The sequence below is a fragment of the Bos indicus genome, chromosome 18 (genome assembly GCF_029378745.1).
Source record: "Bos indicus isolate NIAB-ARS_2022 breed Sahiwal x Tharparkar chromosome 18, NIAB-ARS_B.indTharparkar_mat_pri_1.0, whole genome shotgun sequence".
Classification (NCBI taxonomy): Eukaryota; Metazoa; Chordata; class Mammalia; order Artiodactyla; family Bovidae; genus Bos; species Bos indicus.
Window position 1 is genome coordinate 56,736,358 of NC_091777.1, and position 107,272 is coordinate 56,843,629.

Here is a 107,272-nt window from a genome sequence, read left to right on the forward strand (position 1 = left end):
TGCCCCGCTCAAAGATGCCGACCTTGCCTTGGGGTTTCCTAGCAACGACCAGTCTTATTTTCCTTCTAAGGCTGTAAATAGCTGTGCCCCTCTCAAAGATGGCCGCATGACGAATCACGAGCAATCTTCCTTAGAGCAAAATTGAGAAAGACACCATCTCCCCCCTTACCTTCGAGGATGGTTTGGTCCGGCAAGAGTTGCCTAGTAACCAACAAATGACTTGGTTGTTTTTGTTATTAGAAGAAGGAAGATGAAGTCCTTTATATTCCAGAATCGTAAAATAATATTTATAATGAATTTATTCATGATAGTGTATAGTGCAGAATGTGAAAATACTCCTACCGAAATCCTTTCCCTGAAATAAAAAGTTGACAGTTTAACACAGGATATTCACGTTTTCACAGATACTACTGTGCTAATGTTGTTTTCAAACTTTGTATTTCTCATGAAATTGTAGAAATATACCTCGTCTTTTTAAAATGTCTTATCCTAACCTATATCATGGATGTAACAATATATTTAGCTCATCCTATACTGACATGTTAGGTTCTTTTCACTATGTGTTTAAAGGGATAAATATTCATTATCAGTTAATCAGATCGTTTTTCTCAGAACAGTTGCCTTCATTTATGCAAATATATTTACAAAACATATAGTTGTATTAAGAAGGCATTTATTTCTTTTAAACATGCTTTGCCAGCATTCTGGATTTGATTTCTAATAGCTGATAAGAAATAAGACGTTTACTCTGCACATTAAATTACATGAAATTTAAAGAGGAATAAGGTGCATAAGATAACAAATGAAGTAGAATATCAATTTTTCCTTGTAGTTCTATGAATTTTTCCTTTAGTCTGCTTATATTTATTTAGACTTCTGATATACTTAGGTTTATTTCTATCACTTTATTTTTTTGGTAAGAAGTAGAACACTCCATAGACAGCATGGGGGCCATCTCAGAGGCAAAAGGGACCTATTTCTATCTTTTTATTTTTATATTTCTTGTTGTCCTGCCTTTTCCATGCTTTTTTTCCTCCTTTTACTGGATTTGTTTCCTCAATCCATTTTGTCCTCTTTCTTCTGGTTTCAAATTTATACATTAATTCTCTTTTATTAATTTTTGAAATTTTGCCATCACATTTAATTCAGCAAAAGGTTAAAGATTTTTAAACCGTCTCTCAAAAACTACAAAGAATGTGACAAGTTAATTCCATTAAACTCCCTCCAGAGTAAGCAACTAGTGTCGCTAGCATTCAACTTGACTTTTTTAATGCCTTCATTGAATATTTTTTCTTATTTTATTCAGGCAATTGTAATTGTATGTTTATGATTCATTTTGCCCTCCCTGTTCCTTCTTGCATTTCAGATCACTTTCTAGGGATAGCTGAAAATTTTCCTGCTTCCTAGATGATTTCCTACTGGAAAACTCTGTACTCACAATATTTCTAATACCAAATGTGCAGGCTTTTCACACCAAGCAGTTCCCCAGTTTTCTGTGGACACAGACTGTCTTATAAGCCAGTTAAATTCTGACACCAACCACCTAGAGTTACACACACACACACACACACACACACACACACACACTCACATCCTTAAGGTCTCGGATCCACAAGACTACAGCCACTTCACACACCAATTAGAAGTAGTGGGTCCCCAGGTTACCCACACTTCGGTCTGAGTGGCCTACATATAACAAGGATCCCCATGACCCCCTCTTCTTATTGCCCTAACTTGGCCTCTGTTCACTGGTGCTGAATAGAAACGTGGAGATAAGAGTTTTGGGTGGAGTAGAGAAGAGTAGCTTTTATTTCTTTGCCAGGCAAAAGGGACCAAGTGGGCTGATGTCCTAAAGACTGTGACCCACTCTGGAGCGGGCAGTGAGGAGTATCACAGTGTTCAGGGAGTAGGGCATGATCAGCTCGTGGACCATTCTTGGATTGGTTGGCATTTAGGTGAAGTTTCAAGCATCATCAATTTTCTGGTTTCAACCAGTCTAGGGTCTACATTTTTGTGGTCAGCAGTTTTCATCTGGAGCGGGTCTGCTTCCTGTAAAAAACAACTTAGGAATGTGTGTCAGGCCTTTATCTATATCTTTCAGGGAACTGGGATTTCAGCATTTCTGCTGTGTGGCAGAATCATAGTCTAAATTGTTACCATTTCCCCAATTCAACAGCTATTCTTTGTTTCTACATCTTCATATTTCCAAACCATTAACTTTTGGGTCAGCATTTTACTTCAAAAGACAAGGACACAGGGCTTGTACACTATTTCATTCTCATGTTCAATAATTTGCTCTTAGGGTTCACAGAACCCACGGAAACATTTTACTCACTACTGTTGGTTTATTATAAAGGATATTACAAAGGATAAAAATGAACAGCCAGGGGAGTGATAGATCGGGACTTTGGAATTAGAGACACAAACAATTACATGGATATGGGACTTCCCTGGTGGTCCAGGGCTAAGATTCCACAGTCCCCATGCAGGGGGCTCCTGGGTTTCATCCCTGGAAATGGCCACCCACTCCAGTATATTGCCTGGAGAATCCCATGGACGGAGGAGCCTGGCGGGCTATAGTCCATGGGGTCGCAAAGAATCGGACACAACTAAAGGGACTGAGCATGCACATGGCACGCACAGGGAACTAGACCCCTTATCCTGTCACTAAGCGTTCACATGCCCCAGCTAAACATTTCATGTGCCACAACTAAGAACCGGCAAAGCCAAATAAATAATAAAAAAAGAACTTGGCAAAAGTGGTGGGATGTCACTTCTGAGATTAGGTTATAAAGTGGCAACTTCCATCCTTCTTTGTATTCTCTCTCTTGCCCTCTCTTGTTCACTCTGATGCAGCCAACACCGTGTTGTGACTTACCCAAAAAGAGGTCCTTGTGAGTCAGGCTGGGACCTGAAACTTGGCAACCTTTACTAGAGTGCTTGCACTTAAGACAGACATCTCCTTGAGCAAGAGAATACAAAGAAACTATGAGACTAAAAATAACTTCATGCATGCAGTTGGGGAAAATTATGTACATATGTGCAAAGTCGCTTCCTGTCCGACTCTTTGCAACCCCATGGACTGTAGCCCACCAGGCTCCTCTGTCCATGGGATTCTCCAGGCAAGAACACTGAAGTGGGTTGCATGCTCTCCTCCAAAGGATCTTCCCCACCAGGGATTGAACCTACATCTCCTGCAGCTCCTGCATTGAAAGCAGTTTGTTTTTTTTTTTTAACTGCTGAGCCCTAATTAATGTTCAATAAGATACAAAAAGGCCACAAACCAGTTGCCACTTCTGAGGCTCCAGGAGCAAAAGCAGGGTACTGTGCCCAATTCCTGCACACAACACCACCAAGGGGTGGGCAGACCACCTAAGCCACCTTTCTAGCCCAACCCCTCCCCACCCTCGCCTCATTTAAAGAACCAGCCTGTTTCCCCTCACAAGCAAGCAGGGGTGCCTGTTTCTTGTTCTTCTTTTCTCTCCCTCATGCTAAGAGTCCGTGGGAGAGTCCCAATAAAGCCTTGCCTGAATTTCTCATTTGGCCTCTTATCAATTTCTATTGATTAAAAAGTCCAAGGACCCTAGTCAGTAACACATGGAACCTCTAGTCAATAGCCTGGGAGGAACTGAACCCTGCCAACAATGACAAGAATGAGCTCGGGAGCAGGTCCTTTCTAGTCTTGCCTTGAGATGATTCCAGCCCTTGCTGACCCTTTGATTATAGCCTGTAAGAAACTCTGAAGCACAGACCCGGCTAAGCCATATCTCAATTCCTGATCTACAGGAACTTGAAAGTAACAATGTTGTTGTTTCATGCCACTAAAGTTTGGGGTAATTTGTTACACAGCCCAAGGTAACTAAAATAGTGTCCTTTATTTCTATTATTTTGCATATTGTGGTACTTTATGAACCTGACAATTCCTGTACCTGAATCCTGGGGGTGGGAGTGGGGCAACATCCCGTTAATTTTTGTTTCTGTGAATTCTAAATTCAATCCTTGTCTCTGCAGCTGTGGTCTTTGTGCTATTGATCGGAGTCCTCTAGGGAGGATTCACCCTCCAGGTCATTGCAGAGTGTCAGGCTGGGCTCCGTGTGTTATTTAGCAACTTCCCACAATTTTACACATGACTGTGTAGATATGTCAATGCTACTTTCTTAGTTCGTCCCACCCTCACCTTCCCCTGCTGTGTCCACAAGTCCCTCTACTAGATTTCATCAGTACCATTTTTCCAGATTCCATATATTTGCATTAATGTACTTGTTTTTCTCTTTCTGATTTACTTCACTCTGTGTAAGAGGCTCGAAGACTATCCCAGAATTAGATCAGCTGCTATGGAAGGCCATTGCTTAGCTGAAGAACTACACCAAGTTTTTCACATCACAGCTGCCTTCAGGTTCTTGGTAATGACAATGAGCACCTCTGGAATTTCTTTTCCAACCCCATCTTTTTTTGTTGTTGTCGATTTCTGTTTCCTCTCTGGGGGAGGTAAGATCCTTGAAAACTACCCATACCTCTTATGAAACCACCAATGTTGCAAAAACAATGTCATATCATCTAATTATCAATGCCAGAAGCTGAAGTCCAAGCTAAAGTATCTCATTGTTTTACCATTCGTAATCCATTGATGGTAACCATGGTAACAGTTTAAACTCAGTTAACAGAACCAATTATGCATTCAGCTTATCTAAAGGAAAGTTTCCTTACGGTTAGGAGGGCATTTTAGGTGCCATTTCAAGCTCCATACCTGTTGATCATTTTGCCTTTCTCCAGTTTACTTTTATCTTCCTTATGATTTTATTAAAATTTAATTACGCTAGCATACAAAAGAAGGGATCTGCTTTAGATTTAAAGGAATTTTAAGATGTCTAAACACAGGTTCAGTCATGGTTGGATCTTGATGCAAATAAATCTGTAAAAAGACATTTTGCAAGAACTGGGAAAATTTGATTATGGATTTAAGTGTTCGACAATACCAAGAAATAAGAATTTTGTTGGAGGTGTTAATGGCATAGTGGTTACCTGCAACTTTTTGGAGATGCCTATCTAGCAGGCAGAGGTAAAATGATACGATGTTGGGATTTGCTTTACAAGCGTTCAGCAAAGAAAATAAAAGAAAGGGATCAATAAAGTACATGTGACAAAATGGTGATACTGTTGAGTGCAAAGCAATGCACCCTTTTACCTTGAAATACATTGACAAACTGCGCAAGCTGTTTTGGTTTCCATCTCCACTAGATCACGTCTGAGCCTGCTCATTTCACCCAAACCTTCCCACCCTCATGGACTTATTTTTCCAACCTTAACATGACAAAGATAAAATGACATATCACTGGACTCTGTGTTAGCACTTATTAACTTGTGCATATGAGCGACTTTAATATTTTTTTGCGTATGGGAAAAACCTGCTTAGTTTTCTCCCCAATTAAAAAAAAAAAGCATTTCTGCTTTCCTAAGTTTTTATTGATCAGTAATACGTATTTGGGTAGTACATTTCTGTCGACACATATGTTACAGTGACTTCCGCAGTTTACCGTATCGTTTTCAGCTTGGTTTATGAAGTCTTCTGCGGACAAACAGTTTAATATTTTCCGTCCTCTGGCTTTGCTGTAATGATAAGAAACTCTTTTTTCCCCAGTCTTCAGGATTATACAGTGTTATGGTTTCATTTGTTATATTTACATTTTTAATCCACCTGGAATGTATTTATGTCCTAGGCCAGTTTCTGGCTCTTCTCCCAGAAAACAACTATCAGGTGTTGCTTAGCAACTTCCACTTGGGTTAGAGTTCGGCTTCTTTTAGTCGGGAAAAAACAGCTGCACTCCCTTCTGAGTTGATTGCCGCCTTAAAGCGTTGCCTAGTAACCCCGTTTCAGACGTTGTGATTGGACCCTTCACACGACCCACCCACCCCCATCCCCCAAGAACCAGAAAGAACTTAACTAGAAACCTAATCTGTCTTTTTAGGAAAACAGGGGCAGCGTATGCGTTGCATAGCAACCAGGTCGCCTGGCCCTTCCATTGAAACCGGTGTTGGAAAGGTCGCCCCCCTCAAAAATGGCCTCTGACGCGCCGCTTTCGGTATATTTCGCCCTCGAAAGTTCTGCCAATAATTCAAGCTTCCACCTCTGGTCCCCGAAGGAGTTCTCTAGGTCCTTTTTGAGTCTTGCACACACTGGGTGCGAAGGAGGATGGAGATAAACCCACCCGCTCTGGGCGCCCCGCACAAACATGGCCGCCAGCGCGCCGCCAGCGCCGAGAGGCGGTCCTGCGCGGGGGCGCGCGCGGCGCAGGCGCACTTCCGCTCAACCCGTGGTGTCTGAGGCGGCGGCGGCGGCAGCGGCAGCGGCGGTGGCGGCGACGGCGGCATCTGCGGCGCGGGGCATGGTCCCCGGGTCGGAGGGCCCGGCCCGCGCCGGGGGCCTCGTGGCTGACGTGGTGTTTGTAATTGAGGGCACGGCCAATCTGGGGCCCTACTTCGAGGGGCTCCGCAAGCACTACCTGCTCCCGGCCATAGAGTGAGTGCCGTTTCCGCGGCCCCAGCCCCGCCCTCCGAGTTTAGTTTTCCAGTCTCTCTCCTCACCCCGACCTTTCACTTCCGACCCTCACAGGTATTTTAATGGCGGCCCTCCTGCCGAGACGGACTTCGGGGGAGACGTGAGTCTTGGAACTCTCGAGTTGGAGGGAAGATGGGAGTCCGGACTGGGTCTGCGGGAGGAAGGGGCGGTACCTGGACCCTGGGCCCGAGATGGGAGGGGCTCGGGTCCGGACTCCGGGGTCGGCGGCGGGAGGGGCTGGGGTTTGGACTCCTGGGTCCGAGGAGGGGGAAGCTCGGGTTCTGGGTCCGAGGGGCTGGGGTCGGGATTTGCGGGTCCGAGCGGGGAGGAGCTGGGATCTGGTCTCTGGTTTCCAGGAAAATGGGGCTCGGGTCCTGGGTCCGAGGGAGGATGGGCTGCGGTCTGGACTTCTGGGTCCGAGAGGGGAGGAGGCTCAGGTCTTGGGTCCGAGGCGGGAAGGGCTCGGGTCCTGGGTCTGAGGTGGGAGTACCGGGGTCCGGACCCCTGGGTCCGAGGGAGGAGGGGCTGGGAGCTCCGACTCCCCTGAGGGAAAAAGAAACTGGGTCCCAGATGAAAAGTTCTTCTGTCCTCCCCTCCCAGTATGGGGGCACCCAGTACAGCCTCGTGGTGTTCAACACGGTGGACTGCGCTCCAGAGTCCTACGTACAATGTCACGCTCCCACCAGCAGCGCCTATGAGTTTGTCACCTGGCTCGATGGCATTAAGTGAGCTCTTTTCTTGGCTTCGGGAAGGGTTGGGGGAACCTGGGAGGGACCGCAGAGGAATGGTGGCCTGGATTTGAGCTGCCGGATCCAGCCCCTCACATTGGTTGCTAAAAAGGGCTGCGATGGGGGTTGTGGTTTTGTCCCTAGGTCACTTAAATGGTCAGTTCTGTATGCTCAGCTGGTGTTGTCTGGCTTGGAAGTAGAAAGAATTTCCTGGTCAAGAAAGCCTGGGGAAGTCCAGCACCCCTGTCCTACTCCTCATGTATTCTTCCCCTTTCTGTCTGTTGCTTCTCTTTTCTACTCTAGTCCTTCTTTTTCATACCAGGGGCATTGAAGCTTGAGTGCAAGAGGGCTGGGGCTAAGCCTCTGTGCTTTGGAGTAAATTTTGATAGTTGACACTGCAGATGCAGACAGCCTGGGGCCACTTTTCAGCTCTACCACAACAGGACTCCCAGACCCACGAGTCCCTGTCCTCTGTGTCTAATAGAACTTATCTCTTAAAGGGGAACGGTAATAGTACTTACAGTCATCCTGTTACTTATCCAGTGTTGGGAAAACAGATTAAAGCTTACTGACTTGGAAATTCTTTGACAGTCCAGCAGTTGGGACTCTGTGCTTCCACTGCACGGGACATGGATCCAATCCTTGGTGGGGAAACTAAGATCCCACATGCTGAGGGGCACAGCCAAAAAAAAAGAAAAAAACTTATTTAGTGCCTTGTTTGCTTAAGTAAGGAATTCAGGGATGGCTTTGATGGATGGTTCTCACTCACTGTCTCGGGATTTCAGTCACGGTGAGCTGGGACCACAGTCATCCGACTGTTTGATCGGGACCAGGGGATCCATTTCCAAGGTGGCTAACCCTGTGGCTGTTGGCTAGAGGCCTCAGTTCCTTGCTAGCTGTTATTCCTAAGACATCTCTTGATGGGGCTGCTTGAGTGTCCTCCCAACATGGCAGCTGGCCTTCCTCAGCCTGAGCAATCCAACAGAAAGAGCAAAAGGAGGCCGCAGAGCTTTTTATAATCAAATCTTAGAAATCACACACCATCATTTGTGTCACATTCTGTTTAGTATCCAGGTCAGTTCTGTTCAGTGTTGGAGGGGGCATGAATACCAGGAGATGGCGCTCATCGCAGATCTAGTTCTGGTGACACTGTAGGGAACTTTGGGAATCAAACGAGTTGATGACTGTTGAAAACAGTGCCTGACATGATTAAGTGCTCCCTCAGCTTTTGCTGTTCTTTTGTGTTTTGGTTTCTTGGTCTGCAGAGGGATAACGGTAGTCCATGGCGGCACTCAGAGGCGGGTCACAGAAGCTAATCTTCATACTGTGTTCAGCTCAGGGTCTGGTCAGAGTCCATTAAACAACACGGATTCGTGGGCTGCCGTTATCTTCATTCGCCCCTGCAGCAAATGTTTGTTGAACACTTGGTTTGTTCCAGGCTTCATGTGCTAGACCAGGCGCTGCATGTTCACTTTCCCCCCTTACGGTTGTTAGAATTCATGGTCAGGGCAGAGCGGGGTTTCTCAACCTCAGCACTGTTGACCCTTTGGGCCAGATGATTATTGTATGTATGTTGTGGAGGGGTGGGGGGCATTCCTGTGTGTTGTAAGGAGTTCGGTAGCATCCCCGGCTCCTACCCCCCAAATGCCAGTGGTCCCCTCCGTCCCCAGTGTGATAAACAATAAAAACAAAGACGTCTCCAGACATTGTCATATGTCCCTTTGGGGACAGAATCCGCCCCAGTCGAAAACCTCTGGAACAGATTGTGGTGAGACTTGAATGATGTGGAATGGGGGCTCCTTGAGGTTCAAGTCCAAGTCTGATTTCCCTCAAGTCTCTAGTACCCAGCACAGGGCCTGGCATGAAAGAGCCCTAAGGAAAACTTTGTAGAACGAGTGAATGAACGAATGTCCAGAATGTACCTGATACTCTGGTTCTCCCTGGTAAACGCCTATTTAAACATCAAGAGCCAACGCAAACGTCCTTTCCCTGATTCCGGCAAGCAGTCAGTTGCTCTCTCCTCCGCCCCCATTGCTCTCAGGTGTTTCCCTGTTGCAGCTTCACACCTCTGGACTGTGAATGTCCAGGCCTTGGGTGTTTCTCCTGCTGTTTGCCTGAGATGGGAGACCTTTGCTGAATAAATAAACGAGTGAAAGCTGTAAGGAAGAGAATCACCAGGAAAGTGAACCTTTTGGTGGGTGTCAGGAGAAATAGTGAAACCCCCTTGTTTAAAATGTCAAGGGCACTAGGAAGATAAGAGGGAAATATATTCTGAACACTTCCATCCCATATCCACCCTCTCCCTTAACCAGCTTCGAATACACTGCCTGTTTAACCAAAAAAGAAAGCTTTGTGTGCTGCCTGCTCACCAGAATCCTCCCAATCAGCCGATAAACATTTTAAGCCATTATTGAATATTCAGAGTCATCACTGTTTTATCAGGCCCTATGTAACCATCTAAATTCAGTTTCTGTGACGTTCTGGGGAAGTCTGTAACAGAGTCACAAAGAAAGTCAGCAAGTTTTGTTCACATGGAGAAATCTTATCTTCTCCTGGAACATCCATTACTTACAGTACAAAGCAGGCAGTGTGATTTTTGGAAAGTCCTTGCTTTGAGGAGATTCGTTTCTGATGTTACATTTCCTGTCTGAAATGTAAGCGAGGCGGTTCCCCCACCCCCGACAGCTAGTGACCCAGCATCAGAAGGGACAGCCCAGGTGACTTCCCCACAGCATTGTGACAGTGCGTGTGTGCCTTCATTCATTCACTGGTTTGTGTGTTCATTCATTCAACAGACAACCTGTGGAGCAGAGTGTTTCAGGCACTGAGGGGGCAGAAGGCAAGCAGGGTTCTGGCCCTAAGGAACTGGTGTTTCCTTGGGGTGACAGGCTGTGGCAGTCATTGGTCAGGGCTGGCTGCGGTTCACCTTCATTCATTTTGACTAGTCCCTCTGGGGGGCTCCAGAGGAGGGGCCCCTTAGCCCGTGAAAGTGAGTGACAAGGACTCAGGGGCATGACCTCAGGGGCGGGGTGTGAGGATAAGGAAGCAGTGAGTCAGATCCCACCTGTATCTCCCAGCATACTTTCATTTTTGTGTTTCACTTTCTGTTTCTAATCTGAGGGATTTATTTGAAATTTTTTAATATTTAAAAACCTACTTCTAACTGGCCATATATTTTTTTTCCCTACTCCCCAGTTTTTTCTCTAGACAAAATATTTGTTTTGTGTCTTTTTCTGAGCTGGTAACAGATGGCTTACGTTTAATATTCATTGAAAAAAAACAAACTCTAGGGTCTCAGAGTGGTCAATCTCACTTTCCTTTAAATTATTATTTTTTTTAGAAATTAAGGTGAAATTCCCATAACACAAGCAGTCAATTTGAAGTGGACAAGTCAGTGGCATTTAGTACATTTAAAATGTTGTGCAGCCGTCTTTTCTGTGTAGTTCTGGAACATTTTCATCCCTCTTAAGAGAAGACCCCGCATGCCTGCAGCAGCTGCTTCCTGTCTCTCCCCCTACCCCTCACTCCTACCCTTAGCCCGGCCGGGAAGATGGCTTGATTTCTTCTAGCACAGGCAGTTGGCAGTAGGGTGGATCCAGGATTGGTTGATTCATCGGCCTCTGCCCCAGCTCTGTGGCATTAAAATTCCTGTGCAAACCCGAGTCTCAATGGTGAGGAGGAGGAGGAGGAGGTCTGGGGAGTGGGTGGCGGGGAGGGGGAGTGGTGTAGGCTGAGCTCCCTGAGTGTGGGGGCAGAAGACCGAAATCTACACTGGGGAAGAATCCAGGTAGAGCACGGACGGGCCACGCGTTGGTGGCTCACTTATTCAGAAGGTACTTCCCGGAGCCTGTGTGTCCTCGGGCACATCATAGAGCCGGCTGAGGTCTCACTGAGGGCTGCGCTTTCTTGGGGCTGTAGGAGGAAGTGTGACAGTCACGGAATTGGGGGACATGTGATCAAGGGTGATTCATGTGGCAGGTGGGGAAGGCTTCCTGGTGGAGGATGACACGGGGCTGGGAGTTGGAATAGGTATGCAGGGTTTCCTGGGCCAGAGTGGGTGGCGTTATGTGGTCTTCGGGTGGATAACACAGGCAGAGACCTGGGTGTGTGGCGGATGACAGACTCCAGGGGCATCCAGGACCTTCTCGGAGGCACCCAGGGAGCGATGGAGCGGGAAGGTGGGCAGGGCCCAGGGCGGGGCAGGCTTGGCTCTGTTCTTGATGACCAAGGTTGGATTTGAAGCTGTTTGTTTATGTAACACACAGTTCCAAGCCCTCCCCTGTGCCATACTGGGGGGGCGGGGCGTGTGTGGCTGGGACAAGAACAGTCCAGACCTCATCCATGCCTGGTGGGGGAGACAGGTGCAGACACAGACACGGGGGCCATGGTCCAGAGCCACAGGGCCCAGTCTGCACAGATGTCCCTCGTGGCAAAGGGTCAGCCTTGCCACCACGTGACCCAGAGAGTCATGGTGGTAGCAGCTGCCATCTGGCAGAGGCCTGCCACCCACCCCACAGGGACGGACACTGGTGACCCCTCTGTGGATCAGGTGGAGGAGAGACCAAGTCTGCGTGTCATAGTTTCCTGGGGCTGCTGGAGCAAAGGACTGGAAACAAGGTGGCTTACAGCCACAGCAGGTTACCGCCCCTCAGTCTGGGTCCAGGAGCGTGAGCCGACGTGGGGTGGTGGGGTGCCATGCTCCCTCTGGAGCATGTAGGGGAGGGTCGTCCTTCCTTGCCTCTTCCAGCTTCCGGTTGCCCCAGACGTTCCTTGGCCTGTGCGGTGTCCCTCTGATCTCCATGTGGTGTCCCGCCCCCTCTCTCATCACATCCATGTTCCCTTTCCTCTGAGCGTGTCTGTCTCTGCTTCCCCGTTCGCCTTCTAAGGACACTGGTCATATTGGGTTCAGGCCACCCTGCCGACCTCATCATGGCCTGTTCACCTCTGTAAAGACCCTGTTTCCGAATCCAGTTGCCTCCTGTGGTAGTGGGGGGATCAGGACTTCAACATACGTTTTTGAAGGATGCAGTTTCACCCCTAAAGGTGGGAGGGCAGAGGAGGCCCCACAGCAGGCTGGGAAGGTAGGGGAAGGCCGGGCAGACGGCCCAGCGTGGGGCAGGCGCATGGGGACTGGGCCTCAGCGTAGGCTCCTGGGCTTAGTGTCCCGGGTCCTTTCTCTGTTCTGTGCTCTCATGGGGCCTTTTGCCAGAGGGACTCCCTCTCAGGAGATGACAAACAGCCCCTGCCCACTGGGGCTAGGGCAGGGCACTCTTGAGTGTCCCCATCCTGAGGGGCACAGACTGCGGAGAGGGTTGGCCCAAGTGTGGGCCCCTCCCTGGTGGCCTGGGGGCTGGCGGGTGGTGGCCCTGGGCACCCCAGGCGCTGACCCCTTGCCCCCTGCAGGTTCATGGGCGGGGGTGGTGAGAGCTGCAGCCTCATCGCCGAAGGCCTCAGCACGGCCCTGCAGCTGTTCGACGACTTCAAGAAGATGCGGGAGCAGATGTGAGTGTGCCCGGTGTGGGGCCCACACCCATCTGTCCACCTGGCCCGTAGCCCGCTTGGTGGGTCACAGGCTCCACCCCCAGCCTCCCTGTGGGGCGTTGGGTGGGCTGTCTGTCCTGGGCGCTGGGAGCCAGGAGGCAGGAGGTATCCCCTGGCCCACTCCCTGTCTCGGAGTCCTCATCCGAAAGGGGAGCTGGCTCGGAGTGTGCCTCCTGCCTTCCCTGTGGCTGGGTGACTTCCAGTGACTCAGGAGGCTCTCTGGGCCTCAGCATTCTCAGCTGGGAAATGGGTCCCCACTCCTGACTTCCAGTGGGGAGGAGGACTTGGTCACTGCTGCTGCTGGCTCGGGTCTTTTCTTGGGGTCCCTGCTGCCACCCTCTCCTCACCTTTGCTTGTCTCCGGTAGCGGCCAGACACACCGAGTCTGCCTCCTTATCTGCAACTCGCCCCCGTACCTGCTGCCTGCTGTCGAGAGCACCACGTACTCGGGGTGCACGACGGAGACTCTGGTGCAGAAGATCGGAGAGGTGACGACTCCTGACCTGAGGGAGGAGGGGGCTGCCAGCCTGGGTCTCAGGATGGGCACAGATGCCATTGGCTCCTATTGGGAGACCTACAACCCAGAATCGCCCAGAGCAGCTACTCTAGGTCTTGGGTCTTCTGTCCCAGAGCTTGGTGGGAACTTGGCCCCGTGGCTTCGTCCTGACTGCTTGTCCCCTCTTGTTCAGCGAGGAATCTACTTCTCCATTGTGTCCCCCCGGAAGCTGCCTGCCCTGAGGCTGCTGTTCGAGAAGGCGGCTCCTCCAGCCATGCTGGAGCCCCTGCAGCCGCCAGCAGACGTGAGCCAGGACCCACGGCACATGGTGCTGGTGCGGGGGCTTGTGCTGCCCGGTGAGCCCGGGGGCTGGTGGGGGGCAGGGTTGGGGGTGTCCTCCCCAGCTCCCTCTCACTCAGATGTGCTTCGTGTCTCTCAATCCCCTCCTTAATGGGCTCTACCGATCATCCTCGGCGCTCAGTTGGGGGTGGCTCAGCCCCAGGCCCCCTCCAGCCCAAGCAACCTGTACCCCTGCCTCCAGCCGCACCCGCAGGCGCCACACTCTCAACAGCCCCCCAGCAGCCTCTGCCACCGGTCCCCCAGCAGTACCAGGTATGGATGTTGCCAGGGGAGGGACGTGCTCCTAGGGCTTGGCGGAAGCCCTGGCCCCTTGGCAGAGACCTGGTTGGAATTGTTAAGTCTTGGATAGGGGAGTCTCCCCTGAAACACGGGAGGGTGGGACTCTTCAGGCTAGGAGTCACGTCCTCTTAGGATTTTGGAGCTGGGCAGGATGGTCCTCAGCAGCTCTTCCCCTCTGTCACCAGGTCCCTGGGAATCTGAGTGCAGCTCAGGTGGCTGCCCAGAACGCCGTGGAGGCAGCCAAGAACCAGAAGGCGGGGCTGGGCCCTCGCTGTGAGTACCAGCAGGGACGTGGGTTTGGGCAGCCAGGTCTCCGCACCCCCACCCACACCGCTTCCCTTGGTCTCTCCCACAGTCTCGCCTATCAACCCTCTTCAGCAAGCCACTCCAGGAGTGGGTCCCCCCTACAGCCAGACCCAGGCCACCCAGCTGCCCCCAGGGCCCCCCGGTGCCCCCAAGCCACCTCCTGCTTCCCAGCCCAGCCTGGTCTCCACTGTGGCTCCAGGCCCGGGCCTGGCGCCCCCTGCACAGCCCGGGGCACCGTCCATGGTAGGTGCCTGCCTCCTGGCCGCCAACAGTGCAGGGAGGAGAGGTCGGCCTTCCTGAAGAGGGCCCGAGGGCACATGGGTCTTATTGTTTGGGGTCCTCGGGAGCTCACAGAGCCTGTGCTTCAGGCGAGGCTGAGACTAATTCTGGGGGCAGAATCGGCGGGTACTTGCGGGTGGGTGAAGACTGTTGCGAGGAGTCCAAAGGGTCCTGGGAGTCCAGGGTCTTTGAGAGAACCTGAATCCTCCAGGATTAGAGCATCTGTGGCCCCAGGTGTGGCCCAGTGGCGTTCTGGGCCTGGGGAAACACAGGAAGGGACCTTTGTCCTCTTCTGCCTGTTGACCTGGTCCTCTCAGGACAGCCCCTCCCAGGAGATGGTCTGATCCTGCCCTGTGGCTTTTCCTTCTCTTTCGCTTCTGCCAGGCGGGCACCGTGGCCCCAGGCGGGGTGAGTGGCCCTTCCCCGGCCCAGCTCGGGGCCCCAGCCCTTGGCGGGCAGCAGTCAGTCTCCAACAAACTCCTGGCCTGGAGTGGGGTCCTTGAGTGGCAGGAGGTGAGCGGCTCTGTTGGGCCAACCCTGGTGTGCTGCAGGGCTGGACCAGCGCCCGTGGGGTCATAGGATTTGTCGTTCTCAGGATAGTCCCGAGGAAGCTTGGGATGGGTAGCCCAGAGTTCAGGGTTAAGAGAAGTCTCAGCTTCTCGGTCCGGGGAGGACCCAGGAGATCGTGGCATGGAGGGGACATTGGGTGGTAGGGTTTGAGGGCAGGAGGAAGAGGCCCACATTCGTGGAATTCGAAGGCTGGAGGATTGCAGGGTTGGTGGTCTGATGAAGGGGCCCAGGGCTTGTGGGCCTTAAACTGGGGGGTTATCCTGAGCTTTTGGGGCTCCCCGGGAAGGGCGGAGAGGTCAAAGAAATGGTGGCTCAGGGCCCTTTTCACCCAGATACACCTTTCCTTCCCCCTTAGAAGCCCAAACCCGCCTCTGTGGACGCCAACACCAAGCTGACCCGGTCACTGCCTTGTCAGGTCTACGTGAATCACGGCGAGAACCTGTAGGTGGCCAGGGGTGTGGTGGGTGGCGAGCTGGGATGTGCGTCTCCTGACGCTTCTCCTGGTGTCACCCCAGGAAAACGGAGCAGTGGCCCCAGAAGCTGATCATGCAGCTCATCCCCCAGCAGCTGCTGGTGAGTGGCCGGTGGCGGGTGACCTCCCACCCCTCCTGCCTCTGTCCTTGCCTCCGCACGCCCGCTGACCTGGGTGTCTCCCGCAGACCACCCTGGGCCCTTTGTTCCGGAACTCGAGGATGGTCCAGTTCCACTTCACCAACAAGGACCTGGACTCTCTCAAAGGCCTCTACCGCATCATGGGCAACGGCTTCGTGAGTTGGGTGGCCAGGCAGTGGCTTCCTGTCTTGGGCCCAGGGAGCTGTTTTTGATGGTGGGGCTGCCTTTGTGATGCTGGGCTCCTAAAGTCTGCCCCAGATTGAGGTTTCTTTCACTTTAAAACCATGGCAGGGTATGACAGGAGCCATCGGAGAAAGCTCTTGGCTCTGACGGGTTTGCGGGGTGTCACAGCTTCCTGGGGCCAAGAGCAACAGAAGTGCATTCTCTCGCGCTCCTGAAAGAGAAACATGATCGAAATCAGGGCGTCGGCAGGGCTGCGTGCTCTCAAGGCTCTGGGGGTAGACCCCTCCTTGCCTCCTGCGGGTGGCAGCCCCAGGCGGGCTTGGCTTTAGACAGCCTGCTCCTGTCTCCTGTTCTTGTCGTCATGTGGCCGTCCTCTCTCCATGTGTCCTCACGTGGTGGTCTCTTCCTGGTGTGTATGCCTGCTTATGGGGACGCCTGTCATTTGGATTGGGGCCCACTCGAATGACCTCATCCTAACTTGTTACCTCCGCAAGCACCCTATTCTCAATAAGGTCCCGTTCCCACGTGCCACGGTCTGGAACTTCAACGTGTTTTTGGAGGACACCATTCAGCTCATAGCACTAAGGGAGGGTCTCTAAATAGGACCAGAACCAGTTACTGAGTCCATTCTGTGAACCTAGCTCTTTTTCAGGAGAGGGGACTCCTCATAGGTTATCTCATGGTACCTTGAGGAAAATTCTCCAAAGAAGGCAATCCTGAGAGTTAAGAATGCCTCCAACAGCAAGTAACAGCACACCCAGCCGGCAGGTTTTTTAGAACAGATAGATGCTTGGGGTGAAGGCTTGGACCAGCAATTTACTGTTTCTCGCAGTCCTGTGTGGGTCCGCTGGGCTCAGCTGGGCTAGTCTTGCTCGGGGTCTTTGATGGGGTTGCCATCAGATAGCAGCTAAGACTGTGCTCATCTGAAAGCTCGTCTGGGCTGGAAATCAAGATGGTCCCCTCTCATGGTGCTGCCCATCAGCTGGGGTTCAGCTGCGCCTGGTCTTCCGAGTGCCTCCATGTGGCCTCCCCGTGTGGCTCGGGCTCCCTCACAGCGTGGCATCTGGGTTCTGAGAGCCGGATACAAGCAGGCGTTCACTTGTGACGTGTAACAGGATGCCCAGAGGAGGGCACTCTCAGGGCTAGGTCTGTAGCCCCTTGACGTCAGGGCCAGGATCTCTGGGGCTCCCTTGTTTCTCTCTCGTGACTGTGAGATGGTTCCTGAAGCTCAAGGAGTCCTGTCTGACTTAATGTAGGAGGGCAAAAAGGAGGTGTGTTATCAGCCTGTATTTCCCCTTCTTTAGGAAAACACGTGCCCACACCACGCAGGCTTCCTTTCACATCTTGGGCCAGACCCGGGCCCCTGATCCCCCCGTAGGGACAGAGGAGACCGTGGGGGAGCAGGCACCAATGAGTGCCCTGGGGCCCAGACGTGCTGCTACCCAAACAGAATTGGGGTTCTCCACACAGGGAGAGGGGCAGATGTTAAGCAGCTATCAGGGTCTGCCTCGCCTGAGAAAGCGAGACTGGCTTGGCCGAGGTTCCACCGGTTCCGTAAGCTCATCAGCCCCTCCTCCACTAAGAGCCCCTCTCCCAGAAGCCTTGCGTGTTACGGCCTCGCTTCACGTTCACTAGCGTTCCCTGGGCACTTCCTGTGTATACAGCCCACTGCAGGACAGTGGACATGATACCCGGGTCTGTCCCTTGAGGTGTGAGCACCGCCTCCCGTGAGTTTCACTGCAGACGCTGAGGTCAAGGTGGTGTGGCACCCCAGGGGCCTCTCGGATCCCTGGTCCGTCAGGGTGTCTGCCACCACCACTGAGCACGCACTTCCCATGTCAGCTCTATGTTGAATTCCCTCCCTGTCAGCTGTGAGCCCTTTGAGGGGGGCAGGATTGGAGGGGGCTTCCTCTGCTCTCCATCCAGCCATTAGCAGCAGTCCCAGCTGCACCCTGTTCCTTCGGGCACCCAGCTCTCTGGAGCAGCCTCAAGCCAAACCTGGACCCTCCTCCACCTTTCAGAGCAGAAAGCTGGCCACGCCTGGCCTGTGCGGTTTCTAGAAGCTTCTAAAACCCAGAGAGGTGGGCTGCCCCCTCCTGCAGGGCGTGATGGCTCTGATCCCCTCCCGCAGGCGGGCTGCGTGCACTTCCCCCACACGGCCCCGTGCGAGGTGCGCGTGCTCATGCTGCTGTACTCGTCCAAGAAGAAGATCTTCATGGGCCTCATCCCCTACGACCAGAGTGGCTTCGTCAACGGCATCCGGCAGGTCATCACCAACCACAAGCAAGTCCAGCAGCAGAAGCTGGAGCAGCAGCGTGGGGTGAGCGACCCCGCGGCTCCCCCGCCCTGGGGCCTGTGCTGCCCTCCTGGGTCCCAGCTCTCACGGCAGGACCCCTGGGGCCCTCCTGGGGCTCCAGTGTTGGGCACGTCCTCCTCCGCCAAGTTCAGTCTCCCCCCATGTTTCCCTGCAATCTTTCTTTCCTTTATAAAGAGTATTCTTAGTGAATTTCTAAGACACAGTCCCCTCTTTAGGGGCATAAAGTTTACATCCTAGACAACCCCGCCCCCTGCCCGGGAAAACGTTCCCAGCTCCTGACGGGGTCCCGTTCAGGGTGCAGATTCTCCGCAGCATGGGGATTCCCCGCCCAGCCACTGACCTGCTCCCTCTCTCCCCACACAGATGGGTGCCCAGCAGGCGCCCCCTGGGCTGGGTCCCATTCTGGAGGACCAAGCAAGACCCTCGCAGAACCTGGTGAGGACAGGGCCGCGGAGGGGGTGGGGGTGTGTGTAGAGGACACTGTGATTCTGATCTCGCTGAAGAGGTGGAGGGGTCTGGGGGCTCCATCCCTCACCCGTGTCTCTTCCCGTCAGCTCCAGCTCCGCCCACCGCAGCCCCAGCCTCAGGGTACTGTGGGGGCCTCTGCAGCCGCCGGGCAGCCCCAGCCCCAGGGTGCTGCCCCGGCCCCTCCAGGCGCCCCGCAAGGCCCTCCTGGAGCAGCCCCCGGCCCGCCCCCTCCTGGACCCCTCCTCCGGCCCCAGAACCCTGGGGCCAACCCCCAACTGCGGAGCCTCCTCCTCAACCCGCCCCCGGTGAGATTTGGGGAGGGGGTCATATGGGAGCCGGGGGTTCTTGGCTTGACAGTCGGATTCCCTTCCTCGTGGAGGCGGGAGGTTGGTTTGATGGGAGTGGGTGATTGGAGGTCGGCCTGGCCATTCCCCACATGTCCTACGTGGGCTTCTGCCGAGATTCCTTTGAAGGAAGACCACAGGCTCCACCAGGGAGTGGGGCAGGTGGGGGCTCTCCGTCAGGGCTTCTGAGCCACTTTCTCTGCCCCCCCCCCAGCCCCAGACTGGGGTGCCCCCTCCTCAGGCCTCCCTCCACCACCTCCAGCCACCAGGGGCCCCTGCGCTGCTGCCCCCACCGCATCAGGGCCTGGGGCAGCCCCAGCTGGGGCCCCCTCTCCTGCACCCGCCGCCAGCCCAGTCCTGGCCTGCTCAGCTTCCCCCGAGGGCTTCACTGCCAGGTAAGGGGGTTTGGGGGAGGCCCGGGGCCTGGGCTGAGTGTCCCAGTGTCCCGTGACTTCTGGGAAGTGAAGTCCTGGGCCTTTGTGGCTCATGGGGGCTCCATGGGCCCCCGGGAGGTACAGCCCAGGGCACCGAGAGCCAAGGCAGCAGGTGCTCTCCCCCCGGCTCCCCGCCTCTGTGTCCTCTGGGGTTGCTGGGAATGTCTCAGGACCGGAGAGTTGTGCTGGGGATGGGCCCCCACAGGCTCACAGGAGGTGGACGGCCCGTGGCCATGTGGGGTCAGGAGGCGCCCCTGGGGTCCCCCCGGGGCTCCCTCGACCCCCCCGTGCCTCGGGCCTCCAGAGGCGGAGGGAGGACTCAGGCCCAGGGCCCTCCCGGGCCCCAGGGACTACCGGGAGATGCAGTCCCTTCCCACTGCCCCCCAGGTCAGATGCTGCTCAGCGGGGGGCCCCGGGGCCCGGTCCCCCAGCCGGGCCTGCAGCCCAGCGTCATGGAGGACGACATCCTCATGGACCTCATCTGAACCCCGACACCCAATAAAGTTCCTTTTAACACACGCCCCGGCTCCCGTCACTGACATCCCCCAGGACTGGGCAGGAGGAGATGGGGGGAGACACCTCTGCCCTTGTTCTCGCTTCAGCAGATGCCCCCAAGGCCCCGGGCTGGTGAGGCCGGGGCCTCCGCGGTGAGTCAGGCCATCTGGTGCAGCCTGGCTTCCGGGAGGTGAGGAGGCTGTAGGCAGAGGTCCTAGGACCACGAGTGCCCATGGAGGTAGAGAGGGTACCAGGCGGGCCCAGAGGAGGCCTGTGAGCCAGCCAGGCAGGTGGGGTCTGTGAGCAGCAGTCAGTGAGGCAGTGAAGGAAGGTGGTGACAGTCTAGGTGCTGAGATGACAGAAAGGAAAGTGTGGGGCAGGAGGAAGCTTGGGATGGTCAGAGGACAAGTCAGCAGAGGCCTCTGGGAGCACGAGCCTTTGTGGGGGAAGGAGGGCCTGAAGAGGTGGGGAGGGAGCTCAGATTCCAAACTGAGCAGCTGGAGGCTTGTCCAGGGCGTACGGAAGGGCTGCAGGAGGCCAGGCCCTAGGGCCAGGCCTGGGTCGGTTGGGTGTCAGCCCCTTGTGGGCTGCGGGATGTGATGGGGCAAGATAGGCAGGGAGGAGCCGAGGGCAATGTTCCTGGGGAGGGAGAGGCCAGAGGAGCAGCCAGAGTTGGGGGGCAGGAGGGGTGAGGCCAGAAACTGGTGTGCCCATGTGGAAAAAGTTGTGGGTGTAGGGTGGGGTCCAGGGTGGTCCCCAGGACCTGGCCTGGGTGCTGGTAGACGGTGGGCCTTCCTGAGGCAGGAGCCGGGAGAAGGAGCCAGTGGTGATCGCTCATGGTCCGGGACATCTGAGGGACAGAGGCCACGCTGGGAGCCCGGGGTGTGTCTTTAGCGGCAGCGTGTGTGCTTGGTGGTTGAAGACACAGGAACAGAAGAGGTCTCGTGTGGAGAGAGCAGGCAGAGACCAGGCTTCTGGGGCTTTGGACAGAGTGGACAGTGGGGCCATCCTGGTGATGGGAGACACGGCGGGGATCTAAGGAGGAGATACAGGTTTGGGTGTAATGAGGCAACGGGCCTGAGGCTGTCCTTAGGGAGACATCCAAGGGCCAGCTGCTTTGGCCTGTGAGCAGAGACTTGGTTGTCTGTTGTCAGACCGAACCCAGAGCAGTGATGCTCAGAGTGTGGTCTAGAGGTGGACCCCCAGCGTCCGCATTGTTTGAGATGCCTGTTAGTATCAGATGCCCAGACCCCCTCCCAGGAGAGAGGTTGCAATCTGGTGGCCCCTGGGCCACTCTACAGATGAGTTTTGTTTGGCCTTCCCTGTGTTAGGCTATGTGGCATTTTTTTCCCTAACGAGTTAGTTGTAAAAATCAGGATGATTCTCTCTCTCAAACACCCACACACACACACACACAAAATCTGTAGTCTTGTCTTCTCTTGACAAGTCAGAAGATCTGGCTCCCCTGGGTCCACCCTCCCGCCCAGCAAACAACGGGCTGGAGCCGTCCCTTTCCACGGGGCGTGTGCTCTCTGGTTCGCCACAGTCCCCACCACTCCCTCCTGACTCCCCCACCATGAGGCAGAAGGCTGTCGCCTTTGGCACGGGGCTGGCACGGTTGGTGTCCCCGGGGTAGTATTCGGAGACAGTGAAATCTTTCTTGTACCCATGTCTCTACCAAAAGTGGCAAAACGAAAGAGAGAACGAGAGGGCCACGTGTTTCGAGAGAAATGGGAGCGAGCCTATTTCTTTGTGGAGGTGAAGAGCATGCCTACGTGCTTAATATGCAAAAAAATCGTGTCTGTGTTGAAAGAATACAACCTGAAGCGTCACTATGAATCCAAGCACAGTAAGAGCTTCGACCAGTACACAGAGCAGACACGAGACGCGATTCTCAATGAGCTGAAGAAGGGCCTCAAGTGTCAGTAGGGCCGGTTTCGGAAAGCCGACGGAAGCAGTGGCGTGGCTGCCGCTCGAGGCTCCAGAATCACGTGACACAAATCACCCAGGCGTTCCAGCCCACGGACATCCAGTTTATAAGGGAGCTGAAGAGACGCCCCCTGAACAGAAACCCCCGTCTGCTTGGACTGTCGTTTGGGTCCAGCAGGCATCCGCGTCTCGCGGGAGGGGAAGAGAAATCTGAAGATCGACACGTCCAGTTGCTTGACCGAGTCAGATCAGTCGTGGCCTTTACTATCGCTGCTCATGAACTATCACCACCCAGTTAGCTTTATTTATTTGTGGCATGGAGAATCTCGATGTGACTGAACAAAGCTGTGACATGGTGCCAAGGCAGGCCCGACCTTGGGAAGTGACTTGTTTTCTGTGTGTCAAGAGAAATACACACTTTTCATGAAAGCTGGTCTACACCTAAGCACAGCTACAGACTGCGGTGGTGATGAAAGACATCTGTGTCCCTGGGGACGTAGGCGGGTTACCTCAATCTGAGGGGGCGTCATTGCCAGAGACTCAAGTCAGGTCATCGCATCAATTACCAGGCCCCGACCTTGCCGTGAGAGGTCAGTGGAACACACGACACGGCACCTGTGACAGGGTTTTGTACCTTAACCATGGCAGGCTGGTGATGAACTTGACCCCAGTGTGTTTTATAGAAGCTCTGCGACCTTGTCATGTGACATGTGGAAGCAGTCTGAACTGTTGCAGTCCATCAGCTTAGCTCATTTCAGGTGAGCCAGCAGCCATACCTTGGTCCCCCTGAGAAGGTCAGTCAGAGACTTTGGGTCAAAGTTCCTACCCTTCTGAACATTCTTTTTCTCCCAAGGACATTCACAAATAGCTACTTGAATGTATGATCATGTTCACCCAGTCCAGGCAGAAATGGGGACGCCGTTGGCAGGGAGTATTCTGACTCCCTTTCCGTGGCTGCAGGTGGTCTCCAGAAATAAAGGGCATGGCCTGGACAGCGTCCACTCAACTCGTGGGGCTAAAGACCAAACTGCCCCAAGGCTCCCGGCGTCCAGACTTGATGAAAACGAACGAACACTGCCCCATTTGCTTTTCTTGGTTGCTGTTGATCATGTGAGTGCGGACCGCAAATACTAGCCGCTGATCTCCAGGGCAGTGGGCTGCCGGTCGCCCAGTGGGCTCCCTCGGAAGACAGCCCTCACCACTCTCCAGCAGTCGCCTGAATCTCCATGTCTGGAAGCGCCCACGCTTGTGAGCAGCCATTTTCCGTTACACAACTGAATCAAGTTCAATGCTGCCCCCAGCTTCAGGAGTCCAGGTCGAGTTCTCAGCCACCAGTCCCGCCCTTGACATCTGGGGGTGGCATGGATGAGGCCCACCCCCCGGCTTCATAGTCCAGGGAGCAGAAGAATTACGAAAGAGAAAACAAAAAAAATTTAGTAATTAAATATTTCTATTTTTCAATTTGTATTTTTTCAATTTGGATTTGAAAGATAAACTCCAGTACCATACCTGTTTGTATTATGTTCCATGCATTCACCAGCGTTCAGTAAAGATTCCATTTGATTATATTTCTGGCCGTCGACTTTTCTTATACCTGGCGAGTTCACTCATTTATGTGGCCCACCTGGCTCCTGCAGGCATTTGAGTTTACGATCCCTGCCCTAGAGTCTTCTAGAACGGTCGAAGCGAATACTCCATCGGGGGAGGGAGGGAGGCTGGGCTTCAGCATCAAGCGCAAGCTCCCTCGGCAACTCTGACGCAGACGAGGTCGAAGGAGGGAAAGCGGGCCACGTGTCCCAGGCGGCGTGTGTCGCAGGGGTTCTCGAAAGCTCAGATGGCTCCAGGGGCCAGGCAGGTGATGGAAATGGGTGACACAGGCGGGTGTAAGACGACAGGGATTGACGGGGACTGTGGCGAACTTGGGGAGTGCTTGCCCCACCTCACGGCATTCAAATTAAAACCAAAAAAAAAAAAAAAAAAAACACTGTGAGGACCAAACAAAATCCGCTGGTGGGTCTCAGGAGGCCGCCGGGCTGCCATTTTGCGACCTCTGGAAGAAGAAGACGCAAGGACAAGGCCAGAGGCCAGAGGAGGACCCACATGTGAGGGCTGGGCAAGGGCTGGGAGACAGGAGGAGCAGGCAGGTGTGTTCTGGAAGACGAGTGTTTTCAAGGAGAGAGTGACCGACTTGTGTCCAAAGCCATCAAAAGGGAAGAGGACTAGCAGGATGCAGGCTATGCTCTTCCCACAGGGTGGACATTGCCCCATGGGCGCAAACAGACACTGCTCGAGTCCTCCTGGGACAGATTGATCAAACAAACCAGTGGCTGTTCCCAGTCACTGGAGGCCCCAGACCTCAGCACCCAGTTAGATGAACTGAAGGGACTGTCCCCGTGTCATCACCCCGTACTGTACCCCAGATGAGAAGGAAGCCCTGGGTTACAGCGTGCCCAGAGAGAGGAGATCTACCCACGCAGCACTCACCTCCACATTTCACAGCCCAGGTGTAGACAACAGCCTCTCAGAACCAGCCAACACTGAGAGAGCAATCTTTCCAGAAAGTTTTTCTCTGAGCATGAGGTATTGTTAAAGCTGCTGCAGTGTAGTAGTACAGGCCTTAAACATCAGGGTTGAGACTCCAGCTTCTGTACCAATGGGTTGTGCGGCTTTAGGCAGGTCCCCATGCCTCTCTGAATCTCTGACCCCATGTGGCTAGAAGTGATTTCTGCAGGATTGAGCCCGCGAAGGAGAGCTGCCGTTAGCCACGGTTGCCATCACTGGTCAAAATATGCTCCTAGAGGGCAGAACTGCATGCATGCTACTTTGTCAGAACCACCAGGGCATCCATGACGGTTGTAATTTGGGTGAGTGACTGGTTAGAAACATTTCATTTCTGACCAGTTTGTTTTTGGGGCCAGGCATGTAGGACTGGAAGCAAGACTGGGAAACTGATGAGAATTCTTGCACAGGAACAGATCTGGCAAAAGTGGGAGAACATAATTAAAAAAAAAAAAAAAAAAGGTAGATCACTGACTTGTTAATGGTTAGATATCTGTTTTGGGTGAGAGACTGCCCACCTCCTACCTCTGTGAAGAAATTTTATGAGAAAAATGACACCCTCTAAAAAACATGTTTGTCTAAAGGTACATAAAACTCACTAATATTTTCCCATCAGTTTGGGCTTTTAAGAAAATTAACCTTAAAATTCTATTGAGTTACATAGGAATCTAGTTTCATAAAGATGAAAAAAAACTACTGAAGTGTAGAACAAAAAGTGAAATATTCCTCAGAGGCAGGTTTATCAGTTTGGTGTTTGGGTTTATATGCTTACGGTTGTAGACACACATTGATAGCTTCTTAAATGTTTTATGTAAACGAGGTCAGTTTCTATATGTTCTTGATCTTGCCTCCCCCTCCCCACCTCGCTTGAATCATGGCCATTTGTCCACATCATTCACTACAAGTAACTCTGTGTGCTTTTAGTAAATGGTTGCTTCCCCTGGTCCATTAAGTGGACGCATTCCAATCCCACAGACCATCCAGTCTGCATAAACTGCCTGTTGATGTAACCATTCCAGGGCTTAAAACAATAGCATTTACTGTCTCACAGTTTCTCCGCATCAGGAATCGAGGCCCAGCTTAGCTGGTGCTTCTGGCTCAAGATCTCTCGAGGTGGCAGTCAAGCTGGGGCTGCGGTCTCATCTGAAGGCTCCACTGGGGGAGGGCCCGCTTCCAAGCTCATTCACATGCCTGGGGGCGGGATCTTGTTTGCTCCTGGCTGGAGGTCTCGCTTGGTCCCTCACCTTGCAGTCCTTTTCACAGGACACCCAAGGTGGGAGGCACAGTTTTTTCTGTAACCCAAGAGTGGAAGTGATAGCCTATCACTTTTGCTGTATTCCGTTCATTAGAACAGTTGCTAGGTCAAGCGCACAGTGAGGCTGAGAGGACAATAAAAGGATTATAATACTAGGAGGTGGGGTCACGGGGGGCTGTCTTTGAGGCTCTGCCACATTCTTCGCGGCAGCTGGGTAGCTGTATAGTTTTCCACTATTATAAAAAAAGCTTCAGAGAATCAGCATGAACATGTATCTCTTCCCCTTCATTTGTATAGGCATTCCTTTTTTTCTTTTTGGCCACACCCTGGGGCGTGCAGGATCTTAATTCTCTGACCAGGGATCAACCCTGTACCCCCTGCAGTGGAAGTGAGCTGTGTTAATCACTGGACAGCCAGGGGAGTTCCTGTTCAGGGATTCCCGTGTGATATATTTCCAAGTGGAGAATTTCCAAATTGAGGTGTATGCCGATTCTGTTTTTATTTACTTCACTTATAAAAAAATTCAACTTATTTTTTGCATAATAAAGCCTCCTGTGGTTCACACTTTTAGAGGCCTCCAAATCAACCCAATGCACGGCCTCTCCCAGCCCTCTCTGGAGACTAGCAACCGATTTCTTGTGTGTTCTTTGATGATCTGGACTAGCAGGTAGAAGCAAACAAGTATATTTGTTTTCTGGCTCTTCTGGCCAGTGGCAGCTTACTTTATACTTTTATAAGCAGCTTGATGGAGGTATGATTGAGTTTGGATATGCACATACACTTGTGAAAGAATCATTGCAGACAAGGTAGCAGGCACTCATCGCCTCCACAAGTTTTCCTGTGTCCCTTTGGTCTTCTCTGTGTTACGTGTGTGTGGTAAGGACACTTCCGCAGACCTACGCTCTTAAATGTCAGTGCATGGTAGAGTGTCAGTAATCACAGGTGCTTTGTGCTACAGAAGGTCTCTAGAACTTGCTCTGCCTTATTCTGTAGATTGCTTTATCTGACAATGTATCTTGCAGGTTATACCAGGGCAAAAAACCTTATATCCTTTTTTTTTTTTTAATGGACCATTTTTAAAGTCTTTATTGAATTTGTTACAATATTGCTTCTGTTTTATGTTTTGGTTTTTGGCTGCAAGGTATGCGGGATCTTAATAACTCCTGGACCAGGGATCAAACCTACACCTGCTGTGTTGGAAGCACGGGGTCTTAACCTCTGGACCATCAGGGAAGTCTCTTATCCATTTGTATGGCTGCATAGTACTCCCCCGAGGAATGCCATCATTTTCTCAGTCGGTCTCTTACTGGTTATGTAGAATGTTTCTGGTCTTTTGGGGTGCCCATTTTATTTTTATTTTTTAGCAGGGTGCCCATTTTAAACTGTGACCAAACTGCCCCCTCCAAAAAATATGTGGCATGTCAGTGATTGTACCAGCTCATTTCTTGCCAGTTCACCAGTGTGAATGATACTGCAATCGAAGAGGCTGGGCAGGACACAGCCATCTCAAGGCACCTTGCTTCTGAAGGCAAGGAGAAAGCCCTCTGGGCTTGGAGATGGGTGAAGTCTGAGTTTTTCCAATGTGGGAGTGTTCAAACAGTGGGTGTGGGGGGCAGCTGTGGACTGTTGGTTTCCCCATCTGCAGAATGAGGTAATAAGGTGGTCACCCTCATGGCCTAGTGTGTAAGGGTTCAGTGAGCTAAGACATTTATTATTATTATTGCTTTTTCAAGGATGATTTATTTTTTAAAAAAATTTTATATTTTTGGCTGCACCGCACACAGCATGCAGGATGTTAGTTCCCCAACCAGGGGTTGAACCTACACCCCCTGCAGTGTAAGCCCAGAGTCTTAACCACATCAGGGAAGTTTCTCCAAGAATGATATATTTTTAAATTAAGTTTACAGGCAGGTACCAGCTCTGACAACCAGTCAGCCTCCCAGTTCTCATTCTGTGTCACATGCTTGTATAAACTGCACCCATAAACCATAAAAAGTAATTTATCATTTCCAATTCTTTTTAAAAAGTGACAGGAGAACCTAAAGACACTTACTAAGCAAACTGAAGGGTGGACTTTCCTAGGTTTTTATGAGCTTTTCCGTTTAATCATTTACAGTTACTTTGCTTGCGATTCATCTGGCAGCATTTTTTTAAGGCAACTCACTTTTATTCTTTCCAATGCAGGCAACACGCTTTGCATACAAACAACTCTTTGAATATTTGATTCATTTGATAGAGTGAAGTTATTAACTGAGGCTTAACTGGCATAAACAAGTTTGGTAACAGACAGCTACTCCTCAGGAAGTGTACAGCTTAACAGTTGGGAGCAGAATTGCTTCGTCATAATAGTAGCCAGCTAGGCTGGGCAGATTTTACAGATACGATGAACCATGTCTTCCAAATCGGCAAACTGGGTAAGCTAGATGGTTTCAGAGAGCTGTATTGTACTAGTTACAGTAATTACTAATAGAATTTCACCCTGTGTTTTCACTTCTCACTCTGAAATGTTGCCATTTTGCTCATGCTGGAGTGAACCCTGGCACACCTTTCTCCATGCTTATACAAAATCCTAGGGGTTCATACCAAGACATTGTCCTGATGGGATCTGAAGTATGAGAAGGCATCAACTAGGTGGAACGCAGAAGAGATCAGTCTAGAGACAGCAGCAGGGGTCCCACCATGTGGGGCCTTAGAGGAAGAGTTTGTAGTTAATTCTAAGGGCACTCGGAAGCCATTGGAGTCTTTTTTTAAAAAAACATTTTCTTTTGTATTTCTATTTATCTTCGGCTGCACTGGGTCTTCATTGCTTTGTGCGGGCTTTCTTTAGTTGCGGTGAGCGGGGGCTGCTCTTCGTTGCGGTGCACGGGCTTCTCACTGCGGTGGCTTCTCGCTGCAGAACACGGGCTGTAGGTGTGGGCTTCAGTTGTTGCAGCACGCAGCCTCAGTAGTTATGGTGCACGGGCTCAGTTGTTCTGCGGCATTGTGAAATCTTGCCCGAACGGGGATCAAACCCGTGTCCCCTGCATTGGCAGGAGGACTCCCATCCACTGTGCCACCAAGTAAGTCTCATTGGAGTCTTTGATGAGTGGAATGAAAGTTAAGGTGACAAGAGCTAAAAGGCTATTACCCATGCAAGAGATCATAATGGCTTGTACTAAGAATAGTGAGAACTGAGGATTTAGGGAGATTAAGGAGGAGGAGGAGACTTCTGTCCCTACGATTTGCCTTCCTACTACCAGCAGTGAGGTCTCCTGACATAGTCCAGCCTTTGGAGATAACTGTTGATATCTAGCTGGCTGTCTGGGTCCAGAGAGTAGTGATTCCCTATTTGGCCACAATCCAGGTCAGATTTGGGGCTCAGGTTGGGGCTCCAATATGACCTTACCTGGGGCTTCTCCTCCCATCTGATTGCTCCTCATAGATCTGAACTCTAAAGGGATGGAGTGTCCCAGCCTCTGTACACACACACCTCCTCATGATGTCATTCATTCTCATGAAACACTGAAGGTTCTCAAAGTTGTATCTCTAGACCTTCCCCCATTTACACTGTTTAGTCAACATTGCAAATGTACCACATAGATACAGAAACACATTAAGGAAGAGAAGGGGACTTCTGTCCCTATGATTCTCCTTTCTACTGCCAGCAGTGGGGTCTCCTGACATAGTCAGGCCTCTGGAGGTAACTGTTGATATCTAGCTGGCAGTCTGGGTCCAGAGAGTAGTGATTCCCTCTTTGGCCACAATCCAGGTCAGATTTGGAGTTCCATCTCCACCCACCCCACCCTGCTCCTCCCACAGTTATTTCCCTTTCATGAAATGACACCTCTACAAGCAAAACCCTTGAAATCACTTCTCCCTCTCACTTTCACTCCCCACATAAGTCCTCTGGGTTTCAGCTTGAAAATAAATTGTGAAAGTGTGGCCATACTCCCTGCGATCTAAGCCACCTGTGACTCTCAGTTGGCTTATTGCCATAGTCTCTTATCTGCCCTCCTGCTCCACTAGTCCTTACCTCATATTCAACACAGCAGCTGGAGGGATCTTTTTAAAAAAAGATGTTACTATTTCAAAAGTTTGCATATGGTAAGAATTGCAAATAATCTACAAGAACGAACTGAGTCTCCTTTTCATGTCTTTGACTCTTCCATCTGCTGTCTTCTCTCCTCAGAGGTGACTCTGGATCCAGCTTCTTCTGTAGACTTGTAGAGACACTGTGGGCATGACTCTATGCATTTGTGAATGATTTGTTTAAAATGTAAATGAGACTTTGTCACTTCCTTGATAAAAACCTTTTGATGGTTCCCCAGCAAAGTGAGACTAAAATCCAAATTCCATCGTGAGGCTATAGGACCCGGCTTGTGGCACCTGGCCATTCTGCTTCCTCAGCTCTCCTTCACCCTCACTCTGCTCCAGTCGTGCTGCCCCCCACCTCCCCCCACCCCCCGGTTCCCTTGCATTCTCAGGATTTGTGCCCTGGCTGGTCCCTCATCTTAGCACACTCTTGCAGCCTATGTGGACTTGCAGGCTGCCTAAAGGTCACTTTGCTGAGTTCTCACGGTCATCATCATCCCACCCCCCATAAATAGTGTGCATTTGCTCTATTTGTAACACATCACAAAATGCGATTATTTATTTTCTCCAGTGGGGCTGGTCTCTTTGGTCACCACAATTGGTGCCCAGCACAGAACTGGAAATGGCACTAATAATGATTTTAAAAGGAGAAAAACTATCATTTACGTCGTCACTGTGCCAAATACCGATCTAATGGTTTATCAACTCATTTGATTCTCATAGCCATTTTAGGGATAGCTAATATCCACATTTAAAAAACAAGGAAACTGAAGCAAGAAATGTTATACACAAGAACTAGCATGTGAATCGGAGAAGGCAATGGCACCCCACTCCAGTACTCCTGCTTGGAAAATCCCAAGGACGGAGGAGCCTGGTAGGCTGCAGTCCATGGGGTCGCGAAGAGTCGGACACGACTGAGCGACTTCACTTTCACTTTTCACTTTCATGCACTGGAGAAGGAAATAGCAACCCACTCCAGTGTTGTTGCCTGGAGAATCCCAGGGACGGGGGAGCCTGGTGGGCTGCCGTCTCTGGGGTCGCACAGAGTCAGACATGACTGAAGCGACTTAGCAGCAGCAGCAGCAGCAGCAGCAGCAGCAGCATGTGAATACGCAGTCCTTTAATCTCAGTGAATGAGCGAATCAATGAATGGCCCTGAGTGCCGAGTGGCAAGGAGAAGAGGGAGGCGGGCGGAGCCTAGGTCGCGGGAGCCAATGGGCACGCAGCTATGGGACCGCCGGCTCCGCCCAAGCCGCGCGGAGGCCGCTGGGAGTTGTGGTCCCTCGCCCGCCTGGCCACGTCACTGCCTTGAAACCCTAAGTCCTCTCCTGAGTTTCTGGAACGATCCGTATTTCCGAACCTCTAGGTCGGTTCCTTTGCCTCCAGGCCTATTATTCCTTCCTCCCTCTGTTTCTGACGCGTCCCGACGTAGTCTCCCGGTTCCGCCGCCCGGCATGCCCCCCCAGGCCTGGAGCCCGCTTAGTATCACCCTCTACGTTCATTCCCCGCCTCCCGCCCCGTCTCCCTTCGGTGTGGCCTCCCAGTCCCGCCCCCTGAGGTGGTTTCTTTCACGTCCTCTCAGCCCCTCCATTTCGTGCGCGTGCGGCCCACGGCCCCGTCCAATTGCCGAGTTCCCCGCCCCACACACCCTTTCCCTGGCACCCCCCTCCGCCCCGTTTGGTACGCCCCGGCCACGCCCCCTCGCGGACGCGGTTGGTACGCGCCGCGCTCCCCTGCTCGCCGCAGTGGTTCGGCCGCGGCGACCCCTCTCCGGAGGCGCGTCCCCTGCGCTTGGTACAGCCCGGCCCGTCTCCCCCGGAGCCGCGCGCCCGCGCCCCTCAGTCGGCGCAGCCCGCAGCCCCCCGTGCGGCCCGTGGCAGCCCCCCAGTCCGCTCGGCCCGCGCCCGCCATGGTCCGTCCGCGCCGCGCCCCGCACCGCTCCGGCGCTGGGGGCCCCCTCGGGGGTCGAGGCCGCCCCCTGCGGCCCTTCACGGCGCGCGCCGCCCGCTCGCGCTCCTGGCCGGCCAGCCCTCGGGGACCGCAGCCGCCACGGATCCGGGCTCGCTCGGCCCCTCCCATGGTGAGCCCCCCGCCCTTTTTCCAGAGCTTTCCACGGCCCCGCCCCCGCCGGCCCCTCCCCCGGGCTGGTGTCTTTGTCCCCCGGCTCCCACCCCCTCGGGGGTTTCTCCGGTGACCCGAAGGGTGGTCCCGCCTGGGACCCGCTCCCCCCGTGAAACCCCCTGGGTGGTACGCGCCGGGCTCTCCCCTTTGTTTCGCGTTCGGGATGGGGTGGCGGGGGTGGGGTACGGGGGTGGCAAGGGCTCAAATTACTGCTGACTCCGCGGCCTGATTCGAACGCTGGGTGGGGGGCGGGCGGACGGTCGGCATGTACTGTTGTTTTTCCAATTGGAAAGTTGCTCTCTCTCCGCGCAGGGAAGCTGGAGATGGGGGAGGAGCGGGGGGCGCTGGCGAGGGGCCCCGCGTCTCGCAGTCGGGCGCCCAGGTGTTGCCCCCGGGGGCGTTCAGCAGGGCGCCCGTGGCGTGTGCGCCCGGGGTTCGTTTGCGCGCTTGCCCAGGTGTGGGATGTCCCCACTGATCACGGCAAGCCCAGATCTTAAACATAAACATAGCTTCGCAGGGACGCTAAGTTAGACACGCTTCCCCAGACCCACAACCTGTACATACTTCTCAAAAATTTTCCTAAGGTTTTTGGGGCGGTAAATTCACACATCCCAACGTTAAAAATCACGCACAGCTAAACTGTGACACGCTTGCTCAGATGCGCCGTTTACCCTAACCTGGGGCTAATTAATAAATACCCTGCCTCACCGTTGTACGTGGCGGGGACCTGTGGCAGCTGCACACCAGCCTTGAGCAGGTTTTCTTGATGTTAAGAGTCAGATGCCCGGACTCTGAACACCTCTCTGCTCTTAAACATCACCCTTGACTCCATTGCTTCCCAGTTTCTTAGCGTTCATGTTCTCTTGTTCACAAGCGTGTCCTGGGTCCTTAAACGTGCGTCCTAAGGCTTTCATCTTTTTTCAAGTACTAAAAAGGCTTCCTATGCAGTGACTAGCAAAACACATGTGGGAGGTACAGCCAGTTTACATGCACACCTGTCCAGATGTGAGATTTCCTTTTAGGATTGCATTTAGGTCTGGTCCTTAAACGTGACCCTCCACCTTGATGCTCATCCTGCATTCGTTGAGAGCTGGGCTTAAGCTTCTCTGATCTTCACCCCCCAGATTAAAGCGTGGTTAGTCTGATGGCTAGAAATACGGCGGAGTTTAAACAGATGTCCCTGGTGCTCACATGACCCAGGTCCTTAAGTGCGTTTGTCTGGATCCCAAGGGCTTCTACAGTTGTGTGATCTAACTAGTTTGTTGGATGTTATGGGCTCTGGCCGTGGTGCCTACGCACCCAGGGCTCCAACGGTCTATCTCCATCTCAGGAACACACACCACCATGTTCTTAGAGCGGGAAGCCCTCTGCCTTTCTTCCTGATCTCACTGGATTGTCTGAATCCCAGAACCACCTGCCCACACGGAGAGCACGCTTGGCTCAGATTTCTTTGCCTTTTAAGCTCTTGCGGAATATAGTTTTTCCTGTCTCATATTCTGGGGCAGAAGACACCTGTGTGCTTTATAGGAAATTTTGAAAAAAATACTCATTAGTAGTAAGATGAAAATAACCACTTTTATTTTTTCTGGCTGCCTGGAGGCGCCTACTAGAGAGGTTTTCGAGTTTCCTGCTGCCCCGCAGTCCAAAACTCCCCCTTGTTTGTTTTGAGATGTTTTTGGTGTGTGTGTGTTTAGAGATGACGGGATAGTGCCCCACGAGTAGGATGTGTCCTGCTTGGCTTCGTCCTGCCAACATTGTGGTGTGCTGCAGATGCTCTCAAGACACTGTGTTTGGGAGACCCTCCGTTTGTCGTCTGGCTCCCGGTTCCCAGAGTTCTGTTCTCTGTGCTTCCGGTCGCTTCCTCCCGCCTCCCCAGGGTCAGCCTGAAGTGGCTGCAGACTGGGCTGCGTGAGGGAGGGCTGGAGCCCGCCTGGCGGGAGCCGGGGGAGAGCCTGGATTCTCTCTCCAGGGCCGGGGGAACCGTGGAAGAGAGTTCTGTGCTTGGGCGGGATGGGGGAAGCTGGTGTGCGTCTGGCTGTGTGTCGTGGGGTGTTCTGAGAGTCGTATCTCAATAGAGGGACCCAAAATTGATGATCCTGGGAGGATGAGTGGGGCGCATCTCTTGAAGGGGAGGGCATGGCAGGCCAGGGCAGAGCCTGGCCCGAGCAAAGGCTGAAGGGGAAGCAGCTGGTCGCTTTCAGGGACCAGCGTTGAGAGGACAGGCAGGCCGGGCAGAAAAGGACGTGGGGGCCACCCAGTCTGAGTGTCAGCTCTGGAAGAAAGGGTTTGGAGACTGCCTGGGGCAATTTGCCGCAGGGGGCCTGGGGTCTGGAGGTTGGGGTGTCCCTTCTGGGGTGTGTGGGGGCAGCTCCTCAATTGCCTCCCCCTCTCCCGCAGCAAGGTGCTCGGGTCTTTGGGGCCCTGGGCCCCATCGGGCCCTCCTCGCCTGGACTCGCCCTCGGGGGCCTGGCCGTTGGTGAGCACCGGCTCAGCAACAAGCTGCTGGCCTGGAGCGGTGTCCTGGAGTGGCAGGAGGTGAGCACCCGCGGCCTGCGAGTCTGCAGGGTGGGGGCTGATTTGGGGGTCCCGCAGGTAGGCAGCCAGCCCGTACAGCTGGGCTGTGTCCAGAGACCCCTCTGCCCCCACCACAGAAGCGCAGACCCTACTCGGACTCCACCGCGAAGCTGAAGCGGGCCCTTCCCTGCCAGGCCTACGTGAACCAGGGCGAGAACCTGTAAGTGCGGGCAGGGTGCGAGGGTGGGTGGCGGAGGGGGTGCGCCCTCCTGACCCTCTCCTCCTGCAGGGAGACTGACCAGTGGCCGCAGAAGCTGATCATGCAACTGATCCCGCAGCAGCTGCTGGTGAGACCCCACCCTTACCCGCCCCGGCCACGAGCACCTGCCCAGCCCTGACCCTGCTGCCCCCATGTCGCCCCCAGACCACCCTGGGCCCCCTGTTCCGCAACTCCCAGCTGGCGCAGTTCCACTTCACCAACAGAGACTGTGACTCCCTCAAGGGGCTCTGCCGGGTCATGGGCAACGGCTTCGTGAGTGGGGCAGGGGTGATGGGGGCGGGTGGGGACAGAGGCCCTGGGAACACCGTGGTGACCAAGTAAAGTGGTAGGCAGAGCTCTGCTGGGACAATCGAGGCAGGTGGCAGGGTCCGGGGAGACCTCCGGGGGCATCCCCCGTCCGTGTGAACTGGGGTCTCACTGCTTAGAGGGGACAGCAGAGGAACCCAGCTCTCCGCCAGGCCAGGCCGTGGCGGGCATGAAGCACAGGAGCAAAGGGAGGGGCCTGGGCCCGCCCTCCGCCGAGCCAGGAGCTTGTTGGGGCCACAGCCCCTGGCAGGGACCTGGAAGTGGGGGTGATGGGAAAGAGCTGGAACAGGGAATAGTTCTTATCTGCGGTCCCCTAGGGGGAGCTAGGGCATTTGTGTAAAACCGAGGCAGTGGTCTGAGAGTAGTGGGTGCTCAGTAAACTCGAGCTGGTGAGGTTGTTAAGAGTCAGGGTTCAGACACAGCTGGCGTGGGCACGTTTCCAGCAGCTGCCCAAGGGAAGCTGCCCAGAGGGCTCTGCTCTGGGGTCCCTCCAGTCCTCCGTCCCCTCTGGGACAGCCTGCCTCCCGGCTGTGGTCTTCAGGGGGCGCTGTGCGGTCCTCCCTTTCTTCGTGGGATTGACAGGTGTGGGGGGTCTCTCCTGCCTGGTTCAGCACTGTTTGCTGAGAGCGCGCCTGCTCCACCCCGGTGGGGACAGGGACGCCTATGGGGCTCAGGTTCTCCTGCAGTCCCACCGAGGAGGCAGTAGCTTCTCATGCAACAGGCTAGTTTACGTGGCACTTGCTGTGGGCACTGTTGTTATGCCATTGTACAGATCGGGTAACTGAGGTGCAGAGGTGACTTGCCTTGGGTCAAAGCTAGGAGGATGCAGAGCTGGGTCTGCTCCCCGGCTCTGGTCTGGCGTCTCCCCCCGGTGTGGTGGCCTCTGTCCGCTGGGCCCAGGCTCCCGGGACAGGGCCGGCCTGGGGTGGGGGGCGGGCGTGGGAGATGGAGCCCTCTCAGGACCCTCACCTCCCAACATGGGGCCCCTGTCCTGACCCCAGATCACCGTGGGGCCGACACCGAGGTGCGGGTTCTTAGGCCGTGGTGGCCCTGGTCCCTTGGAGGGTTTCTGCCCCTTGATGCCCGCCCTCCCGCAGGCGGGCTGCATGCTCTTCCCGCACATCTCCCCATGCGAGGTGCGCGTGCTCATGCTGCTGTACTCGTCCAAGAAGAAGATCTTCATGGGCCTCATCCCCTACGACCAGAGCGGCTTCGTCAACGCCATCCGGCAGGTCATCACCACCCGGAAACAGGTGTGCCCTGGGGCTGCCACTCACCCTGAGGCTGCCACTCACCCTGAGGCTCTGCAGGGCCGGGGGGCACAGGGAGCTGGACGGGCTGGCGGGCACAGCAGTCTGGCAGGACGGGGTGTGTGCGCACCATGCTCCCACCTCATCAGCGGTTCACAGCGTCCCCTTCACCTGAAAGTGTCCCAGCCGAGGGCACGGGGGCAGCGGGGCTGGGCCAGCACTGGGGAGTCCTCTAGGCCTGTGGGCAGCCTGGAAACACAAGCCCGGCAGGGGTCCGAGGCGGGGCTGGGCCTTGGGGCAGCCTCCAGCCCACCTGTCTCCTCCCACAGGCAGTGGGACCTGGTGGCGTGGCAGGCCCCGTCCAGATTGTCAACAACAAGTTCCTGGCGTGGAGCGGAGTCATGGAGTGGCAGGAGGTGAGGCCAAGGGGACCTTAGGACCAGTGCTTCGTCACTGACCCAGGGCGCCTTCCACTCCTGACCTGAGCCTCTTCCCCCCAAAAGCCCAGGCCTGAGCCCCACAGCCGGTCTAAGCGGTGGCTGCCCTCGCACATCTATGTGAACCAAGGGGAGATCCTGTGAGTGGTGGGCAGGGGGCGGGGCTGGAAGGCGGGGGCGGGGCTGGAGGGAGCCCCGCCTCCTGAACTGCAGGCGTGTCCCCGCAGGAGGACCGAGCAGTGGCCGAGGAAGCTGTACATGCAGCTCATCCCGCAGCAGCTCCTGGTGAGCGGGGAGGGGCGCCTGCCTCCACCCCCGGGCGGGGGTGGGGGTGCTGCAGGCCTGGCTTCGAGGGGGTCACAGCCGGGGTGAGGTGCGGGGTCGCCGGGTGGCCACTGGGTGGGGGCCTCATGAAGCCGCCCCTGGGCCCTGCAGACCACGCTGGTGCCGCTCTTCCGGAACTCCCGCTTGGTGCAGTTCCACTTCACCAAGGACCTGGAGACGCTGAAGAGCCTGTGCCGGATCATGGACAATGGCTTTGTGAGTGGGGCGGGCCGCGCGCCGGGCTGACGACCCCAAACAGAGCGACTCGGGGCGCAGAAACCGAAAGGAGACGGAGGGGAGGTTCCCCCAGAACCAGCCCTGGGGAAGCATGCAGTGCTGTTTGCGTGGACATCACTTGTCCTGACCCCGGTTCACAGATGGGGAAACTGAGGCTCAGAGGCTGTGCCCGCACGTGCTGGGCCTCTGGGTCCTGCTCGCTGTCTGGGTTAACCCCTGCTTCCAGGCCCTTACTGCCCCGTGTCCTCGCCCTTCCCTGGGTCGGGGTCTGTCTTCCTCCAGCCCGCGCTCTTAGCCCCGGGTCTCATCTGCTGCGCGTCTCAATTGGTCCCTCTGCTCTGCAGGCCTCAGTCTCTCCCTCTGGGAAGCAAGGGTGTTGGGCTCCTGAAGCCACAGCTGTCCGTGTCTGCTTTTGGGTGTTTGCTCTACTGGGTCCGGCTGTCCTAGCTCAGCATTTCTTTCTAAATCAGCTGAAGGCATCATAGTCGTGCTTCAGTGCCTTTGAGGGGCTGGTTGTGTATGCCTTTTGTGGTAAATAAGAGTTGAAAAGCTCAGAGTTTCCTCAGGGAGACCTTACTGTGAGCACCCCTGCAGGCTCTCAGCTCCGGTGGGTGCTGGGAGCGCCTTCCCCTGGCCCTGTCACCGCTGGTCCCCGTGGTGGCGCACAGCCAACGGCGGCACAGCCTCTTCTGGGGGCCCGCGGGGCCTCAAGCTCTCAGCCTGGGAGATAGGGATGGTGACGCCCGGGCCTGCAGAGGGCGAGGATCCGGTGAGATGGGTCGGGAGGCGCTTGGTACCTGTGGGTGCTGTGGTGCTGAGCCACGGGGTGCGTCACCTGCCCAGCCTCCTTGCTCTCGACTGCCTCTAGGGTTTCCCCAGTGGAGGCCGCCCTGGGGCCCCGCCGTCTCTCCCCTAGCGTGGGGTGGCTTGTGTGCGGTGCTGTCCGTCACGGCTGTGGCTGGTCCTGGGTGCTCGCCCAGTCGGCGTGGGGGTCACAGGATCACCGGAGCGTGCTGGGAGGACCCTCGGGCAGGCGCTTCTGTCTCAGGTCCCCTCCTGAGAGTGGTGACAGGCCTGGGGACAGCCCGGAATGCTCTGTCCTCTGGACGCGGGCTCTCAAGGGAAGGAGTGCGCTGAGGGCTGGCTGTGACTGCTCTCTGCGCCGCCAGGCGGGCTGCGTGCACTTCTCCTACAAGGCCTCCTGCGAGGTCCGCGTGCTCATGCTCCTGTACTCCTCGGAGAAGAAGATCTTCATTGGCCTCATCCCCCACGATCAGAGCAACTTCGTCAACGGCATCCGGCGCGTCATCGCCAACCAGCAGCAGGTGCTGCAGCGGAACCTGGAGCAGGAGCAGCAGCAGCGAGGGGTGAGGGCCCCCCTCGCTGTGCCGCTTCTCCCCAACCCGCCCCGGCCCGCGGCTGACTCCTCCCTACTGTCCTTCCCCACAGATGGGAGGGTAGTGGGCCCCCCTGGGGCCGGGCCTCTCCAGGAGTCACAGATGAGGCCCCTGCGAAGACTGGTGAGTGGCAGCCGGCCCAGGGCAGGAGGGCCCCGTGGACACGCCTGCGGTTGGGAGGTGGTGTGACCCTGGCTTACAGGAGATGAGAGAGGGAGAGGCCTGCCCGCCCCCGCTGAGCCCCTGGGAGGCTTCTGGCCTGGGGCGGGGTGCGGGGTCCCCCACCCAGTCCTCCTCTATGCCCCCCACCCCCCACCCCTATCAGATGCTTCTGAGCAGGGGCCTCTGGGGACTGTGCCCGCCCGGCGAGATGGAGGACCACGTCCTGAGATGTCTCCGAGGACAGCCCCCCACCCTGTACGTTTCCCCAATAAAGTCTTTTAAAAGCCGTCTGGCCACTTGGCTCTGTTCAGACTCCCGCCTCCAGAGAGGCCGGGCCCCTCATCTGAGCTGGGAGAGGATGCCACCGCGCACAGAGCTGCCCAGCCTGGGTGGTACCTTCTGCTCCAAGTCTTCCAGGGTTCTTCCTGCAGCTGCTCCCAGGCTGCCCTCCCTGCCCTGTGGCTTCCATGGGCCTCACTCGGCTGGAAGCAGACACGAGGCAGGGCCAGGCAGGTTCCAGCTGCCACCAACATAAATCTCTCCAACCCAGGAGAGGCAGGGGCCCCCCAGGGGGCAGAGTCCCCATTAGCGCCTTCCTGGGACCCTGAGCCCAGCAGGTCTGTGCTGCTGGCCTGGCTGGGTGAACCACACTTCTTCCCAGCAAAATGCTGGCCAAGAGTTAGGAAAAATAGCATTTATTGTGGTGAGGGGCGAGGGCCGGGTGGGGGGTGGGGGGGTGCGGTGCAGGATGGCTCAGCCCTCTGAGAACTGGCGGTACAGCCGCTCGAGCTGCGGTGCCACATGCAGCCGAAATGGGATCTCCAGGACGGCCGCGAAGCCTTCAGCCAGCGTGGGGGCCTCGAACTGCTTCCTGGTGGCAGAGGGTGCGGGCTGGAGGCGAGGCCCAACCTTGGGGCTCACCCCGATGTCCCCCCCCCCCCACCCTGCGGCCCCCACCTGTAGCCATAAATGACGATGTCGGACACGGGCACGTGGGAGGAGTCTGTCATCTCCCGGAACTGCAGGGGCAGAGGTGGGGCCGGTGAGGCCAAGGCTCGGTGGGGACTGGGGGCGCTGGGGGTGCTCGCTCACCCGGTTGTTGTGGCGCGCCTGCTCCACGGTGGCACTGAAGAGGAAGCAGCGGCAGGGCACGCCCGCATCCCGGGCACACTTGATGTACCTTGGGGAGAGGAGGGCAGGGGGCTTGGTAAAGGGCCCGGGGCCGCCCTCCAGGGACCTTCCCTGGGACCCCGGTACCTGGCCCGGCTCTGGACGTCGGGGTTTGTGTTGTCGATCACGACCGGTTTCCTCTGCTTCAGGGCTGCCTCACATGCGGTCACACAGCGCTGCCATGAGCCCAGAGTGTCCTGGAGACCCAGAGAGAGATCAGGGATGGGGCCTGGGAGACCCAGGGGCACAGGGACCGAGGGCCGGTGGGGGGGACACCGAGGCAGAGTGACGGAGAGTCAGAAAGGACAGCTGTCCAGGGAGTGGAGACCAAGAGGACAGTTCTTGTGGGGTCGGGGGGCAATGAAAACCAAGTCCTACCCTGTTCACGTGGACGTATCCGGCTGACACGAGATGCTCCCGGAGGAAGGTGGACTTCCCGGCTGTGAAGGGTGCAGGGTGAGTGGGGCCTGAGGAGTCGGAAAGGGGCTGGGGCTTCTGGGGGTCAGGGAGTCTCACCCCCAGGAAATCCCACGGCGACGACCACCTCCGGGTCTGAGCTTAAGAGGGAGCTGGACTCGGGGAGGCAGAGAGGCCCAGAGCGGGCGACGCTCCTCTAGGAGGGACAGACAAGATGAGAGAGACCCGGCCCCATCCCTGTGCGCCCCCCGCACCGCCCTTCAGGCCTCACCGGGTCAAAGGCTGGGAGCTCGAAGCGGGTCGCGGGCCACTTGAGAAAGAACTCCTCTGGTGTGGTGAATGGCAGGCCCACGTTCAGGGCGAACTGCAGGCGAGGGCGCAAGTTGTGTGGGGTGGGGTGGGGTGGGGCTGGGTGGGGGCGGGCTCCGGGGGCGGGACCGTGTGGGGCACTCACCAGGCGGTCTGCACAGGAGAAGTCTTTCTTCTTGCGCCCAGGGGCCCAGTTGGCTGGGCGTCCCGCTGCGTCTGGAACACGGAGCCCCGTCTCCACCCGCATCCTTGGGGGCGGCCCGTCCCCATCAGCGCCCAGAACCCACTCACCTCCCCAGCCCAAGGCCCTTACCTCCCACAAAGACGCTGTCCCCGATGGAGATGGGCACGCCCTCGTTGGCCTGGGCAGGGATGGGGACACATGAGAGGCAGTAAGGGACCCACGCCCACATCTGTCGCACTAACGGGTCCTCCTCCGTCGGTGCCCCGCATTAGGCGTGCCCTCCAGCCTCTGAGACCTCAGCCACTTCTCAGCCGCTTCACCGTCTGTTCCACAAGCGGCCGCCAGAGGGCGCCCGCTCCCACCGGGCGCGGCCCCGGACCCCACGCAGTCTGACCTCCCACTCGCCCCCCTCACCCGCTCAGCGGTAGCCACCCAGGCCTCCTCCCTGCCCGCGAACACACCAGACCCCATCCACCTCAAGATCCTTGCACTTGCTGTTACTCTGCTCTTTCCTCAGATGACACACGGCTCCCTCACCACCTTTAATCAACACCTGGCCGCACCCTCACTGTTTACACATCCATCAACACACTTATCATCGTCCGCGCCCTCCCTAGTCCAGGAGCACCCGGGCGCAGGCAGGTCTGTCTTGTCCACTAATACGTTCAGCTCAAGAAGCTTTGTTTGTTCTGAAGAACAAACCCATGAATGAATCCACAGGTGATTTCTCTCTAGACCACTCCGGTTTTCCGAGTTTAAAAGCACTGGCCTCACCCACCAGCACTAGGACATGATAGCAAAAAAACTGAGGCGGCCAGGCCTGGGGAGGGGGTGACAGGGAAGGTCATGGAGCAGAGACCTGGAGTGGGCAGACGGGCGCGGAGCCCTGGGAGTCGGAGGCTCACCTGCTCCTGCAGGTGGTCCCACATGCCGCTCACTGGCTTCCGGTACAAGCCTGCGTGCGTGGCCACCAGCACCTGCGGGTGGGGTGGGGGTCAGACACCATCCTTGACTCTTGCTCCGACACCCAGAGTCCTTCAAGGGCACCTGAATCCCAAAGACACTACTCCAACCCTCACCAAGGTGAGCACCACTTACAATGCATCTGTCGGCATAACCACCCCTGGGGCTCCCACCCACTCCCCAACTGGCTCACCATGTCACACCTTCTCCCCGGGTCTTTGTTTCCTCCTTTCCGGCCCACCGCGCTATCTCTGGCCCCTGTCTCAGCCTCTCTGTCCCTCTACATAGTCCTTCAGCCTCCCGTGCAGCCATACCTGAAAGGGGACCCCTAGCTTCTCCACCACAGCCTCCACCTTAGCTTTGAACTCCTCCGCTCGCAGCTTTCCGCGCCCGATGCCCATCTGGTTGGTGAAGATCACCAGCTGTGAAGGAGACGGGGTGTTACCCGGGCCCCTCATCAGGCCCAGGCCCGCCTTGTGAGCCGGCCCCCACGGGGCACACACCTTGTAACCCTTGGCGGCTAGTTCCCGGAGCTTCCGCGGAATCTCTAGGTACAAGATCCTAGGGCGGGCGAGGAAGCGCAAGGTGACCTGGGGCCCGGAAGCGCCTCAGCATCCCCTCCTACTGCCTCCAATCACCTCCAGTCACTGGGGCCAGTGGGAAAGACCTTCCCAGAACGTGTGGTGATGAGGGTCCCGTCCAGATCAAAACCAGCCACCTGGCGTCACCCAGAAAAAAGAGCAGCACTGTTACACCTCTGGTCCACCTAGCTCACAGGCTGGTTCGCATCAATTCTGCAAGCTGGGACTATGACCGCCCGCCCCTTACAGATGGGGAAACCCAGTCACAGCAGGCCTACCCATCCTATGTAAGGACAAGGATGCCACCCGGACAGCAGAGAGTGAAATCTTCTCTACCACCTCCCATTCCTCCTGAGCCCCTCAGTATTTCAATCTTTAAAATGGGTTTCGTATCCGACCCAGCCTCCTTCCATTTCACTTTTGGGGACTAAAAACCACGAAAATCCAAATGGGAGCTAAGTTTTGTTTGGGTGTTAACTGGACTGTGCTAGAGCTCAGTCTTCAGCTTGGGCCTCACCTTGCCCCGAGCCTTCACACCAGGTGCTGTGAACACCAGCAGCTTCTCGAAGGTCTCCCAGCCAGGGGATGACTTCCTTATCCGCTTTTTCTGCTGCTCAACATTTTCCTCCTCTCCCTCTCGGGTCACGGGAGGGGTACTGGGTGGAGTGTCTGGCTGGGATTCTGGAGTGAGGGCCTCTTCCCAGCGCAGGGTCAGCGGGTGGAGGCCATTGACCAAATACAGCGTGTCCCCCACCCCCAGAGCGCCCTTCAAACCCGGTCTCAGCTCCTGGGTCCCGGCAGTTGAGGGGTTAACTCCCAGCTGTAGAGAGAGGCGGTAACTGGAGCTGGCCCCACCCCCCGGCAACCTCCTCCAATCAAATAACCCGGGAAAGGAATCGCCGTTCTCCACCAGCCAATCAGACCCTCGAGCCCCGCCTCTTCACCGTGTACCGCCAATCAGGCTCTGGGAAGATTAGCAGCCTCCAGTCTTACTCATTTTAAATGGGGATGGATGTTTACCCGGTTGCAGCGGGCTACACCTGTTCCCCTCCCAGAGTCTGGTTTTCCCAATTGGGCCCGTTCCCCGCTGGGTGACGATTCTCCATACCCTCCATCCTCACCCCCAGGCCTGCTGCCTCTTGTTAAGGAATCGGTACCTGTTTCACTGCCACCGTCCGAGTCTCAGGGTCAGCGACCAGCTCCACTGAAGATTGAAGGGGTGGAGTCAGGATCTGAATCCTTGGGTGACTGGTTCCCTCCTTACTGGGGAGCACGCCCCGCTTCAAACCACAGGATGGGGCCACAGCAGCCATTCGGCAGGAGGAAGCAGTTTATTTTCTAAGTAGGACTGGCTCACTCCTTGACATGCAGGAGCCAATAAAGGCCTTACAATTGCCTGGGACACTAGTCCTCGCCTAGGGAGACGGCAGGTATTTTTCTGTGTAGAAATGGCTTCTCCTTGATAATGTAGGACCTTGACAAGATGCAGATTCCGGGCTTGACCCGCAATATGCACTTTTCTCCATAGAACCGGCTCTCTGCTTAACAAGGGTCGTGGCCTCATTCAAGTCTTCGCGGCACTTGTGACTACCCTTCTCTGCCCAGTGACAAGTGTCTCGGGATGGACTCCCTCCGCTCCCGTCCAAGGCGTCTGGCTAAATCCAGGTCAAGTACCCTTTTTCTTTCTGTGCTCTCCACAGGGGGCACCTACTAACTTCGGGGCTGGCCGCACCACGCAGTTCCGCATGGTGGCCAAGCATATCCCCTCCTGTCTTTCCAACTGCCTGTGTTCCCGCTCCTTAAGCACACGCCACACCACCCGGTCCAGCTCAGGCCCCGCCCCGCCTACCCTGGTTTCGGGAGCACTTCCGGTCGGTAACCTGCGTCAAGGGTCCCCGGCCCAGGACCAGAGCTTGCCCTCCTGTGGGCAGGAAGATGGGAGGCGCTCCCCCAGCGGGGCTCTCCAGCCACAGGCGACCCTGGGTCTCCACCCTGGCCATTTTGGGAGTCGGCCTAAGGGGAAATAGGGAAACCGGTTTGACTGGCAGCCCTCAGTTGCCACAGGAAGTCCCGCCTCCTCCCGCCTTCTCCACTAGGAATTCCTTTCTTCCGCTAAAGGTTCCGGAAGTCCCACCCACTCGTCGGCCTCGGGATAGCTCGGTTTCCCAGGCGACGACGCCCCGCTCTACCTCCGGAGACTGGACCCCCGCTTTCCAGGGCAAAGGCCGAAAAATTCGCGCTCTCGCCTCGGCCCCACGCTCACCCCTGCCCACCGCTTGGTTCATTCGCCACTTCCGACCGGGGAGGGCTTGCCGGAGGCGCTGTGCCGGCGACTCGGCTGGCTGCTGTCTCTCCGCCCACGGAAATGACTCTTCCTACCGAGGTGGGCGGGGCATTGGCGCCGCTGCGGCATAAGCCCCGCCCTCTCAGGCCCAGGCACCCTAAGGTCCCTCTGCAGCTCTGACCTTCATCTCCTCTGCTGCAGTATGAGACTCAGGCCTGTAGGGGGGAGTGGATTCCATGCTCACAGATTTTCCTCTTTCCGCGTTGAAGTCTAATGTTTCCTTTTGCCGGAGATAGTTACAGCGGCATGAAGTTCTCTTTAAGGTTATTGTCAGTTGACGAAACCCCGTCGGGACAGCAATGCTGCAGTTTTCTCGTCTAGTGTGAGGATAATCGTTTCCACTTTGTGGAAGGAAAGATAGAGTTAGTACATGTAAATAATTTGTAAAGTTAGAGTTGTAAAAGATAGAGTTAGTACATGTAAATAATTTGTAAAGTTGTCTAGGTAATAGTTTACCCTGTTGAAGTCTTGTCGTTAGCATTCCATCGGTGGTGATCTGATGGGAGACGGGGATTCCGCGTTTGCATCCTCAGACCAGAGCCGTTTGTTCTTTTACCTCCAGCTGTCTTACATTAGTCCGAAACCTCCCGGCCTCAGCTGGGGGTTCCTGGGCACTATGTGGGCTCAGCGGAGAAGGCAATGGCACCCCACTCCAGTACTCTTGCCTGGAAAATCCCATGGATGGAGGAGCCTGGTGGGCTGCCGTTTATGGGGGTCGCACGGGGTCGGACACGACTGAAGCGACTTAGCAGCAGCAGCATGTGGGCTCAGGAGACCGACTCAAAACTACGCTTATTCCGAAATTTACAGCCCTGAAGATAACACAGGAATGGAATCCTTTCTTCCACCCTGTGTATCTACCTTTTCTTATCCGTGAAATCGGGACGAGTCCCAATTCCCAACTTTACATTGAGCAATGAGACCTGCTCATTTGGCTTCGAAAAATGTTGAATGAATACCCAGAACACACTTCATATTCATTTGTCAGAGGTAAAACTCTTTAATCTCAGAGCGCCCCTCCCAACTCCCGATCCCCACCCCCGACTCTCTCCCCCCAACACCAGGGCCGGAGAGTGAGGCCCCCTGCCCCCCACCTTGGGTGGACGAGGGCCCTTTAAGGCACCTGTGGGGGTGGGGGGAGAGGGGCGGGAGCTGGTAACGTCCTGGATGCAAGGACGGGTTTGATTGGCAGGCAGTTGTGGGATGTAACCAATGAGAGGGTGTCAGACGCAAGAACCGGGTCAGGCCATCCCTGAGGGTGCCAGAGGGACAATTGTCAGGACTTCGGCGAAAACCAACCCCAGCCCCAGTAGTGTAAAGAACGTAAATTTAACGCCACAGGCCAATCCTGGGCACAGGAGGAGTTGGCTACGCCCCCAGGAGGCTAGAGCCAATCAAATGGGGGAACTCAGCCTCTCGGGAGATTGGTCAAGCCCTTTACAGTGTTCAAGTCAATCAAATGAAGGAGCTGTCCATTCGCTATGCTGAAGGGGAGGACCATTACCCCCAATCCTGGAGCTTGACTTTCGGGAATGGAGCCAAAGCCTTGCGAATTAGCCACGCCCCGGTCGCGGAGCGAGCCAATTCCTTACTAGAAAAAAGTCTGTTGCTGGGCAGAGAGCAGACAGACCCAATCCGGAAACTGGATAGGCCCCGTTCGGCGGCGCGGGAGTTATCGTGGGCTGGAAGGGTGGCGGGAATCTGCAGGAACTGGTCAATCCTGGTGGCCCGGGGGGTGGGAGGCCGGTCCCGGATCTGACTCGGATTGGCTGGCCCCGGGGGCGGGGCAGGGGTGTAGTGTAAGGGTGGGACGGACGCCGGGCCGGGAAGCTCCTTGGGCCTCAGTATTTCCGCTTCAGCTTCTGGAAGTCGCTGGTGTTGAGCCGTGGCCGCGGCAGGTCCCCGAAGACCTGAGTGTCCTCGGCCTCCCGCAGCACCAGTGCGCGCATGCTCGCCGCGATACGGTCCAGGTCCGGCGAAGAGGGCTGCGGGACCGGCGACACGGACGGGGTCAGAGCCTGCACCCCAGGGCTCCAGGTCCTCTCCTAGCACTTTGCCCCTGCGACGCCTACGGCCTGGCAGGCCGTTCATCCTGTCCTGCTCCATTTAGGGTTCTGCTACCCAACTCAAGGCACCACGTCCTCCAGGAAGCCTTCCTGCCCCTCTCCTCCCCGCATTCTCAGCCTGGTCCTTTGTGCACGCACTGCAGCCTGTCTCACCGCCGTCCTTCCAGAGTGGAAGTGCTGCCTGGGTGCTGACCATCAAGGCTGTGTGCACCCAGAGTCTCATGTCTGAGGACCAGGTTTGGGACTCAGTCATGTTCTAATCAGGCTTCTGCCAGCCACTAGCTGTCAATAGGGATTTTATCTCTTTAGGTTCCTGTCTCCCCTCTGAAAAATGGGGCAGATAGTAGGGTGTGGGCTAATCACCATAGTGATTGCTAAAGAAAGCTGAACGACCAAGTCACCAGGGCTGTAGAGAAAGGAGCCCTCTCCCTGTCAGTCTCCACCAGGGAGGGGTCCTCATTCTACCTGCAGCCCCAGCACCCAGTGCTACCTTCCTTCGGGCCCTGACACCCAGCGGAGTGAGAGAGGCCACAGACAGAAGCCGGACTCAGGCCCTCTTGGAGGCCAGCCCAGGACCTCAGAGGTTCGGTTAATTATGTTTCCACCAACAAACAAGGACGGCAGCAGCTAGTGAACCCTGCCAGTCTGTAAAGGAGGACACTGAGTGTCATAGGGAGGAGGAACCACAGGACCCAAGGCCACCTCCCTCCAGAGCTGTTTTCCAAAAGGGTTCTAATCCCAGCTGAGTCTCAGCAAGTCATGTGTACTCTCAGTGCATCGGCTTTCCTTCTGCTTCCGAGCTTTAGTGGTGGGCGATGAGGACCCACCCAGGCCAGCCCAGGAATCCATGTAGGATGGTGTGGGAGGAATGGAGGACAAGAGAGGTAGCACAGACTCCAGGAGGGGCCAGGAATATGAGGGGTGAGGGCGGAAAGCAATCTGACCCCGCTGAGCCTCAGTTTCCCCATCTGGAGGGGACACCAAACACGTGCGCCCTGTCCAGATCAGGTATTCTACTAACAGAGCTGTTTTGGGGAAGGAGAGGCCGCTCTCTCTCTACAAGGCTACGATGCAGTTAAAAGCTGCAGGGCTCTCGCCCGAGAACTAGCCTTGTGAGGAGGGGCAGATCAAATCTGGGAAACGTGGCATCCATGTCTGAGGGCTTCCTGGAGGAGACACCTCTGAGCCCTTCCCCACACCCTCCTCCCCGCCTCCCCCACTTGCCCCTCACCGGCCCGTTCTCCTCATCGGACGACCGAGCTTCTGTCCTCTTCTCCTTGAAGGCCCAGACGGGCACGGACACAGGCAGGGACTTGGCGTACTGCTGTGTGGGCAGGGCTGAGGCCGGGGGCACTGAGTAAGCTGGGGGGCCAGCAGGAGTCTCCTCGCTCAGGCTGCCATCTGGGAGAGAGTGTGGACTCCAGGCTCTGTCCCCGCCTTGATCCCAGCTCCCCTCACCCCCCACTCTGGTGATGGGGACAGCCTGCAACACTCACCGTCCGTGCTCTCGGGGTCTGACTCACAGAAGGGGGGTAGGTCCTGCAGCGTGGTGTCCTCGTCCATCACAAAGAGTCCTGTGGGTGGTGTCAGAGGCCCGGCCACTTGGTGCCTGCTGCGCTCTGAGTGCTCTGGACTGCGGCCACTGCCAACGCCTCCCCATCCCCTGCACTGGCCAGGCCCTTGCAAGCCTCGGGCCTCGCACACCTTTCCCCTGGTTATCTGGCTGGCCTTCGGCAGAAATAAATCTAGCTTCTGTCTATCTGGTATCTCCCTGGGTGAAAACAACTGGTTGGATGAACACAAAATCTGTAAGGTTCATTTGGGATGAACTGACTCAAAATACAGGCTGAGAGGGAGATGAGATGATTATGATCCCTGTTTGACAACCAGCGCCCGATGGTGCACACAGATGAACTTACTTGCCCTTAGTCTCACCTCTAATAAGGATCTGAACCTACGTCACCTGGCTTCACAGTCTGAGCCCTTAACCCCATGGGTTTGTCCAGCAACACTGAGAAAGTCAGCTGTTGGTAATAACAGTAACAAGCGAGCAACTACTTAGTTAAGCCCTCCATCCACCCGCCACTGGAGAACTCCTACTCACTCTTCAAAACCCTAATGTTACAGTCCAGTCTCTAGAAAGCATCCAAGCTCTTGTTTCCCCCACTGCAGCCAGTTGCACCCTCCATCGTTGCTTGTGCCCCTGACCCTCTTTAACTCCTGTCTCTGCTCTCACTGGCATTAGGCACCCCAAGTTTGCAAACAAGTCCTGTCCTACTCACGCTCCCAGCTCAGAAGGTTCCCTCCCCACCCGCCCCACGCCCTCCACAGGGCACTGCTTCATGCCAGGACTCTTAATTCCTTGGCCAGACCTGCAGTACCTAGAGAAAAGGCCCTGAGTTGACTTTCTCCGTACCCAGCACCTCCCAGCAGAGCTGGTCCCAGGGAATGATGAAAGGAAACCCAGGCTCAGGGAGGAGAAATGACTTGCTCAAGGTCACAGAGTGAGTTACAGGCCAGCCCACAGGACAAGCAAGCTGCACCCCTCTGGTAAAGCCCACTGAGGAGGCGACTGACCAAGAGCCACCCCGGCCCCTGCCGCCTCACCTCCATTATCGCTGACGCCCAGTCGCTCCCCAGAGGTCTCCGTCTCTGTGGGTTCGTCCTCGTCCTCCTCGTCTTCCTCCCTGGCAAGTGCAGGCCGGGGTGGGCTTCGCGCGGGGCTGGGCGGCTGAGGTGCTGGTGGGGGCACAGGGGGCCGGGCCGCGGCAGCCGCCCGGTGGGCCAGGGCGATGTCATGGAGGCAGCGGCGGGCGGCCTCGGCCAGGGCCCCTCGGCCATGGGCCGCGTAGGCGCAGGGGCCAGGGCGGGGTGGCGGGGGTGGCGCGGCTGTCAGCAGCACCAGCTCCGTGCCCGTCCGGGCCCGGAAGCGCTCGGCGGCCCCCATCACGGCCTCCCACAGCTCCTCGGGCCGCCCCGACGCCATCCGCGCCCTGGGGGCAGAGCAGGACAGAGGAGGCTGAGGCCCAGCAGACTTCACTGTCCACCCAGCCCCACGTGTCCACCAGGCCCTGGACTACACAGCCAGCCCTGCTCGCCACCTGATCCCAGCTCCCACTCCCCTCCCCCAACCTGACCCCGCCCTCTGTTTCTGCAGGACTCCTCTTCATCCAGACCTCCAGGCCCTGTCCTGGGCCCCCGGCCCATCCTCACCCTGTCCCCTCAGCCCCCGACTCTCCTCTTAGCCCTGCCCTGTCCAGCATAGAAGCCATCAGCCACACGTGACTGGGGAGCACTTGAGATGTAACTGATCCAAAATGAGACGTGCCAAGAGGGTGAAATCCACACCGGACTGTCAAGGCTTACTTAGCACAAAAAGGTAGGATGTAAAATATCTCATGAGCAATCTGAAGTTGATTAAATGTTGAAATGATGACGTTTATTTATGCTGGCTAAATAAAATAAGAGGGTAAAAGTCAATCTCATCTGTTTTCTTTCTACTTTTTTAATGTGGCTCATAGGAAATGTGAAGTTATACACATGGCTCAGATCATATTTCTGATGGACTGTGCTGCCCTGCACCATGGCCCCAGCCTCCAGTCCAGTAGCACCCAGGCCCCGGGCTGGGGGCGGAGGGTCCTTTTACCCCCGGAGCTGACCTGCTCCAGCATCCCATGGACAAGGTCACAGTCCCTCAGCCCAGTACCAGAAGGCCCGCCCCGGCCTCACATACTTCCAGACTCCTGAAGCCCAAGGCCTTCAGTCCAGGTGAACCCCCCACCCGACCCCCAGCCTGGACCACTTGTCCTCTGTACTTGTCACTTCTGCACCCACCCCTATCTCAGGGGGGCCCCTCCCCATCCACAGGCTCCTGCAATGTCTGAATGATCCCCATTCTAGCCCAGATCCCTCTGGGAGCCCTACGTGGATGGATCCACATCCATTTCCCCACCAGTGTAGGAGGCCCTCGAGGCCAGGCCTGTCAGATTCACCTGAGACACCAGCCTTGCCTGACACACGGCAGGTCTCAGCAAGCTGGAGTTGAGCAGAAAATGGGATGCTGGCTGCTTTCTGCACCTGGGCTCTGCCCACAACGTCCTTGCACTTCCAGCAGGTCCTCTGATAGTCTCCCCTGATCCCTCAAGATGGATCAGATGCCTCCCCTCGACCCAAAATGCCCTCGGCTACCTCCATTACAGCTCTTGTCACACAAGCTTGTGATAGCTGTACCTCTGGCTGCCTCCTCCATCAGACTATAAGCCACCCGAGGTCAGGGATCTGTGTCCCCAGGACAGGTTTGCCCTAAGTAGATGACCTGCTTGGATGCATCTTCTTACAAGCGGAGAAGAACAAGGGACCAGGAGCCTGACTTCCCGCCCTGACTGCTGTGTGACCTCGGACCACTGAGAGGCCTTCTCTGTGCCTCACTGTCCTCTCCCTGTAAACCAGTGGTTGAGCTAGACAGCTGAGGAGCCTCCCCAAAGAGGCATTCAAGCAGGACTGTGATCTAGCCCTCCCGGGTCGGAGAAGTTAGATTTCAATTCGCATCCTCTTTGGGACTGATGATCAGAGAGGCCAGAGTTTGCTGAGCACTTGCTCTGTGCAGGGACTCTGCACTGGTCATGATCCCTGCTACCTGACCTACAAAGGTGGGAGCTGTTACCTCACAAACCAGACAGTCAAAGCTCACGGAGTACAAAGCCCTTGCCAGAAGCCACATGCAGTCAGAGCACAAGCACTGCCAGTCCGGACAGACCCTGAAGCAAGTTGATACCGCCCCTCCCACGGGCCAGGCAGGAACCTGAGCGTGTCATCCAGTCTCATCCCACCCTCTCACCACCCTGTGAGGGTGGAGCTACGATCATCCCACTTTACAGCTGCAAACTGAGGCCCGGGGAGACTCAATGTCTTGACTGGGGTCAATGTCTTGACCGAGATGGAGGGCTGGGACCTGGATTGGTCATCCTGGATCCAGAACCTGTTCTTAATCCTAAATGCCACCCTGCCTATCTTATGAGGAAAGATTTATGACTTCATAGTCCAGAAGGGAAAAGTGAGGCTCAGAAACTTAAGGCACTGGCCAGAGGCGCACAGCTAGAAAGGGCAGAAGTGAAGTGAAACTGTGGTCTGCTTGACGGACTCCAAAGCCCAACCAAACTGGGAGGTACCCAGGGTCTCACAGCCACTCCTTGGGTCCCAGTTGATGGAGAAAACTGAGGCTCAGGGCAGGAAAGTGAGTGGCCCAAGGTCGCACAGCCTGGTAATGCCAGGCCAGGGGGCTCTTCCTTGGGACATCAAGGTATGGCTCCTCTCCTAGAGAAGATCTGAGAGCAGATCAAACTCCAAGAGCCTGGGAATACCTGGAAAGAGTCAAGTGGGAGTGAGCGGGTCACAAGAGCTCCACACATAGCTCAAAGAGGAGGAGAGTGACTTACGTAGGCCCCTCTGCCAAGGCTTGGGGATCTTGGCTGGGGCGGGCGTCTCTGGCATTGGTTACCTAAAAGGAGAGTAGCCAAGCCAAGTATCGCCCCCCACCCCAGGAGAGTCTCCCAGCCGTTCAGGTTCCAGAGGAAGTCCTGTTATCTTCCATGGAGCTGATAGATGGAAGACCCCCTCTCCCTCCAAATAGAGGTATTTAAGATTAGGGAAGAGTCGGACACTACTGAGCGACTGAACTGAAGATTAGGGAAAGAGGGAGGTGAGACCTGTCCCCCATAGGAGGAAGGGACAGGTAAGGCGACTGGCTTTTTAGGATGAGGTGGGGGGTGAGGTGAGGAAAGCGACTCCAGGAAGAGATGAGGAAAGAGGAAAAGTCCCCCAAGGAATGAGGGATGCTAGCATGCCAGCGAAGTCCCCCCCAATCACCTGTCAAACTGGAAGTAAACCCCTTCCCCGGCCCAAGGTGGGAGGAACTCGGGGATGCACCCTGTGGCCTGGGGCAGGTGAATGTCCGGGGTCTTTCTCTACCGCTCACAGAACTCGCTACTTGGTCCGGGGGCTCAGGTAAAGACCCACTTCTCTAGGAAGCACACAGGAAATCCCGCCCAGGTAGGGGCCAGGACCGGAAGTCCCGCCTTTGGACGGGTGAGGGGCGCCCCGCGGCCTCACCGAGTAACCCCCCGACCCTGTGGACATGGTCCACGCCTAAGTCAAGAATCCTAGTGGGTCTGGAGACAGAGGATAAAGCTGTCCAAGCTTTGCCTAGGGTCAGACACAACGGTTCCCGCGGCCGACACCTTTCCAGCGCTCAGCGTGAGGTCACTGGGCGATCTCTGCCCTCTGATCAACGCAGGCTATACCCTTCCCACGAGCGGCTCGCCCACCCAGCGCCCCTCTCCTCCGGACGGCCAAATCCTCCCCACACCGCGGTTCACAACGCCGCCTCCACTCACGTGCCCGTAGCCAGCATGGCCGGCCCGGCACCGTCGCCGCCCTCAAAAGACATGGCGGTATCTTACGTCACTTCCGCGTCTTTGCCCCGCCTCCACGTTGCACACCCCGCCTCCCTAACACCAGACTCCGGAGACCAACATGGCGGCACGGGTGTTTCGCCGGATCCCAGTGGGGCATTGGCGACGGCAGAGTGTCCATAAGAAAGATGGTGAAAGAAAGGCTTCAACTTTCCCAGACACAAACCCACATTTCGATTTGTCCCCCCAAAATATAGGGAAAATGCTACATGCACACTCAGGACTACAGTATACTAACTCAAGCGAGCTGACGTCCCTCACACTAATAACCTCTTCCACAGAACTAGTGGCAAGCAATGTCCATTAATGACATGGCAACCAGCCAGACATCGTTTGTCCATAACATAAACATAGGCTCTCCAAGCCTATCCCCCTTCAGCACCAAGACTGGCAAAGAGCCAACATGGCAGCCTCTCTTGCTTCAGTTTGCCCAGTTTCAATATGGCGGCTCAGGCCGCTTTCGACGGTGACTTAGGAATTTATCCGGGATTGCTCCGTTCCCGGGGAAACCGACGGTTTCATCCCTTTAACACGAGTCCTTCAGGGCCTGTTGTGATGCACAGCTCCTCTCACCTTTTCTTTTATCCTGTTCTTCCAGGACCCTGCTTTCGCGCCCCGCAGAGAGATGGGACTGCCCCGCATTAACATGGCCTCAGGTCGCCGGCCTTGGCCTTGCCCTCGAGCAAAATGGCACCCTTTTGGCTTCGATGCCAGCATGCAATATGGAGAAAGGACTAGGCCTCTCGGAGCCAGCTTGATCGAGGGGGTGGAGCTCCTGGACCCGCCTCCTTGTTTACTTCGTGGTTAGGAATGTAGTACTGCGCCTGCACACTGGCCGCTCCGCCTCTAGCGTCTGTAGCATGTGACTCAAAACCTCGTGGTTCAAACTCAATCACCCCATTCTGGGAAATGGTTACACCCACTCCTGCTCTAGAACAGATAGGGACGCTACCACTGTCTGGGCTTGCAGGGAGTGTCCAATCCGGATGTGACAGCACGCTGACCCGGAAAAGGAGAGGGCCGGGGCAGTGGGGCTTCGGCCGCGGCTATGGAGGGAGCCGGTTACAGGGTAAGTACCAGAGACGCATTCTTTCTCTTTTTGTCAATGCGAAACTTCCCTCTCCGGTGACCTGCTTCTTTCTCAGGCCTTGCAGGGATTCTGGGAGCCCGGCACATCCTTAACAAGCACACCATTCCCTTAATAAACGCGCTGTCACCCCTTCCTTCCACTTCCTAGGGAGACTCATATCGTTTAGCTCTGCCCCTTGGGCTGCTGAGGCGCTCTTCTGGGCCCCGCCCTCTTTGGAATGCACTTTAGTCCTTCCCCGTCTTCCAGTGTCCCAGAGAAGCGTGGTCGGTATTCAGGCTTCACCTCGCCGACCCCCATCCCCTAGGTAAAGGTACCTCGGGGCCCCGCCCCCTGGTGAATAGCCCCTCCCCTGAGTCTGTTCCCATTGGCTCTCTTTGGGGCCCCGCCCCTTGGGCCCGCCCCTTAATGGTACCTGCTCCCAGGTGGTGTTTGAGAAAGGAGGCGTGTACCTGCACACCAGTGCCAAGAAGCACCAAGACCCGGACTCCCTCATCGCCGGCGTCATCCGTGTTGTGGAGAAGGTGGGCCCGGAGAGAGCAGGGCTTGGGGAGGCCCAGAGCGGGATGGAGGGCGGCACCTGTAGGAGTACAGTGTGGAAGTCAGCGATGGGATCTTAGGAAGGAGAGGTGGCTTTGCTTTCTAAGGCTGAGAGTTCAGAACTGGGAAGAAGTTTGGAAATAGGCTTTGGGGAGTTTGGAGGGTAGCCTTTCCAATCCCTCTTTCCTTCCCACAGGACAATGATGTCCTCCTGCACTGGGCTCCTATAGAGGAGGCTGGCGATTCCTCCCAAATCTTCTTCTCCAAGAAGGTAGGCTTCCTTGGCTTCCCCTTCTCTGCTTGCTTTTTTCTAGGTCGGAGCAGTCGAAAGCATTTGAAGGACTTGAGTAGAATTCCAGACCTACCATTGGGGCATGTATGAGCCTAGCTGGGACTTAAGTTCTCTCTGCCCCCCTGGTTTCCTCTTCTCTGTGAAATGAGGCTGAAGAAGCCCATTCACGGAAAGAAAGCAGACACCATGCGACTTGTGGCCGTGGAGACAGCGCCTGCTACCTCACCCCCTTTGCTTGTTGGGACAGCCCTGCCAGGGTGCAAGAGGACAACTCAGTCTGTGGATTCAGGTTCCAGGGGCTGTCAGCCCATATGGGCTTGAAGGAGCATATAAAAAGGGAAAAGGGGGCCAGTAGGGTACCAGTCACATCTATCCTTCTCATCAGGAAAAGCAAGAGATTTCCCAGAAGCCTTCTATATTGGTTAGGAGTTGCATTTGGGTGTTTGTAAATGAAACAGGAATGCCAGTGGCCTAAGTAAGACAGCAGTTCATTTCTCTTTTTGTACCAAGCCCAGAAGGCAGCAGTATAGGTTTATATGGTGTCAGTGACTCAGCTTCCTCCCGGCTTTGCTTCGTAATCCTCGGCACACGGCATCTCTCCTCAACATATCCTTGTGGCCCAAAAGGGCTGCTGGAGCTCCAGCCTTTTTCACTGTTTTTGTTCACTTTACGTGTGTATCTCAGGTGGGCAGAAGTGCTCTACTCATCATGATTACTCGAGGAAACATGCTGCCAGAGCAGCCACCATCCTAAAGGTCTCCACTCCTAGTGGTAGAAGGAAGTCTCTAGAAGTCTTGCCCTGGCAGTTAAATGGTCCATCTTGGAAGTGATATATCCAGCCCTTTGGCCAGAACTAGGTGCCTGTCTCCACTCAGCCGGTAGAGTTCAGTGAGCTATCATCCATCCTGATGTATGCCTGCGAGATGGACAGCTGCAAACATTTGACACGTAGTGCTACTAATTATCACTGTTTTGTGTAAATGTTGGCAAAAGTATAAAATTCTTGAGGTCACAAAACGGAGGGCAGAAACTACCCAGGGGCTGGTTTGGCAGCTTGTGGCAGCTGTCTGTGCCGCTCCTCCCTCATGGCACCCAGAGGCCTGCCTGAACAGGACGCTCACTCCTGTCACTGCCTTTTTATCAGGAATTTCCTGAGCTGGGTGACCCTGAGGGCAAGTGCGGTGCCCTCTTTCTGCCTCAGTTTCTTTTGGTTCAGTGGGGCTACCTCCCAGGGTGGCCTCGAGGCTCAGATCTGGAATCTCCGAATCCACGGTCCCTCAGTCTCTTTTCCTGTCTTCCCCCAAGGACACCAGTGGGGGTGACTCCTGCACCTCTGAGGAGGAACCGACCTTTGACCCTGGCTATGAACCCGACTGGGCTGTCATCAGCACCGTGCGGCCACGGCCCCGCCACTCAGAGCCCAAGAGAGGTAGACTAACCTGGTGCCCGGGCTTGGGGGTGGGTGGGCAGGTGGAGACACATGACTTGCCCTCAGTGGTCATGGCTCCATGGGCTTTGCTGCCCTCAGTCAAGATGGCCACCCACACTGGCCTCCAGTCCCCGAGAGTGGGTGGGGGTTCAGGGTGGTCGCCAGCCCATGGCCAGTGTCTCTGGGGTATGCATCCTGGTCCACCCCTACCCCAGGCTCCCTGATTGACTGTGGGCACTCCCATGTAAGTCCTGCCCCTGGAGTCTTTCAGGCTGTGGGGTAATAGTCGCAGGGTGACAGGGTAATTCAGGCCATCCTGGAGTCACACGGGGGGCTGGGGGCACCAGAGGAGGTATCTAACCCCCAGGGAATGGAAAAGCCTTCCAGGAAGAGATGTTGCAAGAGACGGGCTCTGGGGGACGTGTGAGTGATTTCTCTCCCCACAGACAGGGCAGCCGTGGCAAGGCCAGAGGTGTGGGGTGCTGGGAAACCGCAGCCTTTTGCTGTGGCTGGAGTGTGGGATCCGGAGAGAAGAGAGGGTGGGAGGTGAGACACGGGGCGCAGGGGACAGACCTGAGGGGTTGAGGGGAGCCCAGGGAGATTTTAGAACAGGCACGTGTCTCCCCCGGGCTCCCCTTGTTTTCCTCAGTCCTTTCCTGGAGGGCCTGGGTTGACTGGGGTCGGGGCTGGAGTGGGGAGGCCTCTCAGGAGATGTCTGAGCCCCTCCCGCTACCTGTCCCCTCCAGGTGCGGAGCCCAGCTCCCCCCGGGGCTCCTGGGCCTTCTCGGTGAGTCTGGGGGAGCTCAGGTCCATCCGCCGTTCCAAGCCGGGCCTCAGCTGGGCCTACCTGGTGCTGGTCACGCAGGCTGGCGGCTCCCTGCCCGCCCTGCACTTCCACCGTGGGGGCACCCGCGCCCTGCTCCGCGTCCTCAGCCGCTACCTGCTCCTGGCCAGGTGAGCCTGGTCCCGGGCCACAGCCTGACCCCTCGGAGCTGGGAAGGAGATACAACCCAGATTGATTTTCAGGGCAGAAAAAGAGAATCAAGGGGCGTGGCGCGTATAACCCCGAGATAAAGGGTAGTTTGGCATCGGGCTGGACGGGCCCCAGATCACGTAAAGAGTTGGTCTCCTTTCCCTCAGTTTGTATTACTTTCTGGGGGGCCCGGGGGCAGAAAGCGCCTCTAGGCCACACCCCAGCATTTCCTGGGGCTGTCCCTCTGTGGCCTGTGCCTGAGTTGGTCACGCTAGCCAGGCGGTGAGAGGGCCTCGTTGGCCAGCCCTGGGACCCGGGCCGCCCCTGGGGTGCAGTTGTGGTCTCAGGCCTGGGATGGGGGTTCCCCACGGGCCGTCAGGACGCTGCCTGGGGTCGCCCACACGCCCCACTGCCCCCTGCAGCTCCCCGCAGGACTCCCGCCTCTACCTCGTGTTCCCCCACGACTCCTCAGCGCTCTCCAGCTCCTTCCACCACCTCCAGCTCTTCGACCAGGACAGCTCCAACGTGGTGTCTGTGAGTCCGCAGGGCCAGGCTGGCGGGCATGGGCAGCGCAGGGCGGACCGTGCTGGCGGCTAGGCTGTGACCACTCCTCTGCCCCATCCCCAGCGCTTTCTCCAGGACCCCTACTCCACCACCTTCAGCAGCTTCTCTCGTGTGACCAACTTCTTCCGGGGAGCCCTGCAGCCGCACCTGGAGGGGACCTCCCCTGACCTGCCCCCGGCCCCGGACGACGAGCCCGAGCCCGGGTTCGAGGTCATCTCCTGTGTGAGTATCCGCGTGGTCGCCTTTGCTCTCGCAGCCACCGTGGGCGCGGGGCTGCGTCTCCCTAGGCTCGGATTCTAACAGCGCCTCCCTCATCGGGCTGCTTGACGGGCTGTGCGGGAGGCGCTTGTGGCCGCTGCGCCTGGCGCCTGTGGTTAATGGTGGGGGGCTTCTCACTGAGCCACATAGGAGATGCTTCCAGCCCTGCATGTTCTGTGTGTCCGTCCAGCTGAGAGAGGCTCTGAGATGCCTTGGAGGGGGCCGGGGGGCAGGGCTGGGGACTGCTGGGCGGCCTAGGCCCTGGGCTCACCCGCCTCGCCTCGTGTCCCCCAGGTGGAGCTGGGCCCGCGGCCGGCCGTGGAGCGGGCGCCTCCCGTCACAGAAGAGGAGTGGGCCAGCCACGTAGGTCCCGAGGGCCGCCTGCAGCGGGTCCCAGAGCTGAAAGCCCGCATCTTCTCAGGGGTGAGGAACTGGGTGGGAGGGCAGGGAGGGGCAGGGCGGCGGGCAGCCAAGGGGAGGCCCCTCTGAGCTGCCTTCCACCTCTGCCCCCAGGGTCTGAGCCCCAGCCTGCGGCGCGAGGCCTGGAAGTTCCTCCTGGGGTACCTGAGCTGGGAGGGCTCAATGGAGGAGCACAAGGCCCACGTGCGCAAGAAAACGTGAGTGAGAAGGCACGGCCCCTGCCCTGCTGGGCTCAGCCCGACTGCCCCAGCCTCCCGAGTCCACTGGAGGTTTCTGATCAACCGCATATCCCTTGATCAAAGGGATCAGGGACATCAGCCCACACATAGTGGGATGGAGGCAGTGGGCCGGTGTCTGATGCCGTTTTCATCCCTGGGCCATGCCATATCACCGATGTGCAGCGGGCTTCCTCCCCACCGTGCGGCCCCCTCTCCTGGCTTATCTTGTGCCTCTGCTGTGTATTCTGGTCCCTGCCCCTGGGGCTCTCTCTCCACTGGGGCTGACAGACTGTGAGCAAAGCCCACAAGGGTGTCCTGTGTCCCGAGAGACGCCGCAGAGGGGAAGTGCGGCGGTGAGCTGGGCTAAGCCCCGCCGGTGAGGCGGCAGGGGTGTCCTTACTGCTCCCCTCTCCCCGCCTCAGGGATGAGTACTTCCGCATGAAGCTGCAGTGGAAATCTGTGAGCCCCGAGCAGGAGCGGAGGAACTCCCTGCTACACGGATACCGCAGCCTCATCGGTGGGTGGCGGCGGGGATGGGGGTGCCAGGCCAGAAACGAGGTCGTCTAGGGATGAGGGGGGGAGCAAGATGGGCGCAAGCAGGGGTGAGTGGCCAGGATGGCGAGGCGAGGCGCGGGGGGCGCTCCAGGCTTCCTGGGTTCAAATCTCTATTCACTGAGAGATCTCAGCAAGTGATGTGATCTCCCTGGGCTGCCGTGTCCCCACCTGTCGCTGGTTTGGTGACTGAGGCTGGGAGGGCGTGGCCAGCCCTTGAGTGTTGAGGTGCAGCACCTCCCGTGGGAGCAGCCCAGACGGTCTCTGGAGGGCCCACAGCTGCCTAGGCGTGCTGGCAGCCGGCAGGGACCGGACCCCGCTCCTTTCACACCTTCACTTTGTCCTCTGTCCCCGCAGAGCGGGACGTGAGCCGCACCGATAGGACCAACAAATTCTATGAGGGTCCCGAGAACCCAGGGCTGGGCCTGCTGAACGACATCCTCCTAACCTACTGCATGTACCACTTCGATCTCGGTGCGTTGCAATCCGGGGAGGGGCTGGGGCTGGCCTTCCAGGGGGCCGGGGGGCACTGCAGGCCTGGGCTGGGCCCTGACCCCGTGTCCCCCCAGGCTACGTCCAGGGCATGAGTGACCTTCTCTCCCCGATCCTCTACGTCACCCAGAATGAGGTGGACGCCTTCTGGTGTTTCTGCGGCTTCATGGAGCTCGTGGTGAGGCTCAGGGCAGGGGTGGGAGGCAGGTCCCTGACGGGCCCCGGGGGCTCTGACTCCTCACGAGGCCCTCTGCCCACAGCATGGGAACTTCGAGGAGAGTCAGGAGACCATGAAGCGGCAGCTCGGGCAACTCCTGCTGCTCCTCAGAGTGCTGGACCCACCGCTCTGCGACTTCCTGGGTACGTGTCTTGGCGGGTGGGGCCGGGGATGGTGGGGCCACAGATGACATCCAAACGTGTGGACGTGTGGATGTGGTCCAAAGGAGAAACAAGCCCCCAGAACCCAGAAGTGATGTGTAAAAGCAGGACCGCGGTGTGGAGCAAAATCTCGATAAATGGAGATGTGGGCACCCCCCGCCCGCCTCCCCGCCCGCCATGTCCCCGCTGCCCAGTGAGGTGGCTCCTCCGTGTCCCGTCAGTTATACTTTTCAGATGAAGGACCCGGGCCTGGTTCCTCACAACTCCCAGCTCCATCTAGCTCTTATCTGCACTCACCCCTGAGCCAGGGATTGGATACTGGTTCTTTGGGCTCCTGAGGGTGGGACTGCTGCATTTTTGGCTTTAAAATTTGTCTGCATTACTTGTTCAGTATAAAAAATGCAGGCAATTCAGGGAAAGGAAGTTGAAGTTGCTGTTGCTAGAACTGTTCTTTTGAACACAGATGGTGATAAATAAGCTAGTTGATTGGTGGACATTTCTTCACCGAAATTTAGGGTCACACTGGGGAGGGGAGACGTAGCTGGCCTCCCATCACTAAAGAGAAAACTACGGCTTAGAAAGCACACACCACTTCCAGGGACACTAGGACGTTAGCTGCCTCTCTCTGTCATTTGGAAGTTTTCTAAACCATCAGTTTTATCAACTATATGGTGTTCTGTTCCGTTTAAGGATGTACAAGAGTAGATTTAGCCTGACTTGCTGGACATTTAGGTTGTTTATAGTTTTTCACCATGATAAGTCTTTATTTGTGGGTAATGCTTTTAAATTCCAAGAAATGATTTCTATCCGCACATGTTTTTACATCTTTTGAAACATGCATTCCCATCACTGCTTTTCTGGAAAGGTCTGCCAGCTTACGTTTTCGCTAGCAGTGTACACCAGGGCCCAGTCGCTCACACCCCTCCCCACCAGCTTTGGGTGTTGACCAGATTGTTATTCTTCCTTTGAGTGGACTGGTTTTACTGCCTCCCTCCCACATGAGAGTGGAGACCAGGAGTGCCTCCTTGCATCTGGAGCCTGGAAGGCAGGATGGGAAGGGTTCCTGCTGACTGGAGCAGCTCCCCCCACCACCTTCTCCACCCCCATGAGCTCTCTATCCACTTGCGAGACTGGTGTGGGTTCTTAGCCACCAGCATGACTTCTTAGAGCCCAATCCAAACGTCAGGTGCCCTGTGAATTAGAGCGGGATTGGGGTTGATAGAGAGCATTGCCCATCCTGCCACTGTCCCCCGCTCCAGACTCCCAGGACTCTGGTTCTCTCTGCTTCTGCTTCCGGTGGCTGCTCATCTGGTTCAAGAGGGAATTCCCCTTCCCGGATGTCCTCCGGCTGTGGGAGGTGCGCCAGCTGGGTTGAGGGGGAGAACTGAGGCAGATAGACTGGAGGGCGGGCGGGGACGTTGACGGGAGGTGGGCAGGGCATGGGGCCAACCTGGGTGGGGCTGGTGGAGGCTTTGCCAGTGACCCCCCCCCCCTCGGGCACCGCCAGGTGCTGTGGACAGGGCTCCCCGGCCCCAATCTGCATCTGCTGGTGGCCTGCGCCATCCTGGACATGGAGCGGGACACCCTCATGCTTTCCGGCTTCGGCTCCAATGAGATCCTGAAGGTGAGACCCTGGCTCCCTCCCAGTCCCCTCCCCTGGAGGCACATCAGCAGGGTGTGAGCTCTGTGGAGGTGGGCACCTCCCCTGTGCTACAGTCCTTTTGGGTGGTGGGTCCTCAGAATAGGGTTGTTGAAAGTGTGGTGAGCTAAGCTGTGGGCACAGCGGCTGGGGGCGCTCTGTGCGTCTCCTGCCCCGTCTTATCGCCGGGTCCCTCAGAGAGCATGTGGCCCCTGCAGGAGTGGGCCACCTGCTCCTCCCCCAGTGCACTAGTGTGGGGCGGGCCCTTCCCCTCCTTGTATGCTGTGCCTGGCAAGCAGCCTGAGAGCATGACCTGTCCTGATCCCCGGGCTCCACTATGAACCCTAAGAGGGCCAGCCCCTTGTGTCTTCCCTCCACTGTGTCCCCAGCAAGAGGCACAGAGCAGGCGCTGGGGTGGTGGTGGTTGAGTACTGGCTGGCAGGCAGGCGGGCCTGACCTACCCCTCCCGCAGCACATCAACGAGCTGACCATGAAGCTGAGCGTGGAGGACGTGCTGACACGGGCCGAGGCCCTCTACCGGCAGCTGACCGCCTGCGGGGTGAGTCCCTGACCCCTCCCCAAACCCTCCCCCCAACCTCTAGGAAACCTCTGACTTGACGCTCCTACCCCCCACCCCACAACCTTGCAGGAGCTACCCCACAACGTGCAGGAGGTCCTAGGCTTGGCGTCGCCCGCAGAGCCCCAAAGCCCCTCACCCTCTGCCTCCCCACTGCCGCTGTCGCCCACCCGGGCCCCACCGGCTCCCCTGCCCCCGGCGGACACGGCCACAGCCACGCAGCCTGACAGCAGCCTGGAGATCCTGCCTGAGGAGGAGGACGACGAGGAAGGCGTCGAGTCGTAACCGTGCTGGGTGACCACAGCAGCCCCACAGGACTAGACACTTTATCCAGCTCCCGCCCCACGACCCCGCCCCTGCTGGAGTCTGGGGACGCAGGAGCAGAGGGGCGGGGCCCTCCACCCACGCCTCCCTTCTCTCCGCTGATTTCTTGAAACTGACACTTTCCTGTCCAGGTGGCCTCGAGGGGGTGGAGGAGGAAGGCCACCACGCTGGCTTGGCCCTGGATGGGAATGCGGGTGGTGGCAGCTCATGGTCTCCCCAGACCGCTCTGCAGAGTCGATGTCTGACTGCTGTGACCCTGATCTGGTCGATGAAGTGTAAGAAGCAGCCCCTTGGGGGTGGGTGAGTGATGGGTGGTTGTGGAGGCAGGGCTCCCTTACCTGCCTGAGTTTGGGGCTTTTGGAGGAGCGAGGATGGGGTACTGGTGTGCGGCCGCCACGTAGTAGATGAACTGGGGTAATCCCGGACCTAACTCAATGGGAGGGCCTGCGCTCGGCCCTGCCTACCAGCTTCTTGTTATGAGAAAAATAAACTCGTGTTTCATCCACTGTCAGCTGGGCTTTTACTTGCACAAGGATGCATCGGTGTCGTTTACCACTGTGAAGGGCACTATGATTACCACTGTTTACCAGTGGCGCAAAGCGGTGTCCATCCTGTACCTCCTACTACCCCAAGTGGAGCCCCACGGCGCAGGAAGGAGGAGGACCTCTTCCGGGGCTCCCGGACAGGCGCAGCGCCTTCTACCGCGAAGGCTTCAGGTTCTCCTTCCTGCGAACTGGGGAAACAAACGGTTGAGCGAGGGAAGGGGCGGGACCACACGGCTGATTCCAAAAGTACTTTAATACTGGCTCTTCTTTAGGGTCGAGTGCGCGGCGGTTACCGCATGTGAGGCTGGAGAGTGGGTGCCCTGCCCACTTTCGAAGGGGCACCTGTGGTGGTGGTGGTGGTGCTGGTGGTGGGAGGGCGTCAGGTGCCCATGCCCCACCTTGTTGACAATCCGGGGCTCCTTCAGGCTGCTGCTAGAGCCAGAGCCGGAGATCCGACTGTTGATCAAGATTGCGGCCCGCAGCGCCGACTTGACTGCCGTCTCCACCCAACCGTGCGGGTAGGCCGTGTGCTCCCCGGCGAAGTAGATGCGGCCATAGGGCACCGACCAATCGTACTCCCGCCCCTCGTCCTTGTCAGTTTGAAAGAGCGTCGGCGGCTGCACCACGAAGCCGCCCTGGCTGTGCGGGTCCTCCGCCCAGCGCTTGATGATACCGGTGCCGTCCCAAAGTCGGTACGCGATGGGCCCGTGCAGCGCCGCCACGTCGTCGAGCGCCAAGCGCAGCGATTCAGCCAGGCTCCGGCCGGCGAACGGGGCCGCCGCGTCCGACCACGTGTACGAGGCGAGCAGCAGCGCGCCGTCGCCCGGCGCCGGGTAAAAGATCACCCGTGACGGGCGGTCGGTGTTCGAGTGGCCGCCCTCGATGTGTTCGTCGTGCCAGAAGGGCCGGCGGAAGCTCAGGAACACCTTGGTGGCCGGCACGTAGTGCAGCCCGCGCACCGCCTCCTGCCGCCTGCGCGTCAGCGGCGGAGTGAAGGCGATGCGCTGCAGTGCCGGCCCGCTCACAGTCAGCAGCACCACGTCGGCCATCATGGACTTCAGGTTCCGGGTCCGGCGCGAGGGCTTGATGTGCACTTTCACCTCGTGCGTGCCCTGCTTAATCGCCACGACGGGCGCGTGCAGCAGCACCGGCCCCGACAGCGAGCTCAGCAGCGCGCGCGGCAGCAGGTCCCAGCCGCCCACGATGCGGCTGTACCTGCGGGCAGGGCGCGAGTGTGATGGGCTCTGGGGCCCCGCCCCTCCCCAGCGGCCCCCATCCCGGGGAGCTACCCGTTTCAGGTCTCACCTGCCGGTTCCCTCTAATTCCCCGCCTCCTCGTCCACCGCCCCCCTCGCCCGTCCCAGACGCCCCTCGAGGCCGGGAGGTAGAGCGATGTGACCCGGACACGCCATCTCGGCCCCTCTGGACCACGCCCCTCTCCAGGAACCTTCCTTCCTCCAGAGGACCCCAGACGCAGGGAGAGTGCAGGCGGGGCCTAGCGTGTCTCCCCGCCCCTTGTCCCGGCCCCGCCCCATCCACATGCCCCGCCCACTTGTGGCCGCCCGGATCCGCCCCTCAGTCTCACCGGAGCCGGTCGCTGAGGCAGCTGTGGGCCCGCAGGGCCTCGGCGAAGCTGAGATAGAAGAAGCCGTCCTTGGACATCACGTCTCCTAGGAGCCGCACGGCCGGCTGGCTCAGGTTCCCCTCCCCAAGGAGGTATTCCTGGGGACGGCGCGGCCCGCGTCAGGGCCCAGGCAGGCCAGGCCGACCAGCTCCGTCCCTACTCCCGGGGGGCGGGGGAGGGGGCGCTTCCCGCGGAGCCTCTCGCTTTGTGTCGGTTCCCTGGACCTTGGCGATACGGTCCCTCCTCTTGTGACAGATGAAGGAAACCAAAGCCCAGAGAGGGGCGTGTCCAGCCTCGTCAGGAAAGGAGGTAGTGGCAAGCCCAAGCCCGGCATCCCCGGTTCCTGCCTTCTGACTCCGTCGGTGCCTAAGCCCCAGGAGCACCCTCCTTGTCCGACTCCCGCTCAGGTAGCGACACGGAGGCCCCACTCACCAGGAGCGTGTGCCTTTCAAACTTCATCATTGCCTTCTTGCAGCCCAGTGTCCGGAGGTCTTTGATGGCCTGTGGTGGGACAAGCTGCTGAGCTGTGGGGACAGGACCTGGGAGGCCCTGCCCACCTCTCTTGCCCACGGCCGCCCATTTACTGCTCTCATTCGAGCTCCCAGGACGTGACCCATGCTGTGCCCTCAGCTCTGCCCTCCACTGCAACTCAGTGTCTCCCCCTGGGAAGTCTTTCCGAGTCACAGCGTCACACAGCCCTGGTTGGGTGTTATTCTGCCTGCCTGTCCAGCTCTCGGCCCTTCACAGGCAGGGATGGAGCCGATCTCAGTCGGCCCTGTGTCCTTCTGGTGCCCAGTAATTATTTGTCATCTGGATCGCCGTGCATCCAGACAGAAGCCGAGTCAGCCATCAGCCCTGACAGGGCATGACTCCTCCCGGGGAGTTATTCTTGGCACCTCCCCTAGCCCAGCCTTCCCGTGGCTCCCCAGCGCCTGCAGCCACAGAGTTCCAGCCCTCGGCCTGGCGTTCAAGGCGGCTGCCAGGCCCTTGGTCACCATCCCTTAGGGCAGCTCTGGTCTACAGCTCAGTGTCCCGTGCCCAGACCGCCCTCTGGCCCCCCACCTCCGCGCCCCTGCTCCTGCTCCCCCATATCATCTCTGCAGGGCACCTGAGTGGCCATCGTTCACCGCTCTGTTCCCATCCTGGAAGCCTCCTGCCCCTCTGATTTCAGCCCTCTCTGTCCACCTGGCTTCTCCCAGGTGGCCAGGGAACTCCCCGAAGGTGTCCCTTCACTCACACTCACCCTTCCCCTCATGTTTTCCTGGACTCCCTAAACTGGGCAGTGCCAGGGCACAGAAAAGACCTCCACTAAGTGCCCACCCTTGAGGTGGTCCAGGCCACTGAGAAGGGGATGGGAGATGGGGATCAGCAGTAATTAAGGGGAACCTAAAGACGGAAGAGCCAGTGACGGGAGACCAGAAGGAATGGGAAAACAAACGGTAGCCAGGTCAGGAGGAGGAATGTGGGCCTGGGAGGACGGGGCAGGGGAACGGGGCTGCAGGGCTCGCGGATGCGCCTACCCTGTTGAGAGCCATCTGGTAGATTTCTTCGGGTGAGCGGCCCTTCTCCTTGGGGCTCAGCTTGTAGCCTAGCTTCTCAGGCATTTTCTCCACCACGTAGTTACGCAGCTTCACCTCGTTCACCTCTGTCCACGTGTTCTCGTCGTACTGGGTGAATTTGGTCAGGTTGAGGCCCAGGCTCTTGCAGAGCTCATGGAGGATCCTGAGGGGGTGGAGGTGCCTGTGAGAGTCGGGCGGGGGCGGGGACCCCTCTCCCCAGCAGGGCTTGGAGAAGGGAAGGGCGTAGGTGGGGCAGCTGGTTTTGGGGTTTAGGGATGGGCTAGATTGGGGGTCCTCGGTGCCAGGGACCAGGGACTGAAATGGGAACAAGGCTGGAAGGCAGAGGGTTAGGGTTTGGAGCGGGAGTTCAGGGCTTGCTTTCACTGGGGGTGAAGTGGGATAGTGACAGAGTGGGCTGGATGGGGTGGGAGCTGGGGGTGGGGAAAGGACCAGGGTCGGGGACGGCAGAGCTGGGGGTCTGGAAGGGCTGGACACGGTGGCCTGGGCGCTTCAGGGGTGCGGTGGTGGGGCTAGAGGCGGGAGGCCAGATTTGGGGGCGGAGTCTAGGCCTGACTTGACCAGGGCAGCAAGTTTAGGGTCCGGGTTGGTCTGTGCTGGCATTGGAGCAGTGATGGAGCCGAGCATCCCACTGAGCCTTGGCTCGGGGCTGGGGTGGCCTCGCACCTGCTTGGCTGCCAGGCCCAGCCTCACCTGTGTGAGCTGGGCATCCGCATGGCCCCCAGTTCCCCAATCCAGCCTGTCTTCCGGTCGCGGTAGGTGAGGATGCGGCCCCCAATCCTGCTGTCTGCCTCCAGGATGGTGACCTGGGGAGAGGCGGCAAGCAGGTCTTCCAGCTCTTCCCACTGGCCCCCATCCCCACTCTGTGGCAGCCCCCCTGCACCCCGCCTTCCATCCCCACAGCAGCATAGACGGAGACCAGAGAAGGACCCTTTTTTATGGGGAGGTGAGGGGCTGGCAGGAGAACAGAAAGTCACAGTGAACATGTACAGTGTGACGGTTGGTTTCCAGACTCAGCAGGAAGGCTGCTGGGCAGATTTCAGAGGGACTTCCCAGCTTAGGGGTAGGGAGATTCCCTGTGCAGACTAAAGCCATTGGCCCGGCCCATACTCATTCTTGGATTCAGTGAGGGGGACAGTGGTGCGACTTCAGGGGGCACTTCCCCTGTCTGGACTTTCCTTCCCTCTCCACCAACACAAATCCCCCCCAGGAGCTGGGCGGAGGTTTCCAGGGACTTCATTCTAGGATGAGAGTGGGGCAGGGGAAGTGAAAGGTCTCAGCGCAGACACGCGCAGTCTCTCTGGGTTTCATGTTACTGCAGAGGGTTCCAGGCCCCCGACCCCCAGACCACAAGGAAAGCAGAAATCCCTCTCCCCTCCCCCCATCATCCCCACCCCTCCACCCAGGACTCCCAGCTGCAGCAGGAAAGACTCGAAGTAGACCTCCAGCATCACTTCTCACCTTGTGTCCAGCATCGCTGAGCACCTTGGCAGCCACCAACCCGGCCACGCCTGCACCAACCACAACCACCCTCCGGGGGTTCAAGGTCCGATTGAGGCCCAAGGTCACGACTTTGAGCAGCTGCTCGTAGTCTGGGTCGTGCATGCATTTCTCGAAGGGGTCATAGATGTGGGCCGTCTGCCAGTCCAGGGAGGCCGCCAGGCTGAGGAAGACGGGGACCAGGGCGAGGAGGCGCCAGGCTGGGGGCAGGAGGACAGGGTCAGTGGGCAGGTCGGCAGGTGTGTGGACAGGGGCTGCTGGAGCAAAGCAGGTTCTGCCCCCTCCCCTCCTGACTTACCCAAGGGGTCCATGACTCTCGTGTCTGGGTTGGAGATGTGTCTGGGTCGGAGGGGAAGCAAGGCCGCTGTGACAGGAGCCTGCGTCCCCCAAGCCTGGCCCGCTGGGGGCTGGCGGCTCCCACCTCAGCCCTCGCCCCTAGGGCCGTGTGCGTCCCCTAACCCTGGGCTGGCTGGCTCCTGGCTCCTGCCCAGCGCCGCTCTCCTGTCCTGCCTGTCTCTTCTCTGTGCGTTCTGTCTCACCTCCTCTGGTCTCCTTGCTACTCCCGCCTCTGCCCGGCTAGCCCTGTCTCCCCGTCCCCCGTCTGGGTCTGTGGGGCCCCGTCTGTCCGCAGCCTCCTTGCCACCTCGGGCTCCAAGGCGCACCCCTCTCTCCTCCGGCCCCTCTGCTCATCTGCCTGCCACCGTGTCCCCCTCGCTGGCCTTAAACCCAGCGGCACCCCGCCCTCCCCTCCCTTTTGGGAAACCCAGCTGTGGGAAATGAAACTCCGTTCCTGGGCTGCCGGTCAGATGCTCAGAATCTACTCAAGGCTGGAGCGGGTCGGGGGTGGGGGGAGCACATCAATCTGTTTTCTTCCTCTTGCCCCAAATAGTTCAGGGGCAGCTGGGCGGCTGCAAGTACACGCTCAGGTGACCGTGCTGAGTGCGGGGGCTGCCCCCGGCCCGCTCTGAGCCCCTGGTCCCCCTGAGCTGGCCCCTGTGCCTGCCCTCTGTTCTGCCTCCTTCTCAAGGCGGGGGCGGGGGCGGGTGCGTTTCTGGCCTTGAGGCAGCATGCTCCCAGGGACAGCTGAGTCCTGTCCTGAGTCCTCCTGGGTGTCAGCCACCTTGGTGCCCTGGAGGGTCCTCACTGGCTCCCCTCCTATCCATGTGGCCGCTCTGAACCTCAGTTTCCTGCTCAGTGAAATGGGCACAACAGGGGGACCCGTGGGCAGCAGGGAGAGCTCTGGGCAAGCCTGCCCGGGTCCCGAGCCCGGCACCTGCCAGCGGACACTCGGGGAAGGCCTTCCCTTCTTTGTGGCTCGGGCCTGCATCTGTCAAGTGGAGGCCACTGCGGCACTGGTGGGAACGGGCAGTGAATCCAGGTCGGGGCCAGGAACAGCCCCTGGGGTCAGGACTAAAAGCTGCTTCTTAGGAAATACCAATGAGTGCTGCCCAGGGGGAGCCCAGGGGGATTCAGTGAAGACCCCTAAACCCCAGCCCTGCACTGGGAGTGCTCCCTGCGCCTGCACTGGGAACCACTGTGACGCTTCACTCAGGCCAGGGCGTGGGGGTGGGGGCGACCTCAGAGAAACCGCTCGGGTTCTTCTGCCTGTCCCTGCCTTTGGCCATCGCCACTCGCTGCCTGTGGGTGCTCTTCTCCTGAGAGGTGAGCTGCAGGCAGGGAGAAGAGGCTGACCTGCCTCCAAGGAACCCCCACCTGGCTCATGGCTTCAGGGCTTTAGCCAAGGGATGTACGATGGGTTCCTTGAAGGGGTGGGGGGGTGTGGAGAGGCGATTGTGGGGACTTTTCTTGGGGTTGGAGGAGAGAGCACCAGGCGGGCGGGTGGTGAGGAGGAAAGGCAGAGGGCAGCGGGTCCTTTCAGCTGATGGGAAAACCCAAACCTTAAATCAAAGAGGGATGTGGTCTGGTGGAGGTAGGGAATTGGGGAGTGCGCAGAGTGAGTCAGAAGGCATCTGAAACGGGTGGGTGGAGAGACGTGGCCAAGAAGGAAACAGAATCAGTGAACTGGACAGAGCCTCGGAGACAAAGCCAAGGGCGAGTCAGCAGAGACTGGCAACAAGAGGGACTCTCCCCTCTCTGAGCCGGTCTGTGATCAGAGCTTTGCACTGGACAGAGGAGAAATCTGAGGCTCAGAGGGACCGGGGAGCGCCCCCGGACCTGCCCAAGGCCCCAGAACTGGCAGGCCTTCCCGTCGCAGAGCCCACAAGCTCCCTTCAGTGCCTGGAGGGTGGGAGCGGCACCTGGTCAGGCCCTCTGAGGGAGGGAACTGGCTTGTCCCGGCAGGGCGGGGGTGGGCATTTGCACTGGGGGCCCCCGTGGGGAACCGCAGAGCTGGGAGTCCAGCTGACCTCAGGTCCCCGTGCCCTGCCCAGAGGCCCCTCTGCTCTACGGCCAAACAGCACAGCGATGGCCCCACAAAGGAAGTGGCAAGAACAGGGACACAGAAAGGGTGGAGGCAGTGGAGCCAAGGGGCTCCAGGGCATGTCTGGGCGTGTCCAGGCGGTGTTCTTAACCACTTGGTTATTAGCTCAGGTTCGTGGACTGGGGGCGGGCCGGCCATTGGGACCATCTTTGTGGGGTGGTCCCATGCACTGCAGGATGTGAGAGGAGTACCACTGGCCTCTGGATGCCAGCAGCACTTTGCCCCTCAAGGCTTAACCCCCACCGATGTCTGCATTCCCAGGCTGGGGGGAAGCACTGGGCTAGGGCTTGGATGATGTTGGGTGAAACGCCCAAGAGCAGCCAGATGTGGTCCAGGAAACACCTGGCAGGGGGAAAAGTCGATCGAACAGGTTACTTTGGGGTCAAGAGATTGTGAGTCTTTTGGGGATTGCTTGGGTAGAAACGGGACCTCTCAGAGTCATTCCTGATAATATCAAAGAGATCGGTGTTAGGGTTGATTTCGGGGTGAGAATTAGGGGCAGGAAAATGGGGGTTAGGTTAGCTTGGGTTTCCAAAGCTTGTGAGCAGGAGACACAAGACGCACCAGGCCGCCCACCAAATCCAGTACCGGTTGCTTCAGTTGATTTGGAGGTGCTTTTGGTGTTTCTAAAAACAATGTCAACCCTCTCAGATAAAAATTGTCTTTTGGGAGAAAGCCCTACCTTATTTGACTTGCTTCTGGAACCTTGATGACAGTTCTAACCGGTTTAGGTCACCTCCAGAGCAGCCAGAGACCTGGCTCTCGCCCCCCAGGAGCCTCCATGGCCCCTCAGGACAGCTAACAGTGACGGCGGCCACAGTGATGGGCGGGGGACAGGGCTAGACCCTCACATATGTTCTTTCCTCTGGGTCAACAAAGACCCCGAGTTGTTCTTTAGTTGCTCAGTCATTCTGACTCTCTGAGACCACATGGACTACAGCCTGCCAGGCTCCTCTGTGCATGGGATTTCCCAGGCAAGAATACTGGACTGGGTTGTCATTTCCTTCTCCAGGGGATCTTCCCAACCAGGGGTTGAACCTGCATCTTCTGCATTGGCAGGTACGTTCTTTACCACTGAGCCATCAGGGAAGCCCAAGACCCTGCACAGTCAGTATTAGAACTTCCACCATGTCTCAGAGGAGGGCAGGGCCAACTCGGGGGATGCCAAGGGCCCCAGGAGGGAGTCAGGGGTCCTGACCTGGAGGGGCAGGGGGCACATAGAGTGGAAGGCAGACAGACTTACCTGAGGTCCCTTCCCCTAGGGCGCCCCGCCCCTCCTTCCCTGGTTTCCAGAACCCCAGGGCTACTGTGGGGGCACTCACTGCATGGCTGGCTCTGGCAGGCTCTCTCAGTGCCCATGGCCTTTCTGGTTAGCCCGGGACGGACGTCATCGTCGGGTGAGGGTGAAACCGGGGTGAGTGGCTCTGGCTCTGTCCTGTTTCCCCTGTTAGACTGGAGATGCCAGGGTCCTGGTGTGGGGCTGGAGCAGCTGGGAGGCTGTGGAGCGTAGGCCCTCCTGTCTCGAAAGCTTTTTGTTATGAGAAATTTCAAAAAATAGAGAGACTAGGATGATGAAGCCAGGTGCCTTGATCACCGCCTAGTCTTATTTCATTTACACTCTCTCCCTCCCCCACTGGATTACTTTGACATTACTCTCTCTTTGGAGGTAAATGCTTGAGAGTGTTTCTTTAAGACAGGGATTGGCAAACTTTTTCTATAAACATTTGAAGCTTTGGGGGCCCTGTGGTCTCTGCCTGGCCTACTCAACTCCATCCTTCCACAGTCACATGTAAATGGATCGGTGTGGCTGGGTTGGGTTTCAATAAAACTTTATTTGCAGAAACAGGAAGTGGGGCCATAGTTTGCCAACCTCTGCTCTGAAAGATATGCATTAATTTTTACTAAAATTCCAGTATTATCATCACATTAAAAAATGACATAAAACCAATGCTTATACTTCCCTGATTGACTCAAAACATGTTTGTTTTTTTTTAAAACAACAGCTGAATCAACATTCAAAGAGCCCACACTGCATCTGAGTGATACTATCCTTGTCATTAATTGTCACTTTCAGCTTAGTGGATTTGGGGTCTGTGTTCCTAGAACTGGGACAGTTGGGGGGATCTGATGAGACCCCAGGCTTGGCCTGAGCCTGGGAGAGAAGCCCACCAGATCTGATCACTGCTTCAAGGACATTTCTGGACGTCTGAACCAGGATGGGTCTGAGGTGAGGTGTGGGCAGTGCCCAGGTGAGGTACTGGAGTCCAAAGAAAGGGACCAGGGCTGAGGTGTGTGAGGGCTGTGGGACAGACAGGCCCAGGGGCGGCTCGGGACAGTTAGGTCTGGGTGGTGTCCATGAGCAGACCTGACTTGTGAGGGTGAGGCAACTCGTTCCTGGGACGTTCTGCAGAGAGCCGCTGGTCTGAAGGAAGACTGAGGCTTTTTTTGGCTGTGTTGTGCACCAGCTCAACTTCCCTGACCAGGGATTGAACCTGTGGCTCCTGCAGCAGAAGCAGAATCTGAGAAAGTCCCAGGAGGGCAGATTTTCAAAGCACCCAGGCGATTTCAAGGTTGACTGAAAACCTCGGGAGCAGTGGTGTGCCGGAGCCAGCTCACACCTTTTCACGAGAACTATTTAATTTGCAGATCTCTTTGCAGTTTTGGTTTGTGAACCATTATTAAAAGATGAAAATATTTACAATGAGTCTTATTAAAAACAAGGGTAAAACTCAAAACCCATCCCTTAAGTATTTGATTACCTTTTACTATTACACATATACTCTCCAGGTAAACTGGTTCTATCTACACAGTGTGCATCCATTTCCCAAATTCGTGTTTGCCAACTTCATCCTGGTGGCTTGAAATCATCCACAGTGGGAGAATTCACACCGTGGAAATGGGCACGTGCCACCTCTGACCCTGGAGGACCAGCTGCTAAAACACTGGCCGGGACACCACTGCTTGGGGATCATGTTTCAACCTCCCGCTGGAGATCAAGGCTGCTGTCCCTCAGGAAATGTTTCAAACACTGACTTTTTGATGCCCGGCGGTGCCAGAGGAGGCAGGGGCGTTCTCCCGGGGAAGGGGATGGGCCATAAGCTGTTTGAGGGTGTCTTGGGAGATGAACAGTCATAACCATAAACCCCCAGCTGCTACTCTTCTCCCTAAATAGGGGGAAGAAATGCTGTAACCACTTACTGAGAAGAGAGATTCACCTTTTTAAAAGCCTCTGACTCCAAATTTAGTCACCACACTTGTCTTCATGTTAATGAATGAAGAGGAACTTAAGAAGCCTGCACTGTGTCTGCACTGACAGGGAAACGCATCTGTGTGTTTTCTTCCTGGAAAGGGAAACTGCAGTTACAATGAAGCCGGCATCACAGGGTGGCATCCAGTCACAGCGGCTGGCCCTGTTGCAATCCTGTGGACTCCCTGGTCCCCCAGGAAGCCGGTGGGGGCCATTCTCCCCATGGTGCCTGAGTACCAGGACCACCCCTCCTGCATGGCTGTCGTGCCAACTTATTACAACCACCTGCGTTCTTCAAAAGCTTTGTGCGCGAGACCCCTCGGGGTGTGGGAGGAAATTATTAGAACTACAGTCTTTTTAAAGATTTTTTGACATGAAGCAATTTTAAAGTTTTTGTTACCATGTTGCTTCTGTTCTACATTTTGGTTTTTAGGCTGCAAGGCGTGTGGCATCTTAGCTGCCCACAATGGACTGAACCCACACCCCCGTATGGAAAGGCAAAGTCTTTCAATCTTTCCATCACTGACAGCCAGGAAACTCTGATTAAAAAAAAAAACAAACAACCTAAAAAACTAAGAAAGCAATTAAGTTTCACTTATGTTTAACATGCCAAGTAACAGGTATATGCTATGCATTGGAAATGCAGGCTCAAAGAAATTTGTTTTTCTTATCATGACTATGTGGCCCCTGCCAGGATGACCTCACGGGTGGGCAGGGACCCTCATGGGTGGTTCCATTTTTGAAACCCCTGTGCCAGACTGGGATCTGGTGTGCAGCAAATGCTCCAAAGATGGATGCTGAATGAATACATGTAGGTAAAATACTACTTCCTAAGGGGACTCAAGGGTGTGGGATATGGGTACCGGACGGGGTCACGGCTCCCAGACTACTCAGAGGGCCACTGCTGCAGGGGGTGGAGCCTTTGGAGAAGCAACTGGGGTTGCTGGGGTCTCCCGCCTCTGGTTTGTCCCCCCCTCTCTTCCGTGGCTTCTGCTTGGATGAGACAGTGTTCTCTAGAAGTCCAAGATGGCTTGAGGAAATGACTCATGATCATGACTTTGGGAAACTGGACCATGTATGTTCAGGAACGAGCCCTGGGCACTCCAGAGCCAAAACACAGCTTAGTGTGCGCGAGCCAAGGGAGGCCGGAGGGCAGACTTCCCGCCCTGTGCCACGAGCAAGATCTGAGCACCTTCCCCCCCAAGCATGACCTGGAACCTACTCTTTTCCCAACCTTCTCCTTCTAAATTACCCACAGAAACAGCAGCTTTTAAATTCCACGTTTTATTTAGGAAAGCAACACACAGCTGTAGGTATTTCAGAGTACAGCAGAGCATAAAGACAAACACAAAAGCCACCCAGGACACAGCTGGCTCTGGACACTGGATCTCACTGGAACCGACCAGGCTGGCCTTGACTCTGGGAGGTTCAGAATCAAGTCTGTGGCTGCCCCTGGCAACCTGGCCACTTCCACAGGCATTCATTCGGTGGGCGAGCGTTTTATGCCGGTCTCATCTCTACTGTTCATCTGTTCGATACTGTGACAGGGACTGCTGTGCTGAGCACACAGGGGGGACAGGAAACAGGCCCCGCCCACAGGTGCACAACCTCACGGTGAGGCGGAGAAGCGAGTAGTGTGCACAGTCTAGTGTGGCCAGTGTCACCAAAGGTGTGCGCTCACAGGCTCAGCGTGGAGTGGCCCGCGGACGACACCGACCCGGCTTCAGGGTGGCCGACGCGGTGTGTCAGCCAGGCAAGGAGACCTCTCTTCTCTTCTGACCTGTCTCTCCTCCTCTGAGATCCTACGTCCCACTGTCCGCTCCACCCACAGGCCATTTCTCTGAGCCGCTCACACTCACTCCAGGCGGCTGGCTCCCTGAGGATGGAGCTCTCCTCCCCGCATCTCTGACTCTGTCGGGCAGAGTGGTGGCCCGGCACCCCGCCTGGGAGACAGGCGGCTCTCTGGCAGCTCAGCCCTCCTCTAACACAACTGGAGGCGGGTGGTTGTAGCAGGTGGAGAGGGTCTAGGATGTGGAGAAACCACACCTACAAGGCTGCGGCCTAGCCCAGATCGCTGAGAATACTTTCTATTCACTAAGACGAAAAGTCAAACCACAGAACAGTTCTATCAACAGCACAACTGTTTGAAAGACAGGAGCACACAAACACATATCTCCCTGCACCCCGACAACGCCACAGCCCCCCACCCCCGCCCCGGGCAGCGGGCTCAGTCGAAGGTGATGCGGAAGCTGCGCTCCTGCTCCTTGCGCCGGCCCTCGCACACCTTGGTCACCTCCTCCACCTTCCTCTGCAGCAGCGCCGAGTTCTGGTCGATCCACTGCAGCGAGTCCATGTGCGCGTTGAGGATCTTGCAGATCTGCTGCAGCGGGTCGCTGGTGTCGGCCGGGCCCCCCGACGTGTTCAAGTGCTCGATGATGTCCTTGAGGTCCTGGGCCATGCGCTTGAGCTGTGCGTCGATGTTCTCGGCCAGCTTGTAGGTCTTCTCGCGCTCCTCGTCGGCGTGCTGCAGGTGCACCGTGCCGCTCTGCTCCTTGACCGACTCCTCCAGCGGGCTCAGCAGGTCCTCCAGCTCCTTCTGCTGCGACAGGATGAAGTCGAGCTCCTGATCCAGCCGCTTCTGGTCCAGCTTCACCTTCTCCACCTCGCGGTGGAGGCTGGTGATCCTCTCACCATTCTCGATCAGCGTGCGGTCCCAGGCATTGACCTGCGTGGCCTGCTGCAGGAAGTGCCGCTCCTGGTCTTCCAGCTCCAGGCTCCACTTGTTGATGAGACTCTCCAGCTGGGCATAGGTCAGCGCAGCACTGCCCGACCCCCCGGCAGCTGCGCTGGCACCGCTGGGTGCACTCCCAGAGGCCGCCGTGTTGCTGGGGATCCCGGCCGGAGTCAGGGGCTTTATGTTAAGGGAGAAGCCGGTGGTGCTGGTGGTGGCGGCGGTCGTGGTCGTGGTGGTTGTCGCCGTGGAGGTGGTGGAAGCTACTCCAGGGGCCTTCAGGTTGAAGCCCACCGTCCCCGCTCCTGCTGTCCCCGTAGTGGTCGCTGGGGTACCAAGGGAGAGCCCGGTGGTGGCGGACGAGGTGGGAGCAGTTGCCAGCGAGGTGAAGAGCGAGGGCCCGGCGCTGGTGGTGGTGGCGGCCGGGGTGGGCGCGGCTGGCTGTGCGGCTCCCGCTCCGGTGGCTGCTGGAGCGGCCGCAGTGAAGGGCAGCCCGCCAAGGGCTGGGGGCTGGGCCGGGCCCCCCAGGGAGCCTATGTTGAAGCCAGAGGTCCCAGTCTGGGACGTGCTCCCACCCGTGAACGAGAAGCCCCCGGACGTGGATGTGGTGGGTGGGGCGGCAGATGCGGTGGCGGAGCCAAACACAAAGCCGCCGGGAGCTGCACCCTGGGCGGACGTGCTGGCGCTGGAGACCGCGCTGCTGAGCGTGCTGCCCCCGAGCCCGAAGCCGGCGGGCTGGGCCGGGGCCGGGGCCGTGCTGCCCAGGCTCAGCTTTGGGGTGTTGCTCCCTAAGGAAAATCCGGTGGCTCCTGATGCAGGCGTCGTGGTCCCAAAGCTGAAGGCCGGGGTCTGTGTCGCAGGAGTCTGGGTGCTGAGTGAGAACAGGCTGGTGGCAGGGGTGCTGGCGGCTGACTGGGAGGGAGTCCCAAAACTAAACCCGCCAGTGCTGGATGCAGAGAAAGAAAAGCCCGTGGCGGGCGTGGTCGTTGCTGTCTTTGTGTTGCCAAATGTGAACCCTCCTGTGGAGGCCCCAGTGCCTCCAAAATTAAACCCGCTCATGGCTCCAGACTCTGGGGGCAGCAGCTACTCCGGCTCCAAGCAAATCCACCGGTATCTGCAACCTTGGGAAGATTTGCAAAGCAGAGGAAGTGACATGATCAGACAGCAGATCTGGAAAAACCACCTCAGCAGCATGATGGAGCTCGGTCTGCAAGGGGGCGGGACTCAAGTCTGATAAGCCCCCCCCCAGCCCCCCCCCCACCCCCACCCCCGCTCCTCTTCCTGCTGTGGAACCTAACCGGGCCCTGCTGAACTAGGAAAGACGGACAAGGACACAGCCCCCGCCCCGGGGGCCTAGCAGGGTCAGTACCAGCGAGAGGCCCACTGCTTGGGGTAGGGGGGGCTGAAGAGCAGGCGCCTCTGGCTAGTGGGATTAGACACACACAGGAGCCTTTGGGACCTGCCCCCAGGTCTCCCTGCTGACTGCACATGGGTGAGGGGTAGGCTGATTTGGCACCACCCTGAGTGCCCCTCTGGACCTCAGACACAGGCCCCGGGAAGCTGAGTTACGACAGGGCCTTGGGCGCCAAAGGCTCCCTCTGGTCACACCCCAGCCGGTTTAGGAGGACAGAAGGCACGCGGGCGCACTCCCCCGCCCTAACTTGGGGTGGGCAGGAGACCCGAGTGCTTAGAGCACCTGGGGCCCCTGGCCGCAGGGACTGGTTTCAAGGGGACGTGGAGACTCGAGCTGGCCAAGAGACCGCCCCCACCTGCAGGTGCAGGGCACGGAGGATGAGCACTGGGGGACAGTGAGCGCCACCAGAGCGAGCAGAGAGAGGGAAAGGGCAGAGAGTGAGAGAGCCGCCAGAAATCCTGGTCCTGCTCACTAACCCCGCCCGGTCTTCATTAGAAGCTCCGGGAGCCAGCACATCCCTGTTCAGTGAAAGGTGACTGCTTTCTATCTGAAAAAGCCCCGAGCAAAGCCATCTGGTAGCTGGAGAGTCAAAGGTGACTTGGAGAAGAGAGTTGGAGGGTGTCCTGTGTAGAGATGTTTTCAGGGAAGTGATCACAGGCTAAGCACTGACTGCTGGCGGGCTGCTGTCACGTAACTGACATCTCACTGCTGTGTGGAGGCGGAGATGGTGTCCCCGTGTCTGAGATGAGGAAACTGGGGCTCAGGGGGCTGCGGTGATCTACTAGGAGCTGACCCCAGGCCACAAGCCCAATCCATCAAGCTCCTCGTCCAGCACAGGTACCAATTAGGGGGCAACTGGGCATCAGATATAAGGCAAGCTCTGCATCCTACCTACTGATACAGCCTCTTAACTATACTCAAGAAACGCTGGGAATGACAACACAGAGAAGCACAACACAAATTTACTACTGCAGTGTGATCTCTGCTATGGAAAAACACAGCTACCCTGAACAAGGAGGGCTGGAAAGAAATACACCGAGATGTGGGACTACACATGGATGGCCTCCCTGCTAATCTGCAATAGTTTCCAAGTGCTCATTCCTGCCTGTACAATAAACACAGGTTTTTGAAAACGACCCTCTAATTATAGAGTGTAAATTCACTCCGAAGAACCAGCGAACCTGTGCAGCCGGGTTCTAGAATCACCATATGAACGGGACAGATGGGGTCACTGAATTAAACCACCTCCCCCAGGCTGGCACTCAGCCACACCTGGTCTTGGTTGTGGGGCGGCGCTGGATCCCAGAGGCTGTGCTGAAGGAAGCAAGGGAGCCAGCACGTGGATGTAACACCAACACCAGGACCAAAAATGTGGCCCTCCGGAGACATGCAGGCCCCGCTGCCCAGAGCCTGGGGCGAACGACCCTAAGTGGCAGAAAGGATTTTCAGACGTGACTAAGGATCTTGAAATGCGGAGGCAGAGACCGGACTAGACAAGAGACCACTGGAAGGTGGAAGCGGAGGCTGCAGTAACATGCCTTGAACTCAGGAGACAGAGGACGGGGCCACAGGCCAAGCAATGCGGGGGGCCTTTACAAGCTGGAAAAGGCAAGGAATGGTTCTCCCCTGCAGTCTCCAAAAGGAACCAGCCCTCCTTGATTTCAGCCCAGTGAGACCGATTCTGGACCCTGATCTCAACTTCAAAAGAATAAATGTGCATCGTTTCAAGCTGCTAAGTTTGGGATATTTGTGAGAACAGCACAGGAAATGAACGCAGCTGGGGAGCAGAAAGTGTCTGATGGTACGGGGGGACCTCGTGACTCCTGAGGACCCCGAGACCCAGCGCCCTTGTCAGGAAAGTGGAGTGGCCGCTGTGGGCCTGGAGCGTGGCCAAGTCGGGAGGGCACGGTGCTCACAGCCACGGTCCCCGCGCGGACACACGCCGCACTGTCACCTCTGGAAGCCGGGGAGGAAGGGAGGGAGCCCAGAGGAGCCGTGAGTCCAACCCAGCTGTGACGTTCTCAGGAAAAGACTGTGGTGGTAGCCAGCCTCAAGTCTAATGCGAACTCACGGTCGGCTGCCACTGCCCACCAGGGCCTTGGGCTACGTGACCCATTCCCCGGTTGAGACGAGCGTGGTCTGGGGGCAGCTTGCTCGGGCACCGACAGCGCCGTGTGCCCAGCACGTTGTCACCCCCTGCCCCCCACCCCAGCCAATTTCACACCCATCCTACGAGGAGGTCGGATGATGATCCCAGGGCACAGATCGGGGAGGGCAGGCTCAGACGGAAGTAATCTGCAATCCCACCCCCAGGTGGGCAGTAGCCAAGCCCCCGCACCCCGCACTGTAAAGCTCTCATTTCTACTTCATCACGTGGGCCCTCAGTCACAGGGCCAGCGGCCCCGCTCAGGGTGCATGGCCACTATTCTGTACCCGGGCTTCCACTCGACTCCCTCACATGTTTCTTTTCATCTAAAAGCAGCTGCAAGACGGCTCCTTGTTTTCAGACATGAAGTTGGGTTCCTTGTTTTGGGCATGAAGAGACCCCAGCCCAGCTCACTGCAGCGCCATCTCGAGCCGGGTCTGTTACCAGCCAGCGGACAGAAGTGCCTGGACTCCCACAAGGCTCAGTTCGCAACAGCGCACTCAAGAGAGCTTTTGCTATTAATAAGCTGCAGCTAAAATTTTTCCAAAAAGCATTTATAGAAAGTTTTCACTTTTTATATGATTAAGAAACCACAAAGACGACTATCTCCCCCACCCGCCCCCACCCCGGTGTCTTGTCTGGTTTAACGGTTCACTGTTTATTAAACGCCTCCTCTCCTTCCAACACTTCGGATGCCAGGGACCTGATGGCAGTTCGTCCTGGGTGTTACTGCTCACTTACCACTGACCCCCAGAACGCTGGGACTTTCTCACAGACATGGTGAAACACACGCAAAAAACCCTCTGCCCTTTATGAGGGCTTTTCCACTGTTACCAAAGGGGTGAGCTTTCCTAAAAGAGAAGCGGACGCTGTTGGGGGGAAGTGATGCTGTTCTTGGGAGGAGGGGCAGGTGGCCGGGGGCTGGGTGCTCGGCCTGGGCAGCCACGGCCACAGCGGGTTCTCTAGCCCATTGGGCTACCTTGAGGCCACTGAGGGCAAGACTGGCAGAGCCGCCAGCCACACACTTGCCCTTGTTTTCCACACCACATCCAGGTGCCTCCACAGCCCCGAGAGTCTGGGATCCCCATGCACAGGCGCAGCCCACCCCCAGGTTCAAGGACGCAGGTTTTGTGCCGTCACTGCCACCTTCGCTCAGATCCACCAACCTCCCCTCTGTCGTTAGTTCTTCAGCCTCTCCAAGCCCGAGCTGCACCTACTTTATTCACTCCAGCACTGACTCGGCCCTACCCTACGTACAGCAACAACACAGCAAAACACGGTCCATCCCCGGAGGACGGGGGCACCGAGAGCACACGACAGGGATATGCGGGCACCTGCTCTGCACAGACACCGCTCAAGGCCCCGGAAATAAGGCTGTGGACGAGACAGAGGAGTCTGCCCTCACATCCCAGCAGGAAGTACTCGGGGTGTCAGATGAGGCTCAGTGTCCTGGAGGAAAGACCGGGCGGGGCGGGGCAGCGGGGTGCCAGCGCAGGGGCGAGGGGGCAGCCGGGGCAGGCGGCACTGTTCTGAGCCCTGGGCTCCCCTTTCCTTAGATACTCAGAACAGGGGTGTCTGTCTGGGAATGAATACGAGGGGAGGGAAGACCTCAGCCTTGGACCAAAGGGAAGATTAACCCTAATCTCAGAACCCGGGACCTCGTGTGGCAACAAGGACATCACGGACGTGATTAAGGATCTCGAGCGGGCAGGTGACTCTGGCTTACCTGCGTGAGCTTTCGATGTGATCATGAGAGCTCTGAATGGAATCGGGAGGCAGAAGGGGCGAGCCAGAGGGACTGTGACCCTGGGAAGATGTTCTGAGAGCAGCTACGCTGCTGCTCTGGAGCTGGAGGACGGGGCCACGAGCCAAGCAGAGCAGGTGGCCTCCGCGAGCTGGAAAAGGCACAGTCCAGACTCTCCCCTGAGCCCACACAAGGAACACAGCCCTGGGTACCCGACTCAGGCTTCTGACCTCCCGAACTGCAAGGAAATATTTGTGTTATCTTAAACTGCTAAGTTTGCGGTCATGTGTAACAAGAGCAACAGGAACTTAACACGAGAGTCGGGGACGAAGAAAGAGAAGGGTTGGGTGTGGTAAAGTAAGTGAATGGGAAACCCGCCCTGGCATGGGCTGAGGAAGGGGGTGCTGGCTGAGGACACGGGGTGCTGCCACCGCTGGGCCTGGCAGCTGCAGGCGAGGGGGTAAGAACGCTGTGATTCTGAGAACCTGGACAGCCTCTGCCGCGGGGCGACCTCCTGGGATGTGGATGTGTGAGACGCCCAGCCGCAATGGGCCGTGTATGACAAAGGGAGGGACAGGGTGGCCTGGAGCACTGAGGGGGCTCGTGGAGTGACAGGGTCAGCCCCACGGGGCAGGATGTCCCTGTGTCGCTCACTGGGCGCCACCTGTGTGAGCAGGACCGGCCAGGAGCGCTAGGGGGCAGCACACCGAACCTTCCTGGACGGGAGACAGCCTCAGAGAGGTGATGCGACTTCTCTAAGATCACACAGCAGCAAACAGGAGTTCCCGGAAGGGAGCTGAGCTTCTGGGGCAGGAGATGAGCAGGTGTCAGAAATCAGTATTAGAGGGGCAGTGGGGTGCTCGGGCAGACGTGTGGCCCAGGGAGTGAGGGAGTGATGCACCTCCAGGCCGCCGGCCGGGGTCAGGGGCCGGTCATGGAGGAGAACTGGCAGCCAGGCCACACACCCACAGCAAAGCCGGGAAGACCCTGCTTCATGCCCGACCCCCGCAGCCCTTCACCTGTCACCTCAGAAGCTTGAGCGACCCTCCCAAAGCAAGGCTTTTCCACCAGGCAGGGGCAGCTGCCTCCCCACAGGCCGCCTCCTTCCTTCGTAACTAACTCTTCTTCACTCGGGGCAGCAGTGAGTCTGGCCAATGGGCTCCATGCCCAGGGCTGTCTAGTTACCAACGGGCCAGGAGGAGGGCAGCAGGCCCGCAGCGGTCTTGACATGTCCAGCCCGAGCTCTTCTGTCAGCGCCCAGCAGGACATAGCCCAGCACCGAGAAGCAGCTGCTGCAGCCTGTCATTCGGAGCCCCTGCTCCTCCACTCCCAGCCCTGGGATCTTAGTTTTAAGTTCATCTCCCGGGGCCTCAGTTTCCTCATCTGAAAACAACAGGATGATGGCTCCAGAATCATATGGTCCCTGGGAAAATGAAGCGGTCAGCGATCTGTGTCAAGCGCTTAGTACTGTGCCCAGTGCCTTCTTGGGGCCCAGGAAACAACCTATCACTGCAGTTAATAATACTGCAGCTGTGGGAAGTGACCCAGCAGCCGCTCCCGGCATCCCGCCCACAGCCACCTGGTGGCGCTGCCCACAGTGCCGAGCCCAGCCGGGCCCAGGCAGGTCAGGCAGCTTCAGTGCCCACTACGCTTTCCCTGCAGAATTAGCTCTTCATTTAAGACTTGGAGGAAGTGCAGCTATGGGCTCGGAGAGACCAGAGGAAGGGAGGAGAGAGGGGAGAGAAGAGAGGGGATCAGACACCAGTGGTTATCAGCTGGGCCGGTACCTCTGCAGTGTGAGTGCAGGGACTGCCCCCACCCCTGCCTGCCCCCACACCTCCCCTGGGCTGTCTCACCACAGGCCAGGCCCAAGCCCACGAACTCCTGCTTCTTAAATCTCTTGAAACAGATCCCCTCTCTCCCTTGAGTCAAAGAAAACCCCTCTAAACCTCAGGGGATAGATGAGCCCAGAGAGCCTGTCCTGCAAGAATGGAAATCAGGCGATCGGGGCAAGCCGCCTGCTACCCAGACCTCAGCTGGGGCAGAGTTCAGCTGTTCCAGGTTCCAAAGCAGCGAAGCGGCCTGCGGGGTCCAACCAGAGCGCGGGGTGAAGCCACAGGAGAGGCTCCGAAGGGACAGGAAGACTCATCCAGGCTGTGGGGGGCGGGGGCAGACAGCACCAGGGGCCGGGCAGGAGCTGCTGGGGACCTGGGCCACTCCGCCTGGCTCTTACCCAACCGCCCTGCCTGGTAGGACCAGCCAGTCCCAGGGGCTGGAAACAGAGCCCCGCTACCAGGCAGCTAGAGGCCCTTCCTCCTCCACAGCATGAGGTGTCCCCACTGGGAGGCAGGACAGAGACCAGGGAGAGGCAGTTTCCAGCTGCCCTCTCACCTCCTCAGGTGGCCGGGGCTCTGGTCCTGATTTCTGTGGGCCTGTGCCTCCGTGTGGACGGCACCCCGGAGGCCTCTCACCCTCCCAGGCATCAGACAAACAGGAGGCGTGCCTGCCTGCCTGCAGGGGGCGGGGAGGAGGGTGTGTGGGAAGCCTGGCCCCTGTCCTGCCACCATGCCCCGCTCACATGAACAGATCCCCAAATGCCCCCGCACACCAACCCCCCAGGAGGCCTGCGCACACGTGTTCTACTCGTGGGTGTTTTTAAAAACAAAATTACATACTTTTTGTGAATAGTCTGCTCACATGGTTCTATGTTCAAAAGATACAAGAGGGGTCTCCATGGTCTCCCCTCACCCCCACAGCTACCTCTCTTCCCTGGAGACAAGCTTTCGGGTTTTTCGGGCCTCTTTCCAGAGATTTTTGACACATTTAAGCAAATGCAGTCTGCACTCTCTCCCCCTGTACACACAAGGCTGCATGAGCCAGGAGCACTCTTTTTTGTACTGACAATATTTTAGAGGTCATTTTAAACAGGCTTATCATCCTCACCGAGGTTTCCAAGGTGGCACAGTAGTAAAGAATCCACCTGCCATAGCAGGAGACACAGGTTCGATCCCTGGGTCGGGAAGATACCCTGGAGAAGGGAATGGCTATTCACTCCAGTATTCTTGCAGAACTCCATGGACAGAGGAGCCTGGTGGGCGGCAGTCCAATGGGGTCGCAAACAGTCATGCACGACTGAGCACGCACACGTATCATCCTCACCAGATGGAGGAGGAAGCGCTCTCAGAAACCCCTCGGCTTCCTGCCCTTTGAACTGCCTCCAGCTGGTACTAAGAAGCTTCTTGGACCCAGAGGTTCTCAGCTATCTGGCTTCTCCCTTTCTTCCCTGGAAAACAGCCTCTCTGCCCCAAGCAATCACCTCACCACTAATGAGCAATTACACTCTCCTTCTCACTTCTCACTCCTGAGGCCCAAACTTGCACCCGAAGGAGCTCAGGTGGTGGGAAATGGCAAATTTCCCCACAGGGAAAACAAATCAGGTTAGATGTGTGGAAAAGTCAGGACAGCCAGAGGGGTAGATTTTAAGGAAGATTCTAGAAACACTCTTAATAGGACTAGACAAGATCTTGTTCTGGTACTGAAAGATTTTTCTCCCTCCACCTAAGTGCATTCAACATTTAAATTTTAATGGAACAATTAATACACCAGTCCTTTCTTTAAAATCTTGTTTTGGCTATCACTGACAAAGCCAAGAGTCCCCTGATCACTATCTGTCACTACTGGTCCCCACACCTGTGAGGTACTCAGGTGAAAAGCTGTCATATATCTCTTATCTACATACACTTGCACACGTGTTCACATCCAGAGGAAATACTTTTACTCACATGTTTTCTCTACTCCCAAGGGCTCATACTACGTGGGTCACTCCACAATTTGTAGTTTTCAACAGGCTTTTCATTCCTTACAGCTGCTGTAAACCAGTAAGCTGGAAGGAATGATAAATAAAATGTGGTATGACTAGACCACGTTCACCCATGCCTCTAACGATGGGCAAGTGAGTTCCAGAAAAACATCTACTTCTGCTTTATTGACTACGCCAAAACCTTTGAGTGTGTGGATCACAACAAACTGTGGAAAATTCTTCAAGAGATGGGAATACCAGACCACCTGATCTGCCTCCTGAGAAATCTGTATGCAGGTCAGGAAGCAACAGTTAGAACTGGACATGGAACAACAGACTGGTTTCATATCGGGAAAAGAGTACATCAAGGCTGTATACTGTCACCCTGCTTATTTAACATATATGCAGAGTACATCATGAGAAATGCTGGGCTGGATAAAGCACAAGCTGGAATCTAGATTGCCAGGAGAAATATCAATAACCTCAGATATGCAGATGATACATAGCACCTTTACGGCAAAAAGCGAAGAACTAAAGAATCTCTTGATGAAAGTGAAAGAGGAGAGTGAAAAAGTTGGCTTAAAGCTCCAACATTCAGAAAACTAAGATCATGGCATCTGGGCCCATCACTTCATGGCAAATAGATGGGGAAACAGTGGAAACAGTGACAGACTAATTTTTGGGGCTCCAAAATCACTGCAGATGGTGACTGCAGCCATGAAATTAAAAGACGCTCACTCCTTGGAAGAAAAGCTATGACTAACCTAGATAGCATATTAAAAAGCAAAGACATTACTTTGTTGACAAAGGTCCATCTAGTCAAAGCTATGGTTTTTCCAGTAGTCATGTATGGATGTGAGAGTTGGACTATAAAACAGGTGAGTGCTGAAGAATTGATGCTTTTGAACTGTGGTGTTAGAGAAGACTCTTGAGAGTCCCTTGACTGCAAGGAGAACCAGTCAATCCTAAAGGAAATCAGTCCTGAATATTCATTGGAAGGACTGATGCTGAAGCTGAAACCCCAATACTTTGGCCACCTGATGTGAAGAACTGACTCACTGGAAAAGACCCTGATGCTGGGAAAGATTGAAGGCAGGAAGGAGGAGAAGGGGACGACAGAGGATGAGATGGTTGGATGGCATCACCGACTCAACGGACATGAGTTTGAGTAAACTCTGGGAGTTGGTGATGGACAGGGAGGCCTGGCGTGCTGCGGTCCATGGGGTCACAAAGTCGGGTACAACTGAGCAACTGAAACAAACTACCAATGGGCATTTAGGACGCTTCTGGCTTTTCTTCACTATAAACAATGCTGCAACAAGCGCGCGCAGTCACGCTCTCAGGCACAGGCGCAGACACTTTTCCAGGGCAGATCCCCGAAGAGAAGCTACTGGCCACATATTTGCATCTTGGTTTTACTAGGGACAACCAAACTACTCTCCAACCTGCCTCTATCCACTTTATTCTAACTGGCAGTGCCCGAGACAACCATTTCCCTACAACCTGTCAGCACCTTGTTAGCAAAGTTCTGCCGATCTGATGTACCAACTGCATTTATTAAAAAAATAATGATAAACGCACCAGTCATTCAGTGCTCTTATGTGCCACGTGTGTGGATAATCCATAAACATACCTCATTCATTCAGTCAACAAACATCCACTGAGACTTGGGACAAGACAGGCCTTGAACTGGGCAAACAAAAGACAATATGGCATGGCCGCCTGTCCTTAACACCCCAGTGTTATAAATGTGGTGAAGGAAAAGCCACTGGAAATGAAAACAGGTATTCACACAAACACTCGTGCGCAAATGTTCTCAGCAGCATTACTCCCAAATGGCCAAAAGGTGCCCATGCGCCAACCTCTAAGTGCCCTTTGCCTCCGTCATGCCACTCCAGTCCCACAAGCCTTCCTGCTGCTCCTCACACATGCTGAGAGCACCCCTGCCCCAGGGCCTTTGCACCTGCTGTTCTCGCTCCGTGGAACACTCTCCCCACGGCCCCATGGCTTCCTCCCTTGCCTCTCTCAGGTCTTTGCTAAAATGTAAAGTGTCACCTGCTCAGCAACGCATGCCTCTGTCATGCCACTCTGGTCCCACAAGCCTTCTGCTGCTCCTCACACATGCCAAGAGCACCCCTGCCCCAGGGCCTTTGCACCTGCTGTTCTCACTCCGTGGAACACTCTCCCCACGGCGCCATGGCTTCCTCCCTTGCCTCCTTCAGGTTTTTGCTAAAATGTAAAGTGTCACCTGCTCAGCGACGTCTCCCTTGGCTGTCCTGAGGAAGCCAGCGCCACCTGAAATAAGGTACATTCCATTTACACATCTCGTTAGATGTATGTCTCCCCATTAGAAGAGAGCAGGAAGGGCAGGATTTGGGTCTGTGCTCTCCTCTGCTGTACCCCAACGTCTGGGACAGCTGCGGGCTCCTGCAGGCACTCCGCAAATGCTTGTTACCAAGTAAACAGGTCCAGGTTGCTTTTTGCCAGCTACCATTCCAAGTGCTCTTCATGTACTGATGATCGGTTTAGCTCTACAATGTTCCTACCGTGGGGTACGTACCATTAGCATCTCCTTTCTAGAGTTAAGAAACCTGCTCAGCGTCAACATAAATGTCAAAGTCAGGGTCAAACAAGGTCCCGGCCCTCAGATAATTCAGAGCTTACTGAGGGTAACAAAGAATCAGATTATCGGATGGCATGGTAGACACCGTGCAAGGGCTTTGGTGAGAACCTACTAGAAGCTCAGGGGAGGGACAAGGACACTGTCCTAGAGAAGGAAAGGGTGTTTAAATCTGTTTTGAAGGATGTGGAGGAGTTAGGGTGAGAAGAGGTTAGATCAGTAGCTCATTCCAGGACAAAGCTCAGACGGGCAAGGGTCTGCTGCCTTGAGGAACAGTGGAAAATGCCCTGTGTCAAAACCACGGGATGCCAAAGAAGGTATACCAATAGCTGGTAAGCACAGGGAAAGCATCCTTAGCCACTGGGAAATGCAAATCAAAACCAGGAGATACCAGCTCACGGATGCCACTGCTGCTGCTGCTGCTGCTAAGTCGCTTCAGTCGTGTCTGACTCTGTGCGACCCCATAGACGGCAGTCCACCAGGCTCTGCCGCCCCTGGGATTCTCCAGGCAAGAACACTGGAGCGGGTTGCCATTTCCTTCTCCAGTGCATGAAAGTGAAAAGTGAAAGTGAAGTCGCTCAGTCAGGTCTGACTCTTAGCGACCCCATGGACTGTAGCCTACCAGACTCCTCCGTCCATGGGATTTTCCAGGCAAGAGTACTGGAGTGGGGTGCCACTGCCTTCTTCTACAGATGCCACTAGGATGCCAATAATAAAGAAGGTGGGTAACAGCAAGCCTGGTGAGGGTGGGGCAATTTGAACCCTCATTCATCACCAGTGGGGGTGTACGACGGGGCAGCCACTTTGGAAAACAGTCTGGCAGTTCCTTAAACATACAGTTGGCCTATGATCCAGCAATTACATTCCTAGACCTCTCCCAAGAGAAATGAAAACATACACCCGTACAAAACTAGCACACAAATATTCTGTAACAGCAAAAAGTAAAAACAACCCAAATGACCATCAGTTGATGAGTGGATAAAATGGAATATTATACAGTCTTTAAAAAACCCTATTGATATATGCTATAAAACGGATGAACCTAAAAAACTAGACTCCTACTCTATGATCCGATTCACACGAAATGCCCGTTACAGGAGTATCTACAGAGACAGAGAACAGAGGAGAGGCTACCTAGGGATGGGGGCATGGGGAGTGCCTGCTAAGAGGTATAAGGTTTCTTTCTGGAGTGATAAAAATGTTCCAAAATTACATTGTGGTAATAGGTTCACAACTCTGAATGTACTAAAACCCACTGAATTTATACAGTTTAATAAATGGATGTGAATTATGCACTATTTCAATAAAGCCATTAAACAAACCAACCAAGCACAGGATGCCAGGGAGGGGCTGGGCAGAGATGCTTCTAAAGGCGGGACTGTGCTTTTTTCTGGGGATGAGTGAAGCTGGTTGAGAACAGGCTGGGGAGGAGACTGGAGCCTAAAAGCTCCAGTCAGCTGAGGCCAGCAGGGGACTCCAGTGGAAACACAGCCTGGAGCAGAGAGACCACTCAGACAAGACTCGGAGAGGGAGACTTGCCAGGGCCAGGGGCTTTATGGGCCCCACAGGTGGACACATGTGTGCGTGCAGCTAGACAGAAATCCACAGCCCTGTGCTCCCCCTGCCCAGCCTCTCTCCTGCAACCGACACCCGAGTCCCAGGGGAGAGGCAGTCGCCATGGAGATGGTTTCTCTGGGAACCAAGTAAAAACCACCAGAGGTGGGGGGCGGGGTGGCTATGACTGAGATTAGAACCAGCCACAGCCCCTACCTGTCCCTGGCTGGCAGTCGCCACACCAACGCCGCTGGACATTTATCCTGTGCCTCATCTGCAGTGCTTTACTTGTGCTGTTGAGTGTGTGTGCTAAGTCGTGTCCCGCTCCTCTGGCAACCCTATGGACTGTACCCACCAGGCTCCCTTGTCCATTGGATTTCCCAGATAGGAATACTGGAGTGGGCTGCCGTCTCCTCCTCCACGGGATCTTCCTGACTTAGGGACTGAACCCACGTCTCCTGCATTGGCAAGTAGATTCCTTACCACTCAATCACCTGGGAAACCTTTACCTGTACCGACTACAACCCAAAGAGCGGAACCACCAGAGTTTCCATCTCACAGATGGGCAAACAGGAGTGGAGAGAACTTCAGTAACTTGCCCAGAGTCGCCCAGACGGCAGCAATGACTGAGGCCGTCTGGCCCCAGAGCTGAACCGGGGCCTCGGGAGCCTCTCCAGAGGGGCCTTTCCCACCGCCACACAACGCCCCCTTGCATGCTACGCCCAGTACCCCTTCCTGTTCCCTGACGTCATCCCAAGCCATCTCGTCACCTTCCAGACTAGTTCAGTGGTTCGGGTTTCACTCCAGAATCCAGTTCAGTGCTGCCTGTTTCCCCCACTGCAGGCTAGACACCTAGAGACCTGGAGGACGGGGGGCTCAGCCGCTCTTTCCTGCCCCCCGCTCCCCGCCCCGGAGTCTGCTCCTGCTCTGGGTGGGAGTGGGCAGGAGGAAGGGGACAAAGGGCTCTTGAGCAAACCTAACAGGGCTGAGGTCCAGGGCCCTGCTGGCCCGCGAACATCCCCACGGGGCAGTCCCCACGGGTCTGTGGGGGGGCCTGGGAGGTCTCCCCGCTGAGCTCCCCTGCCCCGGCCTCCACCCCTGCCCCATTTCCCCAGCTCTCCCAGTGACCGGCCATCCAGCACTGCTGGCCGCCTTCATCTCGGCCTTGCTCCTCTGCTCTGAGCTCGAGGACCCCAGGGGTACATGTACCCAGGGAGGGGTACAGGCTGCCCCCATTCCCGTCCCCCATCGGGCAGGACAAGCCTATCTGCTGAGAGAGGGAAGAGTAGCTCTGACAGCCGCCTGGTGCTCTCCTGCTGGGCACAAACAACTCCACGGACGCACCGGGCAAGGCCACGCAGACCGCTGGATCACTGCACAGCTCAACACAGACCAGAACACAAATGCTGTCCAAAGCATAAAAATGACCAACCACTACCCTCCTGACTCAGAGCTGACAGCCGCTTCTTCACTCAGCACAGCACTGGCTCCACGGATAACTGACGCTGGCCACAGACGCCCCTGCTCCCTGCTGGCCTCTGATCCAGAGCGAAACTTGCCTCCCTGAACCCTCCCCAGTCACTCAGCCCAGCCCAGCCCCTACCTGAGATGCCCCGTGGGCCCCCAGGGTGGGCACCCCCAACTGCAACAAGCAGGAAACCCGAATTGTTTAACTACAAGTGTCCGTGGTGGCATCTGGTTGGGGTATGGATGGCTGACGGAGGCCCCCAACCCTCCCAGATGACTCTTAGAGACCCCTTTCCCTGCTCCCCACAAACACTGCCCCTCACGTCTTTACACAGGACCCGGCAGTGTCTGAGCAAGGCTGGCACCCTCTCAACCTGGGTCAGGCCAGCGGGTGACCCTGCCCTGAGAATTCTCAGTTTCTTTTGGTCTCTGCCCTGGCAGAGAAGGACATATTTTTGGGGTGTGTGACGGGGTGACTCTGCACGCAAAGGTCAGGAGGGCCCTTGGCCCCCACCTCTCCACACTCATAGTTCACCAGGGTTTCTGTGAGTGACTCACCAACCTTTTAAAACTTGGACCTTGTGGAAAAGTCTGTTTCTCATTTCTGTAAAACTTGAAGCTCCGCACCGCCAGGCTGGCACGCGTGCCTGAGGGGCTGGCGTGCGTGCCTGAGGGGCTGGCGTCATCCGAGACCCTTCCGCACTCTCTCGGGTCCTCCGCCCCGCTCCTGTCCCTGCTCCGCTGATGCAGCACACGGGTGTGCGGGGCCCTGCTTAAGGGCACACGGGGAGAAGTGAGTGTCCCGAGGGCCAGGGTACTGTGTTGCCAACTACCTTCACTTTGCCCTGTCCAGTCTCTGCATGCATGTGAGGAGGGGCACCCCAGGGCTGGTGGCCTGCAGCTCTCAGATGAGGAAACTGAGGCTCTGAGAGGGAGGCGTGGTGGGATGGATACGTCCCCATCCTAATCCTTAGCATCTGTGAGTATGTTACCCTATACGGTCAAAGGGACTTTACAGACGTTACATTCAGGATCTTGAGGTGAAGACACTATCCTGGATTATTGGGGTGTGCCCCAGAGTGCTCACAAGGGCCCAAAGACAAGGAAACGGATTCTCCCCTACAGCCTTGAGAACAGGAGTCCCCAGCCCCCGGGCCATGGTCTTGTACCAGCCTGTGGCCTGTTAGCACCAGCCTGCACAGTGAGATGAGGGGCTGTTCTCCATGAAACCTGTCCCGGTGCCTAGAAGACTGGGATCACTGTTCCAGGAAGACTCTTTTAAAGACTGCCGGTCTCCAGAACGGAAAAGGAATCGATGTGTGTTGTCTGAAGCCACTAAGAGAAGGGGCTTTGGCGGACTCTGAGCCGCCAGGCCACGTGGCAGACCTGTGCTGTGTGTCTGGCCCCAGCACTGCCCTTTCCCCAGCTGAACTGGCCTTGGCCTTCCTGTCCTTGTTTGCCAGGACGCCCACTCCCAACCCTTGCTCCTGGCCTGCATGATCGAGACAGCTGCCCGAGGGCCTCTTCAGGGAACACAGAATTGAACTCCCCAGTTTCTGTGCCTCAGCAACTCATTTTAAAAAGGAACTGATGTGAGGGCTTCCCTGGTGGCTCAGTAGTAAAGAATCCACCTTCAGAGGCAGGAGACACGGGTTCAGTCCCTGGTCCGGGAAGATCCCACATGCCCAGGAGTAACTTGGCCCACTCGCCCCAATTACTGAGCCCACACGCCCCAGAGCCCATGCCCCTCAATGAGAAGCCACCGCAACGAGAAACCCATGCCCTGCAACGAAGAGCACCCCCCCCCCCCCCCCACTGCAACTAGAGAAAAGCCTGCAGAGCAACAAAGACCCAGCAAAGCCAAAATCAGAACTGACGCGGGACTTTCCTGGTGTCCAGTGGGTGGCACTATGCTCCCATCGCAGGGGGGTGGAGCATGGGTTCAATCCCCGGTTGGGGAACTGAGAGCCTGCAGGCTTCGAGGCGCAGCCAGGCAAAAAAGTTCTGATGCCTTGTGAGGCCACAGCAGAAGGCTGGGGGCTGTGTGGAACAGTTCCTGGGAATGAGGAGGTCCTGACTTATCCTCTAAGTGCTCAGGGAAACAGTCAGGCACACAGACATCTGCTTTCGAGGGGCTCTGAAAGCAGAACGAAGTGTGGTAGGAACAGGAAGAGAAACGACCACAGGCTGGCCATAGTGCCGGGCTTTACCTACAGCATTTCACACAATCTTCTCAGCACCCACGTCTTGGAGAGAAATAATGCTCACACTTAGGCAGGCAGGCCCCGTTCTAGGAATTTTGCATACATTTACGTATTTAATCCTCACAATAAGCCTATGAGGTGGGTCATCTTATCCCCATTTTATGGATGAGGAAACTGAGTCACACAGAGAAGATGCCACCTGCTGAGGGTCAAAGAAGAAGCGGAGTTGGAGCGTGAACCTAGCAGGCTGACTCCAGAGACAATGCTCTGAGCCACCTTTCCTTGATCAAAAGGCCAAGGCGCTACCGGAGCCACTTGTAAGAACGCAGCAGAAGCCCAACAGTCAGGGCCACATCAGCACCCTTGGCCAAGATCAGGTGATGTGGGCATGGGACTGAAACTTGGGTCCATCTGATGGAAACCCGGTGCCTCTTCCATCACACCAGGCTGTTACCGTGACTGGGAAAGCAGTGGGTTCTGGGATAGAACAGGCAAGGAGGGTCTCCTTTGGCGCAGGGGGGCTTGGGGAGGGGCAGGTGGCAACCAACAGAATCTGACAGCAGTAAGCAGCAGCAGACTTGAGGTGAAGGTCCAGGTCTGGCGGCCTCCCAGCAAGCTATGTCCCAAGCTGGGGGTCAGGGACCCCACACGTCTGAGAGGAGACAGGCTCTCCCTGGGGCCTGCAGGCCCTTGGGAGGTGTGTGGCGGGGCAGCGCTCTAACCAGCAATGTGGCCCTGCACAATCCCTCTTGCCTCCCCGGGCCTCCGCCTTGCCCCCTGCAAGCCCCGCGGGTCAGCCTCTGTGATCTGAGCCCCTTCTTGGCATCGAGCCTGATTCCCAGGGTACTGCACAGGCTCTCCTTCCTCTTGCCTAATCCCCTCCCTTACTGGACTGGGGCGTCTCCCCAATCCAGGGTTTCGCTAACCGTTGCCAGGTGTGCAACCGGCCCCCAGAGAATGCCCCCCACTCCCCCTCCCCATCAAAGAGCCGGGGTGACGCAACCTGCCTGCAACTACCGCCTCACTCCCCAAGCATGGCTCCTCCGCAATGAAAAAGAGTCCCCAGCAGCCCCACCCAGGCTCCCAGCCTCAGCCCAGGAGCTGAAGGGCGCAAGGGGCGGGGGCGGCGGGCAGCTGGACCCCAAATACTTGGCCAAGCTCGGGAAGGCGGAGTCATCTGAGTCCCGGAGGGCCCATGGATCCAGATCAGGGGTGGGTGTGGGGAGAGGGCGCAGCGTGCCAAGACCCGGGCTCCCAGGCACCGCTGATGACCCGCTGCCCAGAAGATGGAATAGGCTGGGAAGGGCTAGGAGCGCCGTGTGCTTGCTGGCACCCGCTCTGCAGGACTGAGTCAGGCCGCGTGGGCAGGGTGATTGGCACCAGGACTCAGTTCTGTGGGACCCAGCTGAAGAGAGAAAGAGGCACACGGGGCAGGGACCGCGGCGTACCCAGGGTCTTCTCAGATACTAAGTTCATTCTCAAGTTATTAACTGTCTAACCTGACCATCCTCTCAAAACCCCATAGTCCCAGTCTATGCTGCTGCTAAGTCGCTTCAGTCGTGACCGACTCTGTGCGACCCTATGGACAGCAGCCCACCAGGCTCCTCCATCCACAGGATTCTCTAGGCAAGAATCCTGTGGATGGAGGAGTTGCCATTTCCTTCTCCAAGTCCCAGTCTATGAGACAAAACTAAAGAGGAACAGTTCACAGAATACCCAACCTGCACTCTTCAGAAACATCAAAGTCACAGGAGATAAGAAAAGTCTGAAAAGCCTCCACAGACCAGAGGTTGCAGAGGAGACGTGAAAACTAAGTGTAACTCGGCATCCTGGGGGGATCCTGAAAAGAAGGGGTTGGGGAACAACAGGTGAAATCAGAAGATGGGGTGGGCGAGGGGGTAGGTCACAGAAACAGACTGACATTGCCTCCCGAGTTGTGACAAACACCAGTGTAACACAAGATGCCCACGGGGAGGGGGAGGCTGTGTGAGGGGCTCCTCGGGAACTCTGTATTGTCTTGGCAGCTTTGTGGTCAATCTACAGTTAACTCCAAAATAAAAAGTTTATTTAAAGAAAAATACTCCACCTAATCCGCCAGTTATAATCTAGACGAGAAGGCTGGGGGATGACTGTCCCCCCTCACTGCCAGCAGCCTGTCCAGTGGCTTCCCCTAATCCCACCAGCTAGTACTCAACACTGAGGAGTGGAAGTCAGTCCTTACTTAAAACACCTTTAGAAGCACTACTGCTGGGCACCGGACATAAAACATATCCACCTTAATAATAACAATGAACCCCTTATGTAACACCTTACTCTGTGCCAGGCACTAGTCCAAGGGCACCTGATGTGGATTAATTCATTTAATCCTCAAAACAGTACTAAGAAATAGGTACTGTCGATGGCCACATACATTGGCCATCAGCATGTTTCTATTAACTCAACTCCATATTTGATTCTCGAACTATTCATGGAAAGCAAGACACATGGAAGGGAAATTGCCAGTAAGCTAGTTAAGTGGGGTGTAGTCAGGGGCTGAATCCAACAACTTGGCTCCAGAGTGCGTGCCCTTAAACATTACTCTGTTACCTCAGTAAAAAACATAGCCCCTATAGGGCAAGAGCTCAAATACTGGCAGAGTGGATAAAGTAAGTGGTCAGATCCCAAGGACTTCCGGTATGCAAGAGTAGCCTGTATTAGGGATGCAATATACAATAAACCTAATTAATACCACCATATGTTGTGTATGAAAGCTGTTACAAATCCTAAGAGTTCTCATCACAAGGAAAACAGGATGTATTCTTTTCTATTTCTTCAGTTTTGTATCTGTAGGAGATAATGTTCACTACACTTACTAATCAATTTATGAGGTATGTTCAATCAAATCACTATGCTGTACGCCTTAAGCTTACCCAGTGCTACATGTCAATCATATCCCAGTAAATCTGGAAGAAAAAAAAAAGCATCTGAACTTAGAGGAAGAAAAAAAAAAGCCTGGATGTCTTTATTCTCAGATAACTCTCAAGATCAAGGTCCCCTGTCTTCTCTGGATCTTGATTCAGTCTCATAAGCACCAGGAAAAGCTCAACTCCAGCTGTAATGTCCTGCTGTGGATGAACGGAGGTGGGGAGAGGAGGGGTTTCTGCAGCACAGGAAAGACCCACAACCACTTGGGCTGGGAGGGGATGGCTAGGAAGTCCCATCTCTTTGAGCAATGGATTACAGATCTTCCTATTTCTGGCAGACCTGCACGACTGATGGTGGGGTGGGGGGAGCTGAGGTAGAGGACAGTCTGAAAGGGAGCCTAGGTGGGGGCTATGGAAAAAGAAGGAACCAACTGGCCTCAAAGGAATGCTGAGGATAAGCGTTGAGGGTAGGTGCGCAGGAGACACAGAGAAGATATCGGGCCTGAGGGCGAAAACTGACTCCCTGCACCAAGATGGGGCTGAGCGTCCATGTTGTGAATGGGAAAGGCCGGGATGGCTGGGAAATACCTTGGAGGAGGTAAAGGAGACACAAGGATGACCTTTTAGCAAGTGCTGTATGGTCTAGCGTCTGGGGTTCCTGCCAGCGGGGTCGGAAAGGGGGACACCAGGCCCCAGGGTTCCTTCCTGCTCACAATAAGAGGTTGAGAGAGCATGTATGAAGTGGGCTCTCAAGTTTCACAGGCATCGACTCATTTCATTCTCACAAATGACCCCACCAGGTAGAGTTGATTATTCTCCGCGTTTTACAGATAGTCTCCTATCTAGGCTGCTAGAGAATTCAGGTCATTTGCCCAAGGCCACCTTCGCCGGCCTGTGATTTGAATGGAGCGCGCTCTGTGACTCACACCAGGTTCTAAGCCACAGGAAAGGTTCTCAGAGTGGGACGGCAGTTGAAGGATGAAGAGAGTAGCATGTGGCTGGCCGGAAATTCGCGAAGCAGGGGAAAGCAAAGGAGAAATGAACTGGCGCGAGTCTCAGGGAAGAGGGGTTACCGAGTCACCAGAATAAGAGGGAGCAGAGGGCCGGACCTCAGAGTCAGAGAGAACGGAGGGTCGGAACCCCCGGAGTCGGGAGAAAGCGGGGCTAGAGATAGCCACGGGTAAAAGGAAGGAGAGGCCTGAACCCCCGGGATCGAAAGCCAGGATCCGATCCCCGAGGGCAGGGGTGCAGGCCCGCCTCCGGGTTGGGGCCACGCGGGGCGGGGCGCGGAAGGATCCGCGCAGGCCGTGCTGCGCCGCCCGCGGTATATCTGTGTCCAGTCCCCGGGGCCGCCTCATTCCCCACCCTCAGATCACGGGCTCTCCTCACTCTACTGCCACGCCGCCTCCGCCCGCGTACCCCCGGCCATGGCTCTGTAGCCGCGACCCCTCTGTGCCCCCGGCCAGTCTCCGCGCTCACCGCGCCTGCGCTCTCCGCTCCTGCCTTCTCTCTTCAGCCGAGGCCGCCGCCGCCTCTCCTTTGCGCAGCCATGGAGTGAGTAACCGCTCGCCCCTCCCTCTCCAACCGCCTTTCCCGCCCTTTCGAAGCTCGCGGCCCTCGCGACCGAGCCTGGGGGGGTGGGGAGACTGAGGAATCACGGTCGCGCAGGCGCAGAAGAGGGAAGGCGAGCGGTCTCGCGCGACCGAGCATGCGCACTTGGGCGGGTGCGTTCTTCCAGACAATCGGTGTTTAAAGAAGAGAGCCACGTGCGTGTGCGCCTGCGCACTAGTTCCCAGACACGGAGGCTTCCCCCCATCCCCGCCCTGACCGTCTGCGAGCGATTGCTCATGCGCAGCTGTCCACCTGAGGCTGTATTTTTTTTTTGCGCAAAGGGCGGTCATTAAACAGCCGCACATGCGCACTGGTCTCCAGGAGGGCGGTTGCCTGAGGTAACTGTGGCGCGGCTTGGGAGATGGCGCATGCGCTGTAGCCTTCAGCGAGAGCTCCGCCTCCCACTTTGCTCAGGCGCAGAGCTCATCTTCCCTCCCTTTCATTCAGGCACCTGCTGGGGCGGGAACTGGTTTAGATTGACAGGGGAGAAGGCGGGGATTAGAAACGACCGGTTTAGGGGATGGAGCTAGGATAAGAGGCGTCGCCGAGGACGAGGTTGGGGCGGGGTTACCCATTGTGGAAGGGGCGGGGCTAACGAAACCTTTTGCAGAGGGGGGTGGGGTTTCTGCCTGAGAAAGAGGCGGGGCCTCTGGGGAATCATCGGGGAGGGGTGGAGCTAAAATAAATCGTGGGGGCGGGACTTCGAGAGGCAGTGGAGATCAGCCCCAAAATTCAAAGGGAGAACTGCGATTTGAACGGATAACTTTGACGACCGGTCGGGACAAGGGGGAATTCCCATGGGAACAGATTTGAGCTGGAATCTAGGGAGGGTGTGGGGCCTAAAAGTTATATTTTAGAGGAAGAGATGTGACTGGAAGAAAATTCCCCTGGGATTGAGTGTGGGTTTTGTTTTGTTTTTTAATGAAAGGGAATATTATGGGGTGAGTGGGAAGGACTTTAAGGAAATTTCCCTGGGAGACCATTAGGTTTCTGTATTGGAAGGATTGGGTCTTGGGAATTCTGAGAAATAAGCCAAACGTAAAGAGAATTCCCTTGGGAGTGGGTGGCGCTCAGATACTGGGAAAGGACAGGTTTAGAATTCTGAAAGGATGAGGAATCCTGGGATTCTGCGGGCGTGGTTTGATTTCCCTGTGGCTTTGGCAATAGCAGGTGAGGCTGATCCTGACCCACTCACTTTTGTGTCACACTTGCAGGCCCTCCACTTTTGCCTTGGTGCCTGTCTTCGCCCAGCTGAGCAACCTCCAGAGCCTCCTTCCAGCTGTTGGTGCAGCCTCTTCCATTGCCGTCGGTGCCCAGCGCCCGTGCTGCAGCCATGTCACTCCTGGCGACCCTGGGGCTGGAGCTGGACAGGACCCTGCTCCCAGCTAGCGGGCTGGGCTGGCTCGTAGACTATGGGAAACTCCCCCTGGCCCCTGCCCCCCTGGGCCCCTATGAGGTCCTTGGGGGAGCCCTGGAGGGCGGGCTTCCAGGGGGGGGAGAGCCCCTGGCAGGTAAGAGTAGGTGAAGAATGGAGGTGGGGTGAGCTAGGGGGAGAGGGAGAAGAAAGGAAAATTCATTCATTTGATAAGTTTTTTTAAATGAGTACCTGTAATAGGGCTTCCCCAATGGCTCAGCAGGTCAAGAATCTGCCTGCAGTTCGGGGGACACAGGAGACATAGGTTCAATCCCTGGGTTGGGAAGAAAGCCTGGAGGAGGAAGTGGCAACCCACGCCAGCCTGGAAAATCCCATGGATAGAGGAGCCTGGTGGGCTACAGTATATGGGGTCACAAAAAGTTGGACATGGCTTGAAAAGTTGAACAACTAAGCAACAACAACAGCATAATATGTCAGGCACTGTTTTAGGGGACACAGCTGGGAACAAGACTGACATGATCCCTGCCTTCTTGGAGCACACACTCTACTGGGAAGACACGCAGGAGACAAATTATATGATGCATGGGAATAAGTGGGAAGCACTTAGCTGAGTTTAAAAATGGCAATGAGAAAAAAAAAAAAAAAATGACAACGAGGACAAGTTTGGTGGGGGGAGCCAAGAAACCCTCTCCAATCAGTAACATTTTGGCTGAGACCTAAGGAATGGTAAGGAATGACCCATAAAAAGACCCAAGGGAAGAGCTTTTCAGGTGCAGGAAACAGCACAGGCAGAGCCCCTGAAGCAGGAATTATTTTATTCATTGCGTGCATGGGTGCTAAGTCGCCAAATCGTGTCTATGGACTGTAGCCCACCAGGCTCCTCTCTCTGTCCATGGTATTCTCCAGGCGAGAATACAGGAGTGGGTTGCCATGCCCTCCTCCAGGAGATACTCACGACCCAGGGATCGAACCTGCATCTCTTACATTTCCTGCATTGGCAGGTGGGTTCTTAACTTCTACCACCACCTGGGAAGCCCATTTTATTCATTGGTGGTGATTTGATCGCTAAGTTGTGTCTGACTCTTGTGACCCCATGAACTGTAGCCCACCAGGCTCCTCTGTCCATGGCATTTTCCAGGCAAGAATACTGGAGCAGGTTGCCATTTCCTCCTCCAGGGGATCTTCCCGACCCAGGAATCAAACCTGGGTCTCCTGCGTTGCAGGCAGATTCTTTACCAACTGAGCTATGAGGGAAGTGTATCCCAAATGCTTGGTACATAGTAGGGTTTCAATAATTAAAGATGAAACAGGGTGTGTTTACATGTGATCTAGTTTGCCATTTATAATAAACTAGAGAGTAAATCAAGAAACCAGAGATGCAGGGTAATCAGTAAGGAGGATGTTGGAACAGTTGAAGAAATGGCTGGTTGACTGTTTTCTCATTTGGGTCATTGATGGTTGTTGGTTAACGGGTTGGTTAGATGTTTGGTTTATTGATTGGTTGGTTGGCTGGTCTGTTGACTGGTTTGATGATTTGTTGATTGGCTAGCTGGCTGGCTGGTGGTTTAACTCAATGAATGGGATGAATGAGGTGGGCATGAGTGAGATCTGGTTGGGTGGAGGATTAGGAAATCAAGGAGCTTTCTGTCCCTCTGCAATCCTCCAGGAGACGGCTTCTCTGACTGGATGACCGAACGGGTGGACTTTACAGCCCTGCTCCCTCTGGAGCCCCCCTTGCCCTCAGGTGCCCTCCCCCCACCTTCCCCACCCCCACCTGACCTGGAAGCTATGGCCTCCCTGCTCAAGAAGGAGCTGGAGCAGATGGAAGACTACTTCCTCGATGCCCCTCTGCTCCCACCATCCTCCCCACCTCCGCCGCCGCCGCAGCCGCCGGCACCGGCACCTTCCCTCCCTCTCCCCCTCCCCCTCCCCCTGCCCACCTTTGACCTCCCCCAGCCCCCTTCCCTGGACACCCTCGACTTGCTGGCCATCTACTGCCGCGGTGAGGCTGGGCAGGGGGACTCGGGATTGGCGCCCCTGCCCCCACCTCCGCAAGCCCCGCCCCCGCCCCGCCCCGCCCCCTACCCCAGTCCTGCTGCCAGCCGAGGGGACCGCAAGCAAAAGAAGCGAGACCAGAACAAGTCCGCGGCTCTGAGGTACCGCCAGAGGAAGCGTGCAGAGGGCGAGGCCCTGGAGGGCGAGTGCCAGGGGCTGGAGGCGCGGAACCGGGAGCTGAGGGAGAGGGCGGAGTCGGTGGAGCGGGAGATCCAGTACGTCAAGGATCTGCTCATCGAAGTGTACAAAGCTCGCAGCCAGAGGACCAGGAACAGCTAGCCGGGCGGGGGCTTCGGGCTGTAGGGGGCGCTGGTCTTCGGCTCCGGGGCGGAGGGGGGAGGGTCCCCAGTCATCCCCCTGCCTCCAGCTTCCTTCCAAACCCTCCCTCCCCCTCCTCTCCCTCTCTCCTCCCTCCCTCTCCCCTTTTATTCTTACCTCCCCTTCCCACCCCCCAGAATCATGAAACGTTTGGCATAAGTCAGCATTTACACCCTTCAAGTAACATCTGAGGAACAGAGACCCATGAGGAATTTGGGAGGCAGGGGAGAGCTTGGAAACCTCATCTCTCAAGCAGGGAAGTGAGCCCAGGAAGCCCTGCAGAACGTCTGTGCAAAGGAGAACAGGGAAGCCATCTCGAGACCAAGTCAGGGAGGGCTCAAAGAAAGGTGCCCAAGGAATGAGCAAAACAAGCCAAGTGACCTTGGGAACTACATTTGGAGGTGGAACCAAGAGGTAGCCGACTTGGCAGAGCAGGTGCATATTTGGGGGGTCTGGGGGAGTGGCCATAATGGGTGACGGGGTATACGTTTTAGCTCTGGAAGGAAATCAGTGTTTTGTGAAGGTGTTGGGGGAGGTGCGGGAGGGCAGGGACTGATCCTTTTGGAAGGGGGCTTTATGAGTGGAAATAAAAGGAAGAATTTCCTCTGATTATGTGCGTCTGGTCTTTGAAAGGAGAAGCTGGGGGGAGGGCAGTCTTAGACCAAAGGCAATAATGATAATAATGGAAATAACATAATACAGTCAAGCACACACTTTCCACACAGGGTCAAAGCCAAGATGAGACTGATTGAACTGGTAGAGATACAAGACCCGCTTTTAACTTCCATTTAGGATGTAGACAGTGAAAGAAAGAATAGCCAAAGGTGCCAGCTCCCCCTGGTCCTTGTCACCAAAGAGGGTGACACCAAAGGGGCCGGGTGGCTGGAGCACAGTTGTGGGGCACCCGGTGTTGAAGAGCAATCTCGCTGCGCTGTCAGAGCCGAGATTCCAGGGGAAGTCAGGAGGTAAATGAGCGGTGACCTGGTAATGGAGAGTCGGATCTGGGTGCGAACACTTTCTCCATGATAATCTTTCTTTATGAGCTGGAAAAAAATTCGTGCAGATGGGCACCCATTACAGAGTTGGGAATCAATTTAAAGGGTTCTGACCAGTGTTGAAAGATACGAATAGAACAGTAGAAAACACCATGTATCAGTAGTATTTTGCCAGACTATGTTGATGTAATAGCTTTGCATCACGGTAAGAAAAGTTTGGAAGCCACTGGTAGATGGCAGCCAGCATCATAACACTGATTTTCAGACACTGCCACCTAATACAATCACTATCAACTCTAAGATGCCAGATCCCACTCTGCCCAAAGCAAACGTTTCCTGTGTCCCGGAGGCTCCTGGTCTTGCCCTGAATGTTCAACCATGTTCAAGTTCCGCTTGGAGTTCCCTATGACCATCTTGGGCTTCCCAGGTGGCTCAGTTCAGTTCAGTCCCTGTCTTGTCTGACTCTTTGCAACCCCATGGACTGCAGCACACCAGGCTTCCCTGTCCATCACCAACACCCGGAGCTTGCTCAAACTCATGTCCATAGAGTTGGAGATGCCATCCAACCATCTCATCCTCTATCATTCCCTTCTCTTCCTGCCTTCAATCTTTCCCATCATCAGGGTCTTTTCTTTTCCAAGGAGTCAGTTCTTCACATCAGGTGGCCAAAGTACTGGAGTTTTAGCTTCAGCTAAGACTTCAGAGTCTTAGCAGGACTCTACCGCCAGGGGGCGCCCGTGCCCCGACGTGAATGAGTTATCCTCTATCCTCTACTCAGCCCAAGCGCTTGATCTTGGGGTTCCAGCTCGCCCTGAGGGTCGGGTTTACGGGGACTGAAGCCCTGACCACGAATAGAATTCCCCGAACAGAGCATGGCAGGAGGGCGCAGGTGGTCACGAAGGAATGTGGCCATCCTAAGATACCCACTTATCCCTTCATTCCACAATGTTCATTAAATGCCTCCGTGCATCTCCCAGAGCGCATATTTGGTGGGTGAGGACGGACAGTACCTCAAATTCACCACCCCGCCGGTTCAGGGAGGCCTCCTCGCCTAGACTTGTATGAGACAACCCGGGTGGAGTCCTGCCGGCTGTGTGACCTTGGGCAGCTTGCATAGCCTCTCTGTGCCTCAATTTCCTCTGCTCTAAAATGGGTCTAATAACACCTGCTTCATAGGGTCATCATGAATATTAAATGAGTTAATATTTGTAAATTATTTTGAAGGGTCTGGTATGTTTATTAAATCAATTGCTAAAATTTCCCATTTTACAGAAAAGAAAACTGAGGATCAGAGTAGGGATCACCAAAGCCATATTTTTTTTCTCCTAAGGAGAACTCTTGAGTTGAGCCCAGTGATCCCCAATTCCCAGCCCAGAGGCTTTTCCTTGGCATAGAACTTGGGGTAGAAATAAACCCCATTTCCTTGGTATAGTGGTGGGGCGGAGGAGGGGGCGGTGTGGGTGCTGAAGCCAGTGAAATACTCTAGCAGAGCCTAGGCCCCAACAACACAACAGTCAGTGTTGGAATCACGACTGAAACTAGCTTGGGGCCCTATCTCTGGGTCAGCAGAATAGCCAGACAAGTAAATAAATCATTTTCTTACTGTCAACGACATCCACACTGAAGTATAGATGTACAAGGAAAGGAAAGTGAGCTGGTCAGTAAGATTCATGGAGCTGCCTCTTCAGTTCTGAATTGTGATGAACTATGAAGTAAGGTTGGGCGTGGCATTAGCCCTCTCAGGAGAAGGGGATCTAACAGGGCCAGAAGGTGCAGGCCAATTACATGACCAGGTCCCAGGATACCTGTATCATACCTGCTGCTCTGTGGTCTTGCCCTAAATGTTCAACCATGTTCAAGTTCCGCTTGGAGTTCCCTATGACCATCTTGGGCTTCCCAGGTGGCTCAGTTCAGTTCAGTCCCTGTCTTGTCTGACTCTTTGCAACCCCATGGACTGCAGCACACCAGGCTTCCCTGTCCATCACCAACACCCGGAGCTTGCTCAAACTCATGTCCATAGAGTCAGAGATGCCATCCAACCATCTCATCCTCTATCATCCCTTCTCTTCCTGCCTTCAATCTTTCCCATCATCAGGGTCTTTTCCAGGGAGTCAGTTCTTCACATCAGGTGGCCAAAGTACTGGAGTTTCAGCTTCAGCATTAGTCCTTCCAATGAATATTCAGGACTGATGTCCTTTAGGATGGACTGGCTGGATCTCCTTGCAGTCCAAGGGACTCTCAAGATTCTTCTCCAACACCACAGTTCAAAAGCACCAATTCTTCAGTGCTCAGCTTTCTTTATAGTCCAACTCTCACATCCATACATGACTCATACATGACCCAGGTGGCTCAGTGGTAAAGAAATCCACCTGCCAGTGCAGGAAAAAAAAGTTATGGCTTCCAAAGAAGAAAGCAGGGAGAGGGATAAATGAGGCGTTTGGAATTAACAGATATGAGCTACTATATATAAAACAGGCGAACAACGAGGACCTACTGTATACAGCACAGTGAACTCTGCTCAATATTTTGTAATAACCTGTAATGGGAAAGAATCTGAAAAAGAACATATGTATGTATATATGTAACTGAATCACTTTGCTGTACACTTGAGACTGCTGCTGCTGCTGCCGCTGCTGCTAAGTCGCTTTAGTCGTGTCTGACTCTGTGCGACCCCACAGACGGCAGCCCACCAGGCTCCCCCGTCCCTGGGATTCTCCAGGCAAGAACACGAGTGGGTTGCCATTGCCTTCACACCTGAGACTAACACACTGTAAATCAACTGTACTCCATTTTTTAAAAATCCATAACGTACAATTTACGGTTTTAACCATCTTAAAGTGTGTAATTCAGTGGCATTTGGCACATTCATAATGTGGCACAACCATCACTGCTATCTCACTCCAGAACTTTTTCATCCCTTCCCCCACCCCAAACAGGAACCCTAAACCAGTTAAACAGTCAGTCACCCCCCAAACCGCCCTCCGCTCAGCTCCTGGACACCACTAATCTGCTTTCTGCCCCTGTGACTTTGCCCAGTTTGAGCACTTTGTGTAAAGGGAATCATGCAATATTTATGTGCAAGAACAGAGCCCTCCAAGGTATCCAGGTCCTTATCTTTGGAAACCTGTGGATGGTAATTTCTGTGGTAGAAAGGACCCTGCTGATGTGGTTTAAGCTAAGCATTTTGAGATGGGGCAATTATCAGGGGTTCCCTGAGTTGGCCCTAAATGTAACCACAAGGATTTTCCTAAGAGGGAGGCAGAGGGAGATTTGAGCACAGAAGAGAAAGACGCGTGATGGAAAAGCAGATAAAAGCGGAGTCAGGCAGAGAAAGCGACGCCGTTGGCTTTGCAGATGGCAGAAGGGGCCCGGAGGCAGGAGGATGGGTTCTCCCCTGGAGCCTCTCAGGGGAGCAGGGCTTCAGTTTCAACTTAAAACAACACAAATACATCGTCATATGGTTCTGGAGTCCAGAAGTCTAAAGGGAGTCTCAGGGGGATAAAATCAAAATGTTGGCAGCAGTTGTTTCTTCCAGAGGATCTTAAGGTGAATCTCCTCCTTGCCTTTTGCAGGTTTGGGTGGTGGCGTCACGTGTTTAGTCGCTCACTCGTGTCCGACTCTTTTGTGACCCCCTGGACAGCAGCCCCCAGGCCCCTCTGTCCATGGTATTTCCCAGGGAGCCACCAGGGAAGCCCTGAAGGTATCACTACAATCTCTTGTGTTGCAGTCTACTCCTTTCCCCCTGCTGTGGTCCGAGTTCCCTCTCTCTGCCTCTCTCTCATAAACCTGTGATCACAGTGAGGTCCACCTGGGGAATCTCTCCATCCCCAAATCCTGAACGTGATCACAGCTGCAAAGGCCTTTTGTCCTGCAAGGTAACATAGTCACAGGTTCCAGGGATTAAGACCAGGATGTCTCTGGGGGCTGCTATCAGCTGGTCACAGACACTGTGTTTTAGAATCCTCCACCTGGGATGGGACTTAAGAAGTGGCCAACTTGGACAGCATTTATACTTTTCAGGCAAAGAAACAATAAATCTGTGAGGAGTTGACAGGATAAAGAGGCTTTGGGGGCCCAATTAGTGAGAATCTAAAGAGAATTTAGTCTTGTGACAGGAAATCAAGGCAGTAACCCAAGGTTTCCCGAGGTTTGTTTGGGCTTCCCTGGTGGCTCAGATAGTCAAGAATCAGCCTGCAATGCGGGAGACCTGGGTTTGATCCCTGAATTGGGAAGATCCCCTGGAGGAGGGCATGGCAACAAACTCCAGTATTCTTGCCTGGAGAATCCCGATGGACAGAGGAGCCTGGAGAGTACAGTCCATGGAGTCACAAAGAGTCGGACACGTCTA

General features: G+C 56.2%; 8 protein-coding genes across 14 annotated transcripts; 4 read left to right on the forward strand and 4 right to left on the reverse strand.

Annotated features, from left to right (window-relative positions):
- The first annotated feature begins 6,308 nt into the window (after positions 1 to 6,308).
- On the forward strand, positions 6,309 to 23,464 carry MED25 (mediator complex subunit 25). 2 transcript variants are annotated; one of them, XM_070771511.1, is made up of 18 exons: positions 6,309 to 6,517; positions 6,611 to 6,656; positions 7,157 to 7,281; positions 12,688 to 12,786; positions 13,192 to 13,312; positions 13,514 to 13,676; positions 13,802 to 13,932; positions 14,145 to 14,232; positions 14,315 to 14,508; positions 14,929 to 15,057; positions 15,470 to 15,555; positions 15,630 to 15,687; positions 15,774 to 15,881; positions 18,041 to 18,229; positions 18,590 to 18,661; positions 18,781 to 18,999; positions 19,253 to 19,433; positions 21,652 to 23,464. In XM_070771511.1, exons 1-18 carry the CDS (start codon positions 6,384 to 6,386, stop codon positions 21,894 to 21,896), a joined length of 2,388 nt encoding a protein of 795 aa, XP_070627612.1. In that variant the 5' UTR covers positions 6,309 to 6,383; the 3' UTR covers positions 21,897 to 23,464. The 2 variants fall into 2 exon arrangements, with proteins under 2 accessions (XP_070627612.1, XP_070627613.1); XM_070771512.1 differs by lacking the exon at positions 21,652 to 23,464 and adding an exon at positions 19,860 to 19,990 and having other exon boundaries at positions 6,310 to 6,517.
- Positions 23,465 to 31,503: 8,039 nt separating this feature from the next.
- On the forward strand, positions 31,504 to 39,096 carry PTOV1 (PTOV1 extended AT-hook containing adaptor protein). Its single transcript, XM_070771516.1, has 13 exons — positions 31,504 to 31,861; positions 34,300 to 34,437; positions 34,554 to 34,636; positions 34,706 to 34,763; positions 34,841 to 34,948; positions 36,100 to 36,255; positions 36,582 to 36,668; positions 36,756 to 36,829; positions 36,917 to 36,974; positions 37,125 to 37,229; positions 38,420 to 38,617; positions 38,700 to 38,770; positions 38,973 to 39,096. The coding sequence occupies exons 1-12, from the start codon at positions 31,691 to 31,693 to the stop codon at positions 38,709 to 38,711; spliced, it is 1,248 nt and encodes a 415-aa protein (XP_070627617.1). The 5' UTR covers positions 31,504 to 31,690; the 3' UTR covers positions 38,712 to 38,770; positions 38,973 to 39,096.
- A 392-nt stretch (positions 39,097 to 39,488) lies between these two features.
- On the reverse strand, positions 39,489 to 44,850 carry PNKP (polynucleotide kinase 3'-phosphatase). The gene is made up of 17 exons (XM_019978682.2): positions 44,697 to 44,850; positions 44,283 to 44,446; positions 43,591 to 43,637; positions 42,951 to 43,253; positions 42,491 to 42,570; positions 42,356 to 42,413; positions 42,167 to 42,274; positions 41,795 to 41,866; positions 41,019 to 41,067; positions 40,851 to 40,921; positions 40,668 to 40,760; positions 40,496 to 40,592; positions 40,358 to 40,419; positions 40,067 to 40,176; positions 39,902 to 39,989; positions 39,767 to 39,828; positions 39,489 to 39,680 (listed from the first exon to the last, which is right to left on the reverse strand). Exons 2-17 carry the CDS (start codon positions 44,431 to 44,433, stop codon positions 39,563 to 39,565), a joined length of 1,569 nt encoding a protein of 522 aa, XP_019834241.2. The 5' UTR covers positions 44,434 to 44,446; positions 44,697 to 44,850; the 3' UTR covers positions 39,489 to 39,562.
- Positions 44,851 to 45,753: 903 nt separating this feature from the next.
- AKT1S1 (AKT1 substrate 1) lies at positions 45,754 to 53,982 on the reverse strand. Of its 3 annotated transcripts, none has more exons than XM_019978690.2 (5): positions 53,887 to 53,982; positions 49,451 to 49,836; positions 48,340 to 48,417; positions 48,075 to 48,244; positions 45,754 to 46,762 (listed from the first exon to the last, which is right to left on the reverse strand). In XM_019978690.2, exons 2-5 carry the CDS (start codon positions 49,827 to 49,829, stop codon positions 46,619 to 46,621), a joined length of 771 nt encoding a protein of 256 aa, XP_019834249.2. In that variant the 5' UTR covers positions 49,830 to 49,836; positions 53,887 to 53,982; the 3' UTR covers positions 45,754 to 46,618. The 3 variants fall into 3 exon arrangements, with proteins under 3 accessions (XP_019834249.2, XP_019834246.2, XP_019834247.2); XM_019978687.2 differs by lacking the exon at positions 53,887 to 53,982 and adding an exon at positions 53,236 to 53,303; XM_019978688.2 differs by lacking the exon at positions 53,887 to 53,982 and adding an exon at positions 50,836 to 53,210.
- A 149-nt stretch (positions 53,983 to 54,131) lies between these two features.
- On the forward strand, positions 54,132 to 63,567 carry TBC1D17 (TBC1 domain family member 17). The gene is made up of 17 exons (XM_070771513.1): positions 54,132 to 54,382; positions 54,826 to 54,924; positions 55,137 to 55,211; positions 56,538 to 56,661; positions 57,408 to 57,615; positions 58,057 to 58,168; positions 58,262 to 58,420; positions 58,751 to 58,879; positions 58,970 to 59,073; positions 59,517 to 59,611; positions 60,004 to 60,120; positions 60,216 to 60,316; positions 60,399 to 60,498; positions 61,776 to 61,873; positions 62,024 to 62,140; positions 62,628 to 62,714; positions 62,805 to 63,567. Exons 1-17 carry the CDS (start codon positions 54,362 to 54,364, stop codon positions 63,015 to 63,017), a joined length of 1,959 nt encoding a protein of 652 aa, XP_070627614.1. The 5' UTR covers positions 54,132 to 54,361; the 3' UTR covers positions 63,018 to 63,567.
- A 269-nt stretch (positions 63,568 to 63,836) lies between these two features.
- IL4I1 (interleukin 4 induced 1) lies at positions 63,837 to 98,161 on the reverse strand. Of its 3 annotated transcripts, XM_070771514.1 has the most exons (9): positions 98,050 to 98,161; positions 73,957 to 74,082; positions 72,064 to 72,269; positions 68,263 to 68,501; positions 67,495 to 67,607; positions 66,745 to 66,946; positions 65,657 to 65,725; positions 65,186 to 65,322; positions 63,837 to 64,816 (listed from the first exon to the last, which is right to left on the reverse strand). In XM_070771514.1, the coding sequence occupies exons 3-9, from the start codon at positions 72,098 to 72,100 to the stop codon at positions 63,853 to 63,855; spliced, it is 1,761 nt and encodes a 586-aa protein (XP_070627615.1). In that variant the 5' UTR covers positions 72,101 to 72,269; positions 73,957 to 74,082; positions 98,050 to 98,161; the 3' UTR covers positions 63,837 to 63,852. The 3 variants fall into 3 exon arrangements, with proteins under 3 accessions (XP_070627615.1, XP_070627616.1, XP_019834244.2); XM_070771515.1 differs by lacking the exons at positions 72,064 to 72,269; positions 73,957 to 74,082; positions 98,050 to 98,161 and adding exons at positions 68,600 to 68,640; positions 68,841 to 69,014; XM_019978685.2 differs by lacking the exons at positions 72,064 to 72,269; positions 73,957 to 74,082; positions 98,050 to 98,161 and adding an exon at positions 68,600 to 69,014.
- On the reverse strand, positions 75,257 to 98,186 carry NUP62 (nucleoporin 62). Of its 2 annotated transcripts, XM_019978693.2 has the most exons (3): positions 84,415 to 84,585; positions 82,006 to 82,261; positions 75,257 to 77,840 (listed from the first exon to the last, which is right to left on the reverse strand). In XM_019978693.2, the coding sequence occupies exon 3, from the start codon at positions 77,776 to 77,778 to the stop codon at positions 76,216 to 76,218; it is 1,563 nt and encodes a 520-aa protein (XP_019834252.2). In that variant the 5' UTR covers positions 77,779 to 77,840; positions 82,006 to 82,261; positions 84,415 to 84,585; the 3' UTR covers positions 75,257 to 76,215. The 2 variants fall into 2 exon arrangements, with proteins under 2 accessions (XP_019834252.2, XP_019834250.2); XM_019978691.2 differs by lacking the exons at positions 82,006 to 82,261; positions 84,415 to 84,585 and adding an exon at positions 98,050 to 98,186.
- Positions 97,900 to 102,538, forward strand: ATF5 (activating transcription factor 5). Its single transcript, XM_019978694.2, has 3 exons — positions 97,900 to 98,124; positions 99,396 to 99,692; positions 101,223 to 102,538. The coding sequence occupies exons 2-3, from the start codon at positions 99,515 to 99,517 to the stop codon at positions 101,888 to 101,890; spliced, it is 846 nt and encodes a 281-aa protein (XP_019834253.2). The 5' UTR covers positions 97,900 to 98,124; positions 99,396 to 99,514; the 3' UTR covers positions 101,891 to 102,538.
- The last annotated feature ends 4,734 nt before the right edge of the window (positions 102,539 to 107,272 follow it).

What these genes read in the sequence shown, in the direction of transcription:
- NUP62 (XM_019978691.2), bottom strand. Translation starts at nt 77,778, where the DNA reads ATGAGCGGGTTTAATTTTGGAGGCACTGGGGCCTCCACAGGAGGGTTC.
- TBC1D17 (XM_070771513.1), top strand. Translation starts at nt 54,362, where the DNA reads ATGGAGGGAGCCGGTTACAGG. An exon ending in TCATCCGTGTTGTGGAGAAG is followed by an intron (nt 54,925 to 55,136) that starts GTGGGCCCGGAG and finishes TCCTTCCCACAG; the next exon opens with GACAATGATGTCCTCCTGCA. An exon ending in GCCCACGTGCGCAAGAAAAC is followed by an intron (nt 59,074 to 59,516) that starts GTGAGTGAGAAG and finishes TCCCCGCCTCAG; the next exon opens with GGATGAGTACTTCCGCATGA.
- IL4I1 (XM_070771514.1), bottom strand. Translation starts at nt 72,100, where the DNA reads ATGGGCACTGAGAGAGCCTGCCAGAGCCAGCCATGCA. An exon ending in CGGATGCCCAGCTCACACAG is followed by an intron (nt 66,947 to 67,494) that starts GTGAGGCTGGGC and finishes CCACCCCCTCAG; the next exon opens with GATCCTCCATGAGCTCTGCA. An exon ending in ACCAGATGGCTCTCAACAGG is followed by an intron (nt 65,726 to 66,744) that starts GTAGGCGCATCC and finishes GTCCCACCACAG; the next exon opens with GCCATCAAAGACCTCCGGAC.
- MED25 (XM_070771511.1), top strand. Translation starts at nt 6,384, where the DNA reads ATGGTCCCCGGGTCGGAGGGCCCGGCCCGCGCCGGGGGCCTCGTGGCT. An exon ending in AGACGGACTTCGGGGGAGAC is followed by an intron (nt 6,657 to 7,156) that starts GTGAGTCTTGGA and finishes CTCCCCTCCCAG; the next exon opens with TATGGGGGCACCCAGTACAG. An exon ending in GCGGGGGCTTGTGCTGCCCG is followed by an intron (nt 13,677 to 13,801) that starts GTGAGCCCGGGG and finishes CTCGGCGCTCAG; the next exon opens with TTGGGGGTGGCTCAGCCCCA.
- AKT1S1 (XM_019978687.2), bottom strand. Translation starts at nt 53,288, where the DNA reads ATGTCTTTTGAGGGCGGCGACGGTGCCGGGCCGGCCATGCTGGCTACG. An exon ending in GCCATGCTGGCTACGGGCAC is followed by an intron (nt 49,837 to 53,235) that starts GTGAGTGGAGGC and finishes CTCTGCCCCCAG; the next exon opens with GGCGCGGATGGCGTCGGGGC. An exon ending in GGGCGTCAGCGATAATGGAG is followed by an intron (nt 48,418 to 49,450) that starts GTGAGGCGGCAG and finishes CACCACCCACAG; the next exon opens with GACTCTTTGTGATGGACGAG.
- ATF5 (XM_019978694.2), top strand. Translation starts at nt 99,515, where the DNA reads ATGTCACTCCTGGCGACCCTGGGGCTGGAGCTGGACAGGACCCTGCTC. An exon ending in GGGGGGAGAGCCCCTGGCAG is followed by an intron (nt 99,693 to 101,222) that starts GTAAGAGTAGGT and finishes GCAATCCTCCAG; the next exon opens with GAGACGGCTTCTCTGACTGG.
- PNKP (XM_019978682.2), bottom strand. Translation starts at nt 44,433, where the DNA reads ATGGCCAGGGTGGAGACCCAGGGTCGCCTGTGGCTGGAGAGCCCCGCT. An exon ending in ACTGGCCCCAGTGACTGGAG is followed by an intron (nt 42,414 to 42,490) that starts GTGATTGGAGGC and finishes CGCCCGCCCTAG; the next exon opens with GATCTTGTACCTAGAGATTC. An exon ending in TCTCCTGTGCAGACCGCCTG is followed by an intron (nt 40,761 to 40,850) that starts GTGAGTGCCCCA and finishes CCTCGCCTGCAG; the next exon opens with TTCGCCCTGAACGTGGGCCT.
- PTOV1 (XM_070771516.1), top strand. Translation starts at nt 31,691, where the DNA reads ATGGTCCGTCCGCGCCGCGCCCCGCACCGCTCCGGCGCTGGGGGCCCC. An exon ending in GTGAACCAGGGCGAGAACCT is followed by an intron (nt 34,637 to 34,705) that starts GTAAGTGCGGGC and finishes CTCCTCCTGCAG; the next exon opens with GGAGACTGACCAGTGGCCGC. An exon ending in TCATCACCACCCGGAAACAG is followed by an intron (nt 36,256 to 36,581) that starts GTGTGCCCTGGG and finishes CTCCTCCCACAG; the next exon opens with GCAGTGGGACCTGGTGGCGT.